Source organism: Oxyura jamaicensis, chromosome 6 (assembly GCF_011077185.1).
Source record: "Oxyura jamaicensis isolate SHBP4307 breed ruddy duck chromosome 6, BPBGC_Ojam_1.0, whole genome shotgun sequence".
In the NCBI taxonomy this organism is placed as follows: domain Eukaryota; kingdom Metazoa; phylum Chordata; class Aves; order Anseriformes; family Anatidae; genus Oxyura; species Oxyura jamaicensis.
Genome location: NC_048898.1, coordinates 17,347,199 through 17,473,936, shown reverse-complemented (window position 1 = coordinate 17,473,936; position 126,738 = coordinate 17,347,199). Strand labels below are relative to the sequence as shown.

The following is a 126,738-nucleotide window of genomic DNA, read 5'->3' as shown; positions in this document are numbered from 1 at the left end:
AGCTTTTTGTCAGGTTTCTTAATCTCCTGAAGATCTTAATATTTGTACAGGTATAAGAAAAGAGAGTTGTACTGTTCTGGGGACTATCTGCATTTTCTCCAAGACTAAGACTTGTAATGTTTTAAGTAACTCTTCTTGTTCCTGTTTACAAAACTGAAAGCAAGGTCAGCTTGTCTCACATTAGCAGAATTCAGCGACTACGATTTATAAATAAGACATTGGTTTTGGTTTTGTTTTGTTTTATAACTCTCCAGATCATTTTGCTTTACCTGCAGTTAAGTTAATGGTTAAAACTCGACAAGGTGTAAATATATAAAAACTTGACAACATGTAAATATATACAATGATTATTGTCTCTGGATTAAAATAAAATACCTGAAATTGTGGTAGAGCACTGGTGGCAAGAAAAAAAAAGTGTTTTAACAAAATACGGATCGTCTTTGAAGCACATGTTTTATGAGCAAGATCTCAGGAATGTTGATATCTGTGGACAAAGTCAGTTAGAAAATGGACTATAAGTACCATCAACAGCAAAGATCCCTGCCCCAACTCTCATAACTTTACAGTCATGTTAAAGCAAAAACTCCTTTATTAGCCCTTTTTTTGGTGTTTTTTTTTTTTCTCTTATTTAGTCAGAAAATGCAAGAAAAAGATTAATAGTTCTTTTTGCATAAAGGAGGAGAAAGGAAACATGAGTGTTGCATCCCTTTTCTTTCCATCCTTATCTTGAAGGAAGGGGAGTTCCAAGAATGGGTTTGTGTTGATGACTGAAGTCTTTGCAGATTTAAAATTCTGAAATAATTCTATAGTGTTGGTTCTCTACCAGGAGAGGTATGTAATGTTTGTACTGACCGTTCCCATACAGAGCTGTTCAGTTTCTGGTAAGAAATGACTGGACTGTTCTGCTGCCATCTTGTTCTTAAAAATCTGTCTCCCAGCTGTGTTGCCTTCTGAATTTTGCTACATTTTAGGAAATGGATTGGGAGAGTCAGTACAAAAACACTGGCTCTTGACTAAAGCCAACAGAGTATTTCCAAGAATCAGGTAAGATGCCAGCTTTAATTAGTGAAAAATATTTTTTTGCTACTGACTTTCCCACGACCTTTAATTCTTCCTTGGTCTTATTTGGAGAGAAGAAACTTTTGTTATATCTACTAAGACATTTGTATGAACACAAGGGAATCGCCTGATTGTCACCATTTCTAGATGTTGACAGCCTAATGGAAGAATTAAAACATTCTAAAATGTTCCATATGCAGTGTTAAAAATGCATCAATTTGTAGTGAATAGACACTCCTAATGGTTCTTTTATTTCTCTGTCAAATGTTGGATGTGTGTTGGTGATTAATGCTTCATAGGAAAAACAATTCAGATAATGACTTTATAACATTGTCTTTTTCCATTCTGTATTCTAACAGAATGCAAAACTTCAATGTGATGCTATAAATTTCCAGTGACTACTGAGTTAAAATATTTTGTCTTAGGTCTAGCAATTCTAATCTGTATATTTTTTTTCCAAATGTGAGACTTTTTGGAAACCTAAACTGATCCTTTTTTATTTTTTTGTTTTTATTTTGAAAAGGAGAAATAGAATATCACATCCACATGGGTGACCCCTCCATTTCCATTTATGGTGAGAACACCCCTCAGGATGGATAGAAATTTGGACTTTCCTTCCATGCCAGTGTCTGGTTAATTGGAAAACTGATCAGCTTGTTGTCTGAATCACACTGTTAACAGCTTTGGCCATACCTTCAGGAGACACTTGTGGAACTGGATATTCCCTCTGTGGGGAAAATATATAGTGAGTGTGAACCAACTGTATATGGTATAACAACTTCCCAGAAGCGGGGCTATGTTCTGGTTTCAGCATCAGCACTTTGTGTGAGCACTCTAATAAGGAATGCTTATTTTCTAAAATAAATGGATTTGAAATGTCTCTGCATACAGTTTTACGTAATGCTTTGTCAACAGATCACCTACGGATTTGACTTTCTAGTTGTGAGAATACTCTACATTGAAAACATAATTGAATTGCTTAGAGGGTGAAAACAAATTTTCTTTTATTATTTTCAGTGGTGGTTCAGTGTATAACTTATATGCTGATGATGAAGATGAGACAGAGGCATCACCTTCTGGCCAACAGATTATTGAGAATTCAATTACTATGAATAAAATGAAACTGCTCAAGGCAAAGATGGAGAACATGAATCTAAGTAAAAAGGTAAAGCTGTGATTTCAATTCTTTTATAATCAAGTAGTTTGCACTTTCCCAATAGTGGCTTTTATAGAAAGCAGGTCAGATACTTTACTGTCTTGGGAAGTAGAGTGATAAAGGGTATGTGATTTAATATCTGTTTAAGAAAGATTACTGCTATTTTATTAATGTTCTGTTGTGAGGCATAGGCTTTACCTGGATTGACCTGTTGGTATTTGAAGAATTCACTACGGGTCCTGGATTTATTTTTATTTTTCCCCCTTCTTCTGATACTTTAAGTAGTGTTATTTTGCATCAGTCCTCTGGTACAAAACAGTGCTTCTCTTAAATGGAACTTCTGGACTTGCTCTTAAGTGGAACTTAATTTTTAAATGTCATTAAAAATACTGTAACTTAAAGGCCTATAAAGTTAAATGCAATAATTAGATTGCCTAGCAGATAAAACATACAGGTGGTGTTCAGGAGGTCTGGATTAGTAAAATTATTTAATGTCTGTCTTGGTTCCCTAGATGTTAGATGAAGATGTTATGCTTTTTCTTTCATGGTTGGTCTTGGCTGAGACCCTAAGCTCTTCTGGATAACTTTGGCATTCTGCTTTTCCTTTTTCTTATCCCTCTGATGTACAGCCTTTTCTGATTTTAATCTTCGATTTTAATATGCTGATGTTGGTGTGAAATTTTGGTGGTTAGCAATACATGAGGGAGTAGAGTGAATGACTTTGCGGTCATTTCTGGCCATATACTGTCAGAATTCCTGAGCATATGATTTCAATGAGGTCTCTGAATGCTTCCATAATTCAAATACTGACTGTTGTTTTTTTTTCCTTGTTTTTTAATAGCCTAAAAAAACTGTCAAAGTGAAACCTCGTCCTCCAACAGCTCCTCGACCATCTAGTGGCTCAGCAGCTGCTGCTCGTCACCGGTTTTTAAGAGTGCTCCCCCATATTGGACAGTCCTGCCTACCTCCTCCTGGGAATTCATATCCTTTGGAGTCTTCCCAAAATGCACTTTCAGCGTTGGCTTCTTTGGCCACTGCTGGTAGAACAATGCCATCCACAACTAATGACTTTCTTAAGGAAGATGACACTTGGCAGAGTGCCTCTTGGTCTCATTCGGTTAGTAGCATCAGGTTACCACCGAAAATATCTCGTGTTGAACTAGAAAATGCAAAAGTACCTACAAATAGTATTCTGACTCCTGTTTCATCTCTGTCTGCAAACTTGGAAAAAGTATCTGAAAATGTGACCTCAGCAAGTGAGGAGGATTCTGTTTTGTATCCGAATCTAACAAATGTAGAACTGTATGGAACAGAAGAAAAACTTTTATCTGAAGCAGATGCTTTTGCTTTGTTAACAGAAGCAAGCACCACCGAGCAGTGTAGTGAGATATATGATATAGGAAAGGTGAACCCAGAACTTGAACTGTCTGATGGAGATGAAGAATCTAAGGTTTTAGAACAGCATAGAAAACCTATTAGTAAAGTGCTGAGCACTGCAGCAACAGGAACTGGACTTCTCAGTACTCGTGAACTAAGTCCTCGGAAAAATACGCTTTTGTCACCTCTTCGTTATTCAGCACAAGTGGCACATCACAGTTCTCTGAAACCACAAACACAACCCAAATGCTTTGAGGCTGATAACTTGAGATCTACGGCCTCCCCAAATGTGCTTCGATCTTTGGAAGTCCGTAGTATAGCAGACTCCTCTTTTTCTAGGACTACTAGATTTCATAGCATAAAAGTAGATTCACTTGGCAAGAGACCTGATGTAACTGCTAAAACAGAAGCTAGGGGCATCACAGATGTGAGTAACAAGGCATCCAAAGAACCTGTGAGTTCTGTAAATAACTTAGGATTTCTAGCTTCGCTGGCCCGAAGCACAAACAGGGAAAGTTTACAGAGTTCCTGTGGGACAGGCAGGTTTCGGACTTCTGGTATTGCACTACCTACAAATCTTCAGCATTTTCAGGAAGAAAGCTTTAGGAAAACTACTACTCCAAATGAAGCTGCTGAATATATTCTAGTGAGTACTAATACCACCAAAGGAGTTGGGGTCTTCCTGTCTCTTCTGGTGTTGGCATTATGAAAGCTGTATTTTGTGTATGTCTGTGTGTCTTTTCAGCGAATGCAGATGTGGTAGGGTGCTTACATAAATCTCTGCTAGTCTGAAACTGTTTTCTAAATTCCTGTTGGTATATTAACTGCATGCTTATATAAATGGGTCCTAGAAGTAATTTTTCTTAAGAATTGAAGTGGTTGTTTAGTTCACAACTAAAATTATTAGTTACTGTAATGATAAAATTATGGCTGAAGTGTCATCTTATATCTCCTGCTGCTCGCTGATTGCCACTTAATCCAAAGTTTTCCCTGTGACTGGCACCATATGTTCCTAGCTTCAGATCTCTAATGTACTTTGTACTTTACAACATACAAAACAACAGAGAGGCTATTCATTTGAGTAAGGCTTTATATTGTAGAACTCTAATTTCTTTGTATGGAAGTCTTGGACTGTTTTTGTAGGTATATTGATTGATACAGCATTGGTTTCAAACAATCTGATTTCAGACTGCCTAATCTTTCATTTAATTTCCATCTGCTAGTAATTTCCTTGTGGAATTTTTTTTTTTTAGTCTGCTCATGCGCTTGGAATGAATGGAATTAATGCAGCTGTAGGGAAAAGAGTAGGTAAGTAATGTGACTTCAATCATAATTAAAGATGACTCCCTGATACTTCCTGATTTATTACATATTTAGAGGGCAAGAATAACATTTTTGTAAGGCATACATCTTTGAAAGTCCTTGCTGTGTTATACTTCTGTAGCATGGTATAACCTTAAATATTTTAAGCAATTCTTTAATATACAGATGTCATCCTGATCTTGGGTAAATATGGCTGTGACTCTTCCCTAGCATTTTTTAATACTAAATGAGTCCTGCTTGTCGTCTTTAGATATAAAGTATGACTTTCAGCTCTGAAGTTTCCAAAAGACCAGTTCTATGAATGCTTCTGAGTTTATTAGAATCAGAAGGACTACATTCATTGGTAGCATTTTCTTTAGGACTACAGCCTTAGCCAAAATAATTCTGCAAAAGGAAAATGGGGAGGACATGGATGCCGAAGACCATTGATATCATGCCGATTTTTTTATAATTTTGTTCTTTCTACCCTAGTCTTGGTAACTGTATTGTGTTTAATGCTTACCATCTACTGAGAAAGGATATTGTTTGCCTAAATATGAGCTTTTTATGTGGTTAGCTCTCTCAGGAGGAATTAAGTTGTCTAGAGGAGCACTTAAAAACTCTTAATCCATATGAGTTGGTTTCTAGCCTGAAGCAACCAGGCTGTATGTCTAGGGTAGAAGAATGGTTGTGAGCCTAGACCGTATTATCTCCTTGGGAGTGTAAAACAGTTCAGGGGGTTTATCTCCTGACTTCTCTGTGGAAAAATACTTGGCTAAGAAAATAATCGTCCTGGGTGTGTTCAAATGCCTTTGTAGGTAAAATTGTACTTGCTGAATCTTGTGTTTTTTTTCCTCTCCCTATGCATATGTTAAATTGGTAAGTGCAATTATTTGCTTCCACATCTTCTGCAGTCAACATTAATAAACACATCTGCCTATAAATTCTTCGTGGCTAAAGAGGTGATGCCCTAACGGGCAAATCTGCAGTATGGGGAAGCCTACCTTTTGGTCATCTGCTCCATTTTGGATAGAACTGTGATGAAGAGACTACTCTGGTCTATTTGGCAGACAAAAGTGTATTTTCCAAAAGCTTTCAGGCATATGAAAGACTAAGTGGGTGTCATTATGTCCACTGGAAAGGGACCTGGAAGTATTGATTTATAGCTGGCTGAATTCGAGCCAGCAGTGTGCTCAGGTGGCCAAGAAGGCCAGCAGCATTCTGGCTTGTGTCAGAAATAGTGTGGCCAGCAGGGAAGTTACTGTTCTCCCGTATTCAGCTCTAGTGAGGCCACACCTTGATTAAAGTGTTCAGTTTTAGGCCCTTTACTACAAGAAAGACATCGAGGTGCTTGAGTGTGTCTGGTGAAGGGCCTCAAACACAAGTCCTGTGAGGAGTGGCTGCGAGAGCTGGGGTTGTTTAGCCTGGAGAAGAGGAGGCTCAGGGAAGACCTTATCACTCTCTCCTTATCTTAAAGGAGGCTACAGCAAGGTGGGGATCATTCTCTTCTTCCTAGCAACAAGCAATGAGAAAATGGCCTCAAGTTGTACCAGGGGAGGTTTAGATTAGATGTTAGGACAAATGTCTTCACTGAAAAGGTTATGACAGGAACAGGCTGCCCAGGGGAGTAGTTGAGTCACTATCCCTGATGGCATTTAAAAGACACACAGATGTGGTGCTTAGTGATGTGGTTTAGTGGTGGACTTGGCAGTGCTAGGTTTACGGTTGGACTAGATGACCTCAGAGGTCTTTTCCAACCTAAATGATTCTGTGATTCAATATCACTAATGCTCTTGGGAGAAAGGTTATTAGTAATAATCACTTACGTAACTGGCCAAAGGATAGATTTAGTTTATCTTAAGGGCTTGATTTTATTTATACTTACTTCCTGTTATAATTGCTGTGGGGACTGTAAATTAGAGAACAGGTGTAGCGTTTTTCTGTTTAGGTATGGTTCACATTGAGGACTGTCTTCACGCTCTGTCTTTTCACAAACTGGGCTAACTGATGCTTCTGGAATAGTATACTTTTAGGTGATGAAGTAAAAGGCACTGACAAATGTTGCCTGGAAATTTCTATCTTGGATGGGATGGGATGATAGCACTGGTAAATAGTCACTGCAATGTGTAGTGACTACCTGGTGTTAACTGTTGCATGCAGCTGCTGCAACTCATCTGAGAAATGACTGTTGGGATTAAGGTGCACTGCACAAGGACCACTTCTCTGCTCATGAGGTCATTTTTAGGGAGCATCCTGACAATATAGTGATTCAAATACTGAAAAATGTTTGAGAGACTGTGTTGCTCGTTTTCATTATCCTAGCATATGGTAAGCATGCATGAGTAAGAGCTTCTTTCTGCAGAAGACAGAAATGCTTTTTCTTTAATTGCTCACCAGTTCTGAAGCAACAGCCAAGAATTATAGGATAAAGAGAGTAAAATAAGCTTCTAAGTACAGAAGTCTAAGGAACATCCACAAAGTGTATTATGAAACCACAAAGCTAAATGGAGGTCTGTAGTCTAATACTGCCCTTTTGTTGCAATCATGGAGTACTAGCAAGGTTTTAAAATGTTGATATATTTATTTCACAAACTTGAATTATTAGATACTGCATATACTAGATGCTATGTACTTAAATGTCCAGTTGATTCTTTGGAAAGCTGTTGTGTGAAGTACCTTCCCAATTGCATTATGTATTTTAATTTTTGCATTTGGGAATAGTCTTGGGAATTATTTGTTTTCTTCTGTAACTTTTTGCTTATGTGAACTTTTAACACGTTAAAAAAAATGCATTGGACTCCTTCATTGCATTGCTTTTTCCAGAGGTTCATAGGCTTGATTCACTGTTCTGGCTTTCGTGGTTTTGCTCCCTGTTTAGGCTTGGGGTTCCCACCTCAAATATCCTAAGAAATACAAAATGAATCTGGGTTTCAAACGAACGCTTAACTAGTTTGTGGTCAGGAATAAATAAAATTAAAATGTCTTTGCTGTCTCTCCACTTCTGAAAGCAGGTGAAGCAACCCATCTTCCACCTGTGAATGGCTCAGTTCAAGCAAAAAAGAAAATTACAAAGCATTGCTTTCTTTGTGGCAAGAAAACTGGATTGGCAACCAGCTATGAGTGCAGGTAGGCTACATATATAGCCAGCTGTTGTTTAAAGTGGATAGCTGGGTAAACCAAAAGGTTTTCTAGGCTGCATGATACTCCTTGAACATAGGAAATCAAAAGAGAATTTACAAAAAGTTGAAAGATTTGTTTGCAATTCTCAGTTCAGCAAAACTCCAAGAAAGAAAGCTCAGGAATGTTGTACTTGTTCTGCTGTTGAGGTGTACGTTCTTCGAGGAAAATCAAGAAAAGCAAGTTAGCAGGAAATAATGAAAATAATGAACGTGTTCTTTTTTGGGGGGGGGCATCACGTAATACAGAACACTGGTGAGAGGAGAACTTATTGTTGATACATTTTTCAGAACATAATTGTTACCAACTTGAGGAAAACCTTTTTTTTTTTTTTTTTTTTTTTTTTTTTTTTTTTTTTTACAATTTAAGAAAATCTCCCTCAGATTTGGCCCTACTGTAACACATCTGCATTGTCTGATTGCCTCTTACAGATTTCTATTTGACAACTAGAAAATTCTTATGTGGTCAAATTCTTGTGAAACTTCAGTCACCTTTAAGCACCTCAAAAGCAGAATATAAGAGTGCTGCTCCCCCAAGTCATGGTTTGTACACAATGTAATGAGATTTGGTGCTTGATGGTGGTCACTGAGATTTAAAAAAAGGCAAAAAGCACTTATTTGCTCTCAGTTCTCAAAGCTGTGTTTCTCCCAAGATATTCTTTCTCAGTGTCATTTCCCATGACCCAGATAAAGTTAGAAACAGCTACACTGGGAGCTGCATTTGAAGGTGATCTTGGTTCATGCCAAACAGCAGCAAAATAAAAGACTTCTGCCGTTGGGGAATTATGATGGGGAGTTTCACGGTGAGGAACCACCTTCTTACTCACCCTTCAGTTTTTATGTTTGAAGCAGTTTTGGACAATATAAAACTTCTTACTGAGCAAATAGATGTAAGTTCTTCTAGAAGTAACTAAGCAGCTTGCTTAAGGTTAAAAATGAAGTACGCTTCCAGCCCGACGACCTCTTACTAGAATGGAACATCAACCAAATGGAGAATACAGTCATATGAGAGAACTGGTGATTACAGGACCAAGAACCAAAGAAAAACAAATTTGTTACCAGGCACACAAGCCTCAGCAACAGCTGCAAAGTTTATTGTGAACCCAGATAGGCAGATAAATAGAGAAGTACAATCTAATAGTGTGATATGTTAAGGTGGATAAGTAATGCTCAGTCTGTTTAAAGAGCATTCTGATTTTGGATGATGTCATTGCTTTACTATCAAGAAGCAACTTAGTCAAGTACGTCAGGCAACAGGACACTGATATTGATGTCCAAGCTCAGATTAGGTACAGCATATATAGTATCATTTTTCCAGCTAAGAGTCTTAGCTGGTGAGCTGTCAAAGCAAAATTACCATCTTAACTCATTCAATTTGCAACTGATTCTGGAATGATGCATGCTTAGCTGATCATATAGGAAGCTACATTCCCTATAGTTAGTCCATCTGTCATCTTTACAGCTGACTAAATTGGTAATTACTAATTTGAGTTTATGCCAGGCAGAAATCATGCTGAACTATTTTGGTGGTCTCGATGTGGTGTTTTTTAATTGAAATACGTTGTGGCTTTCACCTGATGCCATCATTTTAGTTCCACATTTTTGTCCTCTGAATTCTACCTGCTGATTGTTGTATGTGGTCTTTAAAAAGAAAAGAAGGAAAATAAATGAAAGCCCATTGTTCTTAACTTATGTGTTTGTGATCCTTGCTAGCTGATTCCTGGAATACTGCTATAGCTTAACTTACCAGCTGAAGAGATTATTGGGTCAAAACTGCAGCATTCAGTGACAAAAATGTCATTTTGATTACCAGTTAATGTCAAGGATAATTGGAATCCAAACAGTTATGTCAAACAAACAAGATATGATTAAGCCAAAGGGTTCCCAGCATGTCAGAGAGTTAAAAGCTTCTAAAAGCTTGTAACTTCTAATATTCTTGATTCTTCAGATGTGGAAACAACTTCTGTGCAACTCACCGCTATGCAGAGACTCACACCTGCACCTACGACTATAAGAGTGCAGGGAGAAGGTATTTGCAGGAGACCAATCCCGTCGTTAGTGCACCAAAGCTTCCCAAAATCTAACATGGTTGTGCTGCATGTGGCCGTTCTGCCATTGAAGAATTATTACATTGAGAGAAGCACTTGCTTAAACTGCATAATTTTGCCATGCTCCATATCTAAAGATTTGCCAAGTAACAAAAGCACATGAGGATGCATCCTATCGAAGAATAATGTGAGCACTACTGCAGTTAAAACTTTTCTTCTTTAGTGAATGAAAAGTTAAAGATAGTTCTTAAAAACTTACACTATGAATTAACTGTTACTGCACGTCTTGTGTTGTGTTTTATATTTGGAAAAGCTATTTCACTAGACAAGTCTTTAAAAGATGCACTTTACTAACTTCATTTACTGTATAACCAGACTTGAGGGGGTGTTGTAATGAGGGTGTCATGTAATGTCTTCTGTACTCTTGCGTTTTTTGTCCATTGCGTGGTATCTAAGTTATTTCATTAGAGAGATCCTCCTCCCTCCCCTTTCTTCAAACAGCCTGTTTTGAGATAGTCAAGGCAGTAGTGTATTCTGCCCCTTATTCCATTCAGATTGGTATTCATACACTGTGTATCCATTCTGAAAATAACATATCATGTTAATCACGTTTTCTTAAAATAATACTGTTTATATGACAAATTTGTTTTTAAATAGAAAATCTTCCCCTTTGTTGACATTAAATATAAGGAACAACTTATTTTAACTTTTTTTGTAATCCTAGATTTTTTTAAAACTTCACAGCCTGGTTTGTTAAGATGTTGAATGCTGTTACTGGAAGAAATTCTAATAAATATTAAATTTTATTCTGGTTTATGATCTTATAGATGCACAAAATAACTCTCCCTACTTGAAAGCACATTCCTAAATTAAAAGTTGGGCTTTGTTGGGGGTGGGGAGAAGGGGATATTTTTACATGTGTATTTTTCAGAAGCACTGGCTCATCTCTGTTCCCACTGAAGTTGGTGGCAAAATTCCTACCCACTTCATTAGAAACAATGTGACCAACATTGTGTGCTTTAAATAAATTAAACCTCGTGGTAGCACAGGCAAAATGGGTGTTCAACAAATGGCATATTTTAATCTTGAGCATTTATCACCTCCTGCTGATACTGTAAAAAAAAAAAAAAGGCAATTCAGTACTTATTTGCATGAGGCACCCCTAATGAGCATGTAGCTACTTCAGCAAGTGGCATTTGGAGCCATACCTGCTGAAAGCCTGACCTAAAGCCTGTCCTCTTTCATTCCCTTAACATGTCTGGAGTCTTACGTTGCACAAGGTATCATAGTATGAACACACATGAACCTCCACATTGCATCTAGACACTTAAATGTCATGGTCCCTTTCTTAAAAGTTTCCTCAGCTATTTGGTCGTTTGGGGATTTAAAATGGTATATGCCACATTGTCATACAGTAGCTGTTAAATGTTCAGCCAATAAAGATTAGATCAACGAAAGAGAAATAACTTGAAAAATTCTCATCCTTGGAGAAATGCCTTTACATGTGGTCCACCTGCAACTTCTTCCTTTGGAATTTTCAGAAGTTGATGTCCTTGGAACACAATTTTCAAATGTATTCTTCTGAGCAGTCACAAGGTAAAACGGTCATTCGGCATGTGATCTCTGGGCTTTTTCCTTACTAGAAAAAGCTGCAGTGGGTACAAAGAACTGCATGTAGTTTTTCTTTCCGACACAGCATAGTATTTCACGCTGAAGGAAAAGAATAAGAAACTGGGCAAATGTAGTGTTTTCCTAGCAATTTATTTGTGGCTCAGCATCTTTAAGACAGCAGTATTGTTCTCTTGTAGATAAAGTAGAGCTCTGGTAGGAAGTGGAATTAAAATAATGTAGGCTGTTATCACTTAAACATAATCTGATATTGTTCAAGTATAGTGGCAGGATATTTTTTTGCAGTGCAATTAGAATGGCCATAGTCAGATTTTACAAAGAGTGTACAATTGAGATTTGTATCAAGAAGATTGAATAAAATCTTGGTTGTGACTCTTTCACTTTCTATATATGCATAATGACATTCTGAAGTGCATAACCATACTTTTCAGAAAAAAATACAGTGTAGTAATAATATGTAAATTGTGTATTTGTAGCCTCTTATCATTTTTATTATACCTCATTTTAATTATACCTGATAAAGGCTTTTCTTGAGCCTGGTCAACGATACTATGTTATAGGCAGTCCTTATTTCCAACCAGTAGTACAGCCCTAAGAGCACTAACATTTGTCATTAATTGTTTTAGATACTAATGTATGATATCAGGTTTTACCGAATCCTGTATTAGACTGTGCTATGGATTAATTACTGTTTACTGTGTAAACTTGCCTGAATGGTTTGGTTTTCTGAACGTTAGTCGGTGCTCTGTGGTGCTGTGCATCTGCTGTAGACAACCATTTGGTTTTTGTGTACTTGTTCATGTAATAGGATTGTATCATAAGGCTTTTACACAATGGGAGTTTAACAGCGACTTCGTGTGCTCCTCTACTTTCCTTTCGTATTGTTTTTTTCTTTTAATGTGAGGACCATTGAGGCATAACCAGGCTGGTCTCTTGTTGAATGACCTTCTGGATTCTTGTGTCAAATTATTAGGTTCTACAGAGGTGTCAAAAGTGTTTCTGGATCTTGAATGAAAGATTTCCTTTCTCTGAAATCTCCTGTGGCGATAAAAGTCTGCCGGCTCGTAATTCCCATCTCTACTCAGCTGGCATTCCCTTGAGATGTAATTGCACTGATGCCTTGCACTAACAATCTTGTCATAGACAAGGCTGGAATTGTTAATGCTTTATATTATCCAAATTAAGTCTTTCTAGTTTTTTTACACATGAGGAATTCGAATTTTTTTCAAGTACTTTCAACTTTTGTAATGGGGCACTATCTCCTGGGTGTAAACTGTGGGTTTGGAGTTGCTTCTACCTCCAGGAATTTGTTTTCACCTACAGCCTTTCTGTTGGTCAGGTTTTTCTAATTTTTATGTCACTCAGATTTATCTTGAAATGCATTTCTTGTTTTCTCTGGCATTTATGTTAGCGCTGAGTCACAGTTACTCATGTGAGAACATTCTTGTGACTAAGAAAGACATTTGTAGCTATGGAATAGTTGTGTGAGCTTCCACTGCTTCTGAGTACCGATTTTAGTTCGGGGTGAGCTTGCAATGTTTGCAGTGGATGGAGCGTTGGAGAGAAAACAGTGTAAGAAAGCAATTTCTTTTGTGTGGTTATCATCCTGTTTAAGATTATTGCCTACTAAAGTCACAAGATGTGCTCAATGGAAAGATGAACACTAGGATATTCCTTGTGAAGCAAGTGTCTTTAGAGCCATTGTGATTTTTTGGGTAGTAATGCTTGGTTTTTAATATGTAGAACTGTGATTTTTTCATTTTCTCAGATGAAGTTTCCCCAGATAGTCTCCTGCTTAGCTGTTTTCAGTTCCTGTTTTATATTTTATGTTCCTAAAATTACTTGAGTACCATTGAGGATTACAAGCATATCTGTACATGAGTGAAGGGGTATTCCTTTTTGCGGTATTAGTTTCAATTCCACTTTTCCCTGCACACGCTGAGCAAACATAGAAATGAACAGTGTTGCATGCAAAACTTTACTGCTAGTGAGAAATGAGTTTAGCCAAAAAAAAAAAAAAAAAGAGCAATTGCTTGAAAAGATAACGAGGGTTGTGTTTCTACTAAGGAGTGTCATGCAAAGCCCCTAGGTGTCAGTGGAGATGCCAGTTTGAGCAGATTCAGGATAAACTATTCACACGTACCTTCAAAATTGAACTAGAACCAGGTATTTCTAATAATGCTTAGGTGTTTGCTATTTTGACCTATTTTATATTCATAGCCTATCTTCATTTCCTCATCAGTGAAGCTTAGATTCTTTTATTTGTCAGCTGGCCTTCTTGGGCCAAGTATTTCAGCAAGCTGTTTTTTGTCATCCTCTCCTTGCTCTGTTTACAGTAGGGTGGATGCTTGCCTTATTTTTTCCTCTTGAGGGAAGTCCACCACTCCCATTTTGTCAGAGTTTGCAGCAGTGGGTTAAAGAAACAGGTCCTCTACTGTAGTTGTTAGCTCTGGGAACCTGCTGAGATCACATAGGGTTATTCCTTATGAATCCTTCTATCCAATAAGAGTTCTGCTAAGAAAGTTGGGTGGTTAAAGAACAAGCTACACTTAAAGCCTTTCCAGTCTTTCAAGATTGACATGCCAGATTTTATGTGTATTTCTGTCAAAAGACATGTAATCCAACCACATGTGGATTGGCTCCTTAGGCCAAGTCTTTTCCTGCAGCTAACTCATTCCATGAATAAGAAACGCAGTTGTAACCAGCTTATCTTGGGACCATCTTACTAGAGTGAATCAAAGGCATTTTTTTCAAATCCATCAAATATGCCAAAAAAAAAAGAATGCAACATTTAAGAAAACTGCATAATCCAATGTGCATTGTGCTGTACCAGTATGCGAAACTCTGTCGCTTAGGAAGGTTCTGTCTATTCCAGCTATTCCTTCTCCCAGCCATAATACTCTTGGTGACGTGGAAGTTTTGTGTTTTCAGCTCTTCTGTATTGCAAACTTGGTCATCTTAATCTTTTAAATCATATCAAGTCCATAAATAAGCCAGTATGTTTGGGTTTCTTTATCACTCTTGTCAATGCAACCTTGTATTTTTTCTCTTTATGGGGCTATTTAGTACATAGAAAATAGTTTAGGTTATTGCTTAAAGTTTCCCATTTAACAGTTCTTTAGCAAAGAAAAAAATGTTTGCATCAGCAGCAATTTAATAGCATATCTGCGGAAGTTTTCAGAAAAGAGGAAACCAGCTATTTCCCAGCTTACTCTTAAGTCATCTTCAGTGCAGTTCGGGTTAGTCCATTGGAACTCCAGCTAATTTGGAGTAATTTGGTCTGGAAACGTTCAGCATGGACACTGGTTTTGTTTCTTCTTCAGTATCTTATTAGAATGAAGCTTGCTTAGTAATTTATCTTTTTCAGAAATAAGTATGCAAAAAAACTAAAAGTATCTAAAAGTCTGGTCCACTATTTTGCAGCATAACTTTCCTCTGCAGTACGACCTTTCTGGCAAAGAACTACGTGAGGAGTTAACTTTCTGTATGAAGCTGCAGAAAGGAGACACCAGGGGGCAGCGGAGGATTGAAGAATGGGGAAATTTTCGGTTTTATCCAATGAGTTTTACAAAGGAAAACCATAGATAAGACAGCATTTCTTTATGACCCTTATTCGGCCCACTCTGAACAGATTTGAAGAGGTACCTTGCCTTTGCCTAATTCTGAAGCATTTCAAAAAGCTTTAAAAAGAACAGAATGGCACAAAAATGTGCTTGAACACTGTTGTTTTTTCTTATGACGAAAGCTATTACCTAATTTTAATACACTGCAGAATAGAGAGGTTTCTTCTGTTTCTCCCCACTAACCGTGCAAACGTGCATTTCAGCAATGTCTGCTAACTAAGTTATACAGGATTCTGTATACATAGTAAAAAGTATTACCTGTCCTCATAATTTCGTACTGTAAGGAGACAAATATTGTTGTCTTGTGGATACAGAATGAGAATATGAAAGAATAAATTCAGTGGTATGTGAGGAGTGTACACCAATAACCGTTTGAACAAGTTCTGACCACCCCTTGTTGCTTGTCATTTCTGCCCTTGATATTCAAGAGCTTTTACTGGTCTCCAGCAACAAGAATTTATTCCTAATCCACACTTCCAGGTTGTTTTCAATCCTTTTTAAGCCAGTCTTCTGTAGCGTTGATGGTTATGTATATTTAGATAAGGATTATGCGTTCTGATCACAACGAGGTGGTGAATTGTTACTGAAATTAGGCATTCTATCTAGCCAGCATCAGAAATTTGAAACAATACCTAGTCACTAAAATAGTATGATTTACATGTGGTGTATCATTATGAGGGTTAATGAGTTGGGAATAAAACCCAGAAGGTTTTCAAAAAAGAACAATCAAGGGTTTCTTTAAAAAAAAAAAAAAAAAAAAGCCTTTTTTCTCTCCATCAACTTTGTGCAAGCAGTCTTTTTTGCATGAACCTATTTTATACTTAATGTCAAGTGCTAGAACTGTTTCTTGTAATGGGCCACAGTGGTTTGCTTAAACTCCTGTACTGGCCAGTGCAACATTACAGCACGGGGATTTGTAATGAAATATCTTTGATTTTAGATGTGATTGAGAGTTGAGTGACAGGATTTCTTCCTAGGATTGCTGGTCTTGCCAATCACCCTAGGTAGTTTGCTTCAGTGGAAACGTAGGACTCATCAAAATAGGCTGGATCGGCTTGAGATCAGTCCAGCACGTCTCCAGGAATAGGAGGTACCAGACACCTTCAGAAGAAGGTGCAAGAATTTTTCAGTAACTAATGTGCAGGAACCTGTTTTCAACACTGGATCTTAATCTCCTATGCTAGTGGCTGGTGAAGAATTTACTGTCTATATCTGCAGTATGATATTAATTTGGAGGTCTATAAAAATCGAAAACTATCTTTGAATCTTAGTACTAATTGTGTGTACTGTGAAAAGCATTTCCTTTCACTGCAGTTTTTACTTTCCTACCATTTTTTAATTGAAATTAATTTGGTCTACTGCTGTGAGAAAGCCTGAACAGTGTCTCCTAAATAATTCAATTTGTTCTGTGTTTGTATCACATCTCCTTTTACTTTTTTTTTTGTTTTGTTTTGGTTTTGTTTTTTGTGGTACCAATTCACTGTTTTTGCTGTTCCAGGGCCTGAATTGTGCTTGCTGTCTGCTGAATCTCCTCTAATTTTGCAGAACACTTTCAGAGATCCTTCTGTCTTCTTCAGTTCCCTGTTTCCAGTTTTTCCATCTTGCATATTAAGTTTTGAGTTCCTCAAGGTAGTGACTGTCAGCTATTAGGTACTGGTACAATGGAAACCTTTAAAAACGTGATTCAAATGGTAAAATATACCCAGGATTCTTCAGAGGAAGGTCCTATAGAAACGCTTAGTATTAATCTGTCCTCTCTGGACAGGATATAAATAGCAATACAGTATGAGGAGAAAATGTAAGGGGAACATCTAGCTGAGCAGCTCAGCACAATAGCTGTGCTTAAGAGGAAGGTGATGTCTGGGTTTCGTTACACAGAAACGGGCTGTCTATGTCTTCACCACATACATGTGTTGGATGCATGCAAGCTGTTCGTTACAGTAGGAGAGCCAAATCCAAAAACTGAGGGAGACCTAGCAAGGACAAATGTCTTTCCTCTGCGTGTTTGAGGTTGGGAGGGGTGAGTTTGCATAACTTTGTACACTCCTCAGGAGTATGAGTAACAAACCTGGAAGTGCAGCAGACCAGTCAGATCCTTTTTCCAAGTTCTCATCAGTAGAGCAGGGAACTTTTTTTGAAACCTTTTTTGCTTGTTGCAAAGTAGAGGAGGAGAATGATGAGCTGTAGGCCTAGCTGCAGCACCATCTGACCTCTGGAGATGCATCAACTCCCACTGAGCTTCATTTTTTTTTTCCCTCTCCCCTAAGCGGTGTATATCCTACTTTGGAGAAGCATTAAATTTATTGGGGTGCAAAGAAGGGACCGAGAAGCAGATTTTTTCCTTTCTTTTTTTCCAGATGGCTTGTAGTGCTGTAAGCCTTAATCAAGTGTGATGCCTTAATGTTGTGGTTTGGATTGCCCTAGAGTCAGTTCACCCCTACCTAGACTTTATCTAGAGATATTGCCTTAAAGGTCAATTTGTTGCATTTTCCAACCTTTTCCTTAGTTTTGAGGTTCAGTAATGAGAAAATCCTTGTTAATACTTCTACAGAGGTTAGCATTTATGAGGCCTGGGTTAGGCTTTATGACTGCAGAAGCTTATCTGCTCTGAGACAGATTCAAAGCTGTATCCAATCTCGTCAGTCTTCAAAGGCACCCTCACATGACTGTAAGGCCCTGCTGAAGCCTGCTGGGGTGTGTAGCCGTACGCCTGTTTGTCACGCGCCACGCCAGATTAAACCCGCTGCGTGTAGGGCTGGCTGCAGTCATTGTCTGCTGAATGCACAATGTACCAGGGCCTTTCATCCCTCTACTGGGAGAAAGGTTACGATTCAGTTTGTAGGCAGGAATGCTTTTTCTTCTGGTTGCTTTCCAAGTGAAACTTTAAGGGCAGATGCCACTCAGTCTCAGAGATGGATGTCAAATGATCTCATCCTAGTGATTTTCCAAGGCTGGGTTTTACTGGAATGCATTACTGCACTGCTAATTCCCATCCGGCATCCAAGACAGAAGAAAATCTGATAAATTTCAGGCGCTTAAGAATACACTGGTTAAGATGTCTGCAAATCACCTATTTGGAAGTCTGGTGCTGTTTTTATTAAAGGTGATACAAGCTTTGAAATCTGGTGCCTCACTGGCTAAAGCTGTAAAGCGGTCTTTAAACAGGCTTTGGTGCATTCTGCTGGGTGCAAGTCACATAGACAAATGTTGCTCCCAGATGATCTAAGAAAGAAAAGTGGTTTACTTTACAGTGACTGCAGCTCTGGATATGTTGCCTGTATATATTTGATGAGTAACCTCACTTCTGTACTTCCTTTCTTCCCTCTGTTCTTACAGAATCAGTGCTTTAACACTGTGTGGTTCTTGTTCAGTATGCATTATCTTTCAGATGCCTGCCATGCAATGCTCATGCATCATCTATTCTTCTTTCATTTCTAAGCTGTTACCCTTTACTGGAGCAGAACAGTTTTCAGACAGTGAGTGTCTTTTAGTCACTGGGAGTCTGAGCACTGCTGGTTATAACACTGATGTTCTGGGCTGGTGAAGAAGGGGAATGGTACTTGTTCCTTTCCTATTCTTGAAGGAATTAGGAAACCAACTTTCTGTATTCTTGAAAAAATGTCAGCAAATAATATTCATCTTAAAATTGGCAAGAAAGGTGCATCTGGCTTTCTTGATGTTCTAGGGGAGAGAATGGCAAAAAGCATTCCTATTTATCCCACAGAGCAGACTGAAATGTTGCTGTGTGAAGCACACGGTTAACAGGTGTAGGAATTCCAAATGTTAGAGAGGTAAGTAAGGTGGTGTTTTGTTTGTTTTTCCTCCTCCTCCTTTCAGAACCTGAAATCATCTTTGCATGGATAAAAAGATGGTCAGAAAGGACATAAATGTTATTTTTATTTCCTTCCATCCCTCCGCATAGATTTGTCATTCCTCTCACACTTTTTCCTTCTTGTACCAGAATGTTTTATTCACCTAGCACAGGCAGATAATGCAGAGACAGCAGTGCAGGAAGGAGTGAATCCTGGGCTCGTCTGCACCAAGGGCCTTCAGAGAACTGGAGAAAATCCTCTTTTCTCTGTGAGTAGTGAGCAAATAAATGGGGGAACACAGTACAGGATATGCAGGTGGAAGGAAGTAGAGGAACTGAGCTGACTTGGAGAAAAGCTAGCTAAGAAGATTTGGGAGGACATCCTGTCTCATCTGCATGCTTGTATTTGTACATATAAGCACATATACAGAGGGAGGCTTGCATTTTTCTAGCAGCCTGACAGGGCACTGTCTGGATTTAAGGCTTCTGGGGCACACGTTCTTTTCTCTTAGTTGTTGTTATCTGGTCGAATAGAACTGCTGCTTTACATTTTTCATTAATAGCCACAGCTAGGGAGGTGATGCACACACACGTGAAAAGAATGAGTATGTACGTACTGGAGTGCATGAAGGTACTTACACCTGCCTATTCTTTTTGTGGGGTCTTTTGCAGATGAAGTGCCCAGGAGGATTTATGGGAATTAGTCCCCCATCTGCCCTTGTGATCCCCTGCAAGATGTCTGGGGCTGCTTCCAGTCCCGAGTTCCTAATGGCTGTAACACTAATTAATTACAGTATTACCATATTGCACATTTTTGTGTAGAAAGCTGCAAGAAAATGTTTCAGTTTCTTAAGATAACATAGCAGACTGGTATAGCTCATTAAATATATGGTAGCAATAATTTCAATTTATATCAGGAAACAAATTTTACCCAGAAAAACTGAATAACTTTGGAGACCCAAACCACAGTGAAACTCTGAAGTAATCCCCTAAAGTCTTGTGCAGTTTCTATGGAAACCTGCAGGTGCTCAGGCTGAGTTTGTGGAATAAAATGCTCAGTTATAATTATCTGGAAAAATGAGTGATTCTTTTCCACATAAGAACTACTGTATTTGTTGTCATAACTGAAGACAAAGAGGAGAGCACAGTTGTCCAATACATATTTTTTGGAATTCAGTGTTTCTGCCCCACAAGACTTACCAGGTCTTCCCCCTGAAAGGAGTAAAACTATTTCTGGAAGGCATAGTCACAACTGTGTTAAGTCTGTGCTGCACCTGCAGAGAATTGGAGTCTGGGCAGAGGGATAATTCTGTTATTGTGACTTTAAACAAATTGTATTTATTGTTGATGGCAAGTATGCTCACAGTCCACATCCCTTCTGCAGGGCATTGGGACAGCCCTGTCCTGCAGACCCATCATCTTCAGCTAAGCGTGACATGCGTTTCTAGGAATATGTTGCCCAGCTACAGTTTCCCCTAACCTTTGAGCCAGTGGTATCCAATTACCAAGGTGGAGATGTTCTGTTTCTGTGTTTTGTTGTGTTGTGGTGTTTTAAATGTGGGATTGTCAACAGCTATGCTAGCTGGAAGAATTTAAGTTCTCCACTTGACTAATGGCCTTAAGTTTATAGTTTCTTCCTTATTTCTTAAATTAGTTGCAAATTTTGAGGGAAAGCATTTGCAAGGGCTCAGGTTTGCATTTTCTACTGATGGTCTGTCAGGCATTGAGGGAGGGTGTTCCCAGTAGTGCTCCGCAGCACCAAGGCTTTGGTCCTGGCTCTGCACTACTGCACGCAGGGTGTGGCAGGGACTTTTAACTCCAGAACAACAAATTTAAAATACTAGACAAGCTTTCTGGGGAAACAAAAAGACTGTGGTGTAATAGTTGCAAAACACTGGGCTTAGATCTGCAGAAGAATTTAGGCACCTTGCTCCCCTTTAGAATTAAGGGGGTTGTACTGATGGTTTATGGTGGCGTCTTTCAATTCAGGCCTAAACTTTTGTTTTTCTGTATCCAGTTTGCCTGGAAAAAACTGTCCTCTATGCGACTGGGTTTCTGTGTAGTTTCTGTTCAGCTGTGTCAACGCTCACCCTTCCTAGTCTGGCACACTGAGTACTGGGTGGTGAGCTGTGCTGAACCCACAGTGAGATACAATCCTACCCTGAAAAGTAATTAAAAAAGAAAAGGACTGAAAGCATGAAGGAAGAAAACAGCCTCCTTTGAGATTTCCCTGTGGCCTCAAGGTAAGCCAGCAGCACATGTGAGAACAGATACTGGTTCTCTTTACAAGCCCGTGTCATACTACACTGCCTACCAACAGGACATGGTTATCATCACACATAGACATCACCACCCCGTCTCCTAAAGGGATATAATCTAAGTCTGTTTATTATTATTATTATTATTATTATTATTATTATTATTATTTCAGTGGGGCTAAATGGGAGCTGTAGACATGCTCTCCTCCTCCCAGAAAGATGCACTGTGTACTTGTAGGTGATGCTTCTCACTCCTTCACTACATGGGTGTGCTGGGTCCTAGCTCTGATGTGTAATGACAGAATTTCAGCCCGGCATCTTTGGTCCCTGAAAACCTACTATGGCACACTTTTATGTAGGGGGTGCTTGTGCTCTGCATCAAACAGGGTTGCCTCGCTCAGCTTATTCTTTCTTACTGTACTCTAAGTGTAAATGTAATCTCCCTGGAGCCCTGTAAATTATTGATGTGAAAAAGTGCAGACTCGGGAGATGAAAAACTTTGACCAGGTTCAGTGAATGAACTTGCACGTCAAGTCAGGAGCTCTCCTTGTTTTCTGTCTGGCTTCTGTCTTAGCAGCTCCAGCTTTCCTGTCTGGGCTGCGCTGATGGGAACAGTTTAGCAGTGCTGCCCATATTCCTGTTCTTTATCACTTATTCCCGAGTGTGATAGGTACTATGCCTGGACAGAGGAAGTCTCTCCCTTGACGTTTTCTCATAAAAAAAAAAAAAAAGTTTTTTTTTTTTTTTCCCTTTGCATAGCTCACCTCTGTAGTGTATACAGTTTACCTGCTCCTACATATAACCAGATGTTTATAACCAATTTTTGTCTTTGGGTGGGAATGACTAAACTTGCAGCATGGAAGTGTGAAGTAGCTACAGTGTCTGGCACCCAGGCAGAGCTCTGGGGCAAGCTTCATTGGCACTTGAACCTTTTCGTTTACATAATCTTCTAAACGATGAATTTACAAGATAAATTAGTAAGTCCATGTTAATAATTAGCAACACCGTCAAGGTGGCTGTAAGCATACATAAAATAAAAATTAGAGTTATACGGCAGCTCGGAACGACTTCGAGCCCTGCCGGAGCCCCGGCCGAGCCGTGCTGCCCTGAGGAAACGCCCTCAGCGCCTCCGCTGGTGGCCGGGGCAGGGCGGCCCGCCGAGCCCACCTCGCGGCTCCAGGTGAGGCTTCCCCGCCTGCCCTCGGCCTCCCCGCTCCGCTCCACGCCCCAGGTGAAGCTTTCAGCGGTCCGAGGCCAGGGGGCTCCTCCCGGGCCCTGCCTCCCCCGGGAGGGCTCCGCGCCGCCCCCGGCCCGGCCTCGCTTCCCCGTCCTCCCCCGGGCCATGGCGGCGGGGGCGGGCCGGGGCGGGGCGGCGCGCTGACAGGCAGCCCGGCCGCCCGCCGTAAACAGCAGCCGGGCGACGGAGCCGGGGCTGCTCCAGCCCAGCCGGAGCCTCAGAGACCCCCCCCCCCGGCCCGTCGGCAACGCCGCGGCTCGGCCGCCTCCCAGGGGCATGGGCGCGGGCACGGGCAGCAGCCGCAGCCGGAGGAGGAGCCGCCGGGCAGGGCCCTGCGCGGGGCACCGAGGTAGGCTCGGCCGCCGCCCCGGCCGTGGGGAGCCGCCGCCGCTTCCTCCGCGGGGGCCCAGCGAGCCCTGTCGGCCCCCCCCTTCGGGCTTGGGGAGGCCGGGCCGGGCGCTGTGGGGCTGCCCCCTCCCGGTGGCCGCCGCTCGTCCCTGCCGGCCCCGGGGAGGCGGCGAGCAACAGGCGGCCGGGCCGGGGGCTGCGCCGAGCCCGGGGAGCGGGCGCCAGGTGCAGCGCTAAGAGGCTTTGCCCGCCGCCGCCGGCTTTGTCTACGCAGCCTGACCTCGTCCGGCGGCGAGGGAGGCGCCGGGGGTATTAGCGCTGCTCAGGGGAGCTGGGAGCCCCGCAGCCGAGGGGGAGAGGCGCCGGCTTTAGGCTGCGTGCTCGGTTCCGAGGAGGACCCCAGTTCCCGTCCGGCTGGCGGTGGGGAGCGGAGGCGGGCGGGGAGAGAACTTTGTGCGAGGTGCGCTGGTCGTGGCGTGAGCGTAACGAGCCGGCAGGGAGAAGTGGGATCCCTTGGTGGCCCAGGAGCTGGCTGGTGGGTGTCATCCTCCGGTTGTCTCCCAAGCGTAACGCGAACTCCAGCGTGCTGCAAGTGCGAGAAGAGCCAGACGTGTGAGATGCCCGTCTTCCACGCAGCAGTGCTAGACCCACACACCTCTGGCGCTGGAACGGGCACAGTCTGTGCATGGTCCTGAGCAAAGCAAACCTGCGGAGCGACCAGCGGCATAAACGGCCGGGGACACTCAGGGCAGGGCCCAGTGGGTGTGCAAAGAGCTTGGAAGGAAGGTGGGTCTGGCCGGGGAGAGCTGGTCTGACAGTAGCACTTCCCTCGAAGCAGCAGCACTCTTTAAGAGCTTTTGCTGCTGACTTCAGTTCTGGAGCTGTGTCAGGTCAGGCTGGGCTTGAACCAGTAACAGCCCTAAAATAGCCCAAAAAATTTCAGAGGAAAGAAGTTTTCTTTGGAAAACAATTGTTTATCAAGCCCAAGATGTTTTCTTTAAAACCTATCAATGCTGATGAATTTCTGCTGACGTAGAATTCAGCTAAATTCATCTCTGGACCAGGATTGCTGGAAGCATCAAGGGTCCTGGCTCAGAGATGTGCCCAGGGTAACAAAACGTGCCCAGGATAACAATACCTGCTGAAGGGTGCTGCAAGCTGCTCGGCTGTGACCCACGCCGTTGGTGCCAGACTCCCCGGAGCAACCCTGTAGCTGCGCTGTGAGAGCGAAACCTCCCCCGGCATTTAGTGCTGCTGCAGCTGCTGACACTGCTGCTGGACACCCAACAACTGTCTCTTTGCTGGGGGCTTCACATCAGACAGTAACTTTGGTTATTGTCTGATGTGAACCTGACAAATCCAGAATTCACTGACTATTTGGTGTTGTGGTGCAGTTTGTAGATTTTTCTCTGGCTTGGCTTTCTGCTAGCCCTAGTCAGCAGTCTTGCTTACAGAGTTAAACTAGTTGGAAGGAAGTAACTTTTTGTTTTGGGGTGTCAGGCTGGAAAAAAAGTTACAACCTGTTTCATAACTCAATGTACAGATACGTACGTAGTCACAGCTGGTGGAGGTGTCCAAATGAAGCAGTTATTATTCTAGTACCAGGAAATTCACCTGTTCTCTGGCTGGTTTTGCCTAGTCTTAAGTGTCACAAGGACATATTAATTCATCAGGCTGGCCGAACTTCCTATATTTTCAGAAAGTTTTTCTGCTCTTATAGCTCTAATCCTTTGGACAAACAACTCTCCCATGTTCAAGGGTGAAAGGACTCAATCTTCCCAGCTGCTGGGGCTGTCAACACATGCCAAAGTCTCTTCTCTGCCAACCTGGTTTCCTTATTGCTCTTCCAAGCACTGTTATTAGGGAAAGAGGCAGATCACTGCGGCTCCTAGTAGCAATGCCGCTCGAGGAAGGGGCGGTAGGTTCTTGTAACAAGTCCTAAATTGATTCCGCATCCTGAGAAAAAGGAGTTTCCTGCTCTGGGTCCTTCCCATCATACCTGTCAGAAGCAGTCAGCCCTAAGGTGACAGAGTGATAGCCAACCTCGTAAATAGTTACTGAGGACTAGAGTGAGAAGGGTCATTTGCCAGGTAAAATGCAACCAGGAATTAAGTGTCCTTTGCTTTATGCTTTATTCTTTTTAAATTTTGCTTTATATTTTCTTTTGCTATTGTGTCTGTACCCTCCTTGTCCCCAGTTAGATATAAGGAACTCTTGAGCCTTGGAAGTGTCTAATGAGTAAGAGCTCAAAGCTCTGCTGTGCTTTGGATGTGGTTGGAAAGACGGGGAGGTGATTCCACTCTGTTTGCTGTAGAAAGAGGTGGAGTAGAGGCAGAACTTTTTATTTGTAACCAGAGAGCTGTTGTTTTGAGGGCACTGTACTTTATGATGGCACTTTTTGGAAAAAAGTCCTTTCTGCTTTTTTTTTGGTCTGATTTTTACTGTATGTTCTCAAATGAACATTGTGTTTATATAGTGTGTTCTGAAGAAACGCATAGGAAATAGTTCAAGTGCCTGACTTCCATTAGATGTCAAGGCAAGTTAACGTCATCCATGTTGCTGAAAATCTACCCCAAAACTTTAATTGCATTATCTGTTTGTGTATAAAGGTTTGGATATCCAGAACTTGTGTAAGCAGCAAAGCAGAATTTAAGATGTTCAGCAATCCAGTCAAATCCCCTTGTGGGAATTCTGTCCTGTTTTCTTAATTATGGTTGTTCTGGCCTCTGAGACCCTTGAACTGCTCATCCTCTTTGGAAACACTGCTTAGGAAAAGAGGTCATCTCTGGTCTTGCGTTTGATTTGATTGATTCATAGGACCCAAAGATGTTTGTTGTTCATGGCTAGCTGCCTTTGCTGGGTGCTCTCGTGGGTTTACATACCGGAGAGTAAGAACACTTGTAATTCTAAACAATTGCTCTTGTCTAGGTTTTGCATGGACTGCTTTCTCCCCTGTTTCTAAAACCAATGGGAGGCAACTTTGTTACTTTGGGTGGCTTGGGCTGAGCAACATAAGGTTGTTCTGAGTAGGACTTGGTCATGCAAAATTTTTAAAAACAATGTGTGTTGAGCTTCGGAGGTCAAAGACTGTCACTTCTATGGAAATGGCATTTTATTCGCTTTAGAATATGCTGAATTAATACGTAGTATTTACGCATACGAATAGTGAATAGCAAAGCTGTAGAAGGCTCTAAAGAACGGAAGATTAAAGTCTGGGAAAACTTCAAATCGAGGACACCAAGTATTAGAGGGGCAATTTTCCTAGAGAACAAGCGATGTTGTTACTGCCTACTCCAGTGCTTCCTTCTCTGAAGGATCGAGGCTGGCTGCTGCAGGAACAGCACCAGGGAACCACATAAACCACACGTCTAATTCACTGCATGAATTCTTACAGCGAGATACAGAAATAGCAGTATTCATGGAACTTGTGCAGCGTTTGCTGTGACTTCTGTTTTGCTAACTTGTGCATTGGCTGTAAAGATCTGCTGGCAGCTGATTTGGACGTTGCAGAGCTGCATTCAGCTTGTTGGATGGGTTTTGTTAGTAGTGAAGTTCCAAGGGTCCTTGAAACCATCTTCACAAAGCTGGGGCCAGTTTTACTATTTCTGTTGTGTGGCCTTTCCTGAAAACACCAGCTGGCTAAAGAACTTGTAATTTCCAAAGCAGATTCTCTTTCAATGCTTACCGCAGTGTTTTTGTGGGTCTTTTATCAAGGAATCTAACCACATTGCTGCGAAGCACTAAAGTATTTAACAGATTACATTGTGTTTATTGATTCTGGGTCAGGTAAATGCACAAGATGCCTTTGTGCAGTCTTTGCAAGCACTGTTTTTTTCACCTGTTCAATGCAATTAACAGTATGCTTTAAGAACTGCGTTATTCTTAACTGTAACTCATCACCAGACAGCCAGACGGCTCACAAACAGCAGCAGAGATCTATCTCAACCATCAACGGTTTCTAGTGCTTGCAATTTCTTTCCCCAGGGACCAGGGGGAAAACCGGCCTTTATTCTGTGCCCAGCTGGCTATCAGGTTTGGGCTGGTGTAAATAAAAGGTGCATGTAAATGGCTGTTCAGTTTCTATGCCATTTAAAGTAAGTGCCTGTCTAGAGTTCACCTGGGAGACCTCCAGACAAGTAGGGGATCTTGGCAGCACATCTCGCGTTTAACCAGAGACCTGACAGAAAGTCATAGTTGATTGAACTCAACTGGAAACAGTGCTGGAATTTTTGGCGCCAAGTATATCTCTCATAGGTTACAAAATATTAACAGATCCTGGGAGCTGTTTGAGATTTTCCAGTGTTTGACGAAATGCGATGTTTAGTCAACTAGCAGGTGAGCACTTTGCTCTGAGACTCGTGTAAGGATCACAGTTTTAAACCTTGCAGAGCAAGTGGCCAGAATCAACACAGAACATGAATGTCGTATCTATGAGGGTGGGTAAATCCTATGTTTTAGTTAGGTATACATTGACACCTGCCCCTAAAAGTTTCTGTCCTTGAAGGGCGCTGGGAGTGCAGAATACAAGTCAGTGTATTCAAGGGCAACTTTGGCCCCTATTTTGGCCCCAGTTTCAACAAGGTCCTGCTTTTACGCACCATGAAGGGTAAGAGATTCATTACAAGGAACAAAAATATTCCCAGCTGTTTTTCCCTACCTGAGCAGGTAGCTTGGCTTCTGTTATGTCCTGGACACATGACAAGAAACTGACCCTCGGAGCCAGGAGGGGCAGCTGAATCAAACTGAGGGGAACAAAAGAAAGAAGGAACTAGGGTGGCAGGCCAAAAATACCTATATATGGATGGAAGCTCAGACACACGGTTGCTGCTTTTTAGAAAAGCAAACCAATCCCTTCCTCTCAAACATACTTTATTTTTAAAAAGCCTTTTGGTTCCTCTTTATCGTGTGTGCTGCTCCTGCAAGGAAGAATATCTTGGGGGGGGGTGAGGTGGGAGGGGAAGGCATTTCTTAATAAACAGTCAGGCTTCCCTTGGGTCCGCTCTGCGGGTTCCGATGACCAGAATAATCTGTCACTCTGACTTACTGCTAATAACTGTGCCATGGGTGTAGCTTGAGGATGGGAAATGTGCTTCTGTCCTTATCAGCAGTTTGTTTATAACTTCTGGTCTCTTGTTATCCAAGAATTTTGGGGGTGCAACCGTGGGGGTCCAGGCATTGCCATGACTCCTAGTACCGAAGGCTGTTCCTTCTTCACAGGTGAATTTTTTGATAGGTGATTTTTGCCTGTGGAGGGTCATTTGAATAATATCAGCTGAAGAGGAAGCAGCAGGCTCCCTGTGTACGATCCACCCTGCAGCACCAATTAAACATTGAGGAAGTGTTCAGGCAAATCTTACTATGGTAAGTGCTTCACGTGGCAGCAGGCGTGAGTCTGGCCTCTACCTTCCTGTGAGGAGGAAGATGTTATGTGGGTTATTAATGGCAGTGCCTCCTCTCCCAGTTACTGCAGGGATTCCTTTATTTATTTTAATTCTTAATGGCCTCTTAAAGCATATCATGATGATACAGCCTCCGTCAAAACCAACTTGGGGGGGGGGGGGGTGCTGTAGCAAGGCGAAGAACCTTCTTTGGCTATTTCTATTTGCTTTCACTGTCCCCACTCCTCATGTCAGCCAGGACAGTGGATTAATCTCTCTGATCCCTCTATTTCTAGTTGTAAAAGCACAGTGTGCTATTGAGGGTGATTCACTACTAGGCCAATCCTTGTTATAATCTATTGTAACTATGAACGCATCAGTCAGAACAGGAAGGCTAATGGAAAAAAAATGGCTTATTTCTGTGTAGACTATATGTGTGTGTGGGAAGATGGATGTTTTGAAACTCAGAGTCATGCGATGCAGGCTCTGCCATGCTTTCATATCATGGGCCATGTTACAGCATAAAATTCCTGCAGATGTCTCATCTTGCCCTGTCTGTGGTTTTGTCTCCTCCTTGCCTGTTTCCCGTGGCTGCCTTCAGCAGGCTGTTCTTAAGGGATTTGTGCTGGACGGCCGGACAAACTCTGCTACAACAGAGAGAAAGTGAAAGTTCGCAGTGGGTTTTCTGTTCTTAATGAGCCTGGTAAGTCTGACATATCAGAGCAATGTGAAGAGCACTAGGTAATAGTTTACCGTAGGTGACGACAAAGTGCAAAATACACATGGAAACAGTCTGGGGGTTATCAGTAGAATTCAGTTTTTCCTTCCTTTCTGGTAAATGAAGAGAATTTCCCTTTTAGTTCTGCATCCAAAAAGTTGTCCTTTTAAATGTGATTATCATCATCGTAGCTTTCAGGGTCATTTTCATATACACTCTGCCTGCCAGACCTGAACTGGAGGTGCCAGAACAATGCAGGACAGTTATCATAAGTGTTTTTTCTCTAGCTCAGTCCATAACAAGTCATTTACATTGTGGCTGCTTCTGTAAAGTGTATATGTGTATATTCATAAATATGTACGCATAATAGATAAAAACCAAGGAGATTGAAAGCTTCCAGAGGACATCGAAAGTGATCTCTAGGTGAGAGAGTTTTCTTATTCCACACAGCATAAATGTAAAGAACTAAATACGGTCTTGTTGCAAAGGAAAAAAAAAAGTCTGCTTAGCTCTATAAAAAGAGGAAGGTCGCTTGCAGCTAAAGGTTTGTTGTGAAAGACAGGAAATGTGAGTTGTGTTCTGCTTCTGCCCTGTGTTTTTCTGGTGTAAGCTACCTCACCTATGCATACATTCACTTTCTGCAGCGCAGTTGTCATCTGTCCTGTGTGTTTTGTAATGTTCTTGGATTTTTTTTAGTCTGCCTTCCAATGGGAAGTGTGCTTATGCAATTGCACTGCAAGTAACTTCTGAACCTGTCAGCCAAATGTCAGATATTTGCTGAAACTGTAGATGTAACAGGAGGAAGGGAATGTAAATTGCAATGTCATGACCTAGTGCTGTAGCCTCACCCTGTGCTGAAGCTCATGGAGATAGCACTTTTTTAGACACAAGATATTTCACATGGGTGGATGACGCTTAGGAACACTGCAGCCACAAGATACCAAAATGTATGCTCTCGCTGTGCTGATCCTTCTGTCCATTGGATGCCCTTCTTGCTTTGCAGGATGTTTTGAGAGTGTAAGGCAGGGAAAAGGTTAAGAATTGTTACTAAATTAGAATTGGCACTGTGCATCAGACTCTTCACAAAATTAATGTTTGATAACATAAGGGGGTGGAGGGAGGAGAGATTCAGTTGTAAAATTACAGGAGTCTTGTCAGACTGGCTTGATCTGGGGAGTTAACAAAAAAGTAGCATGTTTGATTAAAAGATAGAAGGGGATTTTAACTTAGCGCTTGGCATGACAAAGCAGAAGCCAGTAAAAATGAGATCAGATTTCAGCTGTCTAGAAGTGTTTGTGTTCTTATGCAGTGTGTTAACACTGTATTGTTGAAATATCTCTGCTTTTGGGTATGAAAACTCTATAATTGCTGTTTAGCAGTTCCTTTGCATGAGAAGCATACTTTGTTTCTGTGATTCCCGTGACAGTAGCATTCAGCTATTTTGTACCCTTTGCCCTAGGGTCAGACCTAAAAGGAGAGGATAACCTCCAAGTGAGACCCCTGGAGTTAAGTCTTTCAAATGTTGTGGAAAATATTCACGGAGTTGTTTTCGTTGTAAAATTTCAAGGCTTGAAAGGTCTCTGTGATGTTCTATACAAGCTGCTACGTGTTTTGGCAGGTGGGTGAGAAAGAGCCACGCTCGGGTACACCTGAAGAGCTCTGCAGCTCCAAGGCATTTTAGAGATGAGATTCTTTTTATATACCTTCCTGGGAGTGTAGGAAAACTGCAGTGTGGTGTTTTCCAGGCAAATTGCTAAGAAGGTGAGGTTTGCAAGATCCTGTTGTATTTTCTAAATGTCTAGGGTTTCAAAATGGTTCCTGTTTGAGCTTTCCTGATCTAATTACTTTTTTTTAAAAAAAAAAAAATGAAGTATATGGCTTTGTTTCTAGCTGGACATTGTGCAAATGAAAGATGAGAACTTCAGCTTCAAGGCTCTGTGTTCAAAGCAGGTGGAGACAGCCCTGCCAGAGCCCTGTGGCTCATACCAGCATTGTCTAACTGCTTGTTGCATCTTGTGCCTCATCATCTCAGATGCTTGTAGTGAAGAGTGGAAGCATCTCCTCTACTTACCTACCTGCCACATGCGGTAGGTTAGTCTGATGTATACTTTGCAGTCTTTTGGTGGTTTTATTCTTTCCAGGATCTGAGTCTCCCCTGGTCGACATCTGGTGTGTAGGGAGCCCTGAGACACTTGTATCTGCACCAAGCCTAGGCTTTTATTCACTGCCGGTGTTGATATCAGTTTTCTCACTCATTTTCCTTCATTCAATGATACCTTGCCAAGAAGCAAGCACAGCATTGTGTGGTTCAGCTGTCAGAGATCCTGAGCGCGAGGAAGCTGAGTCAGGATCAGTTCCTTACATAGAAAGGGAATTAAATACATCACACATTTGACTCTTGGCTGTGATCTGCCATTGTTTGTGCATTAGACATTTGTTATGTTTGCTTGCTTTCTCTGTGTACTTGAGCTGTACTTGTCAGCTGGGACACGTGCTCCATCTCTGAATGCCCCCGGGAAGTATACCTGTGCAGTGTTACAGGTGCTGTGCTCAGACTTGGCAATGAGCCCATGCTGCCATCAGGGCATCCTGCTGGTTAGGCTGCTGGCTTGCTGCTGTCAGCTCTCTTTTCAAGTCCTCCATAGCTGCCGTATTTGGGCTCTCAGCTTTGCAAGTCCTGCATTGGTTTGGCTGAGCCTGTCTTAACCGTCTGAGCCTGTGCAGGCGTGGTGTGCTTGTGGGTTTCACCCTCATACTTCAGTATTGCTGTGCTTTCCACAAACCATATACTCATCCCTTGTCACACAGTTGTAACTGGCATTATTTCTTGTGTGAATAAGGGAAGGAGAAACTGCGGGTTGATCGTCTGGACTCTGACTGGCCTCCTTTAAGCTGTGTCCTGTGAGCCTCATGGACAGCTCTTTGTGACTGATGTAATCCAACTAATGCGTATGAGAGACATCTGAGCCAGAATAGGGCATTTAGTGAGATGAAGAAACTGTTGGGTTTCAAGTCTGGAAGCAGCTCTTGCCAGCAGAGGATGGGGTGGAAGGCAGCGTGGCCGTGCACAGCACGTCCCGCCAAGGCCGGCGGCACGGACGTGCTGGAGCACAGGCCTGCTTTTCCCAGATGCTGTTTGTCCTCAGTCTCCAGTAACACCTGTGAGTCAAGGGAGAGCTGGCAAATTTCTGTGCCGAGCCTTTCCTCTGCTGGAATGTGACAAAAAAAAATAGGTGGTGGTGTGGGGAGAGAGAATCACTGGCAAGCCAAGTCATGCTTTAACCCAGCGAACGAGAACAGTGCAGTGTGCTGTCACTGGGCCTCATGAGACCCCTTGTGTAGAAGATGCCACTCCAGCACGACAGCTGTCAGGGATAGGTTACTCGAGCCTGTAACTGTCTTCAGCACAGCTGTGAAGACAGCTGTGCCTTTGCAGAGTTCTTTATCTCCCCTTGCCCTTCTTTCTAGGTTTTGAACGAGAATCCTGAAGATCTTAAGATCTCTTCTGGGCTGAATGATAGCTGCTTTCTCTTTTCCCTGTTCCCAGCAAAGACGACTGATAGATGATGGCTTTTGAAGAGCTACTAAATGTTTCATTGGAAGCTGGGGCATAAAACATAGTTCTAGGAAAGGCAGTGACTCATAACTGACTGTGATACTGGCTCAATCAGAGGGCTGCTAAAAATAATCCACCTTCTAATCCCATCATTGATCTTTAATTGAAGAGGTATTCTAATTTACAGCCTGCAGATGGAACAAGATCGGAGACTGAAGTGAAATCTCGGGTTTGTCAATCAGGAAGAAAGTCTGAGCAGAATCGGTGCTCGGAGAGGGAATTTTAAAGGGACACCAGCTAAGGGTGATGGTGCTGACTTTGCACTGAACTCCTGATGAATCTTTTCCCCAGGTAGATGCTGTAGGGTGCTGTTTTGTCAGCAGTGCCTTTTTTCAGGCAGAGGAGATGCTCTCCTTGGTGTGCTGTTCTGGAGAAAATTCTTTGTTTCTCCCAAAACACTGAGCATGCAAACAAACCTTTCCACGTTGTGTGTCCGTGGTATCCTTTTGGTTTCCTGCTTCAAACTGTTACATAGCATTGGTTTAGCGTTAACAAGAAAGCTGCCTGGTTTTGGTGCAGAACCAGCACTTTTTGGCAACAAGGGAAAAAGGAGCCTTTTCCATGGGGTTATTTAACATCTCATAAGATCAGGCTTTGAATACTTGCTAGCCTCTTTTTTGTTTACCTTCTAAGTTAGAGAGTCCCTGTCCTCTGTAGTGGTGCAGTGAGAGTTGAGCCAACCTCACCAAAGTGTGAAACTTCTGTTAACTTTGCAGAAAATGCGGGGAATGCGAGATTGTGCCAAATTACTTCTTTGACAGAGGATGGTGAAGGGAGCTTGCGAAAGAGGAGCTTTGCCATTGCCAGCTGATACTCTTCAGTGAATAGCTTGTGTCCCTGTGAAACAGAAGTGTAACTTCCCACGGGACCAAGGTTTAGTGCCTCGTTCAGAGAGCGCAGCTAATGCAGAAGTGTGCGAGGTGCTGGGTGTTTTGTGGCACTGAAGGCTCAGCACCCGAGGTGCTTCCTCCTGCACCCGGGTGCCGAAGGAAAATGAAAATGATTGGGTTCTCCGAGGAGAAATCGGAAGCGTTTTGGTCACTTGTGGGCTCCTGCCATGTCAGAACTAACAGAATTTATCCCCTTCAGCCTGAAGTACTTTATGGCTGCCTTGGTGCTGATGTGAGCCTGTACCGAAGCTGGGGCTGTCTCTGGGGTGGAACAGGCCAGCTGGCCTGAGTGAGCAGAAAACTGAGGGGATTTTGTCTTGGTTCTCTGACATCATTTGTTGCACTTGAAATAGAGAGTAGTTTTTTGTTTTGTTTTGTTTTTCAATTACAAAAAAAAAAAAGGATCTTACATTTGTCATTTAAAGCTGCTTAATAAAGAAATATGTCCTTATTGCTCTGTTAGGCCAGCTCAGCAGACATTCAGGTTATTTGTCGGTAGTAATTTTTATCTACTTTTTGGAAGAGTGGATATGCCTGGATACTGTTCTAATTCTGACTATTTAAAGAGGGAATGATCACCAGGTGCAGGTCCTGGAAAATATGAAGGAAAGAAGGGTAAGGTCTTTTTCTTTTTAACTGCAGCTTTGGATGCAGCTGATGTGAAGTTCTGATGCAACCTCAACAGGTTCAATGCTCTCCTCTTTCCAACACGATCTTTTCTTCCAGGACTGATGAACTTTCAGTAAAAAAAAAAAAAAAAAAAAAAAAAAAAAAAAAAAACACTTCTTGCCTTCAATTTTGGTAGAGGCCTAATGGAAACTGCTGTTCCTTCCAGTTTTTGTCTTCATAAATGTTTCAGATTTTGTAATAGTGTTCACGTGCACCCAAATTGCATGGTCTCTATTCAGCACACTTGGCTCATCTCGGTGGCTCCTGTCTCAACTAATTTAAAGGAAAGCACATCTATTAAGGAAGAAGACAGAAAAGCCACTTATAAATTTGATAGGGTTGAAAAATGTGACATGTCAATTGGCATTGGTGCCATGGTCATGATCCTGAATTTTATTTTAAGCCTTTCCCTGTATAGACAGCTTCCCATATTGACTTTCTTTGCTTGCCCTGTGGATATACAATTGTATCCCAGAATCTGCATTGCCCTGGCTACTGCCAGCTCCCTTCTAAAACATGTTTTGTATGACAGTGCTGCTTTCTCATGGCCTGGATTTCTGCCTACCTTTACTTGAGACCTGAAGATTGGTTGGAGCATCTCCTGGGTGCAAAACCAGAAGTCATTTTGGCACTGTGAGTCAGCCTCTTCCCAAGCAGCAAGAAACAGACCTGTGCAATTCTCACGGTTTCTCCTGAACAGGCACAGTTTCCGTTCACCTGCACGCTTGCTGTCTTAGCAGCCTTCTGCATCTGCCCCTGGTTGACAGAAGGGCTTAGAAATCCTGTTTTAGTCCTGGTGAATAGCTGCAATAGATTTTTTTTTTTCATAAGATTGTATACAGAGCTTGTAAGTTCATAGGAATGGATTGATTTAGCTTTGTAGTGTTTCTCTAAACTTCTTGTAAACAGTTTCTCCAAGCATCTAAATATTTGTAGAAACGAAGGGGCTAATTCAGGATGGGACCGAAAGGGTGAACACTCGGTTGCAAAACAAAGAACAAGGACAGAGGGTGAGGAAGTAAGCAGTGGACACTAGGTTTCTTGTAAATGTAAGAAAGGAATCCACAGTCGTGTATTCATCTCATGACTACATCTAGTGGTTATTTTAGGTACAGTGGGGATGAATGGCCTTTTATAGGCCGTGGTGAGGAGTGCCTTGTCTGGGGGGCTCCATAATGGCAGTTCCTTCTTTTCTGGTGGCACAGAGCACAGTTGAGGGGGGAGGACACACAGACCCGACATATGCCTTCCAGCATACTTGTATGAACCAGCTCGCTAGTGAAAGGAAATTGTTTTTGCTGACACTTCTCTGCTGCCAGTGCGCGTTGGTGTCAGCAATGTGTCACGTGGGGAGCTGGGATGCAGGGAGCCCGGCTGTTTGTCAGCCCTCTGAAATCACTTGCCTGGGCTTTAAGCTACAGTATGGATGCCTGAGATAAGAAGAGAAGGTACAGGGTTTTAATCTCTCCTTGTGCACTGTGACAAGCTTGCACCTGGGAGAGACTGTCTTGTTCTGGCACTGGAGGGGAATTAATTCTGTTCAGACCTGGACCCTGTCTGTTGGCTTTATGCAGTTTTGCTATTTAATGATTATGCTGTTACACAGAGGTTCTTAAACTCTTCATAGCGCAATTTCTATGTTGAAATTGATGAGAAATACCATATTTGCCTCGCTAGCAACTGTGTCAAATCAAGAATCGCAATGGTGACTGCAGGTGTGAACCTTGCAGGAATCATTAACACATCCTGCTGTTATTGCGGGTCTAACCCTAGTGTCTGGGATTTGGTTGTGCCAGGTACTGTGTATTGCCACAGTAAGGAGCAGTGCCAATCCCACAGAAGTCTTCTGTGTGGATGAAGCAGTCAGGAAGTAGGGAAGTTGGAAGTATCATTATCCAGCCATAAAGTAGACGTGTTATCCCTGAATATATCTGTAATAAAAAGTAGTGACCTGTAGCATTCCCTTGGATTTAAAATGTATTTAAAATTTAACACTCTTAACTTCAGGGCATAGCAAATGACTTCATGTAGCTAGTTTCGTATCAGAAGGTCATTTTATTCTAAAGCATGGGGAAATATAGTTGAAAATGATGCTATGTCATGCAAGTAAGTGGACGAATCAGGTACAAAGTGCTAGCTAGGTACATTGACAGTCTTGTTTCATGCTTGAGCTTTTGAAGAAACTCGTTTGGGGCTCTCCAATTCCTGCACTGTGCAGGTTCTAAGGAATTTCTATAGCTATTTCCTTAGAAAGAGTCTAATGGTTAGGCATAGTGATGCAGAAATCTAGGTTTGTTGGCTTGTTTGTTTTAAGGATTTCCAGAGAAAAGATATGTTGTAACTTAAGCCTGTAAATAGTGATCTGAGATTTAACTCATGAATCATTCAAAAGAAATGCATTCTTATGTGCACCAGTTTGGAAGCTTCTTATTCACCCATTGACAAAGAAACAACAATTTCATACTTCTCCAAAATGCAGAATCGTTTAGTCAATACTATATTCTTTTTACACTGGCTTAGGATGAACAGTTGGCCTGGTAGCGATTAAACAATGGTGAAAAACGTTGCTTAGACGCCTGTTGTTCTTAAATCGCTTTCACAAACGTTACCTTCTGATGTACTGGAAAATAAGTGACGTAGTACAGGATTACCCTAAAAATGCATCATTGTTATCCGTGCATAATACAGAATGTGAGCAATGTCCTTGCTGAACAATAATGAGATTGTTTTGTTTCTTCGCTATCTTGTGCTGTAAATATTTACATTGTTTGAGAAAAACAGACATTCATTATCTTCAATGTAAATTTATGTATTTGTTTTTAATAGTCTTTATTAATTTTGAAGATAAAAATATAAAGCAATTTTTCTTTGGATTTCAGAACTGAGTTAGTTTCATGAACCTCAAAGTGATAATGGCAGAGAATGGGAGGTGATCATAAATTGTAGGGGTTGCATTATACCACAGCAACTTCTCTCCTAGACTAGAAACTTGCCTGCAAATACATTTTGGTGCAGACTTCTCTCACTGGTCTGTACATGTTAGTGTGTCCCTCTTTCCACTTGATTGCAGCCTTCAACAAATTTTTCTTTCAAAAATCATCAGTCAACATAGGGAATGCTTTGCCTCATCGTGTGGATCATGTGGATGTTTTGCTTAAGAGATTTCCTGTTACTGTAGAGGCCTGTGTTTTTGCACTGCACTCGATATTTCTGTCTTTGTCTGCATGTCATGGTTCTGTGGGCTTTGGCTTTTGCCCAGTAATAGTGGAAAGGATGCGTTTGTTGTATCCAACAGACGGGATGCGGACCCTTCTGTGCTGATTGCAGGGTGATGGACAATTGCAGAGGACTGACTGTGGTGCTCTAAGTGGGCCATTTCCAAACTGTTTGCAATAATCTTTTTTTTTCCCCATTTCATTTGAGAAGGTCCAATTGTATGAAACCTCACCACTGCACTCTCTAGCCATTTCAATGGTTAATAAGGAAAAGATGCATTATGTGCACTGTGGTCTTGGACACACAATGAAGAAGGAAAAAGAGCTTTTCTCAAAAACTGCAGGAACAGGTATGGTGCTGTTGCATGTTGTTAGTTGCCTGAGTATGATGAAGAAGCAAGTCATCATTGCTATCTTTAAGAAAATACTAATTTGAGCCATGCGGTGAAAACAGGCAAATTCTTGCTCTTAAGTCTGCATTCAGTGCCAAGTCAGAGGGAGGAATGTCTTCTCTGGAGGAGGGCATTAATTTCTCAGAAAGCTGACCTCTACTTGTTTTGGGAGTTGATGGGATCGTGGCTAAGAGAGATAACAAGGCCCATGAATGCTGTGATATTACATCCTGCTCGAAGCAAAGCCATAAAGACTGCATGAGGTTGCTGCATGATCCATGTGCTAGACTTGCTCTATTCGAAAGCACGTTGGGGCAGGAAGGTGTTTGATGTGAAGGGGTGAGGTGAAATGGTGATGGTCTAGGCATGAAAATGGGTGGTACTCCCTAATGCAAATGGGTGTGGAAATTCAGTGGTGCAGTTAGAGACCTCTGCATGCTGGCTTAGAAAACAGCAGCTCTTGACCTCTTGCCCTCCCCCCAAACCTTAGGGGTTCCCAGCGTGGAGAATGAAACTGAGGCTTTGCCTCTGTTTCTTTTTGCTTGTGATAGTTACAGACTGTCCCGGGGATTATTGCTGATGCTACAGGAGGTTTCATCAATGCATATGCAAGGGTAATACTTAAAAATGTGTACTACCTAGAAGACCACGGATGTAGTCAGTGAAGTTGGGCCTCTGTAGCAGGAGCTGCTCCCTGCACATGCACTGGGTGCTTGGATGTTTTCGCAGAGTGTGATGATGTCTGTGGTGCAGGTAAGTCACTATTAGGATAAGCAGAAAATAGTAACTTCTGCGGTGCTATTTTTTTTTTTTTCCCTCAAGGCTATATTATTTTGTTGTGGGATCAGGCAGAAGTGATGTTTCCTTCTCAGTGCTGCCAAGCTAGTTGGTAATTGCACTTAGCAACTGATTTGATTTGAAGGGGACAGCTGAAGGAACCTGTTTACAAGGTGCAGACCATGCTCAGCTTCCACTGAAGTCAAGGGAGGGGATTTCTAAGAGCTCTGGGACCATAATTTACTGATCCTGTAGTTTAACAGCTTGCTCGTCTAGTTCCATTATGTAGAAATGTTTGTAAAACCAATCATTTTTGTATTTAGAGAGGAGTCAGCCAGAGCTGACAGATACCTGTTTTTCTATGTGGTGTGTGTAGTCTGCAGCTGTATGTTCTTGTATCTTGGGAAGCTTTTAAAGGGAATATGGAGAACGTGCAGAAGGATCTCTTGTCCCCTTTAACTTTCTTTTCATTTCAACTACATAATGTAATTCAAAAATATTAAAAGAAAAATATTTTTAAGTCTTGAAGTTGATTATTTTTAGTACGCGTGCAGGTGGAGGAAAGGAGGAACTGAGATAACAAAGTGAGAAGTTGCAGCTGAGTTAGTAAACAATGCAAGATAATGTGTATAGAGGCATAGCGGTAAATAGCAATAATTCAGAATTATCTCTGCGTAGAGCAAGGTCCAACTCCGGCAGCTCTTTTCACTTACAGCATTGAATGAACCCTAAAATGTGAAAGGTGCAGGGAAAGAAGTGCCACTTTTTCTCCCCTCTCAGCTTAAGCTCTCTTCATTAGATTTGTTTGTCAAGTTAACAAAAGCATGTGAAGTGCATAAACCATGATGACATCTCTTAAATGATGCTGTTAACGAAGTACTGATTGAACTACAGTAAAACAAAATGAAATGCAGATGCAGGATCCTCTTTTTGAAAATGCACATCTGTCATCTCTGGAAAAGAATTATGTAAGCTACATTAGTAGGGGAGGAGTCCTAACAAGCTCAAAATAAAATAAAAAAAAGCTTCAAACTTGAGCCTACACAAGCTAATAGGTTTGGAAGTATTTGCAAATATGGAATATACAGTGTACAGAAAGTAGGTATAAGCCATACCCAGTTCAAATGTCAAGGTACGTAAGCAAAGTAAGATGCACACATCTTAGGAATTTGCTAAATTCACTGGATGAGTGCTTCTGCTAACTTGTGGGGGAAAAAAAAAAAGATTTTTATGCTTATGGGACTTCATCAAGACCTTCAGTAGAAAAACAGATTCCAAAGCTGCATTCATAGATTATTTCCAGTCTCAATTAAAGTAAGCATTATACCATCTTGCAGTAGTCAGAGGGTGTTTTTTCAGAGGGTTTCCATTTCTGTTTGGGTTGGTTGGTTTTCATGCTTTGTAGAGGGGAAGTTTTAGAAGATCACAGTTCACATCAGTGTTCCACCAAGCCTCAGGGCAGCACTTTCCACCCTGCAGACGATGCATCCCCTGAACTCTATGGACTTCAGCAGCTTTGAGGCAGGGTATTCATGGTACTGCACAGTGCTGTGCAGTGTCTGGATTATCTGGACAGCAGTGATCTGTTTATTTATTTTTACCCTGCCCATCCTCCCAAAGATTATCAGACCACTGACCTATGTGATACAGCTCACAGCCATCAATGGGGGCTAAGGGAATTGAAGAAAAGTGTCAGAAGCCTTGGAGCAGACAGTCAGGAACAACTCTCAGGTGAAATTCCTTCCAGTTCCCTCTTTTAGTAACTACTTTCTTGCTTATACTGCAGATTACAAGGTTTGTCTTTGTCTTTCATGCACAGGAAGTTTTTTTGTTGTTGTTTGTTTTTTTTTTTTTTTTTTAATCCTGAGTGTCTATTATACTTTAAATAGTAAAGCAACAGAAATTTGAGGCTCTTTTTCTCCTCCTGTGGTCAATGTTAAGCATGTGCACACACCTACATATATCCACAGGATGCTTTTATTTTGGTACGGCCTGTGTACATCTGCAGCCACTGCCACTACAGGTCTAGAGCTTCTCTTGGAGTTCTCCAGCATAGGCTGTGTAACAAGGGAACGTGGTGGGCTTTGAAGTTTAAATGACATAATAAAACCTGCAGTTCATGCTGCAGATTTTTAGATTCTGCTAGATGCTAAACCACGAACAGGAAACCAGTATTTGTGTTCACTTGCCCCAGTCTAGCTGGGAATCGTTGGCAAGGAGCTGTTGAGCCTTTATTTCGGAACATGTAATAGACAGAAAAGCTGTTTTGGGTGGTGGGTGGGGGAGAGCAGAGCATCTTCTGCCTTGGTTCTTCCAATGGCACTTCTGGCCATAGCAGGCCAACAATTTGCAGAGCATTAGGCTGACGTGTTCTTGTCTCATCAGTAAGGTGCTGATGGGGTGGATGATGGAAGCGGGGTTTTAAATGGTCTCCCAGCTGCTTTTGCCATGATAAGGTTTCCTGTTGCTGTCAGTTGTCCCCTCTCATGTATTTAATGCTGGTGACCCAATGTATGAGTCATGGTGGTCATACCCAATGTATGGGTATGACCTAATGTAATGTTCTCTTGCTATCAGGAGATGTGCTGTGGGCTCTGAGGCCAGGATTTTCCCCTCTTTTCTGACAAAATTATTCTGATTTCTGAAGGCGCTCTGCAGTTGGCAGCATTGCTGGAGTCTAGTTTGCAGGAACTAGTACGGCTGTAGATGGGGGGACAGTAGGGCTTCCCGTGTGTCCCGGACAGGTTGGTGGGAAGCCTGGGGCACAGGCAGCAGGCTGTGGCTTACAGGCTGTTGGCAGCATCAGTAAGGAAATCTCTCATGGGTCCAGCTATGAAAACAGGATTAGCTCATTACTGTTTGCCAAATGCCCAAACTCCTTAGAGGTTTTCTTTAAGTATTTTCCTCCAGTGAATGATATGTTATCAGCCCTGGGGGCAGGAGAACAGGATCCCTCATCCTTCACAGGCAAATGACTGCTTTGCTTATGGGACCTGGCTTGTGCATGTGCCCTCTCTCTCCCTTTCCTGCCATTCCGTGATTAATTCAGCTTTCCAGGAAAAACAGAGCTGGGAAGTCCTTTGGCCAGAAACAGGATGGCCCCTACGCCAGTAGCCATGGGGCTTCCCTCGCATGTGGGGTTTGTGAGCCAGATCCTGCACAAGGAGAAGGAAGCGGAGCTGTTATCTGCCACCCCCTGTGCGCGTGTGCCCAGCCGTTGGGTATGTGGGGAGAGGCACTGCAGTAATAAGGGGTTGCTCAGGCTGTACAAAAGAGGGCTAACATAGCTATCTGCACAGTACTACTTACAGCTGCAAATCCTGAATAGAAGCGAGCAACTAGGAGCAAGCCTCTAGCCTTAGCATTGCCTGCCTGGGGAGCCTTTCTGACAGGTCCCCCATTTGACGTGCCTGAAGCTTAAATCCTTGTTCCCAGGTGCCCCGCTCCTCGCCCCCTGGGTCAGCGAGCCCATGGTGTTAATTTAGCTGCAGGAAAAGGTCCCGCGGAGCTTGCCTCCATTGGTTGTGTTTTTTGAGTGGCATTGCTTTTCTGGCACCTGGTCTGTTTGCGCTTGGTTACTGCAGATGGTCTCTTGACTCGTGTAACTTTATCCTTTAATTAGCACTGCGGAGCTAAGGTGCTTCAGGTTGAGACCGCCAGGCTTTGAGTTTGTGTGTTGTTAGAGACCTTCCTGGCTGGAGATGTTACTGTGTGGCATCTAGGATAAGTTTAGAGCTTTTTCTAAGCTGCACTTGAACAAAGGCAGGCTTTATTGAGTGTCTGCCAGGGTACTTTACCAGAGGAGGGCTGTTTCACATCGTCTTTGAATATCTAATTGGATTATATCTGCTGGTTGGGTTCTGGCAAAGAATTCTAATGCACGCTATCCTCGAAGTACCAGCAGAAAAACTGGTCTGATGTGTTTATTGTAATCAGAGGGGTTTAGCTATGTTTTCTAATAATTTTCCTTATTCTCTTTATGGTAATAAAATGCCCCTGCCTGCAAGCGCAGAACCCTTCTCGGGGGGGCACAGAGCAGGGTCTGTCTCCTTGCCCTCCTCTCCCCTTGGTTCAGCTGTTGCTGGCAGTAGCACAGAACACATTACCTGACATATTTTCGTTGGAGCATGACGCTCTCTGGATTTCATTTCCTTATGTTTTCTTGGGAAAATACCTTCCATTCCTGCTTTGTTTACTGCAGTTTGCTATTCCTGATTCAGCCCATGATTATCTCTCCTCCTGGCACTTACGGATTGGCTCCTTTAGAGGATTAAACTAAACATTTGTGGAGGACCCAGTGAAGTTCAGGGGTTCCGGGTTTTTCTCTTTTTGCTAGAGCTCATTTACAGTAGTGCAGAGAAGTCCCATGTTTCCCTCTGTCCTCCAATGAGGAAGTGTCCTTGTTGTTGCCTGTTCATGCATATAGATGTGTTTTATTGTTAAGATCAGTGGTGTCTAGAAGTTATGGAGGCATTGCCTTCAAAGCTTCCACGAATGCGTTATGATGTGCTGTCTTGGCATTGAAAGTAATAAAAATCCTGACCAGGTGTCGGGAACACTCTTGAATGTGGCTGAGTGCTCTAGTGGGCAAATGGAGTGTGTGACTGGGAAGCAGCAGGCATTGCCCTTCTTTTTGCTGGTGACCTCCTGTATGACCTCTGGTTACTATTTTTCCCCTCAGTGGAAAAAGGATGCTGAACTATCATTTGCTGCATAAAGTGCCTTGCGATATATAGTATTCTTTTTTCCCCCTATTTAATCAAAAGCAGTCAAAGATCCTACAGGACTCCTGTGGAGCCTAATGGTAATAGGGCTGGACCAAACCAGCATCTTTCACAGAATCAAGAACCTAGGAAGCTTGGCCTATCTTTAAAACTTACAGCAAAGTAAATATTCAGTAAGAAATGTGTGCACTATATGCTAAGGGAATATATAAAGTGCTGGGTTATACCTCTTCCAAATTGTTTAGCCGCGTAATACATAGGCTATCTATCTAGTCCTTGTTTTCTGCTGGGACAGATTTGTGAACAAACAAAAAGTTGGTATGTTATGGAAACAGAAGAACAATGCATCATCCTTTTGCCCCACTCAGATAGTCCCTGCTGTGTTAATTCCTCTCTAATCCTTTCCTTAAACACAATTGATTGTTTCTAATTTGCAACAGGTTAGGTTCCAATTAAACACTCCATGATCCTACATGTTTCAGAAGGCTTTTTATTTAATGCAACTTTGCTAATTTAATAAAAGGTATGGCTAATTATGCATGCCTTTCAGATTACAGCTGCCAAATTTGGCTAATTTATGTCTATTACTGTCTTTCCTGTGTGTAATGCTCCTCTGTGTACAGTTGTATTAGTGAGGGAAGGAAAAATGTGTAATCCAGTGGATTCTGATTCCTAGCAAGGGATTTGGATTATAATATTCTCCAATGACCCTAAGAAAGCACAAGCTCACATAACGTGTCTTCCTGTGTTGGTACATATTTGAATGAATGTCAGGAGCCAAATGCAGACCGGAGTGTTTTTAACTAAAGCCATGGCACTCAGCCTCATTCAGGACTGTTTCTGAGGCACTTTGATCTGGTGTGGTGAAGCTGGCAGCCCAAGAAACTGCCCACACCAGCTTTGCTTTCTGCCCCTCCAGGTAGCATGCTCTGGCTGCTCAGCAGGGAGAGCTTCTCGTTCTCCTCCTCTCTATCTACGCATGCTCAAGCTTGAGCCTTGCCCTCTGTCCTGCTCTGGGACCGCTTCCAGAACTGTTGATAACTTACTTATTTATTTGCATAAACTGTGCTCTGACCTGTCAGGTACTGGCTCCTGAAAAGTCCTGTGTCTTTTCTCACCCAGCCTGTGCACCCAACTATTTCCTGTTCAGAAACCAGAGGGAAAGAGGTGCACCTTGGTTTAATTGATGGCTTAGCTTTGGTTTAGAAATAATTGCATTTCAAGCTACTTTAACATCATGTTTTTTTGTTGTTGTTTTAGGTGCAAGGCCTGACAATGGCACTGAATGAGTGCTGCCTTCAAGCCTCCTTCCTGTAAATGATTGGACCAAACAAGGCGGTGTGATGAACATGCCACTGCATCAAATCTCTGTCATTCCAGCTCAGGATGTTACCTCTTCCAGAGTCTCCAGGAGCAAGACCAAAGAAAAAGAAGAACAGGTAATGGTAGATACTTCCCTGTGAAAGTTGTATACATCTGAACATAAAACGCTAGGAGTTATGAAATCAAACCTGATTCTGATCCAAAGATCCAACTCCTTGCATGGTTACTGCTCTTAGTGAAAATGAATGCTACCTAATTATCTCTTCATTCTAATATTTGCCATTTCAAAGCAGCTGGCTGCAAAAAACTAGAACTCCTTGCTGAATAACTTCAGCAAAACAGAAACTGACTTCTGATTTTGCATAACAGTTGAAGGCACACAGGAATTCTGTATAACAGGTCTAGTAACGTTGTCATGAAAGCTGTTACAGGTGTATTTTGCCTTTCAAAGAGAAAAATAGGATGGGGTATGAACCCCTACATGCAGCCATGCATTCTGTTTTTCTTTGCAGCATCTAGTAGCTGTGTCGTGGTTCATATTGACTAGAGTATTGCAAGGAAATGTACACCTCTATGTGTACTTGCTGTGCTGTTTCCTGAAGATATGATTTCTATTCTTAACTTGGGACCATATATGTGAGTGAAATCACTTTGAGGTCTTGTGCTAAAGAGAAATTGAATGAAAAAATATCTGAAGTTTACTAGAATTTAATTAATAGGGTACTTTAAAAAAAATAATGATAGCATATTGTGTCTGATCTTTCTGTGTCAACCTTATTTAAGCCCTGGGCTGGGTCTTTGGTCAAGCCCAAAGATCTTGGTGTGCATCATGCTTTAGTTTACACTGAAGATACATTGAATTTTACATTATCTGTCAGTTCCATATAAACTTTGTTTTTATAGCTCTGTTCTAGCATAGAAACAGGCCAAGAGAATATTCATGTTACGGAAGAACTGCAGGGACTAGACTTGTTCTGTGGGGTAGGAACACGTAGTCAGCAGTGGTCAGATTCTGAGGAGACCTAGACCAACACTGGTACAGATTTGGCATAGCTGAAGTATAAGGGACTGGGAAGTCATGTTACAGAAAGGGATTAATTAAGACTAACTTCAGATAATTTTTTTAAAAAAGTTGCTTTCTGATGTGTTAAGGTCATCTATTCTGACTACCACTTTCACCTGTCAGTTGTCCAAATTTCACCTACCAAAGTCTGTGGTGGCTCTCTGGGAAGCTCTCTGGGTAAGAGAGGTTTTTTGTTTGTTCATTTTGGTTCCCTCCCATATGGAAACGCTGTGTGCTGAGAGGGCGTGAAACAGTCCCTCTGCAAATACACGGCAGTTCTGTGAACTGGCTTCCCTCCAGCAGGGTCATGCGAACTGAGAGGCCAATAGGATGAGAACAACTCGTGGTGACTATTTCACCATGCCCCGAGCCCAGAAGTGAGAGTCCCAAGTCTCTTTCTAAACTCGTTCGTTTCTGACTCAGCAACCTCAGTGTTAACAAACCTTCCAGGTGTTTTCTTGGAGGTAACTCGTTGAAGGGTTGATTGTTGTTTTCCTCACCAGGCCACCACTGTAGTTTCACCTGTGACATCTAAAACAGAACAGAGTAGTATAGTCATGACTGGAAAAAGCTGCTGCTTTAAATATGTGAAATATTGTGGAGAAAATAATAGGGATTGAGACTATACAAGCAATAAATGAGACTAACCTGGAAACACTTTGTGTTTCCCAAATCTTGTCCTTCCTGTCTCCATCAGCATATTTGTTCATCCCCAAGTGTCCGTTCTTCTGCCAGACCCGCTGCAGGAGCTCAGGGTGAGCAGCCCTCCGCACGCAGCAGGCACTGCAGGCAATGTGCTGTCCCTTCTCCTGCAAACTGCCTTGTTTCTGGTGTTAAAGGTTAACATTGGATCTAATGAACGAGCTGGAGGGCAGTCAGGTTTTTAATGTGTTGACTTTGACCAATCCAGTTAAATTTTCATATTGCATTGGTAAGCACATCCAAGGCCACTTGCTAGGCAAAGACACTGTCAACTCTTGGATGCTATCAGGACCTGCTGGCCATGACTGTGAGTCTTGCTTATATTTAAGGTAAAGGGGAGATAGGTTGCAAGAAAAGAAATTTGTAGATCATTGCTGACATATTTTTTAAAAAGCACTTCAAAATGCCAGCGTTTGAGGTAGAAACTTCTGCATGATCCTGTATTGAGAAAACTGTACTGAGCAGTAGTAGATGATTCTTGTGCCCTGGATAACATCTGCAGTTGATGCAAGAGAAAAGACACTAGGTAAAACTGAGAAAGAAGGCATTTTCACTTCAGTTTTGTAAGTTTAGTGCAAATTCAGTGTAACGTCAATACTCTCCGATTTTAATTGTGCAACTTTTCATTATGTAACACAACTTAAAATTGTTTCTCCATGCTGTGTCTGGCCTAGACACAGTTTTCACATGGATTTCTATGAGAATATATCATGTTTTTTGGGAGAGTAAGTAAAACATTTAACAATTTGTTTTCCAGTACCATAACTTTCTTACCTTACCTTTTCTATGTAATAGAAATACCTCTCTATGTAGGGATAGCAGTGCGCACCTCAAACCATTGTGTACACATTGTGTACGCTGTGGTCTTAAGAAGTTGTGAGTTATACAAAGCCACTTGCCAATCTGAGCAAAATCAAACAAACCTCAAATCCCAATCAAAACCAATATTACTTTTTCGCAGATAATATGTAGGTTTGCTTTATTATACCAGGGTCTTAGACCAAGTGCATTTCCAGGTATGTGTTCTGTAGCCTGAGCAGACTCTGTACATATCTGCCTTGTTTATTACCAAGCTCTAGCTAAAACTGAAGTGTATAAAGCTATAATGTCAGTTAGTAGATCAAAAGTTTGTCTTGCTTTTATTCTTGTTTTGGTTTACTTTTCCTTTGGGAACTTGATATTTCAAACTAGACCATTAGCTTGTCTGTACCTGCATTGTAGTGAGCCTGTCAGAAAAAAGGCTCAAGAAGTACAACAGCAGAAAATGAAGCAGCAACGTGTCTAGAGAGGAAACTTTGCCAGTATTAGAAAAAATAGTGTTTGACTTATTCCCCAGAAGGAAGATGCTTTATATCCTATTCTCCTATTCTGTGAATATTGATGTGTTTAATTTTCCACGTTGCATTTGTAATAGAAGTGCAGAGGAAATATTCTCAAGCTGAATAGTTCAGATCTTCTACTGTTTCTTCTCTCTTGCTTCTGGTCAAGATACAGCTTTGATATTTCAGGTTAAGGCTTGACTGGTTTTAGTAATAGTTTTCCTTGCTGCAAGAACAAGTTTTCTGGACTAATGGTTTGGTACTACAGTGAAGAAAATCAAGGAATCCTTACCACCGTTATTACACAACAGTTTTTCAAACTGGATAATCTGTAGTCCTTGGGCATGTCTTCTGTAAGTTCAATACCTGTGCAAGTCTGTGGCAAAAATCCTATTGTATTTGATGATGCAGTTAATGCAAAGCAACTACAAACCATTTCTAATGTCAGAAGTCAGGGATATTTATTAATAGTGGAGCCTGGTAGATTCTTATTCCAGTTAGTGTAATTTTCAAGGTTTAGAATAGTTGTACATTGTGGTTAATAACAATCTTTGAAGAAACTTTGTCTGTTTTCATAGTAAGAATGGAGAAGGTCATAAAGGGATTATTATTCTTGCATTTAACTCAGATGAACTGTTAGCTTTAAGAGCTATTAATAACAACCATTAGCTTCTTACTTATCCTTCACTGGGAATAGCTTCATACTTACCTGATTTAAGGGAGAGTCGCTCTATTGTTCGTGAGGTGCAACAGACCCTGCCCATTTGGTGAGCATTGTGCTGGCAGCGATGTTGCCTAACCCAAAGCCAACAGCCCACAGCATTTGGAATGAAAATAAGGCACGATGCTGGCGTGTGATTAAGGTGTTGCTCTTGTGTTGTCTTGTGATGGAGTGTTGCCTGTTTGAGACTTTTGTACAACACAAGTTCTTGGTAAAAGTTACTGTGGTGCATGAAGCTCCTTGAGCAATAGCTTTTACATGGTTCTTCTAACAATGTGTGAGTAACTTCACAACAGTGACCTTGTGTGCTGTGGTCTCCGCAGATCTCATAAGCAGATTGGGGTGGACTGGGTCAGTGTCCGATCGGGAGATGCTGGTGCAAATCACTTTGGGTGCACAATGGCCTGGACTTCTGAACCAATACTGAATTGCTCTCAAAGGTCATGTAGCAAAAATAGAGCACAAAAGTGAATAAATATTCTAGTCAAATTTAAATTTACTAATTCCAGTTGAATGACTGAAACTCCCTTCTGTCATCTGTTCTTAGAAGAGCTACCTTCTTGTCTTTGAGTGCTGTGAAATAATTACTGGCTGCTATGTGCTCAGCAGAGATTTTGCGTCAACCTCAAATATCTCCAGGTGCTTCTCAAGTCTTGCGGGTACTATGACTACCCAATTTGTCTGGCTGAAATTATGATGAAAGAAGTGTGTTGTGCTGTGTCTTGCTAAATTTATTCTGTCTTCTTAATGATCTCTTGCATTCTATAACAGGAAAAGCACTATAGCCTAATAACTCACGTAAGCCATGTCTTACTGGAAAAGAAGGACTTAAAAAAGAAAAAGAAAAAGCAATAGATGCGTTTGCAAGAATTTTTAGTTGTAGATCATTAGTGCAATAAAAGGTGAATGCTTTGTGTTGCTGAGTCTAGTGTGATGCTTTGTTCTCAAGGTACAGAGGCACTCTTTGGACTTTGTGTATGTGGGCTCTGACTGCCTGAACTTGATTCAAATTCTTCTGCATTTGTAAGGCAGTGTGTGTTTAGTTTTGCTTCTCCGTTGAATCAAACCAGTTATTAAGCAGCCAGGCTGTGAATCCTTTGAGAATTTTCCCCCTCATTATTCTTATACCGAGATCTGTGTGTTTATGTGTAGCTATGTACTATATTAACACTGTCTCTGGCATTTTTCTTTTATTAAATTCACTTTGTGTAGAAACCAGGTAACTACAGAAGATTTTTTGTTCAAGTATCTTTTATCTCTTCTGTGGGAAGCAAAACGTCTCTCTTGCTGTAGAGAGGCTTATAAACTTAGCCTCAAAGGGAGAACTGCAAAATCCTTTCCTGGCAATACAAACCTTGGCTCTTAGCGTGTTTTTCAGTGGATCATAAAGCTTTTATTGGAAAAAAGCTAATATCACACTTCCTATCACACTTCCTTTTTAAAAAGTTGCAGTTAAACACATTTTAGCTGACATAACAGCCAACCTGTGACAGAAGCATACCTGAGGAGCTGCAGTGAATTTTTTTTTTTTTTTTTTTTTTTTTTTTTTTTTTCTCCTGCAGTCTGTGAGCAGGTAGGAACACTTTCCAGACCTTGTGCTTTGAGAGCACATCAGATGATGGAGGCAGTTGTTCAGGCAGCCATCTGAATTGTACCGCTGCAGTGATGCTGTTGTGCTGAGAGCGGGATTTCCACAACTGATATCTGGGCTGAGACTGACTTCTTCTGACATCTTAGTACCTATTTACATAGAAGCACATGCTGAATGTACTCCCACTCAGCAGGTAAACACTCTACTGAGGAGCACTATAGAAAAATTGCTTGAGAAACTGCTTGACATCAAAAGCATCTCTTTTCTCCATGGGAGCACTGGTAAATACTTCAATACTCCCCTGCCAGAGATCTCTCTTTGGCTGTTAGGAGAATCCTTGTGCTCATCATGGCAGCTGAGCCATTGCTTGCATCAAACCCCAGTTTTTGCATTAAACCTGTAGACGTTGGGACGTAGGGTATTTCTTTACTGCTACAAGTGTCTTGGTGTCTGCAGGTGGTGCTCCTGCCCTCACCTGCCTTCCTTCTCCCCATGGGCGCTTGCCACTGTTCCCATCCTTTGCCAGCTTCAGGGCTTCCTTCTCACCCCTGTGTTGCTGGCAGGAGCATCGCTGACCTCCCCCTTCAGCACGGTACCTGGAAAGCTGGCAGGGAGTGCACCGAGTGCAGCCAGGCCTGGATTAAACCACTGGTCTGGAATTTGGGATTTAATTAGTCTCTTCCCACCCTGCTAGGTGGAACTGGGCAAGTCCCTTCGGTGCTGACGCTGTTCTTCCTGCCATCTGTGAAAGAGGGCTGGCACCTCTGACTGAAGCCTAGGAAAGGGCGTTGGGTTTACAGATAAAATCTGAGGAGCCAGAAGTATTTGTCCTCTGAGATGGCTGTGTTGCAAGAGACACACTTTGCAGTCAATTGACTGTGACCTTCTGAAATCCCCGTAAGTGCCCTCTGCTCTGGTTGTGCTGAGTGCAGGATGAGCAGCTTGTCTTTGCAGGCCTGCTCTCGGGAGCTGAATGCAGGAGCACGCGGCTTCCCAGAACATTTGACAGCAGAGGAGGAAGAGAGGAAGCGGGAAGTGGGAGGGAGCTGCTCTCGCTCGAGCAGTCGTAACAAAAAAAAAGTGAGATCACGCAGTTTGATTCTGTATTGTGTTCATCTTGGAGTGTGCGTAGCGTGTGTGCGAGGAAAGGAGCAGATGGCTTCTGAGTGGAGCTGAATTATGAAAGGCGAACTGTGGGAAGTGGTTTCTGAAAGGGATTTGGGAGAAGAGGAGAAAAGTACTTTAAAAATTCAGCAGACATTACAGAAACTAGCAGCAGTTGATATAGCAGAGTTTTATTTTATGTAGTGATACTTCAGAGAAGAAACTCAGAGTTTCAGGTTTCATTGTTTGCTTGTAATTAAATTCATTTACACACAGTCTCAGCTTTGATTTTTTTTGTCTGCTTATTGCATGTGAACTCCTTGCTTTGGTGTCTCAGGACCAGAAACTTATAGTTAATTGTTATCATCTGTAGCTGCTGCATTAACCTGAATCCTTAAACCACCTCTCTGATATTAACACAATCTCTGTCTAGTTTTCATGAGCAGTTCATGTCAACAAACTAAGCATCATTTTAGAAAAAGAAAATTTGATAGAAGGAGTACTGGCACTGTTTAATTGTGCGATAGTTGAGTGCATTTTGTTGGTGGTTTGTAGGTATGTTGCTGTTTCGTGATCCTGGAGTTTTTCTTCTTCCCTGGCAAAAGCATGCTTGTTTTTTTTGCTTTCTATGAAATGTGTGTCAGCCATGATGCCACACTGAGCCGTGTCTGCATATAAATGTCTGTGTCAAGGCAGAGTACTACTGAAACCATTGCAGTTCCACAAAGACATGGGTCAAGGCCCTAAACATACTTTACAATGATTATTTTTTTTTTTAATTATCCAGGGGCTATACTGTTTATTGAAAACGATGCTGTCAAGCAAGCTTCCTGGAGAATTATTTTTAAAGCTCTTTGTTTATTGTAGCTAATTTCTGTAAATGAGAGAACTAGAAATGCAGGTTCTTTTTTTTTTTTTTCCCTGTAATATGTTTTGCCTCATGCATTGATAGGTAGTGATTGTCTTCGGTTTTGCTTTTTCAGACAGGTCTGTTTCTTTACTTGAAGTACTTAAAGTAGGTTGGGTTTTGTGTTTTAAGCTTTTTTTGAGAGAGAGAACAAAGCCTAAATATTGTGCCAGGGAGGCATAAAGTGGTAGAGTATCCTTCAAGTATTTGTTCTTAGGAGTTTTCAAAGCTGCATTTGGCATACAAGTTGCTGGTTTTCCTTTAAACTCCTCACCCCAGTTTTCTGAACAGTTATATGTGGCCTTAGATTTGCACTTCTGAATTTAATTAATTCTGCATAGCCTTTATGCTGTTTATGAAGAATTCTTGCTGGCAGGGGAGGGAGGGACAAAAAAAAATCCAATTCATTCTTCAGAAATTGCTTCTCTGCTCTTTGCAGAAGTCTAACCTGTGAGGACTACTGCCTTCTGAGTCAGTAGTCCTCACACCTGGAAACAAAATCCACCTTTGGGATCCGTTCAGCTTCTCATGTCCCAGAAGCGATGGTCTCTCATCTGCCACTAAAACCACCTGGTTCTCTTTGCTAGTTTACATTGCTGCTGTTTTAAGAAGTCAACTAAGGAGATTTTTCATGACAGCCGCAAGTCAATGGATTTTTTTTATTATTATTACTGAGCAATCCCAAATGTGTTTTTATGAGGTTAGTGGCTGAAATTCAGAATTTCATTTTCTGACAGTTGAGAACTGAATTCTGATTCCTTCAGAGATAAAGGGAAGAATGGGATCACGTACTTGTGAAGGTTTAAATTAATTTACAATCCAGTTCTCTATTTTTGGAAATGAGCGCTACTTTGATGTTAATGCAAATGAGTGGAAGTAGCCCTTTTATATTTTTTTCATATTCTTGAATGTAGGATATATCAGTTTCCTCATGGACCTGGACCTGATGACAGGTGGCTTTGTGGATCGGGGAGGGGATTGTCCTCATGCCTGCAGAATTTGGCTTAGCCTTTGTGCTGCATGCATGTTCTGTGCTCCTGGCATGTTCTTCAAGGGTGCAGCATGTGCATGGTGTTCCTGGAGGCAATAGCTGGAGACTGTGTGACAAAACGCACTGCATACTCGTTATGCACCTGTCAGTGTAACCACAAGTGTGTGCATTTAGCTTAGATATTCATAACCTTACATTCTGAGAGCATCTGGAAGCAGGTTTGGGTATAGTGATAACATTAGAACATGTTCAGTATTAAGTTTCTATCTTACATTTCAGGGTTTTCAGGGAGCTTGTAGCAAAGAAATATGACATACATCTTAATTTTTGTATAACTTGAGTATATATCAAAGGTGGGTTTGGAGATGCAGATTTCCAGTGTGTCCAGCTACCCGGAAGGAAAATGTGCATTACTTGTCATGTTAGCTAATTACAGTCATCTTAACCATATTTCTCTGGGTTTGTTTGTAGCAGTGCTGTGTTTATCCTTCATTGCAACCTTCTTGGATAAGCTTCAGTATGGTCAGGAAGCCAGGCAACACATAATTAAATACCTCCCCCTCACACACGCATTTAATTTATCCCCAGGATTTTCTGCTGCTCCAGGAGTACCAGATTTCTGGCCTGCCTCAGGATGCAAACAGAGGTTGGTGACAGCCAGTAGACAGGAAGCTTGCAGAACGGGTGATATGTGGGAGAAAATCCTTGAGATGCTATTCTTAGCTCAGGTGCACTTTTTATTGTATAGTTTTGGAGTCACAGCATTGAATTGAGCAGATGCAGAGGGCTGAGTTCTGAGTGCCACGCAGCCTCAAGGCTAGCTCAGGAGGGAGGTGATCTAAAGTCGCAAGGCCAGTCCAGGAGGCATTTCAGCAACAGAAGTAGCAGGCTTGATCATAAGGGGAAGTGAGAAGGCAGGATGAACATTAGAAACACCTCTGCATACCTGAGATCACGGCTCCTGGGGATGCTGATCCCCGTGAGCGTGGTTAAAGCTGACCTGATTCATGAGGCGGGTGAGGAAACGAGTCTGGGAAGGAGAGGTTGTGTGCAGTAGAAAGATGTACACTCAATGGCAGGCAGGCGTGGATGTTTTTTCCTTGACTTTCTGTTAGTCATGGAAATCTTTTTGCAACGAAGTAATTGACCTTTCAGCTGGTGGAGCTTTATACAAGCTATTATATTAATAGCTAAGTTTCTGTAGAGCTGGCAAATGTGGACGTTAAGAGCTTGCCCCATGTTATACCACAAATCTGTGTAGAAGCTTTTTTTTTTTTTTTTTGAACAACAGTTTTCTGAGCCAATGTGTAAGTCTTTCATAGAATCACAGAATGGGTTGGGCTGGAAGGGACCTTAAAGGCCATCTGGTTCCAACCCCTTGCCATGGGCAGGGACACCTCCCACCAGGCCAGGCTGCTCCAAGCCCCATCCAGCCTGACCTTGAGCACTAGGCCTTAGTTTCTTCTGTACTTACTTACTAGGAAAATAAGAAGTGACTTAAATGAATGACATGCCATGCTGTCCCTTTTTATTTTCATGCTATTTCAGGATAGCTTTTCAGCCAGTATCAGGACTCCTTTCAGAGGTGGCCACCAACTTTGGTCTGTTGTGGAGTATCTCCCATGCTAGACTTGTGCTTCCCTGTGGGGAGATGTTGACCTCTCTTAAACAGATATAAAGATGCTTGCCAGAAACCAGAGCCAGATACATATCTCAAGTTATCTTCTAGTATTTGAGGAGTGGCTGTATAGAATAAAAAGTTGTAATTTCCACAGTTCACTGCTGTCTTTACAGGGCAGATGTAAGCAGGCATGTCTGTAAGTCCTCTGAGGCCCCATGGGAATGTTGATACCAGATTTGACTATAGAGCCAATGGAAATTATCAGTCTGCAATATTTTGTTTAGCTTTTCTTTCTTCTTCCTAAATTATAGCTTAAATCCCATGACCTCATTGTTCAGAATTAGGGATTGGCACTGAGTTCTTAAAGGAAATACAAGATCATCCTTTTCCTAGGAACTGGAGACAGGAACCCCCCCCAAAAAAGTCAATTGATTATTATTATTATTTTTCCCTTTAAAGTGCTCAAGGGAACAGCCTTTTAACATAGATGGATAGCTTTTCCTGAATGGAAAGTTTCAGAGCAGGAAACTTACTAGTCGGTTCTGACTGGATGCACAAAAAACACATCAGTTGTGAAGTTTTTTACTGGCAATTGTCTGCCTGCCTATTCCTGATAACTATTCCCAACTAGTAGATGCCAGAGGAATAGGTTTCTGGATTGATCAGTTTGAAAAATCACTACATTTTTCCTCAGCAAGTAGCTACATTGATGGTTTTTGTTTTCAGTTTTTATGCACAACAGTGGAAACTTTTGTTTGACTCCAGAGAATAGGAAACATGGGGGCTTCCCCCCCTCCCAGTTTCCAGTCCTCTTTAGCTATGTTTACTGTAATGTAGATGGCAGAAAGCACATTATTTGAGCAAAGATTGCGAGGCAGGCTTGTAGTCAACCAAGTGAAACATTCACTAATTTTTACATTTTAATTTCTATGAGCTGATGAATATAATAGCAGTTAAATAGATCTATAACACATGAAATCCTGTGCAACTTCCCTTTTGGCTGTAGACAACCGTCGGGTACTGTAGAGCCACTGGAGTTACTGAAACATCCACAGGCAGAAATGTTGAAGTGACCCCCTAAATAGGATGCTCTGTTTTGAGATACCAAAGTTAGGATACTTGGGAAAAGAGAAGCACAGCTACTGAGTGCCTGTAAGCCTTAAACCAAAGCTGTTTTAAGTTAAGCACTTAAAAGGGGAGTGTTAAGGTACATCACAGAAACCCTTGCAAATTAGAGCCACTGGGTATTTCCAGTGTTACGTTGTGCTTAAACTAATACAAGGTACCCCCTCCCATTACCATAGGGAATAGAACAGAACTGGTTCTCTTCTGTGATTAATATGAAAACCTTGTTTATTGGGCTTACAGTATGTCAAGTCACCAAGTAAAAAATCTTTATCATCATACAATAATAACTCTGGCTTACATGGAAGAGAGAAAGGCATGCTGGAATACACATTTTTATTTTAAAATCTATTTTAAGTGATTTTTTTTATGATGTAAAGCAGAACATAAAATAAAAATATATTTCTAAAATAAAAATTTATTTATGTCCTTCTAGGCATTGGTAATAAAGGACTGGTTGTCCTCAGAACTGAAGTCTGCAGCACAAAGGCAGGACCTTCCACCACTAAACCCTTTCCCATTAGTCAGGTTGAGAATGCCTTGGTTTATTTTAATGACTTCTTTGATGTTTTTGATGTTGAAGGCCAGCAGGGGTGGTCACATCTGACTTGCAATGACCTCTGTTACAGCGCTAACCAGATGCAATGTACATTAAGACCATAACTCTTGGTAAGAAGATGCTCTTTAGCCAAGCCTCCAGCCTTGAGTTGAAGACAAAGGGGTAGATCTTCCAGTTTGGTTGGTAGTTTGTTTCCATGCCAGCCACCATCACAGTTTACAGATATCATACCTGACTTGTATTTTCTATGTTTTTCTGTTTTTAATTCTGAGTTTATCTGGCTTTAGCTCCCAGTAGCTAGTTGTTGGTGCCTTTTTCTCCATTAACTGAAACAGGCTTTAAATTGTGCTCTTGGACCTATTGGTTGTTGCAAATAAGTTAGGTCATCCTCTTTTTAGAGAAACTTACAGATACAGTTCTTAAATCTCTCCTAGTAGGGTGTTTCATGCAGCTTTGAAAATGCTTGGGGGCAGGAAAAGAAATCCTTTATTTGAAATCCTTTATTTGAAAGAAAAGATTGGGATGCTGGAGTTGCATATGCAAGAGTCTCAACTACAAGGCAAGCCACGTTTCTTTGCTGTTAGTGTTTTGCTGTTGCTGCTGCTCTCAGTTCTCCAGCACCTTACTTTGGCAGTGCTGTATTTCAGATGGAAAACTGATGCTTCCTTGCTCTAACACATCGGAGAACACATTGTTCTGGTCCTTAAACTCAATTCTGGTTCTCATCTCCAGTTCTTACCTCACTGCAATTTCCTAAGTCCTTCACTGTACAGGTGCTTTATAGGTTAAAGCCTGTGTAACTGCAGTTGCAGTTTGGTGTCACTGACTTGCTGAAAGTAAAACACAGTATGAGTTCTTTTCATCCCTCCCCAAATCAATTTCAGTTGCTCAGTGTCTCTGAAGTGGCAGTCAGACTCATCATTTTTACCATCCTGTGAAGGTTTTTGTCACCTGTTAATGTAGCTGGCAGTGACTTTTCCACATTTTTTATTAATTTCCACACAATTATTGAAAATATTGACTGATGCCTGGCTTCACAACGATCTTGTGGAACCAGTAGGAGCATCTTTATTTGATTGTATGTTAACAAGGCCAACTTCAGGTTTGCCAGGAGCCACCTCTTAACCATTTAGCATGTTTTCTGTTAGTATTGCTTTTAATTTTTAGATGGAAAATCACATAATGTAAAGCAGTTGTAAACTTCTACTTGGTGAAGTTACCTGCCTTCAAAAAAAAAACACAGATTTAAAGAAAAGTGGGGATCATTTGGTAATATTTCTCCTCACCTTCCTCCTTTTGACGTCAGCTATGCCTGTGAATAGCGAGTGTCCCTTTCTGTCACTCGGATGCAGAATGACATCTTATGCTAACTCAGAGCTTTGCTGTCTTGTGCCCTTTACAAAGGGTTATCGGGTACTGCAGAAGGCTACTAGGAAATCAAGTCAAAGTCTCTCACAAAATCCTGATCTGCACTGAACAGTTTTAATGAATACAAATCCAGGCAGACTTACAGGTAAGTTAAGAGTTTCATAAATACCTTGGACAGAATTGCTCCTCTTCTTAAGGAGATATTTTTTCTCTTGAACACAGCACATCAAATCCTCATTGTTTTTATTAATCTGCGGTGGAAAATACTTCTAATAACATATGGCTTCTTACAGCTCTTGTCAAATGGGATCTTGTTAGTTCATGCTGGTAATTGGAGAAGGCACTGTTCTATTCCTATCTGCTAATATTTGCATATTTCTAGGGATAGCAACTAGTTAATGCAAAGACAGCAAAAAAAACAATCCTGTGCTGTGCACTGGGCAGCATCTGACCTTAGACTGTGCTGTAACTTGATGAGTGTGATGGAGAGGGAACACTCTACCGTTGCAGGCGTAGTAAAGGTGGGAGTCGCGGTGGGCTAAAGTATGCTACCCGGGAAATGTTAATAGGAGATGATAGGCTGGCCAAAAAAAACCAAAACAAAACAACAACAACAAAAACAGATGGGGAGAGCACATTTCCATCAAGACAGCCCTCCCTTCCTTAAAGTGTCCACAGAGTTTCCATGGGAAATTAGTACATGTCCTTCGTGGCTCGGCTGTGTTGTCCCACTCCAGGTTTCGGCTCCCACTCTTTCGTGTCCATGCCCTGCTGTTTTTTTTTTTTTTTTTAACCCTTTATCTATAAAGCTATCTATAAACCTCTTTCCTTCTGAATGCAGATACAGCAAAGATCATGAATCAGTGCTGTTTCTCCTGGGTTTATGAACATTTTTACAGCCCTCTCTGTGTCAGGATTGGTATCAGCTGTTTATTGGCAGAAGGCATTCCTTGTTGTAGTCCTCAGTTCTGCCCCTGAACTGCCACCAGTCCTCCTGCTGTCCCCACCCTCCTGCCAGAGCTGTATTTAGGTCTCCAGGATTACTCAGGCATTCAGGATGCCAGGGAAGCTTTCCTCATATGTGTCTCCAAGTTACAGCATGACTGTAACTCTTGCTTGCGTTTGCATGGTGTAACCCTGAGTTCACTGAGACCCTGAGGCTACCATGACATTAAGCGCTTAAATAAATAAAATAAAAATGTAGCGAAGCCACTGGAAGCGTGTCCTGCTGTGAGGTGAGTAGAACTGGTGAGAGTGAAATGCCCAGGCAAGTTGTCTGGCATTGCAAGATGAGGACCAAACCATGGCCCCAGCACCCTCTGGGAGCAGCACAGATGCATTCAGCTGCTGGGGAAGGGGCTTAAAGCATGCTGTGCCATCATCAAAGCGCGCAGTGCTTTTGCTTGGCTCTGGTCTGATCTGTTTTGGATCACTGACTAATGTGGAGAGAGCACAAGTATGTAATGAAAGTGCTAGGCATTCTCTCCAGATCCAAATATTTGCTTTCAGGAGCTCCAGTATCTGGGTCTGAGTGTTTTGGCAACTTTGTTGGTTTCAGTGTGACCTTTGCAACATAAGCCCATCTGTAAAAACAGCAAGAAGATAGCTATCCATTAGGAAAAGCCCTTAAAGACTTCCCTTTGACCTCTCCCTAACTCTAGTGCTACAGCTGCTCCTTTAAAGGAATTACTTTAAAAGTGCTGTTCCCCAAGCCCTAACCCAGCCAAACCCAGATGTGTTTTCTCTGCCTGCCTCTGAAATGCACTCTTACTGTTCAGCCTCTTCCAGCAAAAGTCTTGCCGTGGCCTTTTTACTGGTGTCCACCACCGGTGAGTCGGCTGCAGGCTCTGGTGCCCCTACAAAGCCCACCAGGGTGGTGTGGGGTAACCAAATGGGACACAAAAAGTCGATCACTGAAGGGCCTGAACACTCGCTTCCATCTTGCTGCCTGTAGTAAAGCTGGCTGAGGCACGCACAAGTCTCTGTGGATTACAGGGTGAAGGAAAGCAGACAAGACCAACTGATTTCACGGCCCTGCTATTTTTCAGTTCAGTTATTAAGACAAATAATTGAAGTCTGAAGTTCTGGTTTATAACCAGAAATTTTGGAGGTGTTTAATGCAGAGCCTTAACCCCCGAGTCTGTTGCATCTTCTCTGTTAAAATCTTGTGCAGCATTTAGGTGGGTTTCAGCTGTTGCTAGGTTTGAATCTGATTTCTTTCCTTTTTTTTTTTTTTTTTTTTTTTTTTTTTTGAAGAAGTTCTGAGGAAGCTCTTGCAGTTCCTCTTTATAATAAAGTTCTGGTTTTTACTTTTTCCTTAGATTTCTCAAATGTTTGTGAAAGTGTCTTAACTAGTTCCTGCATGTGTAGTTATGTTGGGCAGAACTTGTGTGCCATCTGCTATTCTGAACCCAGCACTGTTTTCGGAGGCCAAAAAGCAGAACAAGGAGCCAAAACTGTAGATGTGAGGGGAAATAAAACCATTCAGGAAGCTCAATATGCCCTTTAGTTGTTTGGCCTTTTCATTTCATGTTCAATCACCCGATTTTCTCTAGTGTGAAGTGCTTTTTGTGTTTTCTTTTTTTTTTTTTTTTCCTTCAATTTTTTAACGCTTTTTGGGGAAAAAAATCTGCAGATTATATTGTTGTATCCCACTCTTGTTTGGTAGGTGCATTAGTGACACCCACAGCCCTTGGAAAGCACCATTATATTGCTCTGCAGAAGTGTAATTTTATTGTGGCAGTGACGAAGCACTTGAGCTGTGCACAGGCAGCAGCCAAAAGTTAGCTCCTACCGTCAGGTGCAGCTATCTTTCTGCCTGCTGCATGGAAGTGTGGGGTTTTATGTGGTGTTTGTTAATGCTCAGTAGAGAGTTTGAACACTGGTGCTCATTTCATTAAAAATAGATAGAACCCCCTCACTTTTTAACACTGTGAAACACACACAGGCTGGGGGAAACATCTGCTGGATCAAAGTGTGTTAGCTCCTCCAGTGACTGCTGCAGCTCCCTCCTGCCTTGTTTGTTTGGAAATGGTCTCAGGTAGCATGGGCCCTGCGCGGCCTGCAGCGCCACACGAAGCAGGGGAGCGGGGCGGCCTTGCACAAGCATGGTCATGCAAAATGCAAGTTCACAGATGAGAAACACTGATATTTAGCATCCCCTTATCTCCTCTTTCCTTCCTTACCCTTGTGCCATCCAAATCTGTTCTTCCTTCCCTCTACCCCTCCCCGTTGGGTTTGGATGTGGGTAACATCACATCCATCAGCTGTAAGCCCCTCTCCCACTGCACTGGGGTAGTTCCAGATGCTTGTGGGCGACCCCTGCCCTGCCCTGCAAGGCTGTGCAAAGTCTCACGTAAAAATATACTGAGCTAAAGCTGCAAGGTATGTTGCCCCTGGATCATGACTATCCTCTCCTAACCTGGGGCCGGGAAGGACCAAAAATGTTCGTCTTACTGAGGATGTATCTGCTGCAGAGAAATGACTGGCCTTGTTGTCATTATTCTACTGATCAGGTGATAACTTTTTGTACTGCAGGCTTCAGTTCACAGTACTTTTATTTTTTTTTTCTTATTTCCTCACCACCACCTAAACATCAAAGAAGTTCTGATTGGCAGCTTGGAAATTTGCGTAAGGTCTGAAAAGGAGATTTATAGGAAACGAGCAGATGGTCTACGAGAGAATTTCCCCAGGAGGCTGCAGTTATTTAAAAATGGGAGAAACTAAATAGACTGTACAAAATTTGACTGTAAAATTAACTGGCCAGCCAGTAGCTAAGTACTTAACCAAAACGATTCAACTTGGCCCCTAGCATAAGCATTTAATGAAGTGATGTGTCTCTGAGCCGACACTGCACACGTTATTTCAAGTTTCACCTACTAAGCGCGCGTGAATGAAGGATGACTGTGCTCTGCACAGCTCTTGTTGGGGTGAGGCCTCTCCTGCATCTCCTCACGGTGGCAACATCAGTGTTCAAGCATGCAGGAGAATGCTACGAAGTGCTCCTCAGTTTAAATGAAATGTAAAACTGCTCAACTGAACCCACTTACTTTTTAAACTGCCCTTTCTAAGCTCATGAACATAAGAATGAATATACTGGTTAAGTTCCAATTTGAAGCCTAGTAATACCTGATTGAAATAAATTATTTTGGGGACACAACTCAAGAATATATGAACCCTAACTAGTCACAAATCACAAGTCACTTGAAAAATCCAGGACCTCCTTTCATTTCAGAGTTGCTTGCCATGTGGCCTTAGACTGTCAGTGTTCATGTTTCCCGTATTTTTTTATCCACCCCTTCCCCCCCCCCCAGGTGCTGTCGTACATGGGTAACGTATAGGAATTGGGGAATTTGTGTATGGGTGCATGTTCTTAAATGGAAGATGAAATTTTTAGTTAAATGATGGAGTCAGGAAAAAAAAATATGTTTATTATTCTTTAAAAAGTTAGGAAAATTATATATTTTTTTAATTTAAATCTCTATGATAAAATACCCTTTCTAGCAGGGAGATAGGGTAGAATTCTCTCGTGCTACATTTTAAATTGAAATATCCAATTGAGAGAACTGTCTGGAATAATAAACACCATTTAATTATTCTTATGTTCATCTCGCTGTGTTCTGGTTTGTCTCTCCCAGAACCGTACTCCTAGCAGCCAGTGCCGTGGGAGCAGCCCTGTGGGCCACGTGCAGACAGCTCTGGGATAGTCCTTTGGCATAACGCTGGTGCACTGGGTGATTAAACTGCGTTTCTTTTCCAGCTTGCCATGTTTGCACAATTCTTGTAATGGTAGTAAGATACCAATTAAGTTTGGAAACTGACCTTCATAACCTTTGACCTAACCTCCTGGAGTACTTAGAGGAAGAGGGCAAATATCCAAGGGATTATGTGGAAAAAAAAAAAAAAAAAAAAGGCAAATTCTTAACTAAGCCTGGATGATGTATACTTCCCTCCATACAAAGCCTGACAACTGTATGTTTATGACAGATTTTTTTCCCTCCCCTCTAGTAATCCCATTAGCCCCAGTAAGTCAGAGCCTCTGAAAAACAATCTCAGAGCTCAACTCTAATTTCCCTGTTGTAAGCACAGATATTAAAGAAAACATGTAGCGAGTGAAATCATGACAGTGCAGATGTCCAGGCTTAGCCAAAGCAGAAATTTTTTTTGCAAAGTTCTTGTTAGCACTGGTGCTGCGAGGACCAGATCCAGGTATTGCTCTGCATGCACACAGGAGTCTGCAAGGCTGGCCCTGAGTGGGAGGAGGTTTCTGTTGTTTAACTGAAATGTGGTATGAAAATAGATGGGTTTTGAACCCTGCCATTTGATAGAGCAGTCTTGCAGTTTGTGTTTACTACTTGCTGAAATATATGAGATCAAGCCAGATATATAGAAACAAACATAACATATCCGGTTTCAAAACTAGGAAGCGTATTGCGCTCAGAATGATTAATTTCAGTTGTTTAATGTTTGTTTGTAGTGCAGGCTCTGAGAATGCCATATGATTGTGTTTTCCCTAGCAAGGTGTATTCTTTTTGGCTTCCTTTGTAAAAACAGATCTCTCTATAAAGTACTTTTCCTGTACATGTCATATTCAGCACAATTGCTTACCTGGTAGGACATAAGGTACAGGTCTGGACTCATGCACAGACACTGCCTTCTGACTTGGGCAGCCACGCTAATTCTTTGGAAGCTTCTTGGTTCCCTTTTTTAAAATAGTGACGGAGGACCTGGAGGAGACAGTTATGGCCCCAGTTTTTAAGTGTTTAAAACCTTAGCCTCCTTGAGGTTTATCTGTAGAATTTTGATAAGTATTTTCATAACCTTTATTATGGATGTGGTAATTTTTTACATGGGTTTGATTTTGCATTTGAATTCTCCTTTTTAAAAAGGGGGGAGGGAGAAAGAGAGAATTAAAGGGAAAAATCCTGACCTCACCATTAGAGGAGGTGAAAGAAGAGTCCCTCTAAAGTGAATAACCAGTCACAACAGAGCACTAGGTGACTCTTGAATGTGTTGAATATCATTTTCTCTTTGGGCCTTCTCAGTTGTCTTCAACTTTGGTCTCTTTCTGCCTAACTTGTACCTGGGGCACTGAGAGAAAGCAAGGACTGCCTTGAGTTTCAGTATGACCTGAGAGATGTCTGTGACCTGTGAGTTACGTCCCAAATGAAGAGCCATGGTGCAGGGGTTAGGAAGTTGCAGGTACTCTCTGCTGTAAATAATGCATTAAAGCTGCATTTCCTTTACAGGAAGCTAAACATTTGTGAGAGCCTTGACAATTGTGTTTGGATGGCGCTGTCGTTTGGATTGCAGCAGGTAACTGATAAACAGATGCCAGATAACTTGTGTATTGAACAGAAATCAAAACACAACAGTTCTGAGAAATAGTACGGAATCTGCAAGTGGCATTTATTGATATTTGCCACTTGCAGTAACTGCACTCGTGAATAAAGTACTTGCAAATTAGTCCTGCATTTGTTCACTCTTTGGAAGGATGTCTGAAAGAAAGTGATTTTTGTAGTCAGTTTGCAAAGTTGTAGTAGATAGTGGAATTTATTGCTCAGGAGTAGAACCATGTGAATTTATACCCCATATTCTTCCACCCACTAAATTCCCCTAATCTCTCTTCTCTGTAAACAGTCAATTGAACTCGCCAGCTAGAGCAAGTATTTATTTTCCACCTTCTTTTTGTTGTATTGTTTTCTGACTTGTCCCGCTCTTTCTGTCCTCACTGTTCATCTTTATATGTTTTCTCTTATTCCCTTAGGAATAAGCAAAAAAAATAATGTCAAAGGAACTGACTGAACTTGCTGGTATTGTACAGTCCAGAGACATGGCCTTGTGCTTATCATTCTTTCTTTCACTTCTACCTGCATGGACTTGTAATATTTAAAAAGAAAAAAAAAAATCACTAGATTTATTGGTTTCACTAAGTAAAGGAAAGAAACTGGAGCTGGGAGGGGCATCCTCCTTGCTCTTTGAACACAGGGAAAACAGCTATGCTTCATAGCACAAAAATTGTTAGGGATTGCTTTTGGGAAGGGGGAAGAGGTGGTCATCAGCCGCAGCAAGGAATGGAGAGTGTTCATGGGAGCACTCATGCATTATTCATCACAAGCTCCTTTCACTTGATCAGCTGGAGGATGTAGTTAGTCTAGTTTGAGCTCCACTAGTATTATATTTAGGGGGCTTAAACAAGCCCGGGCAAGTACAGTACCAACTCTTTCTCTTCATCTGCAGGCAAATGTAGGGCAGCCAACAGCTTTGCTTACACAGCTCCATCTCTTTAGTCTGCCTAACAGGAGTCATGCAATCAGGGGAAGCTACACTGAGGATGCACACATGCATTCGTGCTGGAAAATGAAGCTTCAGGTAGGCGAATGCTGTGTCAGCAGAGTATTGTGGCTTGCAGTTTGTTGCAGGGATGCTGTTAAACCTTGCGTAATAAATATGTATGTTAGGCAGCCGGTTGAGAGGCTGCTGTAGAGGCTCCTCATTAGAGTGCTATGTGAGCGATCCCTTATAGTGTGGTACTTTGTTCAGTCCTAATTGTGAAGCTGCATTTTGTTGTTGTTGTTGTTATTAAGCACCTTTCTTTCATGCACACTAACATTCTTCTGAAGGTGCTGGTTATTAAAAGTAGAGAGGTAGCTTTCAGGGTTTTGCTGTTTTTTTGTTTGTTTGTTTTCTGTTGCTGTTTATTATTATTATTATTATTATTTTAATTTTCTTTTAAACTGGCTTTTTAATTGTACTGGTATTAGCACATTTTTTGGGGGGGGGGTTGAGGTAACCATAAGAGGTTCTGCTAAAACACAGCTGGGTGTGATAAGCCTTAAGCTTCAATTGTGTCCTTTCAGAGTGTGTGCATTTGAATGGCTGCAGTATTTACTGCTTTTTTTTTTTTTTTTTTTAATTTTCTTGAATAAAGATGCTCGGAGATTTGGGCTTGCGTTCTCGAAAGCTGGTCTATATTTTCTAACGATATCAGTTCTAAAGGAAGTCTGTATTCCTTCTCCGTACATGCTTTGTGTATTTAGATCATCATGGCTCAAGCAACACCACTAGTTCAGTTTAGACAAAGAGGGGGATTTTGCAAAACCTTATGGAACAATAACAAAGGGTCTTTGTTCGGTTCTGTGAGCATTATTTGCTCTGTAACATGTGGGTTTGTGCAAGTGTGAGAAAGCGAAGAATGCAAACGTGTAATGTCATTCGGCAAGAATGTTCAAATGTTTTTTGTTTTGTGTGTCTTAAGTATGGATGCTGCTTCTGGCTGCTAACTGCACAGATGCATGTGTTTGTGTCCTGCCTGCCTTCCCTGTTTGGGGTGGGGGGGGAGGTGGTTTGCTTTGCGGAGGGGCTTTTCATGGTTTTTGTTGTTCATGTTTTGGTTTTTGTTTTGTTTTTTGAGAGACAGAGAGAGAGAGAGGGGTGGGCTGCTGAAAACTCCGAACTTGAGAGTGCAAAGATTGAGTCCTTGCTGGACAACTAGGGTGAAATGGTGTGCTGTGCTGTGCAGACAAGTTGCTTTCTTTTAAAAATGGTAGCTTTAAGTCTGGTTCAGTGTTTAGTAAATAAGCATTACTAGTGGAAGCAGAAATTGTCAGCTTTAAGTGAAATCCCCCAGGAGGAGATTAATGATCACATGTTTTTGATGAAGCTTAAATGTACACTGCCTGGCAGCATGTTTTCTTTCAAGATTACTTGATCACCTAAATAGAACTTGTATGTACACAAGAGCATGATATTTAGTGATTTTTCTGTTTTCCTTTTGCTAGCAAGTAGGAGTGACTGTATTTTTCCACGCACTTGTCACCTGTGGTTTTGTGGGGTGGGGCACATCAGTACTTCTGGGAGACCTAAATAACTTGAAATCTTTACTTTTCAAAAACTTTCAGCTCCTTTGCACTTAGTATGTTAAAGTTCCTTAAATTATATGCTGTACATACAGTGAGAATTGATCCATCACTTGAATTATGCAGATGTTTCAATATTTTTGTAAGGTAAGGAGAGGATGGTCTAATCATCTCTTGAAAATAGACTGTAACAACTTCCAATGTGTAAGGTCCACATTTCATGGAAACTCACTACCAGGATTATTTCTCTGATTTCCTGAGACTTAGGAGGTTCCAGGAATTCAATTACGTGAGTGAAGTCAGTGGAATGAAGAGGTAGAGTTGAGGTTTTGTTATTTAAACCTTAAGGTTTTGTTTTTATGTTACTAGCATATTTTCCTGCTGCACTACTTGGTTAAACCTGTAGTCTAGAGCCCTGTTGTCTGCCATCAGGGGATAGAGAAGGAAGTTATTTCTGTACTTTCATATTTAATGCACTGGGCTGATGTGTTGATAGTTTCTAAAAACATCTCTGTGTTATTCTTTTTCAACTATCAATGTTCAGGTTTTGCATATTTTTTATTTTTTTAATAATCAGGTACTAATATAATACTGTCACTTTAGAACAAAACGGCAGTTACAGCCTTACTGGTACAGAGAGGACTCAAGCATGCTCATCTCTGGTGTAAACCAGTTTGGGCCCGGACAGGAGGATCATCTTTGATGTGCCATCTGAAGGTGCTCAGGCTTATGCCTGTGCTGCAGAAATTTCTCAGAATCCCTGTGCAGCTGAGGCATAAGGAACCTGGATGGACTATGACACTGCAGATCATAAAATCTCACTCCTGAGGAGAGTAGGTTGCTTTATTTAGGTGCTTGCAATTTTCTAATTGACTCAATAATAATAATAAGGAATTGATCCGTGTCTGGATCAAAATAGCTGCAAAAGTTCACAAAGATTTGCTCCATTATCAAAGATCGAGGAAAATATTCAGACTAAGCAAGAGTTCTGCCGGCATTACTTACAATCCAGGAGGGTGAGAGCTTGCACTGAACAAAAAAGTTAACTAATGAATAAGGGGGAAAAAGGGTATCACTCCAGTTTTCACTAATTCTTTCATGGATCATGGTGAAGAGTTGGAATCAAACCAGAAAGGGAAACACGATTCTCTGTATTGAGACTGAGGTGAGGAGGAAACCTTAAGATTTTACTGGATAAAACTCCTTATCAGTTTTATCTCCAATCTCAGCATGTCTCTGTAATGGAATATAATGATTCCTAATGCTACAGTAAGAAATACAGTGAAAATATACAAAATTTGGCAGCAGCAAGAAACAACACAAACTAAAATGAAAAGTATGCATATGTTGGTATTAAAGTAGTGAATGTAAGAGGTGTTATTAACTAGTTCTGTCGTACAAGGGCAACATCTTATTGTAACAACATCTAAATGAAACATTTGCAGCTATGATGTCCTTGGGAAAAGAGGGAAAAATAGATAAGGCCAAGTGTGGAGTGGCCTCTTTGTTGGACCTATCAAGCAGTGGAGAAACTTTGTTTTTATATTTCTCAGCTGACAAGGAACCTTAAAGGTTGATGAACAGATGTACATTTGTTGTCAATTCATTGTTTTTTAATTTTAAAATACATGAAGAATAAGCTTAGATTGAAAATCAGATTTTCAGCAGTGCAAAATGAAACAACTTCTTCCCTCTGAAGTGCTGGAGCTGCTCCTCAGTGGGGCTGCAGAGGGGAGGCTCCTTTGCACAGGGTTAGTAAGAGTAGGGACAGAGGCTGTTTGTCCCAAAGAACACTTCCCCAGACCTATGTCTCGTTGTCCTAAATGCTTACTACAACCACAGGATGTGCTGATACCATGAAAACAGAGCAGTAAGGAATGAAACCATGTTGTCAATCCTTTTCCTCCTTTGCAACCCTGAAACCGTTGGAGATTTGTTAGGAACTGTGAATCTGTGTTTCTTGTTTGTGAACGACATGAGTGTGTGCCTCTGGTTCAGAGTAGCAGATTTTGTCCTAAGGCCAAAGGGTGTTGTGGACTGGCCATCCCCATGACCGCTAGGAAAATAAATCATACTCAACCCAGACCAGCTCTCCGTTGTTACTGGTGCAGTGGATTTAGCCTAAGACATCAGTAGAAGGATGCTGATGTCTTAATATGGTTACTGTTGTGGGGAGGACTGGTTTCAATAACAGCAAAATTTTACTCAGTGTTCTCAGGAAGAATTGATATCAGCTGAGGGAAAGGTGGGTACGGGGCATGACAGTGATGGGACTAGAGGTCCTGGGTGGAGAAGATTTTTATAGTAAATACACCACTTGATTGTGATCTAATGGTAGTATACAGTGGTAGAAGAACTTGGTGAACAGTAGAGCAAGATGTCAGTGATGGCCACAGCAGGATGGGAATGACTGCAATGTGGGCAGAAATACAGAGGTTACAGTAGGATACTGACCATGTGTAAGGTGTGGTGAGGCAACCACGTGCACCTCTGTGGACTGACTGCAAGTCAGGCAGGTCAGGGCTTGGCTGCTGATGCAAGCAAACTCCAGTCCAAAAGCTGTGGAAGCATATCAGTGCAGAGCTTTGTCTAACCACGTAGTCTCTCAGAGCAAGCCCTGGGCACAGTGCACAGTGATACGCTATCTTGGCCGCACAGCTCTGGTTTGGTCTGACGTATTTGTGCATTCCTATTAAAGTAAGGAGAATTGAGAGGTTGGATTTAAAGTAGCGTTTTGATGCTCTACAAGGTTTTGTATACGATAAAAGGTAATGTGGCATTGCAGTTGTGCTTTGGAGCTCCCCAGTCTTGCATTTGCCTCTCAGTGAAGTTTAGAGACTAATCTTGTGGTGAGGTGACTGTATACCAGCACAGCATCCAAGCTTAAAGCTAACGGGAAGACATGGCAACACGGTTAGCAAATGTTGGTGTAGGGATGTTTACGACCTTGGGTTTAGATCCAAAATCATGAAGACATATAGGCCAGTTGGAGCTGCAAACCTCTCTAAGTTGGACTACCTCCATGACGAACTTTGGGAGCTTTGGCCATTGTGCCTTTCCTGTGTTTCTGGAGGAGTTTGTGTGAAGCTAGTGAACGCTGGCTTGAAAGGCACTGAGAAAATGGAGGTCAGGAAGGAACTGACAGCAGCTATTGCAGTTTGGGATTTGGGGAATCCATTTTTGTTTTATGTTCCTGCAGTGGAGAGCACAATCCTCTTTACATTGTCCCATGGTATTTTTATGTACGGAGGTCCCTGCACCACATGTATCTAAGTCACTGCTGGTGGAATTTATTTTCCTGCTTGCTTCCTGTTATGCATTGTTGGTTTTGTTTTTTCTCCTAAGGTCCTAAATTCCATTGCTGGACAGATTTGTCTCCCATATGGGAGTAGAGAATAGAGTTCTCTTGAATCCTGCAGGACTAAATGCATATCTCATGAATGATTGTTATTCCAGAGAACCAATGCAAAGAACAAAATTGTCCCTTATGTTCACAATATCAGGAATCCTGAAGTTGTCAACAAAGTTGAAATCACAGATAGAATTGAGAACGTAACTGCTGTACCAGGTTGGACCAAAGCACTTCTGTCAGTATGCAAAGTAGGTGCTTGGGGACTAGAATAAAAACAGGCATATAATTATGTAATATGTCTAAAAGTAGTTATCAAGCATATGCTTTTCCCCTGAAAGTTCTCCCAGCCTCCACTGATTTATAGCTCAAGGACTTTTCTGTATTCATATTTAAAAGTTCTAACTAGATTCCTCTTCCGCTAATCTCTCCAACAGGTTTTTGAACCCAAATAAAATGTTGAGCATCCACAGCCACATGGGCCAAAGGGTCCCACCATCAAATACGAATTGTGCAAAAAATTGTCTCTTTTGTTCTGAATAGGTCATTTCATTGGCTGCCTCCTTGGTTCTTTTATGGGAGAAAAGTGTGGTTATTTCCTAGTTGTTTTCTCCATGACTGTCATGATTCTCTGTGTGCTCTATCGCGTACAGCCTCTCAGTTACCACTTTTCTATGTTGAAGAGCCCCAGTCTCTCTAGTCATTTCTTCAGTGGAAAACATTCACACAGACATTTAGTCACCCCATTACCCATTTTGTATCCTTTTCAGTCTTACTAACTCTTGTTTGATTTCTGTGGGATTAGAATGGCACGTGGTATTTAAGGTGATATTTCTGAAGAACGTGGGGATTCCCTGCTTTATTTTCCATCCTTTCCTTAATAATTACAAATACTTGTGGAGTTTGTTTTGTTTTGTTTTGTTTGGTGTTAATTTGTCCACTACTAAGCACTCAGCTGAAGTTTCTGTTAAATTTCTTCTAGAACCTGAAGATCGTATTCCTAAATTCCTGGACTCTATCCTTGGATATGTAAAATTCAAATTGTCACTTTGCATTTATCCATCCTGCATTTCATCTGCTATTTTACCAACCGGTAAAATTGTTTTTTTTTCTGCACCTTGTCTTTGTTAAAGACAGGAAGCTCTACAGGAAGACAACTTTGCCATCTCAGTATCTTGCTTTTCAGACTGTTTTGTATTGAGTAGCATGGCCCCTGACATGGATACCTCTGATACTCTACTTGGTGACTCCCTTCTGCTGTGAAAACTTTGTTTTCTTTATTTGTAGTAAAACAACAACAACCACAACCACCAACACCTCTCCTTTTACTTTAATCCATTATTTGCCACGCAAAAGCCTTTCTTTTTGCCTGTGGTAGAATAGAAAACACAGAACTAGGTGACCGACGTTACCTAGATTACAGAAAGAATTTGACAACCCAAAATATCTTGAAGTCTGTGTTTATTGAAGAGCTTTCAAAGGTAGGGGGGAAGTTATTTCCCAAACTAATTTGTGAAATAACTTTCATTTACAAAAGCCGTAAAGTATAAGAATTATTCACTACATTGCTGGTGATTTGTTCACTGATCTTGTGCAGTATAGACATTGGCCTTCCTCCTCTGTGTTTTCCTCAGTACCTCTTGGTACCTTTGCTAGAAACTAGTATGGCATTAATTGCCATTACAACTCTTAAAGCATTATACAACGCTTAAAGCATTTTACAACTCTTAAAAGCATTTTTTGGTACTGTGGTGTGATATTAGCACTGAAGATCACTCATATGTCTTGTTTTACTAGGTATTGTAGATATGTAGGTAAAGACCACCTTTGTTCTCAAAACTTTCAATCTAAAAAAGTGAGTCCACAGGGCAAGAGAAGAAACTTTTGCTTGCTCCATTTTACATCTAAGGAGCTAAATTATAAATTGAAATGGCTTGCCCAAGGAGCATACAAAAACAGTGATGAAACCATGAACTGAAAGTGCATCTCCCAACTCAAAAATCAGCAATATGTCTGTGACTGCTTCTTTCACAGAAACTTCAGACTGTTTTCAGTTGGGCCATTTCCTTCTGAGGCCTAAACTATCTTTCAGCAGAGGAGATGCTAGGAGTACCTGGAAATGGAGGGAAAGGCTTATCTCTGGGTTTTTGTTCTTCTGTTAAAAGCTTTCTGTTAAATGGTCATAATGTGATTACTGTAATTCTCAAAGCTTTGGTACAGACAGTATGTTGATTTCTGAGTGGCATCAGTGGATTTTAACTGCACCTGGTAAAGGCAGCCTGGTGATTCCAATTAGTGTAAATTGTCGTCTCTTCTTGATGATTACTCAGCTGTACTGCCTTCTGGCAACACTTTTTTTTCAAGAGTTAGATGTGTCCCCCTGGTTTGAAAGAAGGGTGTCTAGCAGTATCCTTTTTTAAAGATACTAGAGCTTTTGTGATACATATGGTGTGCAGAGTTGTCTTTCTCTCTCGTATGTATCATGACCATAAGTTTTGTAACTACCAAGCCAGATCTTTTGTGCTTGTTAATAATGCTTTGAGGGCCATATTGAATCTTTCTTTCTGAGATGTATCAAAGGGACTACAAAGGTTTTAGAAGAGTAGAAATCCTATCAACTACAATAGAAATCCGTCAGCCCCAGTGGGGAAACCCTACTTGACAATGTTAGAAGAGCATTTGGAGAAGAAGAAAGATAGTCAAAACTATTCAGTTGAAGCTACAGAACAGGCCTACACTATGCAAAGTTACTATAGTGTTGATTTGCTGAGAAAAACAAGGCCAGGGAAGAAAAAAAACAACTTATTTCTTGTCTTTAACAATCATAAATCTGAAAGGAAAAGAAAATTTCAGATTATGTTATTCTTGCCTCCACCTTTCCTTTTTGATGTCTTTTTGTGTCTTGTTCTTCTTCCCTTTCATGTCTTTTCTTGATGTGTTTTTGACATCAGCATTTAATTTTTGTTAAACATCACTTCTTCTGGATATGTTGTTTTCACTTATGGACTCTTTTCACTTGTTCCTAAAGCTACACACTTCTTTCCTATAGTTGCATTTGCTAAAAATATTCTTTTGTAATGTTTCTTAGAATCCATGTATTTCTTAGTTAGCAACATCCCTTTCTCATCTGTCTGCTATATATGGATGAAGGACAAAGATCATAATTAGGGGCTTTTCTGCTTCTGCTTTATTACCTTGATTACAAGCTCACCAGATAACTAATGATGCTAGATAAATATGCTTGGTGAATTACAGGTGAGTGGAAACCTTACATGCCTTAAACACGGATGATCAAGAACAGCCAAGCCATCAACGTCTTGCCAGTGTTCTTAGAAACCAGGATTTAATGAGTCAGATGAGCTGAAGCAGCAGTCTAAAGAGATTTGTTCTGAAGTTCCTCTACTGCCCTTAGGAGCAAAACCAGTGAGATTCATATCACCTTTTACTCTCATTTTAGTCATCTAGTTTCATGCAAGACTGGTTCTACAATGGGTTTGAAGGAACTTCACTTGTCTCCCAGTATGGCTTCATGGTGCTTTTTTTGTGAGGATACCTGTGAGGAAATCAGAAGGGTCCAGCTCAAGCCTTTTGTCATACAGCTGGACATGCATATCCCCAGATGTTGTTTCTTCCAAGTTTTCTTTTTTTGTTATTATCTGCAGACAGCAGAAGGGTGCTGTACAACTGGGCCTAAAGACATAGGATGCGCTCCAATGAGCTTACTGTCTCAGTGAAGGTGAGATAATGAAGAAGAGTTTTACAAGAGGGTAATTTGTCCATTTCTTCAGTTAAGCAGTTCAGGACTGAAAGACTACACAGGTTTGTTCATTTTTTTTTTTTTTTTCCTCTGTCTTATCCCTTATCTCTCTGTATTCCATTGTTGAGGGACTGCATTCAAAGGACATAATGACTTGAACCCATTGGCTGTGTAATAACCTTAAACAGACAGCCTTGCCTTTCTGAATGGCAGCCTTATTTGGAAAAAAATAATAATCCAGAATTTGAGTCCTAGAAAAGAATATGGTTTTTGGAACCAAAAACCATATGTATTCTTGCTTCTGAGATTCAACACTTAAAAGTATAGTCTAAACAGGGTTACTGAAATATTTATATATATATATATATATATATATATTTCAGGAGCATGGAAGAACCATACCTATGCATCTGTCTGGCATGTAACTGAAAGAAAGGCTGCAAAGCTAAAAGTACATTTTTTTTTAACCTTACTCAAATTCTTTTTTTTTTTTTTTTTCCATCAGATACTTAAAACTTGCATTTTTTCATGTATTTTGCAGTTACTAGGCAGTGTTGCAGACTTATTTTTATCGTGTATTTTGGTGTACTTGGCCTCCGTGATTGGGGATGTGCACACTCATACTTGTTTTTATGAGTTTAGAGCTAATCTCATCATTTTGAAACTTGAGTCATGTTTTGTATCAGAGGTTGACAACGTTGAATTATAGTTGTTTTAAAAAAAGTGGGGAACAGTTTAGCTTCTGAGTAATACATCCAGTAGTGCTTCAGTGGCACTTGGGTGGCTTGAATTGGCATATTACTAGACCAACCTTATTATAGGTCCTTGTCTGGACTGTGAAGTTGCCATAATCTTTCACTTTATTTTAGTGAATCTGAAGCTTGTCAGTGATAGATTTATAGTTCAAAAGAGAAGGCACTGAGGTAGCAGGGAATTGCTGGGAAGAGGAAGAAATGTCATTAAAATGTTCTTCCAGGGCCTGATTCCTGTACTTTCTGTTGGGCAGCTAGGTTGCTGTCAACATGGGGTTTTGCGTTTCTCTTGTTTGAGTGTTTTGTTTGTTTTCCCTCTGGATAATTTAATGTCAGCTTAACCTAGTGTAACAGGAAGCTATCTCAGAACCAACCAATTTAAGCTCCCTTATGTTGACCTTGATGGTTGGTTGGTCTTTGCATTGAGACGTTTTGTGGTTACTACACCCTGTTACTTCTTTCTCTTGATATTAAGTTAATAGTTTTTGTGTTTTTTAAATAGTTTTTGCCATTCCATCTGGTTTCTGTTAATAGCTAATTCTGTTGTTGTTTCTTGTCATCAGATTCTCTCTTGCTGTCTAATGGAAAATTAATGTTTTATGACTCATTGGGGTGCTTGTTTTATCCTGATTGCCATTCACTGGTTAGCATTATGACTTTGAAAGAACGATGCTCTTCCCCAAGGAAGCGTTTGTCTGTCTCAGAGGGGTCAGACTAGTTTGAAGAACCAGATGTAATTCCTTAGGCTATTTGAGGCACCGGCTCTGCTTTCAAATCCAGGCTGGGCCGTTGTGGTTAGGGTAATAATCCATGTGTTTTCTCTGTCTGCTTTGTCAATGAACTGATGTTTCTGCTAAATTTTTTTGTAATACTTTCTCCTCCCATAATTGTGGCCCTGCACGCCCTCTAGTCTCCATGATAGCACCGACTATGCATTGTTCTCCCTAAAAATATCCTTTGTTTGAAGTCAAGTTAATCTGACTTCTGTTGAATCCCCAGTTCCAAGGTTGTGGTCAGAGTCCAGAGAAGGAGTTGACTCTCTGATTGTCTGTCTTGTAGCCTCATGTAGGTATTACAGTTGGACAGAAGCTCTTTAATGCAGAAATGGTGAGCCTAACTGCAGTCATCATCCCTGAAATGACTTATTGAATGGAAAAGCTCGGAAGCTACTGGCTTTAATGGTGAAATAGTTTGCAACTGTCCGTGTTGATATTCATCAACTCTGAAGTGTGAAGTTTGGTGACATGCAATTGTTACCATACCCCATCATTGCTGTATAAGCATTGAGCAAAAGGGGGCTTGCCCCCATTTGACTAGCTGGTTCAGGCTGCCTGTGTATTTCAACTGGATGCATTTTTGTAATGAAAGTCTATCATTTTTTTTCTTATAGCTGTAAGGGTAAGAGAGCTAAAACCACCATTTGTACTTCTAAGGTTCACAATTTAGCACAATACCTGTACACAAATAGCTAATGAACTGTAGGAAAGAAAAAAAGAAGTCTGTTCATAAAGCTTATTTTGATTGAAGAACTAACACTGGTTGCACAGGACAGGGAGTTTCTTGTGGCTATAAGTTCCTGTTGCACCACGTTTTTTCCTGGCATACCTGCATTTATACAAAACAAATAGAACAAAGGCCAAATTCATATAACGGCATCGAAAAATCAAGCTAAGTACATGCAGTGATATTCTAACCCAAAAGCAGACCTATCTCTTCCTCTCCCTTTGTCCATCGTTCCCCAAAAGGCATTTTAAAGGCATTTCAAGTAACTTGCATACTCTGCAAACTCAGTATGGGAGAGTGGTGAAAGCTGGTATTGTTTTCCCAAAGTATTGAGAAGCAGCAGCTGTATGATGAATGATAATGTTCTCATTTCTGTAGCCCATTAATTTGAAAGTGGGCAAGGTACTACAGGGATAAGGACATTTCTTGGGTGGGAACAGCTGGAAAGGGAAATCCACATTGATCTTTATTAGATATTTTCCCGTATCCCACGAAGAATAGTATGAAGCATGCCCTTCAGTCTACTTTTTCTTGATGCTTCAATCCATTAATAGTTTCTGCAACTTGACTTTCATCAGAAGACCTACATTTCTCATCCTGAATTCAACAAAGAAATGTAAGAGTTACCTTGCCATTAAAAAAAGAGAGAGAGAAAGATTGTTTGTTTCTTTTCGTTTGTTTTACTACTCCTCAGTTGTATGGTAGGCTATATTGCTTATTGCTTGCTGTATCCTCCTTTCACCTTTTCCTCTTCTGTTTTTTATTTAAGAGATTTCACTTCTGCCACGCCATGCCATGTAGCAGCTGCTTTTGATTTGTGGAAGCCCAAGTGGAAACCTTCTCACATGTCTGACTGCAGGGAAGATGTTAACATACTTTTCACTGAGAGGAAAAGAAAGGTGAACACAGATTATTTGAAATGAAAACAGAACATCTGCAATATCAAGAAGTGTGAATTTAGCAAGGAGGAAATTGTGAGGTCATGAACAGCAGTGGGAAGAGAATTTAAGTACATTTATTGTAACACTAGCATTTTTGCAGGTTGTCTTCCATAAGAGAGGCTTCTTTACCATTTATAGGCATGAACTAGTTTTACTGTCAGCACTTCTCTGAGGTGAGGTCTAAATATTCTACGCCATTCTTTTCAAATGGCAAAACTGAGATTCAGGAAGGTTTGGTATCCAAGGTCATAAAGGTCTGACCACAGAAAGTGCATCCAAAGAAAGTGGTTCCAAAGGCTCTGGCTTCCTCAGTGGTCATCCTAACCCTTGCTCTTATTCTAGGATGCTGTCTGGGATGTGATCAAATGAGATCAACTGCCCTGTCACTGTAAATCAGCAGACATTTCAGAACTTCTCTTTTGAGATAGTTTCTTTGACTTATATTTTACTGTATCATTTGGGATTTGGCCTGGTTTAGAGCATTTTTTTTTCCCATAAAATGAAACAAAAACATAGCTTGTAAGTTTATATATGCAATATACATACAAACACATGCACCTGTGTGTATATACATACATATGTATTTATTTCAATGTATTTGACATTAAATACTCCTGGCTGCTTTTACTCATACCTAATACACCGGTGTCCATCCCTCTTAGTGTTTGTCGTCTGGGTGTTGTAGTCTCCTTTATATTTTCTTGTATTGGCTTGTAAGCTTTATGAAGCAATTGAACCTTTTGCCATGTTTTATAATGCCTAGCACCACAGAGTCCTGCTCTTGAATTCTGTTCGTTCTTGAAAGCATCAGTTGAATTTGGCACTGTTTTCTGATTTCTAAATTGCATCCAGATAGGGTGCTCAGACCTGCTAGGCCCTCTGGCGTTTGTAACTCTTGTTAGTGATTTTAACTCTGTATCATTCAGGGAGCAAAACTCCTGCTTCTGTATTTGTTAGAAAAGCATATTTAATTGGAAGCCAAATCTAATGCTTCACCTTTGAGGAGTGTTAGCTATCATAAAAATAAAATCCTCTTGGATTTAAAAATGATTACTGTCCTTTTTGCTAAATCTTACAGGAGTTCCCTTGTACCCAGGATTAGATCTTTTGAAGACAGCTACATTTCTGTCCATTAGTTTCTTGATATAGAAGCTGAACTCCTTTATATAGTATTCCTATACCCTTTTCTTGTGTGGAATTGAAAAGTATTTCCAATTTGTTTACCAGTGGTGACAGGAAATGACACAGAATAAACCAATGTAGGTAATACAAAGACAGGAGAAAATGTCTGGTTCATATGGTTGGAGCTGCAGCTAAGAAGAAATAAGGGTAATAAAAGGCACAAAGAAACAGAAAATTCAAGTATGATATGAGCTAAGATTGTGCTGGGGCCAGTGGAGGTGGCTGAAGATGCAACTGATATGGTCACGGGTTCATTTGCTTTTCTGCTTGCTGTATCTCACTGCTGCTGAAGAATACAAAGCAATGCTTACTTTCAGGCAGTGTTTGTGTGGGCTTTGCTGTTTCTCACCCTGTCACTCTCAGAAGCAGCTATCTTTTAATCCGCTTAAGCCTCTAGTCTGTCACCAAAACATGTCCCTCCTGGAATGTAATCCTCTTACTTCAGTTCCACAGTTACACTGGTTATGTATGCGTGTGTGGGAGCGTGGGCAGCAAGGGTTCTGTTTGCCAAAGGCTGAAAACAACAAAATATCAGTTTACCTAGATGAGGATTTCCAATAGAACTATTGTCCAAAGTACTGTGTATTAGTCTTGAATCCCAAGATCCCAAATTCCATCTTTTTTTTGGAAAAGCCTGTAGATACCTTGTGTGGTGGTGCCATGATAGTTTTACATCTTTAACAAAAAGAAGGCATCTTTTGAATGTTAGTTTATTATCTATCTATATTATCTATCTATATTAACCTCACTTTGCGTGCCTCTATGCATGGGAATGAGGGCATGGAGTACCACCACCTGCATCCCCAAGAGCTACCATGCTTAGAGATCCGAAGGCCACTGTTCAAGCAAGGGAAGTTCAAGGAGAATTTGGGATCACATTTACAAGTGAATGGGACAAACAGTAAAGTTTCATGGAGGAAGATTGGTGGGATGATTGAGACCATTCTTCTGACTTCAAGGAAGAGCTTAACAAAGTGTAGTTGTTCTTTACCAGGTGGCAGCTCTTCAGGTAGATCCCAAAGTCAGATACCCTATGAAAATCATGTCCTGACAAGTTCCAGGTTGGAGACTTGTGTTCTGCTACTGAGAAAAATGAAAGAGAGAGATCTCAGTGACACTATCCTTGCTTTGGCACAGTTTCACTATACGTAAAACTCACCCCGTGCAAAAGTGCTATGCAAAATACATGCAGTGTTGAGCCACACAACTGTTACAGAACACAGCTGCTGCCTGTGACACTAAGAATCATTGTGTGTAGGTGTAGGACAAGGAAGGGCAAATTTCAGATGACAGCAAAATTTCCCTGTGTCAGGTTTCTCATCTACCAAGTGACCATTATATTTGCCTACTTCAAGATACTGGTATGGAGTGCAAGGGGCTGTAAATTGCAAGCTGGCTTCAGTTTCTCTCTTATAGTCTATCAGGTTGTTCAGTTCCTATTTTGAGCTGCTCCCTACTGCTGTTCAGCACTAACCAATAGCACTACTTCACTTTGGACAACAGTATTTTGCAAGAAAAATGTTAAACGAGAAGCACATTCATTCTGTGCTAAAGTTTCAGCCCGGTGTTCCAGCCTGATTTTCATTGATGATTTGGGTGTGTTACTTCAAGGCATACTTGTATTATGAGACGTTCTTCCAACTTTACACCCTCTTCTTGATACCATCAATTTTGTCCTCCAAGGTGCTAGCGGCGGATGTTATTGACAAACCCCACAAGAATAGTGTTGTGTTCGTTGTTTTTTTTTTTTTTTTTTTTTTTTTTCCTGATTGTGTTCTTAGAGAAAAGGCCATTTGCCCCTTTGAACTCTTGCTTTTATAATTTACCGTTCTGCTCTACTACTTTGTTCTTAGCTGAAGGACAAGACTGCCTGTTTCGCTGTTCTTAGGAACTTTGAGTTTTGTCCAGCTGTTTTCTTCCCTTCCATGTGCTGCATGAGAGCTCACAAGGGAGGCTTATTTAGAGCCTACAAGGGAGCATTTCAAAGGAGCCACAGGCTTTTTCCAGATCTTGTATTTATATATCCCCATCTCCCTAATTTGAGGCTTATTAAAAATTCACCAATTAAGTTTTGCTGATAGATATCATAACTACAAGGCCAAACTGTACCTTGTGACCTTCTTCTGATCTGTTTTTCAGTGGATACCCTTATGAGGTGCCCATCCTTCCTGCCTTTATCTCTGAGTGGGTTTCAGTTGGTTGTGCTGCTTGTTTTGTTCCTGGAATCCCTGCTCGCTAGTCTCAGGTCTTGCCTGACCTAACAATTTCATTAATGAATTTCCTCCTGGATGCCTGTGGGAAAACAATGATTTCTTCAAAACAAAGCACTTATATATAGGATTGTGAGAGAGAAGTAGAGGGTTAAAATGCAAAGGACCCAGTATAAACAATATCTAACCCTTAGTCTTTCCTTGTAAAATTTAGATCAGTCTTGTTCACTTTTTCTAACTGTCTGTGTTTGGAAACACAGAACTGGGAATCTCCAGTATGGGAGCCCGAATTTGGACCAGGATGTTCTTGAGTCTTCATGCTTTTATGTCTTCATATTTTGGAACAAAGTCCAGTTGTTCTTGCAGGTTGCATCCACATCCCATGCTGCTGTTTCATCAGTCCAGCTGCCTGCACTGTGAGGTGCAGCTCAGCAGCATCTAATCCTTTCCCCTGTTCTTTCGCCTCTCCCTGAGGTGGTAATCTGGCCAAATCATCTATTTCATCTTCTAAAGAATAACTGTACATGATCTAATTTCTCTTTTTCACTGTGTGTCTGCTGAAAGACCCATTTAAAATTAAATCTCAGGAAGAATTTTGACATCTTGTTGATGTCTAGATAGGCAATATTGTTTGTCTGGGTTTTGGCCTTTAAGGAACATAAATTTCCAAAGCAGCAGTTACTTATTCTTCAACCTCCTGGAAAATACTTCAGTGGTCATTGCAGACTGGAAGGACAGTATTCTCATTCTGGGATAATTTTATCTTTTGTATCTTCAAAAGTATGAGGAATCAAAAAGAGATGTTTAAAGTGTGTGTATATATATATATACACACACACACATATATATATATAAAGTTCTCAGTCAGAACTTTGTTGTAATGGGATCAGCAAACACTGTCAATGTGATCCCTGGGGGCATAAAACCTTACAATCTGAGGATCCTACCCCAAGCATGAATCCTCTCTGCTGGATTCTAGAACCCCTGGTGAGCCCCTTCTTTTATTGTTTCAGTTTCTCATTAGCTCAATTACAAGCATAGAGCCTAACAGAAAACTTTACATCCCTAGCAGTCAGACTTTATGTATTTACAGAAGGTATACAGAAATGCCATTTAGCAGTTCTTTGTGCCCTTACAAAGAAGTTACTTCTAAAAACTACAAAATGTATTTTAATAAGATCTATTATCTTCTACAGCAACTGCAGATTTCATAGATGTACAATATGATTTCCACAGATAATGAATGTGTACAGCAGTGAACAAAGAGAAGATTGAAGCTAATTTTAAAAACCTAGCTTTGGTGGGGGTAGATTTAAAGGCAGCTTGACAAAAGCAAATCATATAAGCTAATACACTTTTTCTGAAAACTTTGCTGCAATTTCCTGTGACAAAAACTGCCCTAGCTCAAAGGTCTCGGGAATGAAGGACAGGAGATTTACTGTGAATATGAGACTTATTTATAACCCTTTCCCCTTAGGAAATAAACTTTAGAAAATGCTATGTCAGCGCGTGTGCAAGAATGCAGTACGGTCCCCGGTAGGTCAGGCAGCGCTCTGACAGCTGCAGCTCATTTTCTGTTTCATGTGAATAAATGCGAGAGGCAGAGGAGCCCAGTGAAGTGAATTGTTTAATACTGCTCACATAATATCAGGATCTTTGAGCTGATGCGCATGTGTTTCCATAAAATAAATTCTGAAACCAAGCAGGATTTTACTGGAACTGGAGCATGAGAGCTGAGGAATAAGAATGAGTAAATGTCTTCAGTTAAGTGGAAAAGCTTCTATTTCAATAGGCTAATGGCCCTGAGATTTTATTTTAGCAGAAAATGCAGGCGCTCCTGGGACTGCGGTGATAAATTTAGTTCTTACGCAGCTGCTGGCATTCAGCTCATTCAGCAGGCACACAAAAACCTCAGCCCTCCTCATTAGACTGTGACGGCTCTGAAGTTTCCCAACTGGGTGAAGAGCAGTGCTCTTTTGGAGGGCTTCCTCTGCAGCCGTCAAGTTTTGTTCGTCTCTCGTCTGATTGCCTCAGACAGTCTTCCGCTGTAATCTGACACGACGATTTTAGGATGACAGTGATGGGAAACGAGGACGCCTCCACGGAGCATCCCTTTCTCAGTTACGGCAGGAGTGGTATTTAGAGATGCTCTGAGCACCATGCTGTATGTTCACACCACCTGCTCATAAAACTTCATTCCTTTGCCTCCTGTTTGCTGGCCTTTAGGTTATCTGCCCTGCTGTGCAGGGTCACTGGGCTCGTCCCTGCTTTATTTAGCTCTATTGGCTGCAGCACTGTTCAGTGTTAGCAGTGCACACGGGTACGTTCCTGCGTGGGGTTCCTGTTTCTACCAGCTGAACGTCAAGCAAATGTAGATTTCCAAGTGGAAGGTAAACATGCGTTTTTTCTAGCTAGCTCCTGCTGCAAGTGCTTTCGCTTGTTTCTCATGCTGTAAGGCAAGTCGGTATTTTTAAAAGTACTCCAGCTCCCAGTCTGCTAAGGTGTGCATAATGCCAGTTGCAGTTTCTGAAATACTTTTTTTCACATCAAGATGTTGGTCATGGCTCAGTCTAAGTCTCCCTGAAACCAGCAGAATTTCTTGTTGGCTTCAGTGGGACTGCTAGATCTACATGGAGAGCTGGTTTGTTGCATCTTCCGGGAAATAATGCTTGATAAGACACAGCAAGTGTATGTGTCTTAGTCTGCAATAACTAGCTTGCATCACCTGCTTTCTGGTGTTCTACTGAAGGTGTGGGACACAGATGTGATGTCTTGTTACTTAGCTGCATGTATTTTCTTCATCTTATTTATTTACTATCTCTTTCAATAATATATTGCTTCAGCTGTCCTCATATAAAGGCTTGTCTATATTGTTGTTCACCCCAATTGTTTGTTGCTCTGAATTCTGCGTTTCTGCCATATTTCTGTTGATAACTGCTCATATCAACATAGGCTGATCTCTAGACCTGATCACACTATTGTAGAATTTTCATCAACTTCCATAAAGCCATGATTTAAACTCTAGTGACCGTACGCAAGTTGGCTTGCCTTGTTTTTTATACTGGTTTTAATATTAATTTCCACTCATTCTTCCTCTGCGCTGGCATTTTGTTGGCTGTGTTGACTGCTGCCACATTTTGAAGAGAGGAAATAACCTGGTAAGGTCTCCTTTTTCAAGAAGCACTACTGCTGAATACAGAACAACAACAAAAAAGATGCCCCTGACAAAATGGGGCTGATGATTTTGCTTTCCGTGCCTTCATGGAAGAATGTCCTTTTATTCTATATGACAATACCATCTCTTTTTTCTTCAGTAACATCTTTAAATAAAAAGTTGACCTTCCTAAGCAATGTAAGTCTCCTTTTTTTCATCCAATTTTCCTACTCAGAAATGATAAGCACAACTTGGAGGCAAAGTATCAAAAATTTAGAGAATCGAAATCTTCTGAGTGCTTGTCTTCCACCCAAAAGATTTCTGTAATCAGTTTTCATTGGTGGGCATAAGCTATTGTGACAGACATAGTAGAGAATGTGGGAACACGATGTATGCATATCTCAGTGATTAATACCAGTAAACTGGATAGCATCAGCTGTTAGGTGGGCACAGATCTAGGTGATGTTAATTGATCTGCAGATAGATGCTGAATTCTTGTCCTGCTCCTACATCTGGTACTTATTTAATGAGTTTTATGTATAAGAAAGAAAAACTGAAGACATCAAAATTCTGCTTCTGTCCTTTTCTTTCCCTACATTTTTATTTCTTCCCTTGGTATCTTGGTTATGTGGTGATACACTTTGCCCATCCCTGCTGTATGATTGGAAGGTAACCAGGTTCAGCCAGATTTTCTCCTATGAGTAGCAGGTCCTGAGCATCCTTTGCATGACAAAGTGCCAGAATATCTGCTTGCAGATGAACAATGCAGTATTTCTCAGTGCAACCCGCATTTACCAGTTTCTGAAACTTGTTTATTTGTGACTCTTGGGAACTCAGCACTCTGAATTCCCTTAACGTTGCTAAGTATGTTGATCTTTCAAGTGCAGCACCCTGGCTGTTGTTCTGAAGTAAATGAGTACAGATTTTTAGGCTACAGAAGGAGTAAGTACATTAACAGCATGTTATATCTTCTGGGTTTAGGGAGAGGCTCCTGTGTAGCCTTCTCTGGGCATGTACTGCTTGCCTGCATCCCAAAGTGTCAGGCTAGACCCAGGCGAGACCAACTGTGCTTGCCTGACAATGTGATGGGTATGAAGTGTTCTTGGGTCACTGGTGGAAGTAGCCTGCTGCACCTAGAGAGTTCTTTGCTTTGTTCCTTGTATACAGGGGCTGTGCTTTCAGGAAGGAGAGGGTAGTAGGCTGTGTGTGTGTGCTTGGTGTAGGTTTTTTTTAGTTATTATTGAGTTTGAACATGAAAACCTTAATGTGTGTGTGCATTCACAGGTGCATGTATATGTTCTTAAAATGATTGGGGGTAAATAATCAGTTGCACCTCAATTTCTGGCATGATTAGCTAGGAGCTCTGAACTGGTTGCTCGATACAGCTTCTATTAGCAGAATTTTGCTTTGAGGTTATTGTTCTGCAGTTTCGATGTGCTACCATTTCAATGATGAGCATACCTTTTCTCTCAGCTTAGACTAGACATCTTTCCTTCCAGATAATCATTTTCCTTAACTAGTTTTGAGTTATTTATGTAAGGATGGCTAAATGTGTTTGTTTGTATGTTTTCTCTTAGATGTCATTATACGTGTACTCTTTCACCGTACAAACTGTTGTTAAAAACAGTTTGCTTAAAACTCTCCAAAATATCACAGGTCAGATCTTTACAAGGATCTCACTGTAACCAGTGTTTGGCTAAATAACTTTAGTGGGATCTGTAGGGCCCATTTCCTCATTTAGCTAAATTTGTGTGGTTGTTTAACACTGAGTTTGAAATGCTGTGGCTCAGAATATTTTGCAAACTGCAGTAATAAAAATGGGAAGATGAAATTTCAGGCAAAACCAACCTGGTATGTAATGAGTAGGTATTACTAAATACCTACAAGTTCTCTTTCAAGAGCTTTTTCTTGCATGTTTTTGGCTATATCATGTTAAATGTTACCAAAAATATCCCAGATGCTTTCTCAATGTCATTTTTGGGAGGTTCCACAGGATTAGCAAACTGTGCAACTGAGCATGGGGAACATGTGGTATCACGCACGTAAACAACTGAATGTGCAAAGTTAAGTAGACACTGAGAAAGTCCAGCTCTTCTGAGAGCTGATGTGGGCTGCAGTCTTCCTATGTCTGTTGGCAGCTTAAGAAATTCCAAATTATCAGTTACCTAGAGGGTTTTTTAATTTGTGAATGTTTAAAATTGTCAATTGCTTTGGCATATTGACATGTTTAGTGTACCATGAGAATTCCAGTAGTTGCATGAAGTGCATTTACTCTACAAAAGACAGTATGCTATCCCTTTTAATCTGTTCAGAATTGCTGGCTTCTTGTGTTTGTATCCCTCTTTCTGTTATTAAATACACAAAATTGTTTGAAATGGCATTTTCACACAGGTAAGTTTAATGCATATTGTTTCCATTACTACGAAAGGTATATATTTTTGGATCAGGTCTTTTGTAGTTCATATAACTCCTTCCCTGAGGGAAGGATTCATTTTTATGCATTGCATCCCATAGACGTGCATCCGTTTTAGACAGGTTGTCTGGCAACAGCAAGGTAAGAACATCCATAAACATCTTGGATGCCAAACGCTTTGCAGTTTACTTTTTGTTATAACTTGGGTACATGGCATATGAACGTGCAAATGGATGTGATGTTAGTGAAACATACCAGGCTGATGGTCTCATGCAGAAATGAAAATTTGTGCTTCCAGGCCAGGCAGCCTCAGCTCAGTAGAGGTAATGTCCGGAGGTAAATACTGCACAGGAGCAGAGATGCAAGGCTCTGATGCTGTTACTCTTCTAGCTGCATGCAAAATCATTGAGGAACCTTGATGATATCTGATTGTATTTCATAGATAAAAAATTTGGGAGGAAGAAGGGCTAAGAAGTTTGTCAAGCACTGGCTTTATATAAACCATTATTGAGTTTATTGCTTTTCCATGATGGCCAGGTGACTGCCAAAGAAATAAAAGCCATGTTCATTTGGTATGATGCAAAATACCATTTCCTGTGGAAATAATTAAATGTTAGGTTCTGTCAATCACAAGATCTAGTGCTGGCAGAACCTTTGTCATTTAACAATCCATCAGCTCTGACAGATGAAGAAAGTAATTCATAAAGCCATCTCCCCTTTCTTTCCTCTCATCGTAGGCACTTCGGACAATTAAGTGCATGTGCCAATACCGTTGATAACAATACCACCCCCCCGCATGAACTAAAAGCATATATGCTTTGTACTTCCTACTCTCCAGGTATAGGATTGCAGTTGCAAGATTGCATAAACGCCAGGAAGAGGTTGCTTAGAAATCTGATCACGGTTATGAAACATGAAACAATACCTGGGTGTGTATGGCTGCGTGCTTATAGGACAGCTGAGCATTCATGTTCTTGTCACGGGGCTTGATAGAAGAACGAGTTTCACTCCTGGCTGACTTGCAGCTTGACTGTGGAAGTCATTCAGCAACTCAGTCCTGAGTAGTTTTGGAACACAAAATCCAAACCATTTCACCATTTTCTCCTTCTGTCCTAGCAAGGACATCCAAGGAGTTTTTCTTCAGGGTACCCACTTGCTAAGGCTGCATTAGGTCTACAGCCGAGTTTAGAGAAAGGGTGGTGTAGCACATGGGTGGTGTGAGTGCACGAGAGCACCTCTGGCTGCTTGAATTGCTGTCAAGGAATGGACAACCCTCCTGGCTCAGGCAATAGGAATGAGTGCTTTGGGGTTCACGTGGCTGTGTGAGTTATATAGCTGTTGCTCTTATTGGAAAATGGGTGTGTTATAGTTGGAAAGCGAGGGTAAAATAACTTAAAGTGATGAATATGGGAGACAGGTGGATGGAAGGGGAGTGGCAGCTTTGAGATCTCTGAAAAGAGAGGAGCCATTTATGTGAGAGTAACTGAGGAATGGTGGCAGAAGGGAAGAGGAGCCATCCAGGTAGAGAAGGCAAGGTGAAGAGTCCTGCAGGGGAGCAGATGTGAGCTGAAGCAGCTGTAGAAGGAAGGAGACAGCTCTGCTGCCACAGTAGCGAGTGATTTCAAGGATAAGAGAATGAAAGGAAAGGTGGGAGGGGAATTCAAGCAATGGCAAGCAACTGCATCCAGAATTTAGAAAAACATGTGCCACGGTAGGAACTGGTAGCAGTTCTCCTATTTGTAAGTCATTTTCTCCCCTCCTGCCTTCCTCTTGTTTCCCTGAAGGCTGGCTGTGATGGGGACCTTAGAGCAGCAGTGGGCAGTGAGCAACTTGTGAGAAGTTAAGTTTTTGCTGCACTTGCAAGCTTTTACTACCTGGATTAACTGGATGATGCTTTTCTTTCTTTTCTTTCTTTCTTTTTTTTTTTTTTTAAGTGCCTGCCAGGTAATTCTGTTTGAGTAGAATGAATTTTGAAAGGCAGGTTTCCCATTATCCCATGCAGAAAGACTGATTGGTTGAAGGAGAACCACACTTGCTTTAAGTGGTGATAATTGTGTGGTCTGTGCTGGCAGATGTTGCATTCGTCCTGACCTTCCCATTCAAGTGTAAAGACTAATGCTTTTGCAAGAAGGAAGGGAGACCCTGTTTGGAGCTCTAATTACTGGACTGGAATGTGTCTTACTGTGCAATGAGAACATACTGGAAATAGTCTCCGAGTACCTTTATTTGTTGGGTAGTGAGAGGAGTAATGTCATGGAGGCTTTGCCTTTTCCACTCTGAAGTCGGTGTTTATTTGTGAATGATCTAAAAGATCCCAGGATGAATGTACTGGTGATAGTTATAGTGTGAAACGTGAGCTTTTGTTTGTTTGCATTGTGCCTGCCACTAAAATACATCTATTGCAAAAGCTCCTTTCATGGCTTTTCAGCTCTTTCCTAGCTTAATGAGTGGAAAGTGTATACTGTATCGTTAATGTCCTGCAGCATGGAAAACACCATCAAGTGCTGTCTCTATGTAATGTCTTCCACAGTATTATTTTTTTTTCCTTAAGGATAGATTTTTATTATTTTATTCGTAAAAGAGAATTAAGTGGTATAGCTAGATCTCATGAAATATATTACTTAGAGGTCTTTTTGTTGCCTTTTTTTTTTATTAAAAAATAATCTTGTTGGTTCTTTGCAGAAGTTGGAAAGAAAAATACTAAGAGCATTCGGTGGAGATGCTATTTGAGTGGTCATAGTGAACTGGAAATTGCTGTTACACAATGAAACTCAGTTATTTATCTGTTTTTAGCCCACCACATTTTAAAGTCTGCATGTAAATTGGGAGAGTTGGAGCAGCTGTTTCAAAAAAAATGTCTCTGATTAGGAGGTGGAAGAAGGCACGGTTAATTGGTGACTGAAGGCTGAAGCAATTTTAAGCAGGTGAGGGAGTCACTTGGTCATTGATAGGCCAACCTAACTGAAAAAATTGTGTGTGCGTATTTGCAAATCTGTGTTGGATCTGGTGGTGGCTGCCGGCTCAGTTGTCACTCCTTGAGCATATGCCTGAGTTGGTGCTCCTCCTGTCTGCCAGTACAAGTAGCCCTTATGAGGACAGAATTTGGCCAATCTAGGCTAAGATTTAGTGAATTTCCTGTTTTCTTTATGCACATACCAGTTTTATGTGATAAAGGAGCAGAACCATAAAAAAAACATTTATGTAGCTGAGTCCTTTAGAAATATCACAGATACTTAAATATGTGTATGTGCACTCTCTCTATAGAGGAATATTTTATAAGCCCACTTTTTGTTTAGAAATGATCACACATGTAGTAACAATACCAGCTGTTCACAATCATGTACTGACTGGAACCTCTGATAGGTATGTTGCCAATAGTAGATCAATAAAGATGATATGAGCATCTCTCTCTCACACTGCTGGCACCCATCAGATAAAATCACAGTCCTGGGAGCAGAGCAGAAAGACTAGTTTCTGTGGCACAGCTAAGAGTGCTCTGCATCACTGACTGTGTTGTGCAAATACTGCTCTTCTCCTCCAGCCTCTTCAGAGTTACTGAGTTTTAGCACATCCTTTCCAACACAGGTGCCTGTGTAAGTTCGGCCATGCTCCCTTGCAGGCATTTTCTTCAGCAGTATTTGGGGAGTGCTGAGTTAATGCGAAGAGCTTGCCTCTGGTTGATTTTGTCTTCAGGAATTTCACCTGCAAGTCTTTGATGTCTAGGGCTGGATTTGAGACTGTCATCTGTGTAGGGCTCTACACGTTGCTTCAGGCAGACTTCTTGGCCGCAGGTCACACTCTTCACCACCATTTCTTGTCCCACATAGCTGAGCTTTGTTTACCTCCCACACATCCCTGCAAGGCCAAGCATGGCCTGCTTCACCCCACACCTTACACAGGCAGTGACAAATCTCCGTGCTTGCCAACTTGCATTGCTCGCTTGTTGTCATAGCTTGAGAACACATCCCTGCCCCCTTTCTTTCTGCTGTATTCTGTAGCTTCAATGAACTTTTTTTTTTTCTGTTGCTATAGATACAGTGTCTTTGAAATTAGCTGGGTCCTTCCCTTACAGTTGGAGTCAGTTCCTAGCCGTGCTTCTTCTGGCAGGAGCCCAGTCTAGCGTTAGTCATCACAGAAGCATCATGCCTGTGTTCTCTGGGGGTCTTTAGCTGTTTGTTTCTGTTCCAGGGATACTGATATCCACATAATAAAAGCTCATAGTCATCTCTCAAATCAAGTTCAGCCTTGCAGGATGCAGATCTGGCATTCAGTTCGATGGTAATTTAGGCCACAGCTACTCCAGACCTTACATTGATCCTTGTTTATTTTTGATTTGGCTATCAGTCAAAATTTGTCACTTCTCCTCTGTTATTCTGAAAGACTGTTTCACTGCCTTTTAGGTACTCAAACTCCTACGGATGGAGGATTATTTGCTTCCTCAAATTTTTAAAGGAGGAAGTGCAATTTATATCTCTCAACCAAAGCGGTGCCCATGACCATGTGGAGAGGCAGCCAGTGTTGTAAGATAGAGCCTTCCTGCTTCTGTAAGCATATGCTTACAGAATTAATTTTTGCTTTGCTTTCTTGTTTCTCAGCACAGAGCTCTCAAGCTGCTCAGGGAGCGTGCTGTTAGGAGAAATGTCTGGGAGTGCAAAGATCCCAAAGTGTGGGGGTAGCATCTGGGTGCCCAGCCACCCAGGCAGGCTTGATGCGGTCTTTAGTCACTGAAGGTTACTTAAATTGAGACAAATTACAGGCATAAGATCTGAAACCAAATGTATTATATCTGAGCTGACCTAGAAGCAACTGCGGTTGGCTGGGTTTTGTTTTGTTTTGTAATGTCCCCGTTGGTTATGTATGCAGGACTTCTGTTCTCAGTCTCTTGCTGATCAGTTGGTCCAGAGAGAACTGGAATAGGATGCTATCAAAGCATCTCTCTTTGGTTCCTGAAATACCAGATGGAAGGGTGCACTTCTAGAAGCTCTTAGCCAGCACAGAGCCTATAAGAGAAAGTAGTAAATATGCCCAGTTTGGGGAGATTTAAGTCTCAGACAGCTTTGCCTCCCAGCTTCACAGAATTACAGAAGCATTGATACAGATCAGTAATGAAAGACTTGCTCTGTTTGTAATATTTTTTAGAAAAATGTTTTTCTTGTTGGATTTTATTCAGAAAATCGAGCAACAAGCCTTTGCAGATCAGTTTCTAGGTTCTTACCTGGAACAATCATGTCCATTTACACTGATGGTAAATCGATGTTCAGAAAGCAGGAAGCCATAAAGGATGAAATATCTTGGTGAAACCTACAGCTTATTTTGGTAGGAGATGTTTGTCATCCTTATCCGTCAGGGCTTGCATACTGAAAAGTAACAGATACATTCGTCACTGACTTCAGTTTTAAGAATTGCGGCTTCTTATTTCCATCTTGTTTGATGTTTCCAGTTTAATTCTGAGTTCTGTGGTAGATAAGAAGTTCCTCAGTAATTCTGCTTCGTCTCCTGAAATGACATGCATGTGGTTATTCAGAATTGTTTCCAGACACCACTGGGATACTTCTGTTTACATCATTGGAATGTTTTCTTTAAGCAAGAGCTTTCAGTTTTAGTGGTTGGATGTTTGCCTTTAGATGTCGATGAGGCAGGGCTGAAAATTGTCCTTTTCCAAATCAGGTGGTATCTGGGGAAGGAGCTCTGCAGTACAGATAGAAGAGGTCATTGTTCTGGTGTTTCTCAGTTTGTATTTGTCTTGCCTATTTGATTTTCAGCAACCGAATATCTTGTTAAGCAAACAAAACAGCTTAGTAAATGCAGCAAATCAGGCTGATGTCAATAGAAGCAACATCCTTGAAAGTCACAGCTGTAAGACTTTCTCCATGATACTTGGTTTCTAATACCAGTTTTAAAATATCCTCATAACTGTAATTTGTTCCTGCAATGATCATCTTCTTCTTCTTTCAGAATGAGAAAGCTTTGGGCCATTCTGTGAGCCGCTCCAGTAACATCTCTAAGGTATGTTCCTCAATACAGCTGTCTTTGCTAAATTTGGGGATACTGGGTTTTCTTTCATTTCAAAATTGGGGTGGTATATTATAGAGTGTGACCAGTAGAAAATGCTGCTCATGACTATCTGTAGTTGATAGTCACTCTCCTGAAACATTAGAATTCTCTGGTGTTGTGCAAATTGCCTTTACAGGTCAAATGAAATGGAAGCTACAGTAGGTTTTCTCTTTCACACTGTCAGCCTCCTTAGCTCAGTAGGAACAAGATAGATAACACATGCCTGAGATTTTATCTTGGGGAAAAAATGCTCCAAAACCATCACTTGAGAATGTTCTTTTTTTTTTTTTTTTTTTTTTTTTCTCTCCATAAGCTGTCCAGTTGTCCAGTGTAAGATGCATATAGCCATATACCCCATAATAGGTGTTGGATACATTCTTAAGCATTATTTTATCGTCACTTCAACATTGAATTATATTGTTAGTGTCATGGTGTGCATTGCTATCAGGTCATGGCTATGTAAGTATTTTAAATTGTTTGCTATTACAAGCTTTGAACTTGTGAGGGAAACATGATGCGCTACCCCTTGTCACACTTCAGTATAACAAATGGAGACCTCAAAAGCACAGTTGCTTTGTTTTTTCATCAGGAAAAAGAAAAAAATCTTCTGTCCAAGACAACCTATGGCAATAACACACCCTATTCCCACTTCTGCTGTACAAATAAGAGGACTTTTAATTAGCTGAAATCTAATTTGCTTTTAGTTTACCTTTTTGCTTCCATGAGTACAAGTGTTTAAAGTCTTCGTGGAAGCAACGTTGTCCTGGCTGACCAGTATTTTTCACAGGGTGTATAAACCTTAACCCTTCTGTTTCACCACTGTTGTTGCTGGTAGTAGTGACTTCTAATGACAGACTTAAGTCACTTTATGCCATTTTGGGTACTTTGGGATATATGAAGCTATTTGTGCCTATCTGCAGCAAAAGAAACAGTGGCTGTACCTAATTTACGGTTTATATGGGAACAGACAACTTTCACCTTGGAATAGAAAGGCAGGATTACTGGATGTCTTAAATAACAAGCAGGGCAACTGGCCAAGTGCATAACACTGACCAAGCCAAAGTTGTTGTTATTATGGAGTGATGTAGGACTGTGTTTTGCATTCAGCTTCAGAAAATGTGTATTCACAGGATTTTGAAGTAAATATCAGGTGAGTATAACTTTTGATTTGTACTTTTCTGAAATGGCACTGTTGCTATTCCTTCTTGCCCTTGCTATTCTCTTCTTAGGGATCCTTACTGTTGTGGTTTTTGTTGTTGTTGTTGTTGTTGTTGTTTTTTCCAGGCATTGTTCAACAGAAATGGCAGTTTTTATCAAGTATCATTATACTTTTCTTAGTGTGTGTGTGAAATTCAGCACAACAAGCCTTTTGGCAGCAGCAGTTTCATTCCCATTAGGTTGTTCTCACAGAGGAGGCCAGTCCCAGCAGAAGCATCATACACAAAGCTGGCTGCACAGTTCGTTCTTAATTCATCAAGAGCTGGTGGTGTGGTAGTGCAATGGGAAGGACCTTGCACTCTGGCAAGCTCTCCCTGGTGAATGAAACACCAATATTTGCATTCTTCTTGGAACACTAAAATGTTCAAAGTGATTGCTGCATATTGCAAAAGCTAAACTTCTCAAGGGGACCTAAAGTCAGCTTTGCCCGTTGAATTTGTGAGATTTTTTTTTTTTTTCCCAAACATGAGCTTCCCAGAGGTACAAACATTCCTACTGACCCTCTGTTGCCTGTGTCTGATCCACAACCACTTCACTCTGGAGGTAGCTCCTAGCAAGGGCAAGAGGTGGAAGTCCCACCAGTGAAATCAGTTACTTGAGTTGCCTCTTTCATCTGAATGCTGCCTTGTGCATCCAGACAACTCAGTGCTAAGCTGCAGTAATTTATTTTGCAGTTCACCACTGGGATGGCTGTCACAAGCAATTTGTGGGGCAAACCTGGAAGGATTATAGTAGCAGGATGCTGTGGGGAATCTTGAGTGCATGAAACATTTGTCATTAGTTCTGAGGTTTAATATGAAAGTGCCTTTTATTTTTGTTTAGAATAGTGTAACAACCTAGCTAGTAATGCAGGTTGAATACATGTAGAGGAAAACGTCAGGCAATGCTTGGCTGTCTATATAGCCCTTTCTAAAATCCTCAGAGCTTGCTGACACTGCACTATTTTAAGAAGAGCTATTTAACTAAAGTTGAGTTTCATCAGTTATATTATGCTTACCAGATATGTTGGTGTGTCTGTACAGAAATAATGATCACGCTTTCTGCAAATGACTGTTTCAGCTGTTATTTTTTCCATCCAAATCTAGCATACAGTATAACAGAGCTGTTACAAATGCTTAGTGCTGGCACTTGATTCAAAGGCCTTTCTGATGCTGCTATGTCATTATGAACCTGCTGTGATTATTACTGTGTGTCTTTCCACTGTTCTCAGTTGCACAGTACAACCTGAGTGGAAAGGATTGAGTCAGAGCTCAGCCTCTAGCCAAGAGAGGATGCTGTGTTACTCAGTGTGACCAAGGAAAGCGGTCAGTGCCCTTGGGCTAAAAGTGATCAAGGAGGGAGGCAGACAGATGGTGCCACTGAAAATAAGATCAGCTGGTGAAGGTACCAGGACCTCTTTGAACATAGACCTCTAGCGTTGGGGCCAGGTGGAGCCCTCCCTTGGGAGGAAGGGGTAAAAGGCAGTCCTCCAAGGGGCAGATGCTAAAAGAGGCTGAGGAGATGCTGGTACATGTGTCCAGGCCAAGAAAAAAGAAGAACCTGAACATTTGGCTGGGGATGGAGGCCAGAAGCAGCAGAAAAAAGAAGTAGGGGATAAGATGTAGGAGGATCTTCATATGGTGCTATTAGGTTGTATGCAGTCTGTTGCACGCTGGGGTATGTGGCATTCCTCCAGGCCCTTCTTTGCTTTTCTGGTGTGTATATTTCAAACATTCTTTTTAAATCTGCTCCACAAGAAATGTTTGAATTTGTGGAATCTCTTCTATGTTTGTTTTGAAATTAAAAAAAAAAAAAAAAGTGTTGGAGGGAGGTTGAATTGATTCAGTTGTGGGACTCAGGCAAGGCACAATTCCAAACTTGCCCTGTTCAGGAGCAGTGACACTGACTGAAACATTGCTGGTTGGCAAGCAGCTACACAGGCCAGGTTCAAATCTCAGCTGTGTACCCCAAGCCAGCATTTTTGTTGAGAAGCCACCATTCATTAGTAAGTACCTTCATCATACAAGCCGCACAGAAATAATTAAGCGTAATAGAAGCTTCATCCTCTAAATATAGATAAAACTGACCCTAAAACACAGCTAGTCACAGAGTAGCTAAAAAAAGGATCTGCACAGCATTGGTAATTCACATCATCTGCTCTTAAATAAAGAAACTGTGCTAACAAGCACAACTGGGGTCAATAACAAAGCTGGTCTGTAAACAGTTATCCTGATATTAGTGGTATTGTTTGCCTTTAAAGTGTCTGATAGACCCCAGAACTGATGATGTGATATAGAAATGTCTTATAGGAAATGTCTTTAGGTCATCTGTGTACTGTTCCTGTCACCTGGTTGCTGTGGAGGGCTGATTTTAGCATAGTGGGGAAGCACTATGAAAATAAGACCTCTGAGAGGTCTTATAGCCCTCTGAGAGGTAAACTTTGACAATGTTAATACTGGGATCACAGCAAAGGAATCAAAAGTATGCTACTTAAAAATGTAAATGCTTTTGTCTTTTCTGAAGGCCTGCACAGCTTTATCTTTTGAGCAGAAGCACGCTGTAAAGTATTAAATTATTCTTGGGCTGAATGGCAGCCAGTGCAGATGCAAAGTGGTAGCCTAAGCTTGCTATGAAATTTAAAATCCATTTAGGCTGTTCATCAGCTTGGAACAGATTTAGGAAAGCATATGAATACACACGTCCACTGTTGCCTGCAGCTTTGATGGATTCAGTGAGCATTTGCCCGTAGAAAAGCAGTCCAGGTTTTTCAGTCACTGTGCTTAGCTGTCCTGTAGTCTATCAGATGACCAGGGCTAGCTGAAAGGTCTGCTGCTCAGAGGCGTTCTGTTCAGGTATGCAATCTGGGGGGGAAAGAGGAACAGGGAAAGAGAAGTTGCTTAAACAAAATGAATCCTGATTCTGTTGAGCTGCTAGGGATAGGATAAGACAGGAAAAAATGCCTGACGGGAAGGTTGAGGTATGCTCTTTTCCCCACTTGGAAGAGAAGAAAGCTTGTGCTGGGGCACAGTGCAGTAGTGTTGGTAGGGATGTAATAGTCTCCCTCTGCTGTGATGCCCCTCCTGGCGCCAGATTCTTATTTCATATAGGTGTGGAGGGAACCCTGTGAAGGAGAAACCTGCAGGAGATTTCTTTACCCAGTCTACTCAAGGTATTTTGAGGAAGATTTTATAGTTGATGGGCTATTTTTTTTTTTTTTCCCTCTCTGCAGAACCTGTGTAGTTGTTACTGTTTTCAGTCAACTTTAATCCTGTGCCATAGGCAGGCTGAATTATGCCTGGGGAGATTTTGAAAGGATAAATAGCCTGCTTTGTGTTTCCTATAGCTCTGATATCTCTAGGAAAAGTTCCTGTCAGAATTCACCTTTAGAGTTCTTGGGGAAATGGGAGGAGAAGCTGACTGCACCTTTACTCCTCGTTTCTAGATGTAATTTTTACTTGCATAGAGCAAAAGTTACTGACGTTTGATCCTGACATGTTGGTATTTAGGAAAAGCTTTCAAAAACGGCATGTCATCTAGGGCTGCCCACCCTCCCCAATGCCCAGCCTGCGTGTAGGTGGCCTGTTCTGGCCACCTCAAATGCCAGGTTGGTTGCACAAGTAGTTGTCACTGCCCCATTGCACTGCTGCATGGGTGTGCTGGTTCGGCTGGAGGCCTCCTTTGTCTCATGTGCAGCAAAGCTGCCACATCTGTTCCACAAATACATGCCGGGGACTACAGCTGCAGTGCGCTTCAGCAGGAGCCCTCAGACACTGTGTACAGGGAATGCAGCACTTGCTGAAAACGTACAAACACATGCATCGCATCCTTGTGAAGGCGGATGGCTCCAGCAAAGCAATTTTTTCTGCAGTGACTCCGATGTAACGATGGATGCATCCCTTGGGTTTAATTGAGACCTCCCTGCCTGCCCTCAGCCCAGGCTCAGGACTTCTCAGGCAAAGCTGAATTGTACCACTTCGTTTGAGATGGGGCTGGGGCAAAGGAAGGGGCAGAGGATGGTACAGAAGTGGCCCACAGACAGAGAGGATTGGGATGGTGTGGTAGAGGAACAGTTAGACTGGTTGCTCCTGCTGTTTCCATCTTAACACGGGAAAAAACAAACAACAACAACAACAACAACAACAAAAAAAACGTAGCTGACAGGCAATGCAGAGGTGAGAGCTGGGTGTATGAGCAATGGCCGTATTGCAGAGTATAGATCATAGCTGCAGTCTTTCTTGGCATGTGGTACAGTTGTGTAGTGTACAAAATGGCGTCCCCTTCTTGAAGAACAACAGTCAGATTGCCTGTGTCTCTTCGTGGATGTCATTGGAATACCTGAAGAATGGTCAGGTTAGCTATGGAGTATGTTGCAGTGGCACTTAGGGCCTCTTTTCACAAGGTCCCCAGCACTGCGTACTGACTGTACCTAGATCCTGCTGGGGAACAGATATGGGGTGGTGGTTTCTGGTTTCCGTGGTCGAAGTTAAGGAGGCAGCAGAGCCTGGGGCTTTCACTGCCTCTGGAGATGCACAATGTGAGATAAGTGTCTGCCATGTCCACGTCTAGCAGCAGCCTTGCCTTTTTAATACATGTTTAAATGGGGTCTGTGCAAGAGAGATAAAATAGCTCTTCAGTAATGAGTTCTTCTAAAATACAGCGCATGATGACCATCCCTCTGATTCTGTCTTCCTTGTGTGTTTCTACCAAATTGATCACTATGATGTGTTAATGCCAGCAGAGATGAATCTGACTCAAACAACAGTCCTGGTGGCTCACTGCAGCACTGTGGTGTCTGGGCTGACAAAGCATCACTGTGCCGAGGCTGTGTGTGGTGGGGAGTAACGTGGTGGGGCTAGGTCTCTGTTGTACCTGGGGCACAGACAACTCCAATGCAGTGATGATGTCTCCCCTTAGCCAGCACCTACCACGATTATCTGTGTCTCCTTAAGCCCCTAGAGGACCTGGTGGTCATTGGAGTTGTAACAGCAGAGATAACTATCACTGTGCTCCTGTTTTTTTACAGGGAAGAGGCAGACAGAAACAGCTGCAATGGTCTGATGGCACTTGACACATCTTGTAACATCAGTCTTTTTGACAGCAGGGACAAGCTACCTTTTTAAGCTTTTAATTCCTTTTTCTTTTTCTTTTTTTTTTTTTTAACTAGGCAAAAGAGAGTAGTTTAGAAATGGGTTCATCGCAGAGCAAAATAAAGGCAAACCTATAATCAAAACGCCAGGTTGAAATTTGTGTTGCAGAGTGTTGGGCTGGTTGCTCTATTGTTACATTTATATTTTCTGAAGCTTCTTGTATGGCAGTTCCTTGTGGGCAAAAGATTTAAGATTGTGCTGCTTTTCTCTAACTCTTTGTCTGCCTTAACATTAGCTGTACACCGCAGGAGAGGTACGATCCATTTTAAAATGTGTGTAGTGCTTAGTATGTTAATTGCCAGGTCCTTAGCTAAGCCTTCTAGATGATTTTGTAGCACAAATATTAGGGGCAAAATGTTACTCCTATTCGTGTGGCACCAAGAAATGATAAGGTTTGCAGGTATGGGGGAAATCCTTTCTTTGCTTCCTTCAGACTTCCCCTCAGTGGAGAAAAATATACTGAACTGAAGTTGTTTTTTAACTTTCTATCATCAATAAATAATATAATTACATTGTTAAAATGTGTCAGGCCCTGCTCTTTAAAATGAGGTATAACTACTAGTACAAAGCGCAGCCCGGAGCGAGGTGATAGCAGCCATACCCAGAAGTGGCACCTAAGGTAAGCAGGTTATTTGGGAATATACCAAAGCCCTTGACACATTCACTGTGGCTCACTTCAAAGATGAGAATTTTTCTGAGGTAGGGTGAGGTGTGTTTGTTTGTTTTGTGTGTGTGCTGCATGGGGTCACAAGTAGGTAATCAGGAAAGACTGAGACCAAGAGATCCCAGTTTGTGGAATAGGCTGAGAATGCAAGCAACCAGCTATGGCTGCACACATATGCATAAGTATATTTATGTATATATATATATACACATGTATTATGTATCTTATACATGCAAGATATAAATATTTATATAAGATATGTAAGAAGTATGTATATATCTTGTTGATGGCAACAGTATAGAGAGCTGTAGTCTTCTAGGGATTGCTGCCTTCAGAATTACTGTGGTTATCCAAATACCAGTGCAGAGGGCCGCACTGTGACCTCACTGAATTGCATTAGATGGGAATGTCAATAGACACAATTAACTATCTATTGACCTTTATTTCTGAGCTATTTTAGGCCACCAGTCTGGCTGTACAGGATAACTCTCTAGCACATAGCTCCTAGGGCTTGTTGTTGGAAGTGATATTCACCCAGAGCGAAGAGCATCAAAGTCCACAGTGATTCAGCAAGTGATTCTGGGGTTAGACGGGTGGAATTCTGGCTTAGGATACCTGTCAGATAATGAGCATGGCAGAAACCCCTTATCATAAGGAGTGCTTTAAAACCTATTACTGCTGTCCACATCATAAGTAGCTAGTTTACCCAAAGGTGCTACCACTCAGGAGGATGCTTCTGATGCATAAAGAATGATGGCAAAGGCTTTGGTTGCTTATTTTCTCACCTTTTTAGAGCTAAGCCTTGCATGGGAGAACTGTCAGTGGTACAAGCTAGCTGGACCCACCTCTCTGCTGCGTTCTCCCATAACATCACCTCTTCTTTGTCCTGTTCTGGTCCAGGGCTGCTAGCATTTCTTCCTTTATTCTTTGCTGTGGCTTTCTTACTTCTTGGGCAGCAGCTTGCATTTTTCTGTGTTCTTCTCACCGTTAGACTCATTGCTGTAACCAACTAATGTTCCTCTGGCAAATGAAGCTGGGGAAGTGACTGACATTAAACAAGCTCAGGAAAGTAAGTGGTTAGTTTGGCCTTACCTCAGTATCCTAATCTGATCTGCAGTGCAGCTGTGTAAATAGTTTCACAAGCAAAAAGTATGGGAGGAAAGGAGGGTGGGAGGTATGAGAGACTGGAGGTGCACTGAACCATGGCAGTTAGCGGTAGCCACAGCTTACATCAGCTTCAGCTGAGGGTGGGGTATAACTTCCTCCAGTATTTTGTTCCAATTTGTGGTGCCTTTCCATGAGTGTTATCTTACGTTCATTTTTTGGTTGCGTTTGCATTTTATCTGAAGGTGGAGTAAAAGACCTCCGGTATAAGAGAGGCAGGAAGATAAGAGGAAAAGGAAAGTTGCTTCACACATGTGTTTGTGTATGGGTGGTTTTTTGGTGTGTTTGTTGTTGCTTTAGTGTGGATTTGTGGTTTTAGTTTTCTGTTTGCAAGCTATTGTGAGCAGTGCTGGCATCTAGACACAGAAAAATGATCTTGAAATGCAAACAAAATTTCATAATTTCTTGCTTGTCCCAGCCTCTTGATTTCTCAAGCAGTGTGACTTTGACACTCTATCTTGGTGCCAGGCATTTGGATCAAGAAACCGATAATATGGGTTCAGAAGTGAAATTTTGGATCACTCAATCTAGTCATCTGATATTAGACTGTCACATTGTATACACATCTGTTGTGTTTTTTTTTAACGCTTCATTTCTAAAATGAAGGAGTAAAGAGAGTGGGTTCTTTATAAGCAGGTTACTTTCTGTGATAACATTCATAACAAAAAGACAGATTTATTAATTGATTTGTCACTGCAGTTCCAGCAATATATGACTCTGTTTCCATGGCAGAATGCAACGTGCTGTTTTACTGCTTCAATATTTTGTTTTTAGAAGATTGCTAAATGTCTTTTTAAATAATTCATTACTTAAGTCGTATTAATTTTCATTTGCATAATTATTGCACCAGATTATAGTGTGTCAGCTCTTCCGCTAACTTGTCTTTCGTTTAAAAAAAAAAGGAAGAAAAGTAATTACTACACTCTTTTTAAGAGATAGGAGTTGACTGTTTGTAGAATAGGTTAAACACTAAGTAGAAAAAAATACAAGTAATAGCTGAATTCACTTCCCTGCATGACCAACATCCTATATCATTAGCATGTGCAAGCGGTGTAAAATATAAGAACCATACTTTTCAGGATAAATCCAAACTGATCTTTACATGTTTAATTTGTTTTGTCACAGTCATGACATTGTTCAGTTTGCCTTCTAGAATAAGATTATCCTCCTTTTTTTTTTTTTTTAAAAATTATTTTTCTCTATGCGTACCTATCTTGGTAGGACGGGACACAAGTTGAGGCCTCTCGCTGCAGATCAAGAGGTGTGTGTTTGAGTCTTGCCCTTGACTCTTGCAGACCCAGCTGTAAATGGATACCTGTTTTTTCAGGCCTTGTGCACCTGAAACGTCCTGATGCAATGCCAGGCACATTGCTCTCTTCACTGCTGTGGGCTAGAGAAACAAAACCTTAACAGATGAGTCACGTAACACAGAAGATGACGGTTGTGTTTATATTTATAAAATAGCATAAGTATCCTGGCATACCCACCTTCTCACACAAAGAAAGAAGAAAATACTGTGACAAGCATTGTGTATTGTAAAAGCCTGCAGCGGTTCTGTTTAAATGTACCATGGGGTCTTTTAATGAGTTAAACGCAGAATTGAAGAGACCTGAGAGAGGTGATGTGTATGCGTGTGTACCAAGAACAGATGCAGTGCAATGATGTGGTGTAAACAGTTTTGTTGTGCTGAATGCATTCCTCTATCGTGGTTTTCAGGCTTTCCTTGGGCAGAGCAAGAGAGCTCTAATTTGAATTGGAATATGAGAGCACAGTTTTGCAGCAGTGGGTGAGCTGCACAGCATATCCAACAGTTGTGGAGCTGTGGGAAAAACTGCTTCAGAGATTCTCTGCCCATTAAGGGGGTTATCAACACCGGTCTCGTTCTCACCAAAACCTTTGGGAAGTGTCCTGAATTTTCAGCTGGTGACCCACAGCATATAGCAGTAAAAAAAGGCCTGTAATAATAGGCCATCAAGTTCCAACTCTGACACAGGATGCTTCTTACTCTGAATTCTTTGCTTATTCTATTTCACACTGTGATCTTGTCAGGTCCCCTGAGTGTGGCTGCTGCCACACCTTTTCTGCAAGTAGGTGGAAGACCCTGTCAGAGTCGGAGCAGGATGAAAGGCCTCCTGAAGTACAAAGAGTACTTCAGGGAATGGTCTGTTTTGGCAGATGGTGCTCGTGTACATATGCTAGTACTGAAAATATGTCCCCAAATAGTGCCTGGGTTGTTGAATTACTGATGGTGATGTCTTCTGGGGAGAAAAAAAAAAAAAAAAAGTAACAAGCCACTAATCTCTTGTATTCATTGTGAGTGGAAGGATTAGCTATTATGTGGTAGCTAAATTACGACTAGTCTATATACACACCTCCGTCCAATTATGCTAATTACTGTAGCATTGCTCATTTCCTGAGCTATTGTTCTGTGCAATGTCTGCAATGTCTGACAGCTGGCAGGTTCTGCTCCAGAGATGGCTGAATTTGACCTTGGGGAGAAACGTTTCTGTTCTGATTTCTCTTCTCCCAAGGATGAGGCTGTGTGAGCTCCCTACTTAGCAGTTGACAATGAAGCCTCACTTTCTTGCAACTCGCCCTTGAATGTGATATAGAGTGATATCTGGCTGTATATGCTGTGTTTAACCCTGAAGGCAACTGCTGTGCCTACCAAAATCTTCCAGTTTCTGATTTTTTTTTCTTTCCCTTTGATTTATTTCACTGCAGGCTGGAAGTCCAACCTCTATCTCTGCTCCTCATAGCTTCTCTCGGACTTCTGTTACACCATCCAATCAGGACATCTGCAGGTAAAGTGTGTTGTTTGCATGACTACAGCAAGGCTCATGCAAGATTCAAGTTGAGAAAAAACAAAACTGAAAAAGCATGTGTATGGGGAAGTAAGCAACATGGGGTTCTGATCTGAAGCGTCCCATTTGTTTGACTCAACTGCTTTCTAACACTGCTTCATTGAATCCCACTGACTGTTTGGCCCGCTATGTATGACATTCCCACACTAGCTGTAATTCTCATTTCTTCACTTTTAATTACATGTTCTCTTATGTAATTGTGTTTTACTTTCTGTGCTTTTATTCCACTGTTCTGCATGCAGTTCCAGTGCAGTGTTTTCTGAATGTTGTCATCACAGTCCAGTGCAGTCTGCTGTTGTCTTGAAAAATCCTCACTGCCAGAGCTCTCTGACACAAGGGGTCACTGTGACAGTAATCTGTCAGGACACGTTACATGCAGCAAAGAGAAACTCCCGTGGGCAGGATCGGGGCCAGGCACTCAGGTCTGCTAAGAATGTAAAGCCCACCCGCACCCTGAAATTCTCCAAGTCCCTCAATGACGTGGACCAGAAGGCACAGAGCACCAGCGAGTGCTTTGACTATGTGGAGCGAACATGCTCAGAAGGCAAATTGACCCCGACTCAAGAGCAGTATTTGAGGATTAACAAATCTCATCTTAAAGAGAGGAAATCGCTGAATCTCAGGCCTCTTTCTTTTAGCAATTCTAAACACTCCTACATCCCCTCCCTTTCCAACTATTCGAGTGCATCGGGAGGAGCAGAGAACCGCAGCGCTGTACACATCCCCTTGCTGGAGGACAAAGTGGACCATGACACCTCAAGAAGCAAAAAACTGTTGCGTTACCTTTTTTCCTTCTCCCACAACTCCAGCACCAGCAGCCTGCATAAGTTCCACGAACTGGAGAGCTATTCCAGTCACTTTCAAGCTGAGAAATCCTCCAGCATGCTGGTGGAAAGCACAGACTTCTGCTCTGATGATATGGGAGATGATGACGTCTTTGAGGACAGCACCTCAGTGAAATTGAAAACAAAAGAGCAGCGGGCACCGCTCTGTTCGGTTGAGAAGGACAGTGACCTTGACTGCCCTTCCCCTCTCTCAGAAAAATTCCCCCCTCTCTCCCCTGTGTCTACATCGGGGGATACCTGCAGGTTGGTTTATTGGAGAACCGCCTACCTTTGAGCCCTCCCGTGTGTGGTGGTGACCATTCTGCTTTTCCCTGCTGTTGTGCTGTTTGTCTCTTCCTTCACCCTGTCACATTGCTTTAATTTGTGCAGTTTGAAGCATGCAACCTTCTCTCTGCTTCCCTTAACCCCTCTGATGCACTTAACAAGTCTACTAAACAAAAGAATTTCCTTGGGAGTCAAATAAATTGTCTTCAATTTGTTTCAGGTTTAGGGTTCTGAGGCTGTATTTTTCTCTCATCAGTGCCCAAACTGGGAATATCATGAGAGAATCAGCTACACATACTAAAAGCCAAGCTGACAATTTGTTGGCTTTTAATGAGCAATGTGTTTTCCTGACAGCCACTGCTGGTTTGTGTCAGAGGGTGGGGAATAAGGAGGAAAAGAGGCTGCTTGAACATTGGTTCTGAGATCTGGTCCATATAGCTTAAGATTTTTGTTTGTTTGTTTGTTTGTTTTTTAACTTTTACCTCCCAGTTTGTATCCCATCATGCTGTTTTATTCGTAAAGAGCTTTCTGGATGCCTTAGTTGAAAGGGAGACCTAAGCATTGGGTGTTAGTGATGAGCCCATGTGGTATCTGTAGTATGGGGTCCAAAAAGGATGGGGTGTCCTTGTTCCAGCTACAAAGGGTTGTAGCTGTCATATACACAGTCATATACACAGGTGGTAGGAGCGTGCTGCTCTGGACTGTCTTCATGGAGAATTGTCTGCAGGTCTGCCCCATCCCAGCTCCAAAAAATGTCTGAGGAGCAGGAGACACCAAGTACAGGAGTAACTGTCACATCCTTCTACCTAGCATTTTACTGTCCTAATCTTTCTCCTCCGACACCACTTTCAGAAGCTGGCTGTGTTACTACCTGCCAGTTTTTGGTTCCCCCCACTACGCCACGTTACCAGCAAAATCTAGTTCCTTACTGGCTTGTCATCAACAAGATGCTCTTGTAATCCACCCACTCCTTCAGTCCCACTTGCTAGCTATCAGCAAGGTTGTGAGAGGCAAGATGCTACGCATCAGTAAGAGATTTCAGTAATAGACAGGGATGGCAGCATGCCAGGATGTACTTCGCATATGCTTAGTAACTTATTTTCATTCCCTGAGCTCTTTACCATCCCCCTTTCAATTCATGACCTCTTCCGCATGGTTGGAAGGAGTTAGTGGTATTTGATGCAGCCCAAGTGCTGTGTATAAATTGAAGCTGGAAATCAAATGTCATCACCTGGTAGTAGCACTGTATCAGGTGTCCCTTCTGTCTGCACAGTTAGGCAGTAAGGGAAATTGGGAATTTTGCAGAGCTGTTTCTTCCTTATCAGCTCTTGCAAGGTAGGAATTGAAGAGCAAAGCCATTAGTCCTTCTAGAGTAGATGTATTTGAGGAATATCGATGCTATAGTTTTGCAGCGTGGTTCTGTTTCTTAGCAATTGGCACCAGAAATAATAATTTCCCTTGTGCAAAATTAACTCTTCATGATGCTGGGGTGGGCTGTTTCACAATTCATTTGGGAATTTTGTTTTATCTTCTGTGTTAGATCGTAATCCATGAGTAGCTGTACCTCTGCATATTTTGTCTTGGGAAGTGCTGTCTGATCTGTTTAAATGCTATTTTCAGTTAAGTGCTATTGTTCTGGTAGATGAAGGGTTGTAGTTTTCTACACTTTTTTTCTTTAGCATACCAAATATCTGTCAGGCTCTGTGTGTCTGCCTCATCTATTAGTTAGCAGTGTCTGCACTCAATTATTTTGCGTGTATGTGTGTGCTTGTGCAGCAAGGGAGTTCTCTAGTTTTAGCTCCTTTATGAAAGACATTCCTTTGATATGTATGTCTTAGGACAGCCGTGTGTGATCACAGATATTACATGCCTCTGTCACATCCTTTCTGCTTCCTCTTCTAATGAGCAGCTTTGCTTCTGATTCAGGATATGTCACTGTGAAGGAGATGACGAGAGCCCTTTGATTACCCCCTGTCACTGCACGGGAAGTCTTCATTTTGTGCACCAAGCCTGCCTGCAGCAATGGATCAAGAGCTCAGATACACGATGCTGTGAACTGTGCAAGTACGAGTTCATCATGGAGACAAAACTGAAGCCTTTGCGAAAGGTAGGCTTTGTTACACACGCATCCATGCTGAAAAAAGGCTGTCCTTGCCCACAATCTCACAGAACCAATATATTTATCATATTTCTATGGCTCCTTAGTAAGTCTGGTCAGTTTTGTATAGCTGCAGAAGAATTTAAATTGCTTAACACTACACTTCGCAAATTCAACATCAATGGAATCCAGCTCTGAGAGGCAGCATTTTTCTGCTTTAACCTTTGTCATGATACTTCTGCTTTGAGAGTTCAAGGTGTGAATCGGGTTCAACTGCCCAACCTGAAAATGAGTTCCAGTCCTTTCTCTCATTGCAATGCCCTGCATCTAACAGGAAAAAAATAATTGAGATTTATTATAGCCCAGTAGCTCTCTCTCTGTAAATGTACATACATACATATACTTGCTCATGCATATGTGCATGCAACAATGTGTTTTTTTACTTCACATTTGCATTTCTGATCTACTGCACAAAGGCATTTGCTTTGCAGTTATCTGTATTTTTTTTGTTGTTGTTTGTTTGTTTGTTTGTTTTTTGAACGATCAAGCTTTGTACTGCTGTTACATGCTCTGGTTTGCTGTACCGAGGTCTACATGACTTTTAAATTCTTCTGAAAATATGAAGATCTCAATTTAAACTTCTTTTAAATCATATGTTCTGAATATAATTTGGTTGAAATTTGTAGTATTTTTTATCAAGAAAACCTATTTTAGTGTAAGTAGAAGGTTCACTGATAAATGTTTTAACTTTTATCATTTATTTGTGCGTGACTGAGTTTTAGTACTTCAGGTTGCTACAACCTCTGTTTTGGTTTTATAAAATAGGAATACCTTTAATAAATCTGGTGATTTAAAGTACATGTACTTAAACACTACGTGTATTGTAAGATCAGTTTTGTGCTTGAATTCTTTTTGTTCTCCCACATCCTCCAAGCTTTCAAATTCAGTTAATCCTTACCGTCGGGATTTTGAGGTGGAAGTCACTGGTATTCTTAGCACAGACAAATCTTGCCACATCTACCAAAGTGAAAGAGGTTAATAGAAATAACCTCAGTCCGGAGCTCAAATAAATGAGTAACGTCACAATCAAGTATGATGATCTTAAGTCATGTAGGGTGGGAAGCCTAGACTGCAGCCATCTGCAGGCTACTGTGAGAACTCGTTCAGTTTCCACAAGTAACTCCTAACAGAAAATGGAGCATAATTCAATCACTTCATTTTTTTGTTGTTTTTTAAATGGAGGTGTGCAGTTTGCAATATATACAGCATAGCATCATCGTCTGTTGATAGGACGACCTCTGCTTATGACTGCAGGAAATCATTGTCTTCTAAGAAGTGTAGCTTTTTCCTTGGTAGCCCCTTAGCACAGAGCATTGTAGCTCTGGACCACAGTGCTGGCTGTCATACGTTCTGTTACTTGAACTGACAACAATTTGTACAAGCCATTCATAGGACATGAAATAAATTATTCTAAAGAAGCCCAGGTAAAAAGAGTTGCTATAGGTGCCAATTAGCTGCTCATTCTTCTATGCTCACTTTGCCTGGAGTGGGCAGGGGAAGCATTTTCTGCATATTTGTGAGAAAAAGCTGTTGGGCACCTTCAGAAATGAGTCATTTGGCATCATTAGTTATATCTGAACAGGTCATCCATGGAAGAGAGACCAGATGCCAGAAGGATAAGTAGAAGGATAAGAAGGAATTTACCGTTCAAATACATCTAAAGAGTCCTTTAGAGGTTCAGCTGCAGCCAGAAGACAAGCTGCCTCTGTATCTTCAACTCACCCTTTCTGGTATCCTGACAGTGGGGAGAAAACAGTCTGGAACTGGTGATTATGAACAGGATGGGACAAATAACAGGGCTTGTGCTTATTTGTAGGGTAGAAATGGAATCTAACATCCTCAGCATCTTAAGGCTGTATTGCATCACTGCATATTGGCCTGTGACATGTTCAAACAGTAAGTTACAAAGGGAAGAGAATGAGGAACAAACCATATCATGGTACAAGTGAAAGTGAGGAGAGACGAGAGGGAAGCTTCATTTTTTAATTTAAATGAAAAATTTTAAAAAAGGACAACTAGACCTGATTTTTTCAGTGGATTTTTTTATTTTGTTTTAGCAACACTTTAAAAAAAAAAGTCAGAAATGTTGACTGTTGTAATTGTGAAATGCCATTTGCTCTGTCATCAGAACAATGCTCCAGGGACCTCCAGATTCTATTTTCCAGCTGGGGATGGGGCAGAATAAATAATTTGCAGAATAGCTTCTCTGATATGGACTTGTATCGATGGAAGAGGAGAAGTGATGTGGGTTGGTTTGGTGTCTCTGATGCCAGCAGTTCACAGGAGATACAGACCAGCAGAGGAGCTCTAGCGGCAGAACCGAAAACAGGACCATAAGCTAGTCAAAATGCAAGTCCTTGTGACTCTGTAAGAGTCTGTAGGAACTAAGCATCTTTGTTTAGGTACAAAATCCAGCTCTTATTTAAAACCTAGCATCCAAAGGGAATGCTTTGTCCAGTCTTTTTCTAAGAAAATTGAAAGAATGTAGTTTTCTAGCATGTCACAAATCTTTAATGTCATTGCTAGAAGTCTTCAGTTCTTGTGCCATGGTGAGACTTGGATGCCCACTGATCTAGAAATATGGCTTGAACTGGCCAAAGACATTATTTATTGGTAAGACAGAGGATCACAGAGTCTCTCTTTTGTGGTTCAACTATTCTCGTATTTGAAGCAGTGGTAATGAGAATTCAAAAAGTAAAGTCATCCTCATTATCTTCCACACTTTTCCTCTTTTTCAAAGTCAAGTTTTTGTATGAGTTATTTCAGGAGACATCAAATGCAGCTCTCTAGAACACATGGGTATATACGAGAAGCTTAAGTGCCCTGGTATATATTTTATGGAAGTGTGGGGTGAAACCTTAACACTAACACACTTACACAGTGTATTTTAGCACAAATACACTGAAGGACGTGTAGTAAACCTACAAAAGCTTTCATCATAAAGAGAAAATGCACTTTAAAAAAAAAAAAAAAAAAAAAAAAGCTTCCAGGTGCCATTCGTAAATAAAAAAGAAAAGTTGTTTTTGAAAATTTCCATGTATTTTATGTTAGAAGTATCTGTAATAATTGTCTTCTTTCTTTCTGTCCTTCCTAAATGTCAGTGACCTCACTTTTCTATTGCAGCTGTAAAGACGTTGCTGAAAGATGCAGGCCTGGGGGTTTAACTTGCTGCATAATCTCACTTTCTAAAGTTGTTATCCCAGTTCTGCTGTATATTCTTAGGGCACGTGTTTAAGTGCACTTGAAACACTGAAAATAAAATATGGGTGTTGCTGCTGTAAGTAGCGTTAAATATATGTGAAGATTGAATGAAACCTCCAGAGGTAGGAGGTGAGAACTAAACAGCCTTGAGCTGAGAGCTAAACAGCCTTGACTGTGTACCAGGGGACTCTAACAGCTCAGAGTGAGATATCTTACACGTACTGGACGATTGGATCATGTACTACTCTTACTGCAGTGTGTTATTGAATGCCTGCCTGAGCAAGGCAGCCCTTTTGCCCTTCAAGATGTTCATTTCTGAGTGTGGGTGCCTGCTGCTCAGTTATGAATGCACTAAGAAGCAGCCTTGCTTGTGGATCCCTCTGTGCTGGAGCCTGTGTGTGTGAGCAGGGTGCAATGACTTTGTGCCAAGGCCCCGGGTGAGAGCTGAGCCCTAAAGTTCCTGTCCTGCACCAGGACCGATTGTTCCTGTCACAGCAGAGCAAGCTGCCAGCCATCAAGCGCATGCGGTGGTCAGGACAGTCGTTGTGTGACTTCTAAAACTGGTCTGCTGTCTGGTTTTTGTTCTTATCAGTGTTTGGTTTTTATACTCTGTTAACCGTGATAAACTCTTAATCTTTTGCTCTGCTTCTGGATTTCTTGACAGTGGGAGAAGTTACAGATGACAGCCAGCGAGAGGAGGAAGATCATGTGCTCTGTAACATTCCATATCATTGCCATCACCTGCGTTGTGTGGTCTCTGTATGTCCTCATAGACAGGACTGCTGAAGAGATTAAACAGGGACAGACTACTGGTATGTTACCTCATTATTTTCCCACTTATTCCCTTGGAATTGATCCTGAATGCAGAGAGGGTGCAGAACATGAGTGTGCAGGTAATGCTTTTACTTAGACCAGGCAGCTTTAGCCTGAGGTAGGGTTGGTTTAAAAGCACGGTTTTAAAATGATTTAGTTAAATTGGTGTAAATTTGTCTGTGGGTGCTTTTAAGTCTATTTCATAGCAATTTATTTTGCGCTTACGAAATGAACAGATATGGGAACCAATCCACTGTAGCAGGCACAAAATTGCATTGGCTTAGCTAATTTTGTTTTCGACTGCAACACTTACTGAACAGATAGGGATGTAAGCATTTGTTTGCTGCTATGGCTACCTTGAGCTGAGCAAAATGAGAACAGTTTAAAAAAGAGAAGAAGAAAGAGGAACCTAAATCCAAATCTTTGAGCCAAACTAACAGGATTATTCTTTCTATTCAGCCATCTGTGAGATGGGTTAGCACAAGTTTCCTGTGAGAGACATGTTCAGCTGGAGAAATTGTAATTAGTGGTTGTACATGAAGCAGAAGAAATTCAGGTTGATTCTTAGGACTCCAATTCATGCAACTGAGATGAGACACACTGCAATTTGTCTAGTGGTTGCCACCCCACTGCAAGGATGTCTTAACTTCTTGCATAGTAGGTTTTCTTCAGAATGCCAGCTGTAAACTTACCAAATTGAAATCTATTTACCTTGGTGTGCTGGGCCATGATTTCCATCTGTTGTAGAACGGTTTCTCAGGCAGCTGAGCTCCCCCTGAAGGCGGGGATAGGAGGGACAGAGTGTGTAACAAGGCTGGGAGCCATTGTGGCTGCTTCAAAGCAAGCTGTACTGGCTTGCAGAGCATTGGATGCTAACTTGATAAGCAGCTGGAGAATATTTAGCTTGTGGTTGAAGAGCATCACCTGTGGAGGTAGCTGAGCATCAATAAACCTGCAAATCCACAGAGCTATTACTATCTTCAGAGCAGAATCACACTTCAAACAGAACTGTTTTGCAGTCATTTTTCATTTTAGGTGTAGTTTGATTGTTCATAGCTTCAGTCAGGAAGCTGCTTTGAATGAAAGCTTGTAGTTTTTGTTCTATCTAATACTCTTCCATGTGTGATGAAAATTGTTGTTCCTTCTGTGTAAGGTTTCCATATAATAATGAAAAGCATACACTGTCAAAGACTTATAGTCTCCAGGTTGTTTTAGTAAATAAACATATTAGATGAACATGACTAGGAAGAATAGTGGAGTATTTAGTACTTGTTACAGTGCTTTCTTTGGTCCCTTCATTTGGATTCTAAATCTGGGGAGTGCTCAGAGGAGTTGGGGTGCGTGTGGAGAGTGCGCATACATTTATGAATTCATGTCTGCACAGTGGCAAGCGTAGGCTATTGCTGTCTACAAATAGCATCAGATAGCTCACCTGTTAATCAGAGGTTCAGATATTAATCACTGGTGGGATTTCATCAGTAGTCATGTTGCAGTGCCCTTTGGGTTTGGGGACTAAAATTTTTTCCTTCTTCCCACACTACCATGCATTTCCAAAAGAGCAGTGGCCTGTATATTGGTAAAAACTTTGAAGATTTGGCTGTGATTTTGCTACACTGCTGCTGATTCTGTGAGAAACCTCAAAGTGTGTGATTCGGTATGGTTTCATATCCATCTTGTGATGCTTATCTTTCAAGAGGAGAGAGACTGAGTAGATGCAGGACCTATAAAAGCAGAAGATGTATAAGTTGAGTGTTCAAGCCCAACAAATTCAGGAAAAGTACAGGTGGTTGTTCTTACTATGGCAGATAAGCTTGCTAGAACGCTTCAGTATCTTCAACATTTCCCATTTTGCACCAGAAGAGATGATGTAGTTCAACTAGAAGTTACTGGGTCAGATGAGGATAAAATTGTCTGCTCTGCATAAAGAACACATCAAGCTAAATGATATCAGTGGTTCCATTTTGAGTTCAAAAACTATGACTCTGTATACTGTGTGATGACAGAGTGGAACAGACTTAAGTCACTGAGTGTCTTGCTATCAAGAGGAAAGCATGTCATAGAATTCTTTTCATAATCTGTTCCAATTTTATTGTGGAAAACAGGTGTAAAAGGACCTAAAGTTATTACTGGCTGTTGCCTTGATAGTGGTATGTGTACAAGAGCTCAGTCACAGAGGATCAAATATTCTGTTGTTGTTGTTCTTTTTTTCCTCTGGTAGGTGAGAATAAACATGTTATGTGAACTCAACAAGCTTAGAAGCCTGTATGCCTTTAACTTGAAGGGAGAAAAAAGGCAAAACAAAACAAAAAAGACAAAATAGGAACACTGTGACAGTCTTAAGGAATGTTTTAGAGAGACCTAATGTAGTCTACCCAATATTGACCTGGTCCTTTTTATTTATTCCTTTTTTTTATTTTCCAGGGATTCTAGAATGGCCATTTTGGACTAAGTTGGTGGTTGTGGCTATTGGTTTCACTGGAGGACTTCTGTTCATGTATGTACAATGCAAAGTGTACGTACAGCTATGGAAGAGACTTAAAGCTTATAACCGAGTAATATATGTACAAAACTGTCCGGAAACTAGCAAAAAGAATATTTTTGAAAAACCTGCACTAATGGAGCCAAACTTTGAAAGTAAAGAAATGCTTGGGGTTCACCATTCAGATACAAACTCTTCACATTACACAGAGCCCGAAGACTGTGCTGCAGAAATCCTTCACGTCTGACTGCTGGGTGGGAGGGATGTTTCTGTATGTCCTTGAAGTTTTAAAATATCATTGTTTACTGCAAACTGCTCTACCTTTTTAAAATTGGCTAACAGCCGAGGACTGGCAGATGAAGTTTTTTACATTTGCGTTTTGTGGGAATTTTTTTAAATCCCTTTGGCATATCTGTCAATGTTATCATGGTTGCATACCTCTCAACGTTTCGTCTCACGTACTGGGCTGATCAAAGAGCCACAGGTTACTGAGTAGAATGAGCCTTGGTTGTGGTATTAAGCAAGCCACTAGTGAACTGTCGTCAACTTAATGGAGTCTGTTACTTTAGAAGATGACTCTAAATGATTCTGGAAGATGTGTAGAGTGTTGGTTGTTGTCTTTTTTTCCTGTCTTGTTTTTTTTTTTTTTTTTTTAAGCAGGATGAAGGAGAGCTGTCCCAGACTCTGAGGGAAATGAGAAAGCTAGAGTCTAATCTACTGCTAACACTGCCACTAACATTTTGTCTTAGGCAGCAGGTGTAAAATTATGCTTTACATATTGTGATGAGACTCATAAAGCATATAGCACTTTTAAAAATCTTTATTTTGTAATATGTATGTCCAATGAGAATGAAACTTGAAAGAATGTGTCACTTTCAGAACATTTCTTCATTCTCTACCCCATCCATTCTACTGAAACGTAAACCTCTTGCCTTATCTAAAAAAAAATATTAAAATTCCAACCTGTGATTTCCAACACATGCACACATTATCTTACTAAACATAACACTAAAAAATTGCCTCTTCGGGTTTCCTTTGAGGAACAATGTTTTTTTCAAAGAATGTTGCACTTGTGACTTGTGTTTGGGGAGTAGTGGATGTGTACAGTGTTTGTTTTCAATGCATAATGGTTTCAATGCTCTGGGGATTGGTTTTGCTTTTTTTTTTTTTTTTTTTAACAGGTCAGGCCATCAACGGACCTGCACTTATATACCTGATGTAACTTTCATTCCAAACCATTGCTTAAGGTTTTGTTGGTATATTAGTAAAAATGTGAGCTGTTATGGAAAAAAGATACTTAGTCAATACAGCTGAAATTGGTTTTCCTTCTTTAGTGCTGTGTCATGTGTGAATTACCCAAGAATTTGGCACTGTGAGGGGAGGTACTAAGCTCAAATTTGAGGAAGTAAATACTACATTAAGTGTATGAGTTTAAAAATGGTTTTAGTCCTGATATGATGGTCAGAGAATTGCTTTGGCTATTGCTTTGAACGAAAAGAGGGACATTGTTAAAATCTGTATGCAGAGCTTTCGACAGACTTACCCACTTACTGGACTGGTCCACTTCACTGAACCACTCTCCAGTTTCAAGTCATTTAACCAAAGCCTCATGTCAGTGTGACTGGGTCAGGCCCAAAGCCCCGCTAAAACTCAGCACATGAGGCTTCTGCATCCAAAAGCTAACTTCCTCTACCAGAGCCCAGTCTAAATCTCTGTAAAGTCAATGATAGTTTTCTGACTGGTGTTAGCAGGAGCTACCTGGACTTCTCAGTTAGGTAAAAGCTTCTGTTTACTTGCTGAGATACTGAATTAAATCCTGAGGTCCAGTTCAGGTTATACTTTGTCCTTTCCAAGTAGAACTTTCATTGGTCATAATCTTTTCATATCAAAATAAGTTGCGATAACATATCCCAAAGAATAAGAGATCAGTGACTTTTTTTCTTGAAATGTAATATTAATTTATTTTTAATTTAATCTTTAAAAAAATGCCTGAGAGGGGTCTATGGTCAGAGAACACACACTAAGAGCTGTTAGAAGAAAAGTGTGCGTGTGTGCCTCTGTATGATCTCATGCTTGAAGCTTACTGGCTGTGATCTTTATGAACAACATGGTACTTTGTTCTTGAGATGTTCTAATATATAAAGACTTCTAGACAGTCCTAGCAAAGCTGCACTGGCGTGGGTTTGCATACTGTGTCAGGTGTCAGGATCTCCCATGCTTATGTGATAAAAGACAGACAAGCCCTGCTAGTACCTGGGAAGCAGTCTTCATGGCCGTGTTCATGTAGAGTTTGTTGCCTACACCTGCCATATTTTAAAGTGCAATTACTCGGACCCTTTCCCAAACTCTGAGAACCCAGATAGGTAACATTCAGTCTTGGTTTGGTTTGTTTTTTTTTGTTCTGTGAAAAGGTTTACTGGATAAACTCAGGTGGGTTAATCAGGTCTTACACACCTTCATCATTTTCTTCTGAAATGCCCAAGTGCGCACGGCTTTCATGTCTTCAAGATGCACAGAATCAGCTGCTGACTGATGCTGTGTGCGTTCTCATCTGATCTGTGGCCAGTAGGGGAAATGAAAAAGGGCAAGTTCTGATATGAAACCTGTTTGTACTCCAGCTCACATCTGAGAGGCAAAAGTGTCTGACTGATGTTCTGACAAGCACCACTATGGCATACTGTAAAATGCTGGTCCTGTTTCAATCACTGTCATAAATGATTCTTGGTGAAGCATTGTGAAATCTCATTTGGTGTTTTGGAAGCTCCATGCAACATATGCCAGTTGGTGTTCAGTGTATTCAGGATGCTGAGGTTTTCTTTTGTTTGTTTGTTTGTTTTTGCTTTAACCCTATGTATTTGCAACTTGGGAAGAAAAACCATCCCCAGTAAAATCATCTGGGGAAAAATAATTGCAGATAAAACTGTTTTAGCCAGCGTTACTACTTACCATCCCCTCTCCACAGAGGCTTTTTTCTAAAAGAAAGGCATAGTATATAATTCTGAATGCTACTGAGGATTGCTTAAACCAGCAAGGGCTGGTTTGAGCTGGTTTGAACCAGAAGAGATCCATCTGTCAGGATTTTTTGTTATGCTGATCACACTTGTGCTAATTCTTGCCTGATGTTAACAGGGGGCTTCTGGAGATGCAGTTCTCTGCTTCTGCATGGTGCTATCAAATGATATAAGAAGGCTGAATGGTGCTTTTTCTTTCTTCCTCCTTAAAGAGATTCTGTTGACTTGTTTTCAGCTTCTAGCTGTGAGGCACTGATGCTAGCTCAGATTGAGCACCGTCCTTTCTGCCCGGATGTTGGTAAGGGAAACAATTGTGCCCCCATCACACCAGGCATTCCAAAACTTCCTTTTGGCAGCTTTTGAAATGACAAAGTCTTTTCTGGTCCTTGTCCTTTCCCCAGCATGAGTTCAGATTACCTGTGACTTCCCTGAGATAAGAATGTAAATACGAGGGAATAAAGGCTTAATACCATCTACCACAGCCCGTTTGCTAGATTGCCAGAGCCCTTACTGATATGGCATAGACATCTGACCAGACTCCCATGCTATTGACTCTTCAGTCCTGTCCAAAAAATCACTGGCTATGCCAAAGAAATCTCCCTGCTACATCGTGTTCGGTGCATCTGCCAGGTCATGAACATGTATTATGTTAGAAATACAGGCAAATGTTGCAGAAGATTGCTTCACTTTATGAGATCGTGAGATGTTAAATTAATCCCTATGACTTCTCAGGACTTTCTTCAGCTGTAATCCAGTATTTTGGGGAGGGGGTCTGTGTTTAAAATGTTTCCCTGGGCTCTGAAGAGGTGGCCAGTCCTGCCACCATTACCTGGTGAATGTCGTTGAGGTTGGCTTCGCTTCAGCAGGAGGGATTCAACAAAGGTTACACTAAGCCTGCAAGGAGCTAGACAAGTGCTGGGCCTCTGTCCCACAGCCTGTGAAATCCTGGGAATCAATAGTAACTCCCTGTCCAGCGCTTCTACTGTGTCCCCTGTACTGATCAGGGCATCCAGCCTACTCATGCTGGTGCTGTATCAGGAGCAGATTCCTTCTGCCCTGTGTTTGGCTGGGTAAGTATCTATTACAAACTGGGACTCGGATCCTGTAAAGCTGAGGTGTGTTAAGATACAGATTTCCAGTGTAGTCTGCTATGGAGGTTGTGGCCAGCAATGAAATGGAGGTCTGTGTTTCTGGTTGGGTCCCTCTCAAATGTTGGTGAAACAGGGCAAATACAAAAGCAAGGATATTGCTGGCTAGATTTTCACAGCATTATATTAGATATGCAAAGAAAACTTCTGAACAGGACCTTTTATTTTGTGATTATTTTCTAGTTTTGAGATATTGCAGTGTCTGTATATCCCAATGAAGTACTGAGAGCACTTGTCTTTGTATAGAAGATAACTGTTTAAAAATTGCAGCTGATCTTGTACTTAGGTAAAACATTTGTAGGTAGGTAATTGTATAACATTAAACAACTTTACACTGGCATGTGTTGTATAGTTTATACAAGACACTTCACAGTTCTGCAGATTTTTTTAGTTAGTAAATTTCTAGTAACTTAAATGTATAGTTTTGTATCCTTTCATGTATGTTCATTTTCTCAGTATTGCCACTTGCAGAATTATTTTTAGTTTCTTAAAATGTAATTAGTTATTTGTGTGTGATACACAGGGTTATTGACTGCAGCAATAAAGTGTTTCTATAAAAAAAAAAAAAAGAAACAGAACAAAACAAAATCAGCATAGTATGTTTTGTTTCAGACAGCATTAGCGGCCCAGCCTGGAGAAAAGTTGAGCTTTCCAGTAGTGAGATGATCAAATGAAGTGAGTTAACTTCACCAGAGTGAACCCAGGACCACATGGCTCTTCAGCGTAGGATGCCAACATGCAGTAGGATCCATGACAATTTGATGTCATGGATCATAAAAGGTTAGTTAATCATCAGAATAAGTGGGTGACCCCTTAATTGCAATGAGAAGATAAAACTTTGTATAGGTGCTTTGCGGTCAGGTATAGGAATCATGGGAAGAGTTTTCTGGCTTGTGCCATGCAGGAGGTGGGGAGAGAGGATTCCTGTGGGCAGTAAAATCTGTGGAGCTTCTTGAGTCAATGCTGAGTGTTGCTATGAGTGTTTGATGTCTGATGTCGGCATTCTCATGTGCAGTGGTGCCGAGCAGATGATACTCATTACGCTGATTCATGCCTAAGAAGAAAATAAGTTTGCATAAGCATGGAGTGGTGGACAACCGCAATAACCGTTCATTGCATAAAGCACGACTGCAGTGCTGTATGTGCTTTCATGGCAAGACCAAGCCTCAGACATGAAGTCTTCAGCAGTTTTTATAGAATAGGTTTCTAGCACCGCTAGATCAAGGAAAACTGCTATATGCACCGATGTGAGACAGCTTGTAACAAAAGCATAAGTGCCAAAGAGGAAATAAGATCTGGAAAATTGTCAGTAACAGACACGGGGGTCTCAAAGAGACTCTGGATTTATCTTTCTTTTTAAAGAGTGACTAGTTTTGAATTTTATTTCAGGTAAGAAATGGGAGGACATCCTAAAGAGGTGTTTTTCATGCAAAGCAAAAATGTCTGTGTCCTGTGTGAGAAAAATCTCAATTTTCTTCAGACAGGATCTTCCATGAAACTATTTTATTCGTGATTGCAATGGCAGGCATCCTGTCAATCAGGAGCACATTTTAGTAAACAAATCATAACCTTTTATTCCCTATCACCCGATGCCTGATCACCTCCCGTTTCCTCATTGGCTGAGTACTATAGGTTCACAAACTACTGAATGCTCCTCTATACCATGTATGTACAACTTTTCTTTTTTTTCAACCCTTTAATTTCTCCTTTCTTATGTTTTGAGAACTTGTGATTTTTGTTTTACTGTTCTCACACTGCTCATCCTCTTTTTTTCAAGCTTCTACCTTATTTTGGAACAGTGAGGCCTTCTACTGTCCGCTTATCTACTTAGCATTTCTCCTTACTATGACTACACAGCTACCTTGGAATAAAGAAAAATTCTCTACTGCAAAAACACAACTTTGTTTCTCACAATTCCCCCCCCCCCTACTTTTTTTTACTCCTATTGTTTTTGCACCTCTTCACATACCGCACTCTTTGAGTTTTTCCAACATTAAGGTGCAATGTTCTTCTTCGGACGTCACGGAGGATGACAGATATACAATGCCATTATTATTACAATACCAACACATAGTTGTTTGATCCAATTCTGTTCAGGTAACCATAAAGTTAGTTTCTCCCAAATGTTTCTAAATCCCCAGGAATTGTCATCTTGAGCTACTCTATGTAGGATCTTGTTGTGTGTTTTTTTTTTCCCAAATATTTTTGAGATCAGTCAAGTTCATCCCATTTGATCTACATATCAACTAGTATTAATTACAGTGCACGCTCTTCCTTATGAGGTTATTAATAAATCTAACACTTTTTGATTCTAGAGTACTATTTTTGCAAACTTATCAAACTTATTTTCTAGTTCTTCAGTTATAGCTGAGATATTTACAGTAGCGTTTTCTAATTCACACACCATTCATTCCCCCCCCAAACTAATGAAAATTAATTTTCATTTTCAAAGTAGTAAATCTCAATGATGTCAGTTGGATATTAGAAAACAGCTATTTAGAAAATAGATTAAAAATTAATAATATTTATTAAATTAATAAATATTAATAAAATAATAATAGATTATAGATAATATATAACAGATAAGAAAGAGCAGTCAGGCACCGCAACAGGTTGCTCAGGGAGGTGGTGGAGTTACCGTCCCTGGGAGTGTTCAAGGAAATTTTGAACGTGGTGCCTGGGGACATGGGTTATTGGGTGACAGTGGTGGTAGGGCCATGGTTGGACCAGATGATCCTGGAGGTGTTTTCCAACTTTAATGTTTCTGTGATTCTATGTTACACTGATGAGAGGCTAGAGCTTGAGCTGGAAAACATTGTGTGGAACATGGGAAGTGCAGGGCAGTCCCTTTGGTCAAGGAACCGCCTTTCTTTCAGGCAAGCCAAATGGCCCAGGGGAGCCAGCCCCAGAAAAGGGTCCCTCAGCCCCCCCTACCCTCCTCTTTCCCCCATGTGAGGACATCTCCCAGGCCGCTCTCAACACAACCCACTTTGGCCACGTGTGGGCCACGTCATCACAGAGGCTTGCTGAGGTCACAATGTCACCACTGCCTCGTAGGCCCTATAAAACAGGCCCTCCTGCCGCTGGCCCACCACTCACTCAGCTACTAGGAGACTAGAGGCAGCAAGGTGAGAAGCAGCTCTGCCTGGTTTGCAAGGACAGCCGTGCCATCCAGAGCAGCAGCAAGAAGGAAGGCAGCTGACAGGAAACATGTCGTGGGCAGAGAGAGCGCCAGCAGCACCAGATACAGCAGTGCTCGAGGGACATCTGGTGCTCAGCCCACAGACACATACAAGCAATATCATTGGCACCACAGGTGTGAAAATCAAGCCGACAGTGGCATGGTACCTCAGGGTGGAACAAGTCGACCCCCTGGTGTGGCACCCTGGCCAGAAAACATGCGGAATCGAAGGCATCCTGTTTGGGCAGTCCCGGGCAAAGACTGGCTCATCCTCCTGCCCAACACCGTGGAGCCCATGGAGCTGTGATCCACCTGAAGATATGGAGGAGGCAATGGAAGTGGATACACCACAGCCAGAATGGACCTGGGACTACCCTGGCACGTCTTCACTGTGCCATCAGAAAGCACAAACAGCATCACAAGAGTGCCCAGCCAGCTCCCTACTCATTGCTCAGGCCACATCCCAAGCATTAGCTGGAGCCCCCAGATCTAATGGACATCCTGCAGGCTTGCCTGCCAGATGTCCCAGCAATAAACAACTCTTGCCAATTTTCAGGGGTTGTGTGAGTGCTTCTTTCCCATCCCCCAGCCCTTGTGCGACAGGTCGCATCTCCTGCACGGAGCCTCGAGGAAGAGCACAAGAGCGGACACAGCTCCCTTTGGTCTGCTGGAGGAGTCCCCGAGGGCCACCATGCACCTTTAACACTTGTGAAAATAGAGTGAAGGATGAAAATAGGAGTGTTTAAGTGATTATAGGTGGCTAATTTCTTACATTAGGAGTGAGTTTCTAAATCTGAGTAATTGGTAACGACAGACATGGAGAAGGCTGAGGTACTCAGCAACTTCTTTCCCTGCGTCTGCACTGGTAGATGGGCTTCCCAAGTCTTTCATTTCCCTGAATACATAGACGGAGGCTGGGGGATCAAAGTCCCACCTGCTGTAAGTGAAGAGCAGGTTGGACACCACCTGATGAATCTAAACATGTACAGATCTATGGGACCTGATGATATGAATCCCAGGGTCCTGAGAGAACTAGCTGATGTAGTTGCCAAGCCTTTCTTCATCATAGTTGAAAAGTCCTGGCTTTGGGCGATGTCCCCAGGTCTGATGGGCCAGCGGCATTTTCCTGTTTACCTTTTGACATACTACAGAACTCCTGCATACTTGTTCAGCCAGAGTATATATATTCCTACACATACATATTCCTTAGTGAAGCACATCTGGTTATGGTACATGAAACTACTTGTATAAAGCTTACTAAAATGCACCAGCAAGTCTTATATACAAAAATACCTTGCTGGAGAGATGCTAAGTGAGATACAGGGCCTGCCATTTGATTGACAATCTCTGGGCTGAAAAGCTGATGGGCTTTTTTAAGGAGCAGAGCCTGTAGAGCAGTTTGGACTCTGGTTTAAAAGTGCTCTTCATCTTGGCATCAGGCACCTCAAGTGAATTACAAAATAACTTCTTCCCTCTTGCAAACCTCGCTTTGATCTGAGAGTCTTGCTGTCACCGTGTGAAGCGCCCATCTCCAAGGCAGAGCAGAGCAGTGGCACAGCTGTGACTCCAGGGACTGAACTCAGTTGACCTCAGGAGCTGAAGCCATGCGGTGCAGTGAGTAGTTACTGTCAGCTGGTGGGCAGCATCGGTGTGACCTGCCTCTTGCACCAGGACAGAGGGAGGCCGTGTGAGGCAGGAGGGCAGCAGCAGGGGTTGGGAAGATCCACCTCAGTGTCTTCTGGAGACTGTGGAGGTGTGAAATGGAGACTGCAGCTGCTGCCTCCCAGCTTCTCAGAAAACCAAGCCCCTTGAGAGCTAGACTTGTCCCTGCTAACCTGCTCTGGTGGGACCCCTTAGAAAGAGGGCTGAGGGAAGCAGAGGGATGAGGTGCAGAAAGGGGGCTCACAGGACGCCCTGGCTGGAGAGGAGATCTCCTCTCTGCAAGGGTTTTGTCAGGAAGCCAGGGGAGGGAAAACAGCTGTGGTGGCTGTGGCCAGGAGTTTGGGGCCCACAGTGTATGTCTGAGGAGGAAGCAGGTGGGCTCTTGAAGATGCTAGTAACAGCAGAGCAGCCTGGGAGGTTGAGCTGAAGCCTGCTGCAGGTACAGGCTTCAGGTACAGGTACAGGTATAGCCCGTAGCAGGAGAAGGGCCATGCACTGCTGTTCGGCTCAACATGCAGGGACTGTACGTCCTCCAGCACGTCTCCACACAACTGCCCTATGTGCCACTGTCCAGATTTCCCCATCCTCAGCCTGTTCACCCATATCACAGTGTGTTTGCCCATCCCATTCATTCATTCTACTCATGCAACCCAAATTCCCTTTGTCTTCCCTCAAATCCTTCCTCTTTCACCATTGTCATTATTTTCTCAGTCCTCAGCTCGCCTCTTGGCGAAGTAGGGCAGAGAGGGTTGTGTCAGGAGGAGCCAAATTACATCAGCATGTGATTCATAAGGATGACTGTGGAAGTACTCAAAACTGGCACTGTGCATATAAAGCTCAATGTCAGTCTGCCTTCCCAGTTTTTCCTGTAAATCATATGTTTGGCTCCTTTATCTGATGTGTAGGATGCTCTCTGATGTTTTGGGATTGATGGGGTATGGTGTTACCACAATCCAGACAGTGAGAAGAGGATGCTTTTTCACAGCCTTAGGATGGATGAATGACATCAGAAAATCAGGCAAAAATATAGAATAAGAGCCAGAGGTTTTTTTTTTAAAAAAAAAAATCATCCTGGCCACACAGAAAGAGAGGAGAAAGTAATTCAGAAGGGAGGCAGTGAAGATTTTTTTTTTTTTTAAAAATAAAAATAAAATGGTAGAGCCCTGGGTGAGGGAAAGAGGGAGCAAGTTCAGAGCATTACTCAGGATAGAATAATTGAAAAAGTAATATTGCTCAGAAAGGGTCAAGTGATGGCAAACTTTAAGAATACTCTTTTAAAGTGTGTTCTAGAGAAAAGGCAAGATTGGTGACAGAGGAATTGGTAGCTGAAAATAGAGAAGAGACCTTGGCTGGCAGTGTTAAGGGGCTGAATGAAGTTGTCTCAAAGGCTTTAACATCAGAGGAGGGTTTGAAGTAACTGAATAAAACAACCCCGAGGCTGCACAGAGCAGAGGAGGGAGATCACCACTCAGGGTGTGCTTGTTAAATCCCCAAACTTCAAGGAATCTGGCTTGCAGTTCCTAACATTTTAAGACTTCACTAAAATTAACCTCCCAGCCATTTTTTCTGGGAGCCTGTCAGTGTGCTGGTTTGCTCTGATGCTCTCTTCCTCAAAGGCCACCTGCAAATAGGGCAGACCATGCAAGCTTAGAATTCATCACTATTAGAGCTCTAGGGTCTGGTGTTGGGGACAGTGTGTTCCTTTGTCAAGGGAAATGGTTGTCCTTGTGGTTTGGAGAGAATAGGGAATGTCTATGACTGAAGGCTTGATTCCAACTGAGAAAACACAGCTGTCTTAGGCAACAGATGTAATCCTTCATATGGGCTTTTTACCCCTCTGCATCCTAAATTTTAACTCACAAAGTACCATTGCTCCCTTCCTGAGGATGAACTGAGGTCTTTCTGGAGTCTGTCTTGCCACTTGTCTTGTTCTCATGCTTTACTTCTTCATCTTTAAACTGCTGTTACAGGATTGATTTTTTTTTTTTTTCCAGGACCATAGGACTATCTAAGTTATTCCCCTGCCAGCAAGATGACGGTTAATTTTATCCCAACAGAGTGCTTTCTCATGAAAATTAAATCCAACTGTTGAGCTTTCTGGTAGCAGTGGGTCAAAGTAAGTGGAGGCAGAAGTCAAAGATATTATTTCAGAGATGATTTTGGATGTGCCTGCCCTCAAATTAGAGCTGATATTGCACGTTCCTCTATTGGGACTGTTGCCAGGGCTTGGTACATTTGCACCAGACTTCAGTCCCCCACTGCTGTTCCAGTTTTATGATTCTCAGATCCCAAAAGGGTGGCCCCAAATGCTGCTGCATTCCTTGTCTGTCTGCCTGCTTTCCTCTCTCTTCTTGCAAAATGCCAGAGCAGCACGGCTACATCTGCAGGGGCAGCGAGAGGATTTGCAGATTTGGGGTAAGTGTTTAAGGATACGCAGACTGTTAAGGATATTGTGGTAAGCGTTGGTATAGCAACCCTGCTTCGGGTTTGTGAGGGACTCAACTGGTGTCAGCATCGCCACCACCTGGATAGCAGAGCAAGGACACCCTGTGCTGAGCTTTGACCTCCTGGAGTTGGTTTCTGGTCCCTCAGAGCTGGGACAGAAGCAGGCCTGTGAACAAGGAGCTGCTGCTTTCTGGTCTGGTGGAGCAGTGCAGATTTAGCACTCGTGTTCTCAGCTACTAAGCCAATGCCCCCTAGATTACTTATGTAGCTTGTAAATTTCTGCAGGCTCTGCTGATCACCTCCATCATTTGGTAATTATCATGTTGCATCATTCCTCCCCATCCCCAGTCCTTTATTAGCATACTTCAGGAGCCATCTGCTGATCCAAATTATCTGTAGCCTCAGGGGAGCTATAAGGGATGTGACATCTTCACAGTACAACCCGATTTCTCATTGGCATTGCAAGGAGATTGAGAGGGACAGCAACTGCCTTCCTCTGGAAAGTTCGACACAGTGAATCCGAGCAGTGCTTAGAGGAACAAGACCCATGAACAACCCTTCTGTCCCTGCAGTGGGCTCGTGCCCTGCTTCCAAAAAGGGGCAGGGAGCTTTATTTCACCGTTCCCAGTGTTTTCCCCTACTGTAGGAACAAGGCTACCAGACAGAGGCAGTGCATCCTTCACAAGCCTGGCCAGAGGAGAGCAGGCTGCCTCTGTCTCTATGCCTGAGCAGCAGGCTCGCTCGTCCCTTGTCCTCGTCTTTAGGACACTCGCCTTGGATGCAGCCAGGTGATCCAACTGCCTTTTCCAAGTATAGTTTCCTTGTCTGACATCAAGCAACCATCAGATAAAACGCAGAAGAGAATCACGCAGGAGTCTCATATGGTGTGGTCTCCTCAGTGGTGAAATAAGGTAGTCTCTTAACAAAAGGGCTGGTTTTGCTTTTTGCACACAGAAAAATGATCTATTTTGTTTGGCAGGATCTTGATATGAAGCATGAGCAATTCTACCAATAATAAACACTACATCAATAAATCATTGCAGGTGGAAATCGAGATAAAATTGAAAGGTTCTAAAAGAACAGAGTAAAAAGAATGAGTTGTGATGGGGCTGGAGAGAGAGAACAATGCACTCCCATGGATTTCAGGTACAGGACCAAGCTTACCAAGTATTTTCTTTACTGTGATGATAAGGGAAGTTGCAGCACTTCAGGGAGACTGTGCAGAAGAGGCCAGAACAGTCTGAAAACAAAACCTAACACCCAGGGGAATGGGATGGGTTCAAACACTGCTTGGGGACTGAAATGCAAAGAAATGTGGAAAGCCATCAAACAAGGTTTGGACAACACTTTTCTCCGTATTTGCAGCAAAACCAAAGGTGCCCAGAAGGTGGCCTCGTGTCTGACAAAAGCGGCTTCTGAGGCACTGACGTGTGAAAAGATTTTCAGTAACTCTGAGTGAAAGCTGACTGTCAGCCTAAATTTAAGAACTTTAGTACTGTTAGCACCTGTGCAAAAATGATGTGTGATTTCTTTGCAATATGCTATAAAGGGAAAATCAAAAGCAAGGAAAGAAGACAGGAGTTTGTGGTGCACTTTCATGGGGTCACAGTGTCCTTGGAAGGGATTGCAGTGTAGCAGGAAGGATCCCTTGCTGATTAAACCTCGGGAGGAGAGATCAGAGCTCTGGGCTGGGGTTCTGCAGCTACCTGCAGCTAACGTGCAATGTGATCGTTGCCAATCTTGCACTTCTGGGTGCTATTTAGAAAGCAGCAGCAGATTAGAGACTCACGCTGAGCAATTCCATATAGCCAAGGAAGGCACAGTGAATTTTTTTGTGCCTACATGTAAATACATACTCTCAGTGTGGGAGAGCCTTGATATCTGATGGCGTCACAGTATAGCAAGTGGCTGAGTCTCTCTGTACAGAAGAGATGTAGGAGACCTCCAACTCGTTTGGAGCTTAGCCCAATGCCGTCACACTTCCTAGATGGAAGAACAGGGCATTGCAGGCTGTCCACAGTGCTGTGTGGCCACCACTGACTACAGTGGGTAAGCAAGCAAGCAAGCCACGACCCACATGGATAGCTCCAATTTTAGAAGCTGAAGCAGAGCCTCAGTAAGTGTATCTGCAGTGGTGCCCAGCAGCCCAAGCTGCTGCAGCTCCCCGTCCCTACTGGAGAGGGACAAGAAGCCCTTTGCAGCCAGACTTGCCTGAACAGAAACAGGCAGAGCCAGGGCTAACTTCAAACTGCTGATGTCTGTCACTTTTGTCATCTGTATGTGATGGCTGGGGGCTGATAATGAGTGCCTCAGGCTTTGAGGAGTGGGTTAATGTGTGTGAGCACAGCAGCTGAGGTGCCAGTGTGCCATGAGCAAAGCTGATCTTAATTTATCACTCCTCAGCTGATTTTAATTGATCTTGCTCTAAGTGCCTGCCACAGAAATTCACAGCAGCACAGAAACCTGGCTGGCAGTGATGAAGCAAGGTGCTTGGTGTGACCGCAGAGCAATGGAGGCAGGACACT

General features: G+C 41.6%; 2 protein-coding genes across 6 annotated transcripts in view; both read left to right on the top strand.

Annotated features, from left to right (window-relative positions):
• The window catches only part of ZFAND4 (zinc finger AN1-type containing 4), a 21,933-nt gene extending 11,004 nt beyond the window's left edge, over positions 1 to 10,929 (top strand). The window contains exons 6-10 of one of the 2 annotated variants that reach the window (XM_035330490.1): positions 2,077 to 2,224; positions 3,057 to 4,238; positions 4,846 to 4,900; positions 7,906 to 8,020; positions 10,019 to 10,929. In XM_035330490.1, coding sequence (XP_035186381.1) covers positions 2,077 to 2,224; positions 3,057 to 4,238; positions 4,846 to 4,900; positions 7,906 to 8,020; positions 10,019 to 10,154 — 1,636 coding nt within the window. In that variant the 3' untranslated portion in view covers positions 10,155 to 10,929. Of the gene's footprint in view, positions 1 to 2,076; positions 2,225 to 3,056; positions 4,239 to 4,845; positions 4,901 to 7,902; positions 8,021 to 10,018 lie in introns of both variants that reach the window. The other variant, XM_035330488.1, reaches the window with a different exon arrangement.
• Positions 10,930 to 22,783: 11,854 nt separating this feature from the next.
• Positions 22,784 to 117,480, top strand: MARCHF8 (membrane associated ring-CH-type finger 8). 4 transcript variants are annotated; one of them, XM_035330491.1, is made up of 8 exons: positions 22,784 to 23,025; positions 44,664 to 44,842; positions 91,872 to 91,922; positions 102,867 to 102,946; positions 103,249 to 104,094; positions 106,042 to 106,222; positions 110,139 to 110,286; positions 112,709 to 117,480. In XM_035330491.1, the coding sequence occupies exons 2-8, from the start codon at positions 44,747 to 44,749 to the stop codon at positions 113,011 to 113,013; spliced, it is 1,707 nt and encodes a 568-aa protein (XP_035186382.1). In that variant the 5' UTR covers positions 22,784 to 23,025; positions 44,664 to 44,746; the 3' UTR covers positions 113,014 to 117,480. The 4 variants fall into 4 exon arrangements, with proteins under 4 accessions (XP_035186382.1, XP_035186385.1, XP_035186384.1 ...); XM_035330494.1 differs by lacking the exon at positions 103,249 to 104,094 and having other exon boundaries at positions 22,799 to 23,025; XM_035330493.1 differs by lacking the exons at positions 22,784 to 23,025; positions 44,664 to 44,842 and adding an exon at positions 64,948 to 65,168.
• Positions 117,481 to 126,738: the final 9,258 nt, after the last annotated feature.

Bases quoted from the DNA above. Each gene is read 5' to 3' on its own strand.
- MARCHF8 (XM_035330491.1), top strand. From the start codon at position 44,747: ATGAACATGCCACTGCATCAAATCTCTGTCATTCCAGCTCAGGATGTT. The intron at 91,923-102,866 runs GTATGTTCCTCA...ATTTCACTGCAG, and splicing joins GCTCCAGTAACATCTCTAAG to GCTGGAAGTCCAACCTCTAT. The intron at 110,287-112,708 runs GTATGTTACCTC...TTTATTTTCCAG, and splicing joins TAAACAGGGACAGACTACTG to GGATTCTAGAATGGCCATTT.